This window comes from Diabrotica undecimpunctata, chromosome 2 (assembly GCF_040954645.1).
Source record: "Diabrotica undecimpunctata isolate CICGRU chromosome 2, icDiaUnde3, whole genome shotgun sequence".
Classification (NCBI taxonomy): Eukaryota; Metazoa; Arthropoda; class Insecta; order Coleoptera; family Chrysomelidae; genus Diabrotica; species Diabrotica undecimpunctata.
In genome coordinates, this window is record NC_092804.1 from 47,239,705 (window position 1) to 47,379,097 (window position 139,393).

Consider the following 139,393-nt stretch of genomic DNA (forward strand, 5'->3'; position numbering starts at 1 on the left):
ATGAGACTTATCGGCGTCGATTGTATTATTTTGGATGTCATAGAATATTGCAAGGACGTGATTTGCTCCATCTTAGACTTCTTGCTATCAGGTAGACTACGTCAAGTAAAAGATTATTTACTTGCAGCTACAGAAAGTGTAGTCTCCAGAAGAATAGTTAATAAAAGATTACTTCGAATGGGACTGAGAGCTTGCTGTCCACTTTAGGTGTTACCTGTAACACCACAGCTTAATGATGTTTTGTATTTTTATTTTAGCTCTTGAAAATATTTGTAAGCACAATTGAAAGCTCGAGTAGTAAAAAATAGTTATCTAATAGCCTCTTTTTTATTGAATTCAACCCATCTAAACATAGTTATATATCAAACTTCGTTAAACTTCCCTTGCTCGAATCGGTATCAATAAAGTGTTATTAATCATTTCGGCCTATCCCAGCCTCATCAGACGCTTGGGCTGATACAAATTCAAACTCGGAAAGTCCAACGAATGTCTCCTAAAACTTGACCACTGCAGTGGGCTCTGGGCTATGCGAAATGTGTAAAAGATTAAATCTTTTAGCAAAAGCTGCTATCGCTTTGTTGAATTAAATGGCCAAATATATGGCCTAGAAGGACAAATTTTTTAAACAGGAGGACAGAAAACAATATTATTAAAGCGTTTTTGTTCATGACCACCAAAGCAGGTGGCACCTCTGTACGCTAACCACCTCTGTGGACAGTGAAAAGTGGACAGAAAAACTTCTGAATTATAGTATAATTCCATATATATATATATATATATATATATATATATATATATATATATATATATATATATATATATATATATTAGATTTTCTTGGGCTTAGGTTCATAAAAAAGATTGTCATGATACTATGATACTAAGACATTTTACTTTTTTCTACGTTCGGCAGGAAATCCATGTCTTTTTCAAGAAATAATGTTGATTAAAAAAACATTTTATCAAAGATATTATAAGGTTTAAAAGAGAAACTTTTGACTTACGAAGCACGTAAAAGTTCGTTGTATGCACATGTAAAATATATTTTAAAATTTAGTATGTTGTTTATTGATGTTGGTTTATCATTTACACAATCAGTTATTTTAACATCATATGCGTTCTGAGATTATCTTTTTTAAATTAAAATATAACTTGTTTAAATGTTTGATATTTTTTTTTATCATTTATTGCATTATTATTCTTTTTGATTTGTATAGACTCTAGGAGCTCCCTCTTCTTCCTGTTATGTTCACTTTTTAGGATCTTGATTTTGTCAAAATCAAATTTATATTTCTTTTCATTTTCATATTTTGTGAGAGCGGTTGAGTTTTTTTTTGTCATATTTGTGAGAACGTATTTTGAGTAAAGTAGCTGACTGATTTGTCCAATATATACTCCATCACAATTCGAGCAGGGAATTTCATATATATATATATATATATATATATATATATATATATATATATATATATATATATATATATATATATATATATGTATATGTATGTGATGTAATATATACATATTCCTATATTTCAGTGAATATATTTCCTTGAGGGTGGTGGTGTTTTACAAAATTATATATGGTAATAGAATCGTTCCTGTGACTGATATGTAAGTTGTAATGCTGTTGTAAAATAAGTTAATTTTAAATTTAATAAACCTATAATAATTAAGGACTGACTCCATTGTGCAGTTCCCGTCAAATTGTTTATACGGAATGGCACTAATGTCTCAATATAATATATATTTTGTCAATATCTCACTTAATTAATGTTATAGTGTTATATAATGTTATATATTTTTATTTTTAATTTTTATTTATTAATGTGCTTGGGCTTGATGATTGGGGCATATTGGCAACCTTATCATCACAGGTAGTGATATGAGAAAAAATAAATACACACATGGGCACAACAGAAAATATGGCGTCATGGCGTCAAAATGTACAGCTGGTTCCTAAAAAAACTGATACGACTTTTAGTAAGATTTGATCATTTTGAACAGTGTATTTAATGACATCATATTATATTTATTATGACAGTCAAATAATAAAATAAACAAACAAATAAGAAACAATTGATTACATATGTTAATTCATAAATTGTAATAATTATTAAGGTCTAAATTTTGACATTATTTTGAATTCCTACATTTTATAATGAGTATATAAATGATAGTTTTTACATAAAATAGGCTTGTTGTTATTATTTTTATTATTATTAAGGAATAAAACAAACGACTGAACTCAACAATATTACGAACAATACGAAATTAAAAGATAACTGGGCACTATCAGAGGCAGCAAAACATTTTAACACAAGCAGAACCACAGTCTTCTATTAATAAAAAATGGAGGGAACAGGAAACTCTCGAAAGAAAGCGAAGGTCTGGAAGAACAAAACTATACTAAATTTAGGTATGTAAAAATAATAAAATTAATATTTTGTAATATCTTCATCAGCATTGATAACAGCTTGTAGTCTTCGGTCCATTTGCTTAAAAGAAACTATGCAAATTGTCTTCTTCATAGAGCTTTTCCCAAACCCCTGTTGCATATCGTGTTACAGCTTCCCCCCCCCCCACATTCTTTATTGGGTTTATATCAGAACTGTAGCTGGGCCATGGTAAGGTTTCGATGTTGTTATTCTGGAGCCACTGGTTTAATATTATTTGAAGTATGAACAGGACAATTATCTTGTTGGAGGATAAAATGATTTTCTGGATACAACTGTTCTAAACTGAAAAACATGATGTTTTTTAGAATATTCAGATGAGTCTGCCAAAAAACCTGCCATCAATACGCCATACCATTCCCACACCTCTAGATGAAATCCATCCCCATACATTGGCGCTAAAATGACTACCTGCTCGATATCTATCAACAAATAAAGGATTAAATATATTATTAATCTAGTCTATACGCCCCAATTTTGCACTTTTTAAAAGATTGAAAGAAGATTTAGAAAATTTTCTCATCAGTAAATATTACCCTGTCCCAAAAATCTTGATTTTGTAGCTGGTGGTTTAAAGCAAATCTAAGTCTTAATTGCTTCCGTTGTGATGTAAGAATTCTGCGCCAAGTTGTTGTCTTTCTTCCCGGAAACTATGACAAAATTCTTGCAGTTTTCGAATTTTCATAAGGATTCTCTTCTAATCTCTCCAAAAGCGTACGATCTTCATGAACGGTAGATATTTTTGGTCTTCCAGAACCTTGCTTTCTTTCGAGAGTTTCTTGTTCTCTCCATCTTTTATTAATATTAAAAACTTCTGCTTACGTTAAAATGGTTCGCTACGGCAGATAGTGCTGCTCATAAAATACACTGCTTAATTTTCTACAAAATACGCTTTAAGGGTCGTTTTTTAGGAACCAGCTGTACCAACAAGACATAGAAACTAAATTAAAACCAAATATAAAGACACTTTCTACTGAAAGTATAAATGATCTTAATAAATACATTACACAAGCTATTCGAGAAACCAAAAGGAACATTGTCAAAAAAAAAGAACAAAGAAAAACTCAGCAGTGAGACCAAAACTCCAAAGTAAAGAAGAAATAAGGAAGACGAATCAAGAAGTACACAAAGCAATCGGAAAAGATTTGAGAAACGCTTTAAGGGTCGTTTTTTAGGAACCAGCTGTACCAACAAGACATAGAAACTAAATTAAAACCAAATATAAAGACACTTTCTACTGAAAGTATAAATGATCTTAATAAATACATTACACAAGCTATTCGAGAAACCAAAAGGAACATTGTCAAAAAAAAAAGAACAAAGAAAAACTCAGCAGTGAGACCAAAACTCCAAAGTAAAGAAGAAATTGAGAAAAAGATTTGAGAAAATATAATAACGAAGAAATTCAACAAATGATACATGTAAATAAAAGCTTAAAAAAACTTGAAAGAAAACTAAAAACTGGAAAGAACATAAACAAGTTGAAAAGAAAACACGGTTAAATATTACCCAACAGAGCTGTATTATTAAGAACAGTGGAATATTTGTATCAAGAACGTGACACCAAGATAAACATAAAAAAGGCAACTGAAAAAACTATATTAAATCAAAGTTCTGAACTCATGCCAGACATAAAGCTTAGTGAAATCAGATAAACAATGCAAAGATATAAACCGCTAAATTACCAGGAGGGAATGAAGTACTTATAGAATCTCTCAAGAATGGGGGCGAAACCCTGATCCTCGAAATATAAGAACTTTTTAGTTTATGCTAACGGGTAAAGTCGATATCGTCTAAATAGAATAAGGCTGTAACAATTCTCCTACATAAAAAAGGAGATAAAAATAATCTAAAAAATTATCGACCCATTAACCTGTTAAGCCATATGTAAGAACTTTTCACAAGAATAATAACAAGGAGATTGGAGAAAAATACTAGACTTATAGTATACCATATTATACCTAGCGAGAGAGCAGGTGCGATTTCGATTACAGTTTTACACCAAAGATCACCTGCAAAGGATAAAACTACTAATTGAAAAATCCATAGAATACAACAGACCTATGGTATCACGTGATTCTTTTTCAATTGAGGCAATTCTGTTTCAATTGACTTCAAATGCAGAAAGACGTTTTCTAACTGTTGAAAATAGATTTTTAAAAAAATTCTTTCTCGAATATAAAAAGTTTGTAGATAAATATGTTACTTGTGGACATGTGCAGTATGTACCTTTAGATTAAGAAGATTCAAATTTTAATAAAACATATTTCATTCTGCACTTATGTGTAATAAACGAATCAATTAAATCAACAATGTTGTCTGTCGTAATGGATGCCACTTGTAAAAGTGCATCCGAGAACCGGATATCTTGAAAGCCATTAAACTACATCTTGCTTTTCTACACGATTAACCTGCTTCATTATGTTACTAAGGATTCACCAACACAAGCATTAAACTCTTTTTGGCTTCCAAAGGGCTTCCCACTAAGACTGAAGATCTACGAAAAATCTTTCTAGAATTTAACGATGCCTAGGAATTTGTCCAGCTGAGGTGGAAGCTGATCTTGCTACTTTTAGGTCCTTTCTTATTTTGGAAAGTATTATTTACCTGCAAAAATCAAGGGAAAGTCACCGAAACTACTATTCCGTTGCCTCTCCAAAACGAAATTTTTAAATAATATGACGTATTCTGTGGGACTAGAAACCTCAAATTATTTTAATGATGACAACTTTAGCATGGTCCTGATTAATATTCGTTCTATAGGATATAAAACAGATGAATTACTTTTGTTTCTAGAGGAATTAGGATTTCCCCCGATACTTGCGGTTACCGAGCACTGGCTTAAAGTCAACGAGTCTTTTGTAGAAAAATATACCACAATTGCTAGGTATGATCGTTCAAGTTTAGCTCATGGTGGCACTCTAATTTTTTCTACAAATAATTTCTCTCCTATAACAAAATGACTTTTAAGTTTTCATTGGTTTATAACAAGAATCTTAATCTATATATAATTCTTGTATTTATAGATCACCTGATTCTTCCACGGAACTATTTTTCAGAACCTGTTAAATTTGTTAGACGACCTGCCCAATAAAAGCAGAAAGATTCTATGCGGTTACTTGAATATTAATTACGCTGTTGCTTGTGCTACCCAATTATCCTTGGGCAATATTTTCGAATCGTATGGTTTTACAATGCCCGTTAATTCTCTTACAAGAATTACTAAAACAACATCTACCATAATTGATTATATTGTCTCACCCTTTCTCACCCCTTGATGTACGCTCTACAATTATTAATGCAGGAATATCTGATCATGAAGCAGTATATATACCAAGTTTAACACTTTTAACAAACAAATCCTCGAAAACCCAACGTTTAGGTAGGATTTTTTTCCTCTCAGAACTTTCGTAAATTCCCTCTGTGGACGTGGACTTTAATTTCAGTGATCTTTTAGATAAGCTTGTCTGTATTTTCAATAAGGTATTTTCTTTAATTACATTTAAGTCAAAACGTTACAAACCCTGGACTACCAAAGGTATCCATTTGGTAGTCAAGAATATGCGTTCACTACTGTACATCAAGAAATCTACTACCAATGTCTTTGTCACTGAATAAATCTCCACGTACAGAGGAACCTATTTAAAACTTATCAAAACAGCTAAAAAAATGTACTATCATAATCGTCTGGAAAGCTCTAAAAATGTTGCAAGAGAAACTTGGTCCATAATAAACGATCTTCGAAATAAAACTAACACAGCTCAAACATTTTCTCATTTAAACCCTGGAAATGTAAATAAATACTTCGTTAATGTGAGTAAAAAATCTTCCTTTAGTACTTATGGACTATGTATAAAAATGTTCTTAAATCTCCCAAAAAATGTGTTGAAAGTCCTGGTCTCACTAATTAACGATTTCTTTGAAAAAGGTATATTTCCAGAATGCTTAAAGACAGTAATTATTATTCCTCTTCATAAAGGTGGTGAAAAATCGAATGTCTGCAACTATAGACCTATTGCCTTACTACGGGTCCTATCCAAAATTATTGAGAGACTTATAAAAGCCCGACTTATGTCCTTTCTGGTTGCAAACAACGTTTTATAACAAAGTCAGTTCGACTTTTTATCTTATAAATGTACCAGTGATGCTATGTTTTCTGTACTACATGAGGTCTATCAAGCACTAAACAATAATCTTTAGAATGCCACTGTTTTTTGTGATTATGCCAAAGCTTTGATTGTGGAAGTCACGACATTTTGATAAAAAAACTAAATTTCTACGAAATTCGAGGTAATTTTTTGAATTGGTTTCAATCTCACTTGAGGAATAGAAAACAACTAGTTACAGTAAATGATACTGACTCTAGTCACAAAAGGTATGTGGAGTACCACAAGTTTCAGTATTGGGTCCTCTACTTTTCCTTATCTTTATAAATGACATCATTAACTTAAAAATCGGTGAAAAAATTTTTCTTTTTGCTGATGATGCAGTATTAACTGGAGGTACTCTAATATTGCAACTCTTCATGCAACTATAACTTCTGATCTACTTAAAATAAAAACCTGGTCCAAATTTAATTTACTTTTTTTTAACGAGGATAAGACAGTAGCATTATCCTATAATGGAGCTCTTCAACCCTTGCTTCTTAATAACAGCCAGATTAGTATCGTTGATTGTGTAAAATTTCTTGGTATTTTTATAGACAGCAACCTTAAATTGTCCCTTCATATCGATTTGAAGTTAGAAACTAGCCTCAGCCTGCTATGCAATTAGATCTGTTTCGAAGAAATCAATTTAGCATCTTCCAAAACAACATGTTTTTCTTTGTCCAAGTCTTATCTTCGATATGGCCTTCCTTTTTGAGGTTCTAGTACAGCTGCCCAATCTGATGTTATTTTTAAATTACAAAAAAGAGCAATATGGTATTTTTTTGGGCTCAGTAGAATAACACATTGCAGAAGCTACTTCAAAAATCACGGGATTTTAATTCTTTCCTCTCTATATATTCTAGAAACTGTTTGCTTAATTCGTAAACACCTACATGTTTTTCTAGCAAGACCTAATCATGACTACTCCACCAGAAATTCAACCTTTGATGTGTATTTACCGATCCTGTCCACTGAGTTAGTACAGAAATCTATATTATATTCGGCAAAAAAAAGTTATACAACCATCTCCCTTTGCAACTTTAATCTACAACTTCTTTCCTCAAGTTTTGTAAATTGACAAAAAGCCTATCTATCTGAAAGATCATATTATTCACTGGAAGAGTTTCTTAACGAATAATTAAGAAATTACAGTACGTTTATGTCTATGGAGGCAACAACCAAATCAATGAAAAATTAATATTATACCGAATAGGAATTTCTTTAAAAAATTGTCGCAATTTGTACTAAAAATGTTAAATCATTCTTGTACTATTATTAATGTGTGAACTCTTTCACCAGAACACAAAAAATCGAGCCAAGTAAAATTTTATACCTACTTATCTACGTATCAAACCATTAGAGGTGGTAGGAAATAATGGGATGGATGAGGAGACTTCTGCATTTCCATTGTTTACGGCAAGTGAGCACGAGCCAACAACAGGTGCGCGCCGGAGTTCACTACACAAGAAATATCAGTATGTCATTGTGCTAGCAACGTACTGGTGGGTAGGAAAAGTGTCTTTTGATACTTCTACAGTGCGTGAATCATTCACTGCTCGAACTATTATGATAGTGCAGGTGGAATAAGCAAGAGGGTGGAATATGTTAATTCAATGACAGGGTAAGAATATTAAAAATTTATATAGGGAAATTTTTCTCAATAAAATTATTTAATAGAGTGTGTTCCATACTTAATATGAATAATTAGATTTTTTATAATTTTACGAAAAATGTTTTTTTCTTTCAATGCGTAATTCATATTCGAAAAGTTAAAAATATATAGAATAATACATTGCAGAAGCTACTTCAAAAATCACTTGATTTTAACTCTTACCTCTTTATATATTTTAGAAACTGTTTGCTTAATTCGTAAACACCTACATATTTTTCCAGCAACACCTAATCATGACTACTCCACCAGAAATTCAACCTTTGATGTGTATTTAATTTACTGATCCAGTCCACTGAGTTAGTAAATAAATCTACATTATATTCGGCAAAAAAATTATACAACCATCTCCCTTTGCAACTTAAATCTACAACTTTTGTCCTTAAGTTCCGTAAATTGACAAAAGCCTATCTATCTGAGAGACCATATTATTCACTGGAAGAGTTTCTTAACGAATAACTAAGAAATTACAGTACGTTTATTAGGTACAAGCAACTAAAGTATTATATATATATATATATATATATAATATATATACAGTATGGTGGAAATGAAAGGAATAAATTCGTTATTTTGTAAACCGGAGACTTTAAGGAAAAATCCTGAAACCCGTAAAAGACCTTTCAAATGATGTATTACAATACCCCCCTTTCTATTTAAAAATTTTAGCAATGACGTCATCACGCTCACATAGATGACGTCAAAAAGAAAAATGTATTCTTACGAATAGCTTATTTAAAAATAAAAATCGACGGGTTTCAGGATTTTTCCTTAAAGTCTCCGGTTTACGAAATAACGAATTTATTCCTTTCATTTCCACCATACTGTATATATATATATATTTATATATATATATATATATATATATATGGGTATCACGTGCAGCAACTTCAAATAAGGATTTATTATGCAATTTGTAGTTTATTTAAATTTTGCAATGGATTGTTTATTTTATTATTTTGTAATATTGACGATTTACGTAATTTTAGTCAAGTTTAAATTGTTATTTTCATTTTTTTTTGAATTTTTCTAAGCTTTATCCATAAAATTTTACAATTTTCAGTGACAATAAAGCATATTATTTCTATTTTATTATGACAGAGATAGCAACTTTGCTAGTTGATGCTCTAATTAGCTGCAATGAGCAGTCGTTAAACCATTCTCTAAGATCTTCTCTTTGCTTTTTTCCTCTATGCTTCTTCTCGTAGAGAAAAATGGAAAATACTTAACATCTTAGAGCTATTAATCTGAGGGGTATGGAAAGCACTTCGTTAGTGAACACTCATCTCATTTTTAGGAATATTTGACTTACAGTTTCAATTTAGAATTTTGATTCTTTATTTTGGTTACCGTTGTTTTAAGGTTCCCAGATATTTCTACTTATTAATCTTTATATTAATTTAAGTTTGCTTTATCATTAGGGTTTCGTCTTCATTTTATATTTTTGCAACGATTATAAATTTAGTTTTTTTCTTACTTATTTCTAGTTCAAATATATTGCAATAAACATTCATTATGTTTACAAACGCTTATAATTATTTAAGGCTGTCTGACAGGAAAACAGTATTATCAGCGAACATTATGTTTTTTTTGCCATTCTTCCATTTACAGATGGCTCACCTCTGATATCGCTTCCTTGAATACAGCTTCACTGTATACATTAAATAGTAACGACTATAGAACACGTCTAACTCCTCTATTTATGTGGATGTTGTCTCATGTCTCATTGTCCTCCTTTATGTTGCCTTTTTGATATCAGTACAGTTAAAAGATAATTCTTAGATCTCTACTGTGTGTACCTTTGTTATTTAGTACGTCTATTAGTTTTTTATGGCATACTCGATAGAATGCCTTTTCCAAATCAATGACACACCAATATATACCCTCTTATTCATATCTAATCATCTCTGTCAAAGCACATCAATAGCAAAAAGATTTTTACGGAACCCAAATTGTGTCATCCATATCTGTTCTAATTTTTTATAGTTTTCCATGAATTACTTTTAGAAATATTTTCACAGTATGGCTTATCAAGGATATTGTTTTTTGGCGTGTATTGTTTTTATAATAATTACGAAAGTGGATAACAATAATTCCTAAAGTTTTGCGTTTTATATGTTTCATTGAAGTGTAAGCAGAGCTTTATCATCTGGGTATTTAATTAATTCTGCGGGATTAGCCTATACTTGTACGTCCCGCTGTTTTATTTCAGGCAACAATAAAGATTTGTGTAGTTCATTAATAAACTGTTTAATATCATCAATTGATTCAAGTCTCACCTAAGAGAAACATGAAGTTACAAGTTTATTCACTACTTGAAATGCTGTTACATATGGAAACACCTACGGAAATATCTTTAGCTAAAAGTTTGTCTTCTTTTTTTAATTAGGTACTGCATCCATCCTTCGAAGCTCCCTCCATGGTAATTTTCTAATCATCATCATCTTTGGCTCGACAATCCTCTGTGGATCTTGGCCTGCTCTAAGATTCGTCGCCATTCTGTTCGGTTTCTGGCAACATGTTGCCATCTTCTGATTTTTAAGTAAGTCGATTTAAGTAAGTCGTAAGTCGGTTTCAACTCCACTTAACCACCTAATTCGCGGTCGGCCTTTGCTTCTTCTTCCTACAGGTGTTCCTGTGGTTTGCTTTTTAGCAATCGTATTTTCTGGCATTCGTATTATGTGTCCAGCCCATCTAAGTCGCTGTGTTTTAATGAACGTTATGACATCTGGCTCGTCAAAGAGCTGATACAATTCAATTTTAATACAATTTGATACAATCTTTTAATACTAGTTATAAATTTAAAGACAATAAAAAACTGTGTCTCGACAAACTAGACAATCCTAAAATAAATTGTTAACAAATTCTTGTAATACGTGAATATCAGGAATTATTCAGTTTTCAAGAATCGACGTCTTATTTTTTTATTCAAAAAGGGGTTCATTAATAGTATTGTTGCAATACGTGCCTATATTATATTTATTTTTACCAAAAGAAATAAATTTTTCAGTCACTTTTCACATCTCCAAAAGCTCTCAAATTATCAAATTAAATTTTTTTATCTAATGTTCTTTGTTTATCAAAACTTTTAAATTTTTCAAACAGATTAAATAATAGGGGCATGGATACATTGATATGTGTAGCTGTTTGAAACTCATTTCTTATAAGTAGTTATTGGATATAAATTGGAAAGATATATTGTTAATTTTAATTAAATCAAATAAAACTAACATTTTTATACGATTCTTCAATATCAGGCACTAAACATAACATAACCAACTTTTTAGCGCTAGTATCTGCACTTATTATTTATAATTTCTAAATTCGATTTTTCTTTTTTTTTGCGGGTATATTATCAAATAAATTTTAAATCTGTAAAGTTAGCATATCCATTTTATAAGAAAGGCCAAATTCAGACCAATACTATAATTTATTGCTAATTTATTACTGAAAGAAAAAAATTATTGTTGTAGCCATTTCCGACAAACAGTGGGTATGCTAACTTTACAGTAAACGTTGTCATATCTATATTTCGGCAAGAAAAATGGGTACATGGCCCATCTTGGCGGCATATTTTATTGCTAATTAATTACTGTTGATTGGTATATTAACCAATCTCTAAAAGTTACCCAATCATTCCCTAGCTCAAAATACACCCCCGTAATGTTTATAAACATTTTTGTGTAGCTAAACCGTTCTCTTAGAAACAACGCTTGAAGCTACCGTCGACTTTGCATGTCAGTTACGCTCGCGAAATCAATGTTCAATAAAATTTGTATCAGCGGGACGGTAAAAATTCGATATCTTTTGACCCAAATATCCTATCGACAAAAATCAAGATGAGTTTTAAAGGAAAAGAGTGCAGCTTTCGTAAGCAGTTTTTGTATTATACCGAGAATTAACTCAATTTTTATAAAGTTAACGTGTCGCGATTTTTGCCATTTTACGAAGAGATCAATAAAATTGATTACTTTCATTGACCGGTTGTAGTAAAATTTCCATTTTTAAAGATCAATCTTTAAAATCTGTGACCTGAAATTTCAATTTTAAGTTGTGGTAACAAATATGAAGCATTTGAAATATGAATAAAAACGCAGAATTTAATGTTTTATGCACGTCACAGAAATGCATTTAAAAATACTGTTTTGGGAGTAGTTAATTGCAGAAGTTTTGTTATTTGGCTAAACGTATTAGTGCAATTAAAAAAAAAGTTAGTGCAATTGATTATAAGGAGAAGCCCGGGGGTAAAGTGTTAAACTTTTCTGCGTCTTTTTTGAGGTCAGGGGGTAAAATTCAGTTTGTTCATATGACTTTTAGAGGTTTAGTGGCATTTTCGTCTCTGACGACTGGAGTAATGATACATCCAGACATGAATTTGACTTGCACTCATGTTACTAGACCAGTTATGCTATCTTGGGTGGACTTAAATTTAATAAATTCAAAGTGGAAGTTTGTTCTCCTAATATATAAGCATACCAAAGAAATGTAATTAGACACGACAACTTCTCGAAGCAGAGAAACAAAGATAATGATAATAAATTTAATTTTAGTCCACTTAATCCGATTTTTTTCTTTGATTATTTGATTTGTAAGAGTATTTATATAGCAAATAAATAGGGAATTAGTTTATTGATAACTTTTACAAATCCAGAATAAGAATTTTAACTTAACGTAGTTAGTATCCTTACAAATAAACCAATTAATATTAAAAGGAAAAAGACAGTTAAGATTTGATTTCACGTATAGTGCGTCTGTATATCCGCTTATACGTATTTCACCCTAAAAGGGATCATCAGAACGGCTATTTACAGTCGCTCTGAACGTGAAAATAAATCTTTCCTGCCTTGAGAAGCAACTCTAACATGGCTTCGTATGGACGCAAATAGCGACATCTGATAATAAATCCGTAAACGAATTTTTCGAAACCAAATTCAGATTTTTGTTTTAATCTGTGCCTTCTAAGAATTGCAAGGCAAAACAGACGTTGATAAATTAACCGTGTCTGAATGAATAATTAAACAATTAATATTATTTAAAGACTAACTTAAGAAATACAATTTTCCTCTCGTGAATCTGCTTACAACTCACTCGTAAGTATCACTCCTGTTATAATATTTTACTTGAACAGCTATTGTAAATTTAGTATCAAATTTTTTAAAGGTGTAAAAAACAGTAGTAAAAAACAATATCGGTCGACTTAAATAACAACCAGAAAATTATACGTATTTTTCTCTTACTCCAGTCGTCAGAGACGAAAATGCCACTGAACCTCTAAAAATCATACGAACAAGCTAAATTTTGCCGAGAATGCCATTTTTATTATGCCAAAAAAGATGCAAAAAAGTTGTGCACTTTTACCCTTGGGCTTTCTCCTCCTAAAACCCCCTTCGTAGAAGGGGAAAACGGAATAAAATCAATTACCCAAAAATCTGTACGCCATAGAAAAAAGTGTTTTAAAAAAAAGTAGGTAAGATAATTTTGAACAAAAATGTTTATTAGCATTTTTTGTGTAAAATGAACCATTCTCTCAGAAACCACGCTTGAAGCGTTCGTCAATTTTTAATGCCAGTTACGCGAGCAAAACCAATATTCAATAAAATTTGTATCAGCTCGGCGATAAAAATTCCATATCTTTTGATCCGAGTGTCCTATCGACAAAAATCAAGACGCGTTTCAAAGGTGAAGAGTGCAGCTTTTGCACACAATTTTTATATTTTAACGTAAATAACATGAGTTTTTGTAAAGGGGTTAAATAAATAAACGTGACACGATTTTTGCCAATTTTTCTGATTCACATAAGATCAATACAAATAATCCCTTTTATTAATCCTCCACTCTGAAGTTTCGATAACTAGAGCCTAATCTTTAAAATATTTAATGTGAAATTTTAGTTTTGAGTTTTTGCAGCAAATGTGGTGCATTTGAAATATGCTTAAAAAACGGTGAATTAAAACTTTCACATTACAACCGATCTAAAACATTTAAAACTGCTCTTTTTCAATTACACTGTACGTTTTTCAAAACTACTAATTTTTGCTACAAACTACACTCAAACCATCTTCTTGGAGGCATTTCCCGTAACGTGCAATCGTTTGTAATGTAAAAGTTTTAATTCTGCGTTTTTAGGCATATTTCAAATGCCTCATATTTGTTGCCACAACTCAAAATTCAAATTTCATGATACAGGTTTGGAAAATTTGTCTTTAATAATTGAAATTTATCTATGACCGGTCAATAAAAGTAATAAATTTTATTGATCTCACGAGAATTGTAAAAAATGGCAAAAATCGCGCTACTTTTATTTATTGAACAGATTTATTGAAACTGACATCGAATTTATCAGGGACGTAAAATTGTAGGGTTTTTTGAACTCCTTATTTCGCAAAATTTTCAAAAGGAACAAAAAAGAATAGGGCAAACCATGGTTGAATCAGTTCTTTGTTATGGCTCTGAAGTATGGGCAATTAATGCAGACCTGAAGAGAAGATTGTTGTCAGTTAAAATGGATTATTTGAGAAGAAGTGCTAGAACATCAAGGCTGGAAAGGAAGACCAACGAATCTGTAAGAAATAACATAAATGCTACAGAAACGGTCATTTACTGAACAGAAAGAAGAGGTTTAAAATGATTTGGACACTTATTGAGAATGCCTGACGAACGTTGGCCCCAAAAACTTCACAGATAAAAGCCCCCTGGAAGAAGAAAAAGAGGTAGACCTTGACGCTCATGGAATGAAGGATTTAGAAGAGTAATGGAATCGAGAGGTTTGGAGGAGGAACATGCCTTGAGCCGGGAGGCGGAGGAGAACGGAAATACGGCGATAGCCGCCTCCAAAATGTATTGTATTTACAAGATGGATCCTGTAATATATATATATATATATATATATATATATATATATATATATATATATATATATATATATATATATATATATATTAATTGAAACTGACTTCATATGCGGCAAAATACAAAAATTGCACAAGAAAACTGCGCTCTTTACTTTTAAAACGCATTTTAATTTTTGTCGATTTTTGTCGATAGGACATTCTGATTAATAGATATAAAGATAAAAGATCAAAATCACTAGTCGCTTCAATCGTTGTTTCTGAGAGAACGGTTTATTATACAGAAAAAGTGCTTATAAACATTTTTGTTTAAAATCATCTGAGATATTTTTTATTTGAAACATTTTTTTCTAAGGCGTACAGGTTCTTGGTAAATCGATTTTTTTGAGTTTTCCCCCTCTACGAGGGGGTTTTAAGAGGAAACACAGGGGTAAAAGTGGTAAACTTTTTTGCATTTATTTTTGGAATTTCAAAATTGATATTTTCGGCAAAATTCAGCTCGTTCGTATCATTTTTAGGAGTCAAATCTCTGACGACTGGACTATCTCTTTCTGTCTTACGTACTTTTAAATATTGTTTTTAAAATTTCAGTTTAAAAAATTGTTATCATTTATTATATTTTTATTTCATCAATCAGTACCTCTTCGCTCTAATTCCAATAAAATTTAACTTTCTTATGCAGATGAGTTAAACACATTTGCATTTCAGATTATTCTAATTACAGGTTGATGTTTACTATTTTATTTGCTGTGAAATAAATCGCTTTAATTAAAATTTAGTTCACTTGACAAGGTGGTTTGTTGTAATGTGCGTTTCCGATCCAGCTATGTACTTTTATTGTGAAAAAATGTTCCATTCAAACACTGTCAACTAATTTTGCAATGTCGACTTCGATTACAATCAAAATTTTTACTATGAATCCGTTCTACATGTTTTCAGAGAGGTACTGAAAATATTTACGATATAATATTTTGCTTCATAATCTTATTGTCTAAAGTCTAAACCCATTAACGTCCAAATTATTTTTATTTCAGATTCCAAAATTTTACTTATGTGTAATTATCAGTAATCTTGTTCTTAATAAGGAAGTATTCATGAAATTGTTTTACAAGTTTGCATTTTTGAATTTTGGCTTGTCCTAAAAATAGGACACTGAATCTTAGTGTTATCATAAATGTAATTGTATATAAATGGGAATTAAAAATTTTATTTACATATAATAAAATTAAGTTTATTTTTCATCATCTTCTTCTTGTAGTGCCTATCCATTTGGGATATTGACGATCATCATGGCAATCTGTATTTTGCAAACTGCAGCTCTGAAAAGACTTGTAGTTGTTGTATTAAATAACGTACGTAGATTTTTCAGCCAGGAAATTCTTCGCCTTCCTGGTCCTTGTTTTTTTTCTACTTTTCCTTGAAGAATTAATTACAGCAACCTATATATTTCGCTGTTTTCCATGGTATTCAATTTTGGCTATTTTTATTGTGATTAACAACTCTTTTCCTTTTTGCATTCTTAATAAAACGTCCTGATTAGTAACGTGATCGGTTAAGGATATCTTCAGGATTCTACGATGAAGCCACATTTCGAAAACCTCAATTTTCTTACAGGTAGCGTCTGTGAGAGTCCACGACTCAACTCCGTAAAACAGTGTAAGAAAGATATAACATCGTAGTAACCTCATTTGTATGGGTAATGATAAATCGTGATATTTTAATAGCTTAGCCATTTTTTGAAATGCAGATCGTGCTTTCTCTATCCTACATTTTATTTCTAGGGAATAGTCCCAATTTTCATTGACGTTCGTACCAAGCTAGGTGTATGTTACTTCTTAGAAATCATCATACATTTTGTTTTCTTAATGTTCAGTGAAAGTCCATATCTCTGACTCACTTCTGTAATTCTATTTATTAACTCCTGGAGTACTTCATAACTGTTAGCGAATATCACCGTGTCCTCCGCATATTTGATATTATTGATACATTCTCCGTTAATTCGAATTTCGGCTTCAACATCTTCTACTGCCTCTTGAAAGATTTCTTTAGAGTATATGTTAAACAGCAGTTGTGATAGTATACATCCCTCTCTGACCCCATCATTTTTCATGATACGTGATATTTTTATGATACATTATTTTACAGTACATTTTCCACAATATGTTTATGTGATTTGGCTTTACAATTTTCTCCTTGACATCTTCTCTGCTTTTCACGTCCGTAAATACTTTAGAGATATTGATGTACTCGGTCTTCCTACTATACTTCTAGTACTAAGAGTCAATTTTAGGTACAGAACTGCTACAGATCGACGAAAATCTAAAAAAGTAATATTTTACTTATTGACTCGTTTGTAGAGAAGCCATCAATTTACTAATGTCATATCAATAAGACGTGTGAATACACTCTTATTATCGTGTGAACGGTAATGTGTGAACACACTTATTATCATTTCATTATATATACATTATATATTTCATTATATATATATATATATATATATATATATATATATATATATATATATATATATATATATATATATATATATATATATATGCTGATGATGTAGTTTTAGTATTAAATAGTGGAACTACTTAGAACAAAAACAGGAACAGTGAAGACAAGCTCTTGAGTAAAAAGATTTCAAACTTAGTAGGACAAAAACGTCTTTTTAAAATGTCTTTTTATCGCACTTTAATGCAATAGTCGAACTGATAATTGCAAAAATCCAACATTGTATTTGTAGGAAATTAAATTTATATGAAATTATGAAAATATAAATAAATAGCATTTGTTAGTAAATTTAATTATTATATAAACTAAATAGGGTGTTTAAAAATAACAAGTTATTAAAAAAATACACAGAATGTTTTCTGTATTTTTAAAATTTAAATAATATATTGAAAATTAAATAACGTAATTTTATTATCTATTTATTTTTTATGATTTAAACACATTCAAAATTATTATTTTGGCTCCTAACGAAGTATACGTTGTTTACTTTGCAAACTTGTCAAATGCAGACCGTTGATTGTAATATTGGATCCTATAATATTTCAATCAACGTTTAGACTAATATTAATAATCATATAAAAATATCATTTGATAGTAAATTTAAGTATTATATAAAATAAATAATATGTTTAAAGATAATAATTATATTTATATGAAATTATTTTAAAACGAGAATTATAGTAAAAATTTAAACAGATGATATAATGACAGAATACTAAAACAATTGTTATTTATTCTGTGATATAATGTTATAAATCACAGCACACTCCCACCTAGCAGTGCCAGTCCCATGTTAGTATCGCCTAGTGCCAGGATGAGTCACTATATTATACAAGGCGGTAAATTCAAAAGGCACTTAAAATTACTTAGGATTGTAAACTCATTTTAAATTAAGGAAAAATGAAGATAGTCCTAAAATAACAAAAAAACCCTTATACTTTTCGTATACTATTTGGGATTTCTTGTTATGTTGAGGTTATATTTATTTTCCATTACATTAAAATGCCAAAGTGGTTAAAAAATTAAAGAATAAAATATAGAATAAAATCTTTATTTATAAAAATGTTACAAGAAATGTTATATATATTTGTCTTACAAGAAATATTAATAATACAAGCCAAGTGTAGTATAATTTAGTGTTCTTAATGTTGTAACAAGAACTTGTCAGTATTTAAATAATTATTTTTTTATTCTAATGTTAAGTTTAGTATGTGAATACAAGCCTTGTCTTGGTCTTCTTATCTGGTCGTGGATAAAACAAACTTGGAAAGGCTGTTCTCTTAATGCTCTTATGTCCAACTTTGATTCTCCTCTCTTTAAAATGACTAGCGCATACATGAAAATTGTTATAGTTTCTGTTGCAGCATTCTCTAATTTAGGGCTCTTAACAGCATTCACCCATTTATCAAACCTATCCCTATAGTTTCGTGGATTTAGGAAACGGTATTGTTTGCTAGTAGTATCCATGCAATCTGGAACACAACTTCTTCTTTTTTGCTCAGTTCTTCATGTATATATATTCAGGGAATCTACAGTATTCACTGCCTTCCCTCGCTCAACCGTTTCCATGTCTCTCTGTTGTCCCATACTCTATCGTTTAGGCCTCCCTTACTCATCGCGTCGTCCACTTCGTTCCTCCAGTATTTTCGGGGTCGTCCTCTTTTCCTCCTTCCTATGGGGCTCCATTCGGTTATTCTCTTTATCCATCTGCTGTCGCTAGTTCTTCTTACATGTCCATACCACTTTAGTCTTTTTTGTTCTATATATGTTAGTATATCTTTGTATATGTTTTGTTCTATATATGTTAGTATAGTAAGAATAACGAAGTAGCTATCAAAACGGGCAATAGAATATGCAGGCCATTTAAGACGACAAAGGGACTACTACAGGGTTGCTCCACATCCCCCACCCTGTTCAAAATATTTCTGGAAAAAACCCTGAAACCATGGAAAAGAAAGTGCGAAGGAATGGGTATACCAGTAAGGAACGAATATCTATATACGCTAAGTTTTGCCGACGACCAAATAGTGATCGCACAAGACGAGGATGACCTCAGTTTTATGATGAGAAAACTGGAGCAGGAATATACAAAGAATGGGATGGAAATAAACCTAAAGAAAACTGAATACCTAACAACGGAGAATACAGAAATAAAACAGCTGGAAATAGGCGAAGGTAAACAAATCAAAGGAACAGACAAGTATAAGTATTTAGGTTTCATAATATCAAACAAAGGAACAACGGAGGAAGATATAAAGCATAGACTAGGACAAACAAGAGACTGCATACGAAAATTGAACCCGGTACTATGGGATAAGAACATCAGCATGAAAACAAAGAAAAAAATATATAATACCATGGCAAGAAGTATCCTCACTTATGGGTGTGAAAATTGGACAATAAATAAGAAAACCAAAAACAAAATAAGAGCAACAGAGATGGAATTCCTAAGGAGAAGCTGCAGAGTAACAAGAAGAGACAGAATAAATAACATGGAGATTAAGAGGAGAATGGGAATGAACTCCGACATAATAGACTACATCGAACAGAAGAGATTAACATGGTACGGACATGTCACAAGAGCAGACCAAAATCGGTGGATAAATAGAATAACAGAGTGGAGCCAGATAGGAAGAAGAAAGAGAGGCAGACCCCGAAGATCTTTCAGAGATGAGGTGGACGAAGCAATGAGTAGAAGAAACCTACAGGAAGGGGACTGGCTAAACAGGAAAAATTGGAGAAAACGGTTGAGTGAAGGAATACAGTGAAAACTGTGGAAATCCTTGTATATATATATATATATATATATATATATATATAGTAAACTCTTAAATATTGGGGAAATCTGCAAGAAATACTCTAATGTGTATCAATTGTTTCGCCGAACGTTTTCGCCAAAGAGAATTAATTTGGCTTCTTCAGGGCTGAAAGAGAATAAATTATAATTAGCTACCATATATTATCTATTAAAACATTATTGATCTTACCGTAACTTAGAATTGTAGAGTTAGAATATTAAAAAACTTTGCTAGTAACATAGTGGTGTTTTTTGTTACTATGTGCAAAAAAAGTTTTTTATAAGAATTGAAATGTATGGTAGCTTCGAACTTGACACGTAAAGGCTTACCCAAGGTTAATCGAAAAACCCAATGCAACTACATTTAAAAGGAGGTAATTCTTTGAAATGTCGGCAATAACTAAATTTTGATTTTAAATAGTTAAAAGTGAGGTTCTGTTTAAGCCAGAACGCAAGCGCTGACAACTTCATTATAATTGGTATGAATCTTTATGTCGTTAAGGTTCATTGGTAAAAAACGAATAAATTTAAATCCCAGTAAAGGGAAATATTATTTTGATTTTCTTTATTTAATTATATTATTGTTCATGTATTATTGAATCTTATTGAGACGTATCTAAGAAAAGCAAGGGAATGTTATATATTTTTTGTTAATGAAAATTAATTATAAAGGTATGTTAGTTGTTAATGGATATATCAGTCAAATTAGTAATCTGTGATATAGTATTGTTCTTGGTATCTGATTTAAGTAACAGGTGGTATATATCGCTTAGATTCTTGATGTCACTCTTAACATTAATGGAGAAATCGTTAAGAAAAATATAGGACATTTCAATGAACTCTCTTTTAGATTTATTGTTCTCACGGTGGAGAATTGTGGTGTTGGTATAGTCCATGAGATGACCAGTGGAATGGACATGTTTGGCTAATGCACAACGGTCAGGGTGAAGTCGAGAATCACTTTTGTGTAATGTAATACGTGATTTCAATAATTGAGATGTTTGACCGATGTAGGAATTGTTACAAGAGAGACATGGAATGTTGTAGACAATATTACTAAGCCTATCTATGGGAGTCTTATCTTTTATCTTAGAATAAAGATTATTAATTGTTAGGGCTGATCTACAAGCTACATTAAGATCAGCCCTAACAATTAATAATCTTTATTCTAAGATAAAAGATAAGACTCCCATAGATAGGCTTAGTAATATTGTCTACAACATTCCATGTCTCTCTTGCAACAATTCCTACATCGGTCAAACATCTCAATTATTGAAATCACGTATTACATTACACAAAAGTGATTCTCGACTTCACCCTGACCGTTGTGCATTAGCCAAACATGTCCATTCCACTGGTCATCTCATGGACTATACCAACACCACAATTCTCCACCGTGAGAACAATAAATCTAAAAGAGAGTTCATTGAAATGTCCTATATTTTTCTTAACGATTTCTCCATTAATGTTAAGAGTGACATCAAGAATCTAAGCGATATATACCACCTGTTACTTAAATCAGATACCAAGAACAATACTATATCACAGATTACTAATTTGACTGATATATCCATTAACAACTAACATACCTTTATAATTAATTTTCATTAACAAAAAATATATAACATTCCCTTGCTTTTCTTAGATACGTCTCAATAAGATTCAATAATACATGAACAATAATATAATTAAATAAAGAAAATCAAAATAATATTTCCCTTTACTGGGATTTAAATTTATTCGTTTTTTACCAATGAACCTTAACGACATAAAGATTCATACCAATTATAATGAAGTTGTCAGCGCTTGCGTTCTGGCTTAAACAGAACCTCACTTTTAACTATTTAAAATCAAAATTTAGTTATTGCCGACATTTCAAAGAATTACCTCCTTTTAAATGTAGTTGCATTGGGTTTTTCGATTAACCTTGGGTAAGCCTTTACGTGTCAAGTTCGAAGCTACCATACATTTCAATTCTTATAAAAAACTTTTTTTGCACATAGTAACAAAAAACACCACTATGTTACTAGCAAAGTTTTTTAATATTCTAACTCTACAATTCTAAGTTACGGTAAGATCAATAATGTTTTAATAGATAATATATGGTAGCTAATTATAATTTATTCTCTTTCAGCCCTGAAGAAGCCAAATTAATTCTCTTTGGCGAAAACGTTCGGCGAAACAATTGATACACATTAGAGTATTTCTTGCAGATTTCCCCAATATTTAAGAGTTTACTATATATATATATATATATATATATATATATATATATATATATGTTAGTATGTCTGTTTCTATTGATGTTCTTTGCTTTATTTTAACATTACTTCTCCTATCCATTCTTGTTACTCTGCAGCATATTCGCAGGCATTTTATCTCTGTTGCTACTATCTTCTTGCTGCTACTAATACTTCGCACTAATGTTTTATAAATTTGTGTTTTTGTCTTCATATTTATGTTTCTATCCCACCATACTGAGTTAAGTTGTCGGATTGCTGTTCTTGTTTGTCCTAATCTTTGTGTAATTTCTTCCCCTGTTGTTGCCTTTTTCGTGATTATAAACCGTGAAGTATTTGAATTTATCCTTTCCTTTGATTGTTACGTTGTTATCAATCTGTAGGTCTTCTATGTCTTCTTCACTTGTAGATAGGTACTCTGTTTTCGCGAGGTTAATATCTAGGCCAGTCTTGGTATATTCTCCTTCTAGTTTCTTCGTCATGTATCTGAAGTCGTCTTGGTCTTGTGCAATCACTACTTGATCGTCTGCAAAGCTTAACGTATATAGGTATTCGTTCCGTACCGGTACTCCCATGCCTTCGCATTTTCTTTTCCATGTAGTCAAGGCTTTCTCTAAGTACATTTTGAATAGGGTTGGAGATGTGGAACAACCCTGCAGGAGCCATTTTGTTGTGGTGAAGTCTCCTATGATTCTTGTTTCCATTTTATTGGACACTTTATTTTCTTTATACAGAGCTTTTGTAGCTTCTATGAGTTCCGTCTGTATTTCTATTTCTTCCGTTCTTCATGTTTCCATTGTTATTCCATGTAATGTGTTCGACTCCATAATTAAAATTCGTCTAAAATTCTTTTTGTACTATTTATAAAAAAAAGAAACAAATAAAAATATGGCGTATGGAGTCTTATTCTTCTCAAGTGAAGGAAGAAAGACTTTTTTGACTTTAATGACAAAGTGACAACTAACAACGCCCAGGAACGAGACTAGAAGTGCCACCAAACGAAAGGGTGCCAAATAAAAGCTGCGTTGACCTTGGTTATCCTTGTTACCAATCTAGGTTTAATTTATCTGTGGTTATAAATCAGATGACATTTGTGACTTTTATTAAATTTTGACCATAGATAAATAATATAGTATATAGATTTTGACAATCGTCACGAATCAAATCTGTTAGTGACAGATATTCTTTTAATTTTTTACTTCTCATTTAATGTCTGTGTTTTGTTAGCTATTTTTCATGCAGTTTTTAATTTAAACTTTCTTCGAGTAAATATCATCATCAGCCCATAGTCGTCCAGTGCTGAACATAGGCCTTCTCGAAAAACCTCCATTCAGATCTATCTTGCGCTGCTGCAATCCAGTTTGTACAAATCCTCTTTATGTCGTCAGTCCATCTTGTGGGTGGTCTTCCCGGATTTCGTCTATCCGCTATCGGTCTCCACTCCAAGATTTTTTTGGTCCACTTATTATCCTTCATTCTAGCGACGTGTCCTACCCACCTCCATTTAATTTTGGCTATGTGTTTTATAATGTCTTCTACACCGCTTTTTCTACGGATTTCTTCGTTTCTTACCCTATCTCGCAACGTTATGCCTAACAATGATCTTTCCATTCTACGTTGCGTCACTTGTAGTTTTCGTGTAGATGTCCTTGTTAAGGTAAGTGTCTCTGCACCCTATGTAAGGACAGGCAGGACACATTGATTAAAGGCTCTTTTTAAGCTGATAGGTATATCATCTTTAAAAATATCACGCAGTCTTCCATATACTGCCCATCCCAGTGTTATTCTTCTTAGCAGCTCAGCAGTTTGATTATCTCTGCTAATTTTTACCGTATGTCCAAGGTATATGTAGCTGTCAACAATTTCAATTTCGACGTCTTCTACCCTTAAAGGAGGGCTCGGAACTAAATTAGTCATTATTTTTGTCTTTTGGTAGTTAATATTTAGGCCTACTTTACGTGCTGCATCGCTGAGTTCATTCAACATATCACTGGCATTTAGGTCATCTGAAATCAGAACAATATCATCTGCGAATCGTAGATGACTAAGCATCTCACCATCAATATTTATTCCTTTACTTTCCCATTCCAGTAACTTCAAAGCATGTTCAAGTACAGTAATAAACAACTTAGGCGACATAGTATCTCCCTGTCGAATACCTCTAATGATATGTATCTTACTGGTAGGACCGTGCAGATTTATAATTCTTGTAGCATTTCTGTATATATTTTCTATAATATTGGTTTACCTATGATCAATTTGACACTCTTTCAATGCCTTTAGAAGTGTGGGTAGTTCGATAGTATCAAACGCTTTATGGAAGTCTATAAATGTTAGACCTAAAGGTCTATTGTATTCAATTGATTTTTCAATCAAGACTTTTATGCACTGTAGGTTGTCATTTGTACCGTAGTTGGAGCAAAAACCACCCTGTTGTCTTGGCTGATATAGCTCAAATTTTGCTTCCAATCGATTGGTTATTATTCTGGTGTACAGTTTTTATAAATGGTTGAGTAGAGAAATTGGCCTGTAATTCTCTAGGTTCATGTTTTCACCCTTTTTATGCAGAAGAATTGTAATGGAGATATTCCAAGCTATAGGAATTTTTTGACTATACAAGCAGAGATTGAAAAGGTCTCGTATTTTTTTAGAAGAGAAGTTCCGCCAAGTTTTATAGCTTCTGTAACTATTCCATCATCTCCTGGCGCTTTGTCGTTTTTCATTTTTTTGAGTGCATATTGTATCTCATCTTGAGTAATTTCTGGAATGTCCTCAGATCCCTGGTTTTGAACCTTTTGTCTTCATTTACGTTATTGTTAATTTGGTTTGTGTATAATATCGTGTAGAATTCTTTGACTATTTTAAGTATTTTCTGTCTGTCTGTTGTTACTTCACCCTCATTATTCCTAAGCTGGAAAATTTCTTTTCCACTTGTCGCCATTTTTTGTCCCATTACCTTCATGCTCTTGTTTTGCTCTATAGTCTGTACGATTTTTTCATGTTTAAATTTCCTAAATCTCTTCTCGCAGCTTTCGATATGTCTTTATTGAGTGCCCGAATGGTTTGTGGGTCAATGTCCCTTTCACTTTGTAACTGTCTTCTTTCTGTTATTTTGAGTTGTGTTTCTAAAGTGATCTTTTGATCTCGTTTAGTCTTTGGGCAAGTATAGTCTTCCAGTAAATATATGATGACTAAAAACGAATTGATCGAGAGTGGTGATGCTCACCTCAGTATTTTATTGTAGAGAAAAAATTAATACAACGCCAGTATAGAAGCTTCGCTTCAACAAGGAAATTTAAACATGCTATTGTTAGAGGTCGAGCATATTATGATGTTAACAACTATATAAAAAGAGTTTTAAAACACACTATCAAAAATAAATTTTCAACTTACATAATGTTATGTTTTGAGTATTTTCATTTATTTTGTCAAATATTAAAGCGAGATCGTATCGTCACTATGCAAAGATCTAGTAACTTATAGGAAATTAAATGTCGACATAAAAAAGAGTAATATTCTTTGTTGTAAACCAAGATGTTACCTTTTCTCTTTTTAGTTTTTAAACAGTCTAGACTGGCATTAGTTTATAAAACATATCTTTAATATATAATTTTTTACAGTCCTGCCCTGTCTGCAACAAAATTTATTACAAAATTGTTGAAAATCTACGGAAGTTCTTACCACGCTGACTTAATACTATGGTTTCTTTGGCAACTAGAGCACATTATTCTCTAACAATTTACTTCTTTCCTAGCGATACGGCCAGTTGTTTCTGCCCTGTTCTTCCAAATCGTTCTAGAAAAATTTACCGTTCAATCTTTAAATAAGTAGTATATTAAACATAATCATTAGCAATGGAACTTACTAATTGGTATTGAGAGAGGTGATTATTAACGTGTGTTACTGTTATATTGTTATAGTAGTTGTATAGATACAAGGAAAAATTACATTGTAACAAGATTAAATAATATCCTAAACAAGTTGTTACAATATATGGCAACGTAACTTTAGTTACCAAATATTTAATGAAGATATGGACACAATAATATATTTGATAAACTTGGAAGTTATTAGATAAGAAAAAGGTGCAATTACTCGTACGATACTAACAAAAAAATAAACAATATTAAACAGGCAATTGGATTTATAACCACCATAAATAAAACAAAAAACACAGACATACAACTCTATGTAAGATGAGAAGCGGTAAAAAGACAGAAACATTTCGGTAGAATAGGCAAAATAGGAATTAAACATCATCTGAGAAAAGATAGCTCATAATAAGCTCAAATATAACCAAATATTTAATTAAAAAATTGGAAATACGCCAAGACGATATGACATATCATTAAAAAGTAATAAAAGCTAAAAAATTGTATTGGCCAAGAGGGGGAAGGTAGCAGATTTTCTGTAAATTTATTATTTTTACAGAGAATAAACCATAATTTTTACCACAAGATTTAAGCCACGAGAAGATTTTTACGGCTAGAGGGAGTATAAGACAGCTCACCGAGAAATGACATTAAGATCGTAATAGTAGATATGAATGCTCAAATGTACAAAGAAGAACTTTTCTTAGGAACCATTGGTAAACATTCACTCCATCAAAACACCAATGAAAATAAAGAATTACTTATCAACTTTTCCAGTAGAAAAAACATGATCATCATTTTTCCCACACCGCGGCATACACAAGACGACATGGATTATACCTGGTGGAACAACTGCCAACCAAATTGATCATGTCTTGATAGACAAAAGAGCAGCAACAAGCATACAAGGTGTAAAGAGCCGAAGAGGAGCATGCTGCGGATCTGACCAACTCCTAGTACAGATAAAATATAGATGCGGAGTTTAAAGAAACAATAGGGACAAATATACAACTAAATATACAAAAATTGAGACAACAAGATACCAAACAGAACTATGAGACAGAAATAACACAAGCATTGACAAATAAAGGCAGTCTAGGCACCAAAGAACATTGTGAAGAAATTAAAACAAAAGTAATTGACGCAGTAAGAAATATCATAGGCAAGAAAATACAAACAAACAAAAAGAAAATTGTTCAATGACGAGTGTAAAAAGGCCATACAGAAAAGAAATGAACAACACAAAAAATATATAGAAAGAAGAACCAGAAAAAGAAGAGCAAGCTACGAAGATGTAAGATGGAGAGCCGGTAAAATATGCCGAACAGAGAAAAGAAAACACAAGAACAGTAATATACAGAAAATGTAAGAAAATCTCCAAAATACGATAAAAAGGAAGCGTATAGATATTTCGCAATTTAAAAGAAGGATACAAACCGCGAATAAATATTTGCAGAAATCAAGAAGGGCAAATAACCAGTGATCCAAAAGAAATAAAATCAGTCTGGAAAACCTATTTCCAAACTCTCCTAGGGACGCAAGAAAATTAACATTTTTCAGCGACTGGAAAACCGAGATTATATGCAAAATCTATAAAAAGGGGATAAACTGAAATGCGAAAATTATCGCAGCATAACCCTCTTGTGCACAGCGTACAAAGTTTTTACTCATATACTATGTGTGATACCTATTGTATGTGATAAGACAGCTGAATATAGGAAGAGGTATTCTCCTAACAACTAAATCAATACAGATTTATTGTGCTCATATAACCAGCGTGTTGTTGTTTTTAGGCTTTGCAAGACATCAACCCAATGTTAAGTATCCTGATAGGTCGTTACTTAACACGACTGCTGATGCATCTAACCGAAATCAGCATAATCTTAACATACTAATAATTGACGATAACTTAAACCCAAATTTGCCATAAACGATTGAAATCTAACATAGAAGACTAACTGAGAACTTTCTTGCCTTAAATCTAAAATAAATAAATAAATTAGGTATTGTTGATGCAGCCATTATCACTGCCGCTGTTCTCTTTATTTTTTAAAAATGATTCAGCGTTTTTTTAAAATCAAATGGTGGTGTTGCCTTGCAAGATCAGGTAATTATTCTGCATGCGTGAAAGCGTGAGATGTCGTGTGCCGCTTTAGCAGCATTTGTCGGTGTTGTTGTTCCTTAGTTTTCTGAAGGCGCTTCAGTAGATTTCTGAAGATACGGCGCAACTGCAGCTATGCTGGTACTGAATAAGTGTGCAGCATTTGTGAAAATATGATCATTTTTATGTCTCTTTAGCAGCACATTTTCTATCGCGGTTTTCGGCGGTTTTCTGATGACTAAAATACGATGAATCTATTTTTGACCACTGATTCATATTCAGTGCACAAATACGCGTTAAGAAAATATGTCTCTGTTCTTTCCTAAATCAATATTTTCGTTCACCTTACTGAGAATAAGTGCGCTTGACGTACACTGAGCACCTGAATCCAATAACTTCAGAAGGCTGTAGCTTCAGAATAATAGTTTTTCAGACCTAGGTCCCATTGACTATCATTGACCGAACTTTCGTTTAATTTGACCGCGGCCGGTTTGTCATAAAAATAGTTGCGGGGTCCTTTCTATTATAAAGAAAAGTATAAAAATGTTCTAGTGTTCTTCTTTATCCCATTAATGTTCCACTTCTTTAAAATAAATTTATTTTACACTAACAATATCACAATACTTAATTCAATGACAACTGTAAACTTCAAAATACTACTGTTATAAACTGGCAATAACATCTGTTTATATATTTTTTCTAACGTTCCGGAATTCACTAGATATTTCAGAATTTGTCGTTGGCGTCTCGAATATTCTAGAATTTAATGCTTTTTCTTTTTCGTTAAGAGACTTTTTCTTTTTGTAATAAACTTTACGGGGCTTTCCTAATAATATAAACTTTTTTTCATACTTTTCTTACAAAATATCTTTTATAAATCCGTTTCAAAAAGATAAAAAAAATTTTTTTTTGATTAAAAAATATTGTGCTTTCTTATCCCATTTTTAAAATTTATCTTAAATATTGCCCCCTTCAATAAATCATTTGGTCTTTCTCTCTATAAGCACAGATCTTCTATCGTGCTCCTAAAAACAAATGTCATTCGTGCAAAATTTTTCAAAAACAAAAAAGTCATCTCAAAGTTTCAACATTTTTACAAGAATTTTAGAATCATAATTGTAGATGCATGTAAAAATAGTGTTTCTTATTATTCTACATTCTTTTTCTGTTTCAAAGAATTTAATGACTATATTTATATTTTGTTTCAGATGTTCTTTATACCATGGCCAAACCTGATTTCGAATGGAATAACAGATATGTACTATGGATTTTGGCAATACTTTTTCACAAATCTATAACAGGTTGGTGTTTAATAATTTTAAAAATTCATTATTTATAGTATGTACAAATTTATTGCAATAAATTTTCTGGTGGAAACTAATGCAGGTTAATAAATCTCAACAATTCATAACAAACATATTAAAAAAGAGTGCAATAAATATTGCTAACTTAATTAACACGATTAGTAGAATCATTAGCACATAGCATAATAGTTAAAGTGAAAGATCAGGTAGTAAACAACTACATGTGGTTTATATGGACGTAAAGAAGCCGTATGTCTATGACGAAAATGCCGCTAAACCTCTAAAAATCATACGAACAAGCTTAATTTTGCAAAGAAGATCAATTTTGTGACCCCAAAAATATCCAAAAGATTTACCATTTCTATCCCTCGGCTTCCGCTTAAAATGCCTCATCGACGGGAACGGGGCAAAGGAAAAATCGATTTATCAATAATTTGTACGCCGTAGCAAAAAAATATTAAGTAAAAAATGTAGCTGAGATAATTTTGAACAAAAATGTTTTTAAGCACTTTTTGTGTAGAATAAACCTTTCTCTCAGAAACAACGCTTGAAGCCACCGGCGATTTTAAATGTCAATTACGCGCGCGAAATCAATTTTAAATAAAATTTGTATCAATTCGACGGTAAAAATTCGATATCTTTTCGAGGGCCCCATCGGCAAAACCGAAAATGCGTTTTAAAGGTGAAAAGTGTAGCTTTCGTATGTAATTTCTTTATATTGCCGCAAATGAAGTCAGTTTTTATAAAGGTGCTAAATAATTAAACGTTGCGTGATTTTTGCCGTTTTTATTATTCTCATGAGATCAATAAAATGTATCACTTTCATTAACCGATCGTAGTGGAATTTCCATTAATAGAACATACGGCATAAAATTGCTATAAACATATGGCATGAAATTTCGATTTTGAGTTATGGCAATAAATAGGAGACATTTACAATATACCTAAAAAACGCTGAATTTAAACTTTTACATTACAAACAATTGCACGCCATGGGAAATACCTCCATGAAGACGGTATTGAGTGGAATTTGTAGCTGAAATTGTGTAGTTTCGAAAAACGTACTTGTGTAATTGTAAAAAAGCAGTTTTAAACGTTTTAGATCCTTTGTAATGTAAAAGTTTAAATTCAGCGTTTTTAGGCATACTCTAAATACCTCACATTTGTTGCCAAAACTCAAAACCGAAATTTCATGCCATAGGCTTGGAAGAGTATAGGCATGCCCCGGAATCTTATATGAATAACCTTGGAACATTCCTCCATCACGTTGACCCCAGTCAGTTAATAAAGAGAAATGACAGCCTATCTCGCTCACGAAGACTTTAACCAATCAATTATTTTAATACAACCTCGGGGTGTCACAAATAAAATAATCAAACGAAGCTTAATTCCACAATGTCAATTCTGTCAAAAGTAATGACAGATCTTCCGTTGGTTTACAGCTTTCAATTTTATTTTCTTATCTTTAACTTTCGTTTGTATTTATTCTTAGTAATTTTAATTTAAGTTGGTTGATTAGTTTTTAAAGTTTAGTTTTAGTTACCTAATGTAGGAAAATTTTTTTTTGTTGTGTCAGTAAAAAAACTAAACATTGTTTATTGTTTTGTACCGTTGTGTATAAATCATGGAAAAATTACAAGAATGCGTAGGATTCTATGGATGATGATAGTTTGTTGTCATTGAAACTCAAACTATTTTCTTGTTCTGAATTAATGAACAATAATATTTTAATAATATGATTTTATATATTGCAGTGATGTCAAGCGTCAATTTTAAAAATTTCCAAGAAGCAAACAATAATCTTATTTAACAATTGTTTCTGAAAATATCAATGTAATAAATATGTAATTCCTAATTAGTTTATACCTGTTTTATCTGAAACAACAAATAAATACACTTATATCTAGAAAAAATTGTGCTTTTTTATGTCACATTTTATATAGATATTTTCAATTTCCCAGTAAATTTGAATTAGTAATGAAATGGCCCGCAAGAGGCGCTAAAGGGATGAAATTAATACTTTTCCTTTGAATTTTCCTCCAAATGATGATTAGTAATGACCCCACTTGCAAGTGGTGCTAATAAACAAAATTTATACATTGAGTTGCCTATCTACCTGTATACACTATATTATTTATCTATGAGTATAGGTTTGACCGATCAATGAAAGTGTCGTTTGTCGATAGGACACTTTGATCAAAGGATATCGAATTTTTACCGTCAAGTTAATACAAATTTTATTTAAAATTGATTTCGCGCGCGTAACTGACATTCAAGAACTAACGTTCACGAGAGAACGGTTTATTCTACATAAAAATGCTTACAAATAGTTTTGTTCAAAATTATCTCAGCTACATTATTTATTTGAAAGATTTTTTTCTACATTGTACAGATCCTTGGTAAATTGATTTTTTTCTTCTCCCCCCCCCCTTTATGCGGTGATTTAGAGGGAAAGACTCAGAAAGATTTACTCAAAGAATATTGATATTTGAAAGGAAAGCTTATCTTGTTTGTTAACGTTTATCCTGTAGCACTAAAGATTTAGACTTTAAGTTGACCTTGGTTTACTTTTCAAAATCCAGAAGATCGAAATGTGTGAAAGGTTTCACTTTAAACTTGTATTCTACGTGCTACCAAGAATTAAATCTATGTATTGTTAATGAGTAAGCAAACGATCGCCCCACTTGATTTTGCCCTTTACTTTTGGAAAGTCTTTATCGGTGGTTAAAAGATTCTCTTTGCGGAAACTGAAGGAAAATGTTTATCTTTCAAGTTACTAATAATGACAATAGATATTTTATCATAACACTGTTTTTGTTTTGTCCTGGACATCCGTCGTATATTAAGTGCAACTCAGTTCTTTTGTCAGACACATTTTCAGGAATATAATCATTCAGATATGATGCCACTTAGTTTGGGCCCATTGAGGGCTTGACTCTGATGTTAGGATTAAAAAGTGGCTTTGTCAGTTGGCGATCATAAACCACTTCCTGGATGGAAAGAACACACAATGGGAGGTTCTACATATAATCAAATTTTAATCCCACGATAGCGCTACCAATTTCCTGCGATTTTTCAGTCACTTCTTTTATTTTAGAATAAAATTTTGACACTCTTTATTTGTGTACTATTAGTTAAGAACTTTGCAACTCTTTTAGCATTTTCATTTAGGTGTGGATCCTTCAGTTTATTACTAATTTCCTCACACCGTGAGCACACGTCAATTTGGGATCTGCCAAATGACAAGTTGAAATTCACGTTAAAATAGTTCCTAAAAAACTGTTAATTAACCTCTTTTTAGAGGTAACTACTTTATTATTAATATAAATTAATAATTATGAAGAGTTTTTCTTAACTGATAATTTAGTGTCCATTCGTTTATACGCTGCTGTACGTTACAATTTCTTCTAATATCTTCACTCGTTTTTTGATCTCTCAGCCTATTTCCTGTAATTCTTTTCAGTACTCTCATCTCTGCCATTTCCAGTAGTCTTTGGGTTGTGATTGTGCCGGGTCTTGATTCTGATGCATATGTCATAGTGGGTCTTACACTGGCTTTATAAATTCTTACCTTCATCTCAGTGTTAATATGTCAGTTTCACCATACAGTGTAATTAAGACATCCTGCCAGTTTATTCGTTTTTTGTACTTGATCCCTCACTTCTTTGTCCAAGTCTCCGTAGCTTTACAGTTTAATTCCAAGGTATTTTATTTCTGTTACTTGTTTATTACTAATGCCATCGATTTCTATTTTACATCTAATTCGTTCTTTGTTGATTACTATTGTTTTAGTCTACTGATCGAGTCTACTGAACAAAATCTATGAAATTGCAGAATTTCCTACAGATTGGCTAGTTTCCACCTACATTCCTCTCCCCAAAAAAGCAAATGCCACCAGATGCTCTGATTACATAATTATAAGCTTAATGAGCCATGCACTCAAAATCCTCCTTTCTGTTATTCACTCTCGCATATATAGAAAACTTGAAGAAAACATTAGCAATGTTCAGTTTGGGTTTAGAAGCGGACTGGGAACGCGAGAGGCCCTATTTTTCATACAAGTATTGATACAAGGAGCTCGAGTCGTAAATTGCGAAGTCTACGCATGCTTTATAGACTTTGAAAAAGCATTTGACAAGGTGCAATATCAAAAATTATTTCAGATACTGAAAGAATCTAGTATTGATAACAAAGATTTACGCCTAATTAAAAAATTTATACTTACAGCAAAGGGCAACTGTACGAGTAGACAACGAAACCTCACAAAAATTCACGATAAAATGGGGAGTACGTCAGGGCTGCATTTTATCACCGACGTTGTTCAATACTTACTCGGAAATGCTGTTCAAGGAAGCTATTGATGGTTTAAGAGAAGGTATAAAAATCAATGGTGAAATGATAAACAATTTAAGATATGCGGACGATACGGTCTTGATTACTGATAATGTGGAGGATCTGCAAACATTAATAGACCGTGTAGTGGATGCCTGTGACAGATACGGCATAAAATTAAACTGTAAGATGACCAAAATTCTTGTAGTAAGTAAAAACGACGTAATTCAGCACCAATTCACAGCTAATAATGAACCCTTGAAAATAATCGACAAAATTACATACCGTGGATGCAGGCTAAATAAGGAATATGACCACTCACAGAAAATAAGATGTCGTATAAAAAAGGCGAGAGCTGTCTTCAATCGCCTCAGGAAGATTTTATGTAATATGCACTTGAACATTGATAGAAGAATACCAGTCTTGAGATGCTATGTATTTTCTACCCTTTTATATAGAGTCGAAGCCTGGATCTTGACGGAGGCAACATCCAAACGATTAGACGCCTTTGAAATGTGGTGCTACCGCCGCATGCTCAGAATTTCCTATATCCATCATGTTACAAACAATACCGGGATCCTACGTATGAATAAAGATCTGGAAATTATGCGTATCGTGAAAATCAGAAAGATGACATACTTAGGGCATGTGATGCGCAATGAGAAGTATCAACTAATTCAACTAATTTTACGAGGCAAGATAGAAGGCAAAAGATCTCAAGGGCGCAGAAGGACATCTTGGTTGAAGAACATCAGACAGTGGGCAGGAATGACTACCATACATCTATTTAGAGTAGCTGTCAACAAAGTTGTATGGACCAACGTGATTATCCACAGAGGATAGGCACAAAAAGAAGAAGAAGATTGTTTTAGTTTTTTGAGTTGAGATTGTCATATTAAATTCTTTTACTCTTACGTTAAATCTGTGGACTAGTCTTTGCAGACTATCTTCATCTTGGGCTATCAACATTACGTCGTCTACATAACAGAGTATTTTTACTTTTTTTTTTTTTTTCATTCTGTATCCCCTTCGTTTGTTGACACTATTGATGATTACATCCATGATTAAATTGAAGAGCATGTCAAGTCAATCAGATACAGAAATTCTGGTCTATTTCTCAGTAATTTGCTTTATGACGAATATTGCATCCATACAGGATCTTTCAGTATGAAAACCCTGTTGTTCATCTACTAAACTTATCCTCTGATTCATTAGTTCTTGTAAAATTTTAGTTGTAAGTTTTAGGGTAATATTTAACAAGTTTATACCTCTGTAATGTTTTCTGGCTAATATTTATCCCCTTTTTTGAATAGTAGAATCAGTTCTTGATTCTCCCGGTATTTCATTGTGTTTTATAATTTTGTTAATAATTCTTGTTATCGTTCTGTCATTGCTCTGCCATTGTTCTGTCATGATTTCAGTAATTCATTTATTCCATCTTTGCCTGCAGCATTTCTGTTCCTTTGTATTTATATTAACTTCTTCATTTTGTTAGCCATACGGGCCATTTTATTTTTGACGTGACAACGTCTTAAATTAGGTTGTGGCTCGGAGTCATTCATGAAAAAGTGTAACGCCCGCTCACGTCTGTTACGATGAGTCACCGAACGAGAGAGAGGCCCGCCGGACCGGCGAATGCCTTGCGTCTCTCTCCCACTCAAACATGATCGGTCCGCTGCGCGCGCAGCACTAGAGAATTAGGCGCGTTGAATCGGTGAAAATCACTCAAATAGAAATTAGTTAAGTTTAAGTTTACATGTACAATGTTTTAGTAAACAAAATATATTTCTATAGTTAAAATTTGTGCAATTCTTATTTTCATTCAATTCCTTGTTCCTATTGTGCAATTTAATAATATTCATATCAATAAATATTCTACCGAGAAAAAGACGTTGTCACGTAAAATCTTCGCCCGTAAAACCGACTTTACAGGCAACCGATTTTTTATTTTCTATCAATAGAACTCAAATATTGACTATAAATTTTATTGTACATTTTTTCTTCTATTGGCCTGCTCGCAGAGAAGTGGCCACTCCCGTCAATTCCTAGCAACTTCCCTCCATTTTCTGATCTTTCAAATCTTAAGGTCTTCTTCCACATCATCAATCCATCTTTCACGAAGTCGTGCTCGACTTTTTCTTTTCTCTGTGTTTTAGAATGTTAATGTCTTCGTGTACTCGTTATTTTGATATATTATTGTTAATTTCCACGATATTTCGAAATGTCTATTTGTTGTTCTTTTTCTTTAAATTTCGATTCAGAGGTTTTACAATAATTTTCGAAATGAGTCACAGTTATACATTTCATAATATACCTTACTAAAAAACAGCAGATTATCTCAAAACACCAACTAACCTCATAATATTTTAGCCAAATAAAATGTATTTTTAATATTTATTGTTTTAATATTTTAAGCCCAAAAAATGTAACGACTTTTTATATGCACGTACAAAACATGTAATAGACTCAGGTAGTTAAATTGAATCACCCTTTAAATCTTTAAAATAAGCGACAGGTGAAAGGATTTGCTTAGGCAAGCGGAAGGTGTTCTTAGTAGCGTAGTTCCTTTTAGTTCTCTTGGTTTGGACTAACGATTTTAAACTACCATGAATTTTCGATGGGTCATCTAAGAGTTAATTATTTTGTTTCTTCGAGTAATAATATATGCAGGAAGGCGGCTAATTATCGTATGTGTAAGCTGGCTTATGAATGTAATCAAATAATGCGATCAAAGCAGAAATTCAATAGATAATCTTTGAATTTGGAAATCTTTTACAACAAAAAAATAAAAAGGCAAATAGCAAATAGCTAAATTGAGAGATATTATTATATATTTACATTATACTAAATAAAATCAAAACCATACCATACAAACGAAAAAACTGGAATATCTGGACCACATAATGAGAGGAGAAAAGTACTCTCTGCTTAGACTCATAATCCAAGGAAAAATCTCGGGAAAGAGAAATGTGGGACGTAGGAGGATTTCCTGGTTGCGAAATTTAAGGGAGTGGTATGGATGCAGTTCAATACAGTTGTTCAGAGCTGCAGCCAACAAAGTAAAGATTGCTGTGATGGTAGCCAACCTCCGATAGGAGACGAGACGGTACTGCAAGAAGAAGAAATAAAATCGGAGAAGATCAGTCGGGGTTCACGGCAGGAAGATCTTGCATAGACCACATTTACACACTCTAACAATTAATTGAAAAAAAAAAATGGCAAAAAATAGACCAGTTCACATGGCATTCATAGATTTAAAAAAGGCATATGACACGGTCCCCAGAAAACAACTATGGAACACGATGAAGGAAATCGGAATAACTCAGAGGTTAATAGAAGCCGTAAAAAACCTTTACAATAACAACAAAGTAAGAGTAAAACCGGCAATAAATACTCCAACGAATTTAAGACCACAAAAGGCTTATTGCAGGGATGCTCTACATCTCCGCCACTGTTCAAGATATTTCTCGAACAAATATTAAAACCATGGAAAAGGAAATCTGAGGGAATACCAATCCGGGACAACTTCTTGTACACATTAAGCTTTGTAGATGACCAAGTGATAACGGCTCAAGATGAAGAAGATCTGTGCTATATGCTCCGAAAATTAGAAAAGGAATACACGAAAAATGGACTGAAAATAAATCTAGAAAAGACCGAATATTTAACAACAGAGCAAGAACCAGTGAGAAACTTAGAAATGGACGATAATAGGGAAATTAACGGCACTGACAAATTGAAATATTTAGGATTCATACTCTCAAAAAATGGAACCACCGAGCAAGAGATAACCAGCAGATTAGCACAGACAAGAACATGTATTAAACAAACGAACGGGGTACTGTGGGATAGACAGATTACCAGAAATACAAAGAAGAGAATTTATAACACCTTGGTACGCAGTATAATGACCTATGGAGCAGAGAATTGGGCAATAAATAAACGAAACAGGTCCAAAATCACAGCAACTGAAATGGAGTTTATGAGAAGAAGCTGCAGAGTGTCAAAAATGGATCGCATCAGAAATGAGGAGATAAAACGAAGAATGGCAGTAGCACAAGACATACTCAGCTACATCGAAGAAAAACGTTTAATTTGGTATGGACAGGTGAGAAGAACAGATCATACAAGGTGGATAGCAAAGATTTCGGATTGGAGCCCAATAGGAAGGAGGAAAAGAGGTAGACCCCGAAGATCATGGAGGGATGAACTGGACGAGGCCATGGAAAGACGAGACCTTAGAGATGGAGAATGGCAGAACAGAAAGGACTGGAGACGTTGGCTGAAAGAAGGAAGGCGGCGACAGCTATAAAAATCCTTATATAGATAGATAGATAATACTAAGAGGATATCAGATCTTGGATCGATAATTTGGTATGTACACAAAACTTTATGAAGAATATTCAAGGTGTGGATTTAGTCTAAGCTTTAATAACACGAAGAAGCTTTAATAATGCAATTATGTATGCAAACCTTATATATAGAATCCTCTCACAGATATAGATTTGACTTAAGATTAACTGTAAATAAACAAATTAAGCAACGAATGACGTATAACCAATAGAATGATTCTTTATAGAAAAAGAAATATGAAAAATATCCGATAGATAATTAAAGACACTCTGAAAAATGAAAAAGTTATTATAATCACACAAGAAAAACCTTGTAATTAACTTACTATCACTCTACAGACCAATATCACTACTACCTGTGAAGTAAAAATTGAAAAACTTCTTTTCAAAATTCTTCCTCTTCTAGTGCCGACTCCTCTGATGAAGAAGATTTAACAGGGCTAAATTTGGAACAGCTAATAAGAACAGCAGAAGACAGAGAAGAGTTTGCAGTTGTAGTAGTCACCTCCATTGAGGAGGGGGCAATTTAAGAAGAAAAAAAAGAAGTATTAAGTTTTAGTTTACATTTATCACATATTTCGGTCACCCCGTTTAAAATTGTGGCAACTGTTTTTCATTGGGAGTAATCAGCACCGTGCCGTCTGCGTATCTGAGATTGTTGACATTAATTCCGTTAATTTTAATACCTGCATCTTCATGTACGTCTTCTTTGAAGATCAATTCGGAGTAGATATTAAAGAATACAGGCGATAAAATACACCTTTGACACACTCCACGTCGTATCTCCACTGCTTCCGTCGTATTCTGACCAATTCGTATGTTTGCACATTTATGCCAATATAAATTTTTGATAATACGAAGGTCTTGATCATCAATTTCCACCTGTTGCAAGCCAACTATCAGTTTGTCGTGGTTAACCCGATCAGAGGCTTTCTCGAAGTCGATAAAACACAATTCCCTGCAAATTGAATAATGCTTCTCTGGTTCTAAGATTGTTGATCAAACTGTGTTACGCTTAGTTGTACTTCTATTTTGTTGTAAATTCTTGATTGCAGCATTCTTAAAAAAAAGTTCAGTATATAACTCATCGGAACTGCCCTGTTTAGCAAATTTTACTGAAAAGGTTTAGAAGATAATATTTACTTTTATTGTCGAGCAGTTTGATTATTTCGCCAGAAATTTCATCTGGTACGGTTGCTTTTCTATTCTTTTCTAGCTTTACAGCTCTTTCCATTTCATCTAAGATTATTATTGGTCTAGTCGATATATTTTTGGCTTGAATTTTTGTTGTTTCGTCATCAAACAGTATTTGTTTTTTACACTGAACCAGAAGTCTATTAAATAATGATCTGCAAAATCAGCTTCTAGAGTCAAAACCCATCAGTCAAAAAATCATTTAATAAGCTTTTCTTTTTCCAATAAAGATAAAGAAGTGTTAGAAATTGTATCTCCTTGAAAAGGATTGCATGTCCAGTTGTTCAGTCCAAGTTTATTAGGAAAATACTATTTCCCAATAAACCCCTTAAGCACGTTCAGCTCCGTCCCTTTTTCTAAGGGAAAACAGTGGGCCACTGAGATGCATTCATGTAAACTAATTCATTTTTAAGGTACACTTTAAAAAGTCAATTTTAATAAATATGGGTACAAAAAAAATTAGATTGGTCACAAAAAAAAACTCACCGCGTGAGTCGCGTTGGTGGCCACGGGGCAGAAAAAGTGTCGGTTGAACTTAAAAAAATAATAATAATCTGATTGAGAAAAAATATAATTATGAACCTAGATAACTAACACAAGTAATTATTAAATGGCAACAACATCAAGAAAACAAACTAATTACCTAATTTTCAATTTATTCATGAAAACGTCTAAAACAATTTTCTAAGCACAATCCCGGATGTTCAGGGTACTCCGCACAATAAAACAATGATTCCTTTCTTTCGTTTTTAGTTTGCTAGCAATATTTACACCGTCATCGTTTTGTAATACCATTAGCTGATTTAGGGCAACGGGATGGCAAATGAAACGTCAAATTTTTCTTGACTTAAGGGATTTTTGGGTTTGGTCCCAGAAGACTATCAATTACCTACAATCGAAAGTCGTAAAATGATATTTTTGTATTAGAATTATTATAGAATGCGTTGATTAGCATAATTTGAAAAATATGTATGCCTATTTTTGTGCCACCTCATAGTTTTGTGTTCGCAACTATAATAATTTAAGATCATTAAAGTATCTCGCTGATCTTTCCATTTACATACACATATCCCTTTATTATTTTAAGCACTCATCAGTTCATTTTGTATTAATTTTCGAGAAACAACTTTGTGTGTAAGATAAGTTTTAACCGAAAATAGTTTTTTACACAATGGAACACTATTATAAAAAGTATCCATATATAAGGAGTGACCAACATTTAGTTTCGAATCCATCAAATTTATCACTACTTTTTCCGTATGATTACGTCCTGCAACTGCGTGGTCACTAGCTCCACTATAAACTAATATGCGTTAAATTATCCCAGTACATTTTGCCAAAATATACAGTTTCACACCATATTTGTGTCGTTTGCCCTTGAGAAATTGACGAAAACTAAGTTTTTCTCTCCATAAAATCGTAGATTCGTCCAGGGCTAATTTTCTTTCTGAATAATAAAGATTCTCTATTTTATTATTAAAAAAATCTAACAATGGAGGTATCATGGTAAGTCTGTACTGGTTATTGTCACTATTATTATTAAAATGTAAGGCACGCAAAATTAACATAAAGCGATTTCGGCTCATATATTGTCCAAACACTGGAATACTAAATAAATCATTTTTCTTCCAATAATCATTCATACGATTAATTTTTATATTAATATATAATATTTTATATTATATATTTATATATTAATATAACGGAGTGGGACTCCATTTAGGTAAATAACAAGAGAATGGCAACAATATCTTCTACTAAATTGGATAACTCTGGATTTGAATGGTGAAAATTTGAACCCTATCTAATACGTTCTAAAGTAAATCACATGTAGTTTTAGTGACTTTTCCTAACAAAGTATGATAAGGTCATCTGCATATATCACATATTTTACTAAGAGGGGTACGAAGGAACCCATGTCATTTATACTGAGAAGAAATAAGGTACTGCTCAGAACTGAGCCTTATAGTACACCGTTTTGAAGAGTGAGTGATGCAGATGTTTTTCCATTTGTAGCTACTTTAAAGCATTATACATGTTTTACATTTCTTATTATAAAGAAAATAAGGTATAAAAACCCTATTTAATGATCAATAATATAATAGTTTATTAAAACGTTTATCGGTACATTTGTTATATTGGCAATATTTAACTGTAATGAATATTTTATTAAAAAAAAAACAAGATGATCGCCTAATGATTTTCTTTTTTAAGAAATCCAAGAATTTTATATATAAAAAAACATTTTTATTGAATGTTTCTAAGGAGTTACTTTCTTAAAAAATATCTCATGTTCTGGGTTAGTATTAATGTCTTTGTAAGAGAAGTAGAACATGTAATTTAAAAAAAGTGGATGTAGTTTTCGTGTTAAAATAGTGTAGATGTTTGTTAACACGCGTGATCGCCTTCTATCATATAGCAGAAGTAGGTAACGTGAAACAAGAGAACATTTTTTAGATTTTAATTGGATTTATTGCTGAACAACCTGTTTTGTGCACAATTTAGAAAATAACAAATATTTATAGTTAACGTTTTATACCTACAGAAAAGCCATACATTTCCTTCGTACTCAATAAGTTAAATTGCCTTACTTAAGTTGTAGTTTAAATTATATATATTTTCTCACTCACAGTTATAAAAAGAATCAAAAAGCTTTAAGAAATCTAATTTCTGCAAAAATTTATCACACCATTATAGTCTAGGCGGGATCTGTTTTGGATTTTACATTTTCCATAGGAAGCTATTTTTTTGCTGGAATCCCTTCAGGATGTGCCCAATATCGATAATCACAATATGCGCCAGTCGCAAACCCTGTGCTAAATTTTTTATTTAACAAAATCTGAAAACAATTGAAAATTTCTCATTTTTTTGCTCCTATTTTCGTTTATAATTCGGAAAATATTGATCCTAAAGAAAAAATTATAAAAAGTTAAAAGTTTCATTATTCAATTTTACACAATATTTCGTTAGCTAGAAATTGAAAATCTAATGTTTATTGTTGAATAAATAGCAATAATTGGAAAAAAAGTACAAAAAAATAAAGTTAATCCTTTAAATGTTTTCGACTTTCTAAACTTGACTTACAAGCTCCATATTCCGCCTAGAAAAACCTTTTAATATGTTTAAAACGTGTGCTAAATTTTGTTAAGATCGGTCGGATAGGTTTTGCATAATAATTTTGCAATCCAGCCTACTGGAAAAAAATCGCAAATTTTCAAATTTATAGTAGGCCCTAAATAAGGCCTCAAATTTTTTTACACATAAAGGAAGGCTCAAACTTTCAAACGCTTTTTGAAAAATTCAAATCGGTTCACTAGGAGAGCCTAGAAATTTTTTTAATGTTTTAAACATTTTTTATGTATATTAGGCTTATAAACAAATTGAATAACTTTACGAGCTTTAAACATATCAATTTCAAAACTTATACACTTAAAGAATATTAAAAGACGCTTCTTTAAAAAAAAAGATACACTCGGCTTACTGGTTGCCGAGATATTGAAGGTCAAAGTTGGCATACATTTGCCGTGTAACCATAAGTGATAGAGGGCTCGGTTTTAAACAAATATCCTCGTCTTGTCAAGTACTTTTTATATGAAAAGTTTTACTTAATGCGCTTTATGGCAACATTCATAAAAAAGACAAATAAAAAACCGTTTTCGCGTAAAATGTCGCTCGGAATGCATGAGAGGTGGTGGTGGGGGACATTCACTCGAAATGTGAATCGGCGAGTTCAAAATCATAGCGCGCGCTAAAAATTGCATTATCTCGGCTTCTTGTTAACCAATTTTGCTCTTTTTTTTGAATCGATGTCTCGGACGACAAGGATTTCAAATATCATATTTTCAAATACCATTTTTAATTTCAAATTGGGAAATTTGCAATAAACAATTGTATGTTAAACGGGTAATTGCATTTTTTCTTCATGCAATTTTTTTTGAGCTTGCAATTTATACATTGAAGTAAATTGTTACTTTTAGTAAACAAATATGTATTTATAAATTGTTAATAAATAATTTAAATTGTTAAAACAAAGGCGAACTTAAAGTTTTTTTTTTTTGGAAGGACAAGAATCTTCAGGTCTTATTTCTTCCTCAAAACCTTCATTTTCCATTTCAATATCTTCATCCTCGATCTGTAAATTTAATGTTTCTTCTCCTTCATCTGTAGCTTTATCTTGTGCCACTAGAAAATCTAAGGAATCCATCGACTCCATATCCATAACTCGTACAACTTCTTCCAATATTTTACTGTGTTCAATATTTTTACATGTCTGACCATTGCAGTGAAGACAATAGTCAGAACATTTGAGACCATGTTTGATACAACTGCATGTTTTTGTACAAAGTTTTTTACATTTGCAACTAATATTTCTGAATTATGAGTCAGGTAGTAATACCTGCTCAGTTTGTATTGGCTCAAGACCGTTTTGAGTTAGTTCCCACCCCCACTCAGTAGCATTCAGGTTATTTCCAAGCCACTGCTGTACTTGGAAATATACACGAAGCGAGTGTTGCTCAGCTGCAGATTGTGTTGGTGGCAGCATGGACAATTAAAAATTTTTATTTTTGCAACCTTTTTTAAAGCACAAGTAGCGAATTTTATTCAATGTAAAATCGCACTTTGAGTGGCCCATATACAATGCCGATATAATTTTGCATCCGTTGCGTTTAATTTCTTCCTTAGTGGCACTTTTTTCATTAAAAATGGTTGCTTCTTGCGATATATCATTATTTGTTGAAAACAATTTAACAATTTTGCTTTTTCCTTGATAAAAAAATGCCGAGGTTGTATCACAACCGGAAAATGCGTGTAAAATGCCCACTAAATTTTTTAACGAAGATTTCGTAGATTCACTTATTTTAAGTGCATTATTGAAAGAGTTGTAGTCATAAATGTATCTTTTTTTTAAAGAACCGTCTTTTAATGTTCTTTAAGTGTATAAATTTTGAAATTGATATGTTTAAAGCTCGTAAAGTTATTCAATTTGTTTATAAGCCTAAAAAAAGTTCTAGGCTCTCCTAGTCAACCGATTTGAATTTTACAAAAAGCGTTTGAAAGATTAGGCCTTTCTTTATATGTAAAAAAATTTGCAACTATCTGATAGCCTTATTTAGGGAATACTATAAATTTGAAACTTTGCGATTTTTTTCCAGTAGGCTGGATTGCAAAATTATTATGCAAAACCTATCCGACCGATCTTAACAAAATTTAGCACAAGTTATAAACATATTAAAAAGTTGTTTTTCTAGGCGGAATATGGAGCTTGTAAGTCAAGTTTAGAAAGTCGAAAACATTTAAAGGATTATCTTTATTTTTTTGTACTTTTTTTCCAATTATTGCTATTTTTTCAACAATAAACATTAAATTTTCAATTTCTAGGTAACGAAATATTGTGTATAATTGAATAACAAAACTTTTAACTCCTTATAATTTTTTCTCTAGGATCAATATTTTCCGAATTATAAACAAAAATAGGAGCAAAAAAATGAGAAATTTTTAATTGTTTTCAGATTTTGTTAATTAAAAAATTTAGCACAGGGTTTGCGACTGGCGCATATCGTGATTATCGATATTGGGCACATTCTGAAGGGATTCCAGCAAAAGAATAGCTTCCTATGGAAAATATCCATTATGGTCTGAATTTCTACAGATCCCCTAGTCTATTAACATTCTTTAAAATATTAAGGGAATGTACTTCGAATCCAGACATGCTATTTTATTCTAAAAGTACAAACACTATTTTGTCATGTTTCACAACTGATTTAAATTATTAACTGACTAAAATTATTTGAATTTAATTAAAAATTAATTAATTATATGATTAAGGCAAATTGTTAATGCACTTTTATTATATTACAATTAATAATGTACTTAGTGCGTTTTATTACTTACGCTCAAATTAATTAACTCAAATACCAGGCTGGTTTCAGAAGTGGTAAAACGACAATTTATAAGATTGCAATCCTAATGCAAAAAAAAAACACTGAAATATAGCATAGATACTTACCACATATTAATAGACTACAAGGCACATTACGATTCTGTTAATTGAAGAGAAATATTAAGTACAATAAAGGAGCCAGGATCAAATCAGTTTGTAAGTTTAATAAAACTCACCTTTGAAAAGTTGAATGTAGATTACGAATCCAGAGGGAACTGTCAAAACGCAACGCGAACCTGACGCAACAAATAAACATGTGCGCCAGGAAAATCTATCTTCTGTACACTGTTCAACCTGGCTCTCGAAAGAGCAATACGTAGGTCAAAAATTACAACCACATTGGTTTAATATATAACAAATCAGTGCAAATCCTTGCCTATGCTAATGATATCAACATAATTGGGAGAACAAAAACGCTGTTGAGAGTCGTATGTAGCACTAAAAAATAAGCACGCAACCACAAATCCTATTTTCACTTGTTATAGAAAACGATGACATCGAAGCAGTTAATGCATTTTTATATCTTGTCAATATTGAAAATAACAAACCACACAATTTGAATAGCCAACAAGGGCTAATCTCCTTTTTAAAACCTTAATTATATCGAGAAATACAAAGTTCAAAATCTACAAAACAATAATACGCCCAGTCCTAACATATGGTTTAGAGACCTGGACTTTAACAAAAAGTAATAAAAATATATTAGGATGTTTCAAAAAAAAAGTACTAAAGCGAATCTATGGCGCGATGAATGAGAACGGAGTGTGAATGTGCGAACTTTATAGAATATACCATGAACCAGATATTGCAAGATAATTTAAAATTAAAAGTGTAAACAAACTGACCCAACTAGAAAAACGTTGATAGAGCCACTGGTCAGAGCAGAAGATGTAGATCCCGACCAAGGTTCCTTGATAACATTGATGGAGATATGAGATTTGTGGTAATTCATGCTTGCTGGAGGAAGGCGATGGATAGAAACCACTGGGGAGAAATTCTTAAGACGTCTAGGACCCACACAGGGTTGTAAAGCCAGAATGATGATACAATTAAGTTTTGAAGGCGACAACTGCATTTTCTGACGACCAACCTCTGAACCACGATTCTGTCGTTGATTTTTGTAAAATTGCAAAAATTGCTAGTACTTAGCACAGAACTCTACGCAGAATCGTCTAACAATTTTACCTTTAGTTGTGTCAATAATTCGGTTGTCTTTGAACTGTCTGAACAACTGTATTGTCTAGATGGAGGATGATTCGTCGTTATGGTTGGTTTTTTAAAGCGTTGTAATGACTTGCAGCAAACAAATGATTGTGTACCAATCATCAGTAATAGCTCTTTAATCTTCTAGAGAAATTTATTGCTACATGAGCTGTTTTGGAGATGAATATCTTCACTATCTTCTTCTAGACAGTTCAAATACAGATAATTTGTTGGCTTTCATTAACTTTTGTCGAAATTACCACTTAAGATTTACATTTTTTTTTAATTTCCTGTATTAACGAGTTTTTTTGTATTAATTCATTGTAGCTTCTTTCTATTCTTAGGTCAATAGATCTGTTATTCTTAGCTCAACAACTAGAAATTATTATTTTACATAAACCTTTTTTGAAAAATTATTGAGTTGTGATCTTTGAAATAGGTACTCAAAATTTCAACATCAATGTATTTAAAAGTCACTACACAAAAGAACACAAGAGTCCACATCTGAATATTTCCAACAAACACTCATAAGATACCAACTCCATTGACCAGAAATAAACATCGGAGACGATCTAACTGCCAAACTCATAAAAACCATGAAAATAAAAGAGCCTATGAACCAGAAGAAATCCCCGTTGAACTTTTGAAAAACGCAACACCAACGCTTGTTAATATGTTGACAGAACTATTTAATAAATACTTAAACGGAGATAATATACCTAACAACTGGAAAGAAGGATGGATTACACTTATCTATAAAAAAGGAGATAATGCAGACTGCAAAAACTACCGCTGGATCTTAGTTACCAGCAGTTTCAGTAGATTGTACGGAAAAGTTATGAAAACCCTAATCGAAAACGAATGTGAACCACTTGAGCTGGAACAGCAAACAAAATTTCGAGATAACAAAGTAGTAACAAAAATTATGGCGTCAGATGAGTTGTGTCTCTTGTACTTGCATGCAACTTTCGTAAATGGCATCTTTTTTGTTTTAAATATATTTATTTAAAATGAAAAAGACAGTCAAGATTTGATTTCACGTCCAAAGTGTCTATGTATCTGTTTATACGTATTTCGCCCTAATAGGGCTCGTCAGAACAGCTATTCATAGGCTTTCTCAACGTACGTGAAAAATAAATCTTTTCTGTCTTTAAGAAGCAACAATAAAATGGCTTTGATATGGACGCAATAGCGACATCTGATAATAAATCCGTAAAATAGTTTCGAAACACAATTCCGATTTCTTCTTTAATCTGAGCCTTCTTAAAATTGCAAGGCAAAACAGACGTTGATAAAGATGTTAATAGAGACATGGGGAATCTAAAATTTGCATTCCATGACATGTCTTCTCAACTAAGAAGAAATCCTTAGCGAATTGGTTTCTTGTACTCATACAGAGTAGATCCAAATAAAATGAAAAAGACAGTCAAGATTTGATTTCTCGTCCAAAGTGTCTATGTATTTGTTTATACGTATTTCGCCCTAATAGGGCTCGTTAGAACAGCTATTCATAGGCTTTCTCAACGTGAAAAATAAATCTTTTCTGTCTTTAAGAAGCAACAATAAAATGGCTTCGATATGGACGCAATAGCGACATCTGATAATAAATCCGTAAAATAGTTTCGAAACACAATTCAGATTTCTTCTTTAATCTGAGCCTTCTTAAAATTGCAAGGCAAAACAGACGTTGATAAAGATGTTAATAGAGACATGGGGAATCTAAAATTTGCATTCCACGACATGTCTTCTCAACTAAGAAGAAATCCTTAGCGAATTGATTTCTTGTACTCATACAGAGTAGATCTAAATAAAATGAAAAAGACAGTCAAGATTTGATTTCACGTCCAAAGTGTCTATGTATCTGTTTATACGTATTTCGCCCTAATAGGGCTCGTCAGAACAGCTATTCATAGGCTTTCTCAACGTGAAAAATAAATCTTTTCTGTCTTTACGGATTTATATTTATTTAGTTCCATACTTTATCCCAACGCTATATGTGATGTCTCTGACCTGCTATTAATTCATTAGTATTGGAGATTTTATTTTGTTGACTTTTTATGTTAGTATTGGTAACCAAATCTTCTGCTCCAAATAAAATTAAATCTTTCAAGATTTTCTCTTTTAGCTATATGTTTCTTTTACGACTATCGATGCATCTGTCCATTAGACACTGAGATGTGTAGGTGTAGAAGGGTCTGTTTTGAATTTATGCTTCATGTTTATTTATCTTAACCCTACGTGGTTTTAAAATTTTTCCCAGATAAAAGTTGTTGCATTCGCAAGTTATTTTAAAAATACAGTTCTTTGATTTCTCCTGTGGGTTGTCAGGTTTAATTTTTGAAAAAATCAATATCAGTGTGTTGTTTGTTTTAAATGTTGTAGTGATGTAGTTATTTCCTATGCTTTTTGATTTTTCTGATAAACATTTTACATATGGTATTTTTGTAGTCTTCATATATTTGTCTTTGCTGATTCTGTTCGAGATCACCTAGAGTAAAGTCGGCTATGGTTGGCAGCATGTATGTTTTGCGGCATCTGCGGCATCTTATAATTGGCGACTATGTGATGGAAATTTATGTTTAATAACAAAGCAAAATATAAAAATACAATGTTATTTAATTACAACAGAATATCGTCATCTTGACAAGTTTCGCTGTAAGACAGCTTCCTCGGAAAAGAAGTGTTTATTGAAACATAGCATAACGGAACATAGAGCTAATTTTGGTTAACGGTAAAACCTACTCAACATCTACCAACCAGTTGATTGCAGAAGACCATGATCTCCCTTGTTAAGCCTAACGAGAACTTAGTAGGTAATACAGAGAGCAAGAGCAATAAATATTCTATTAAGAAGTATTACAAAATCTTTTCAAAAACAGTGTTGGGTTTTTATGATTTAATTCTATTATTTTTGATTTCGTTTATGCTACTCTTAATATTCGTTAGTCGCATTAGGAATATTGTGTTTTAGCATGGAATTATATCATTTATTCCAAGACGAGTGACTGCAGGCCTTGTTCAAGCTAACATAAGGCAAACTAAGGTGGATGATCTCATGAAATATTTATTCGTCCCAGCACCTTAGACGTAGACGTACTACAACTGCAGCTTAAGATGATTTTTTAATTAAATTGTAATTAGATAATATACTAGCTACACTCAGAGGTAAATGCTACTATTGGTGTCGACTGATGTGGATTCGATTTCCACTTCAATAAAAATCATTACCAAGGTCGCCCCTTACAATACTTTGATAAAATACGAACTCATATCTCCTATATACATTGTCCTTCGGAGTCCACGTTAAACCACCGCTCAAGCTCTTAAGGCTTAAGATATTCTTCGGCTTTTAACATTTCACTTAGAGTTTATTCTTTCAATTAAACTTAATTTTTCAATAAAAAAATTGTTGTTTTGCCTAAAAGTCCATATTTTTAAAAAATGCTCACGGGTATTCTAGTATTTTTGTAAGGAAACAAGGAAATAAAATTTTGTTGGATATTTAAAGGTTTTTAATACTAGAAATCCACATCTGCAACCTCATCTTTATTACAAAATGCTGTCGAGTCCCTTACTACATGGTCCGAGAAAACTGGTTTCAGGTTCTCTTTCAATAAATCCAAAATAATTAAATTCACCAGGAGATACAACAGCGCAGAAATACCCAAAATAACAGTAAACGGAGTAAATTTAGAGTTAATTGATCATTATAAGTTTTTTTAGGACTAACTGTCGGTAACAAACTCACCTGGCGTCGTCATAAGCGTCGTTTAAGCAGAATGAATTTGTTAAATAAATTGTCCCACTATCAATGGGGTGCCGATGAAAGTGTGCTACTTAAAACATATCGAGCCATAATCCGATCCAAATTAAACTATGGTTGTACAGTTTATTTGCCGCATCCAATAATTTATTACAATCGTTAAACTTTGTTCACAACACTGCTCTCCGAATTTGCTTAGGAGCATTTCGACCCAGTCCCGCTGAAAGTCTCTATTGTGAATCTCATAAACTCCCACTTTACCTTCGGAGGCAGAAACTACTCCTACCTTATGCTAGCAGAATTTCATCGAATCCGACTAACCCTGTATTTAATCTTGTGACTTCGCCAAGACCTGGACTCGTAAACTCGCCCAGATGTATACTTTCAATCTAACAGATCCTACAACACTTGTCCCAAGACGCAAAATGATCTCAAACACTTACATAGAGTTACAGAATTACAGAATCCCGCCATGATCTAGAACGCTTTTATAAACACTTCCCTCTGTAAATTTAATAAACAACAAACAAATAATATACTTTTTCGATAAGCTTTCAAGGATATTGTGAATACATCCCACTATAATAATGCGTTTTATGCCAATGCATCTCGAAACGCAGATGAGTTAGCTGTTCTGTCACTACAGTTGATACAGTATTAGGACAATACCAAATATCCAATGAATGTAGGGTGTTTTCAGGAGAACTCTACAGTATTTCAAAAACTCTCGAATTCCCTTTTGACAATCATCAAAGTGTAGCTTTGTGCACCGATTCCTTATCTGAATCAACATCACCTAGTGCAAAAAATACTAGAATCGATCCATCTTCACACTTCCCGAGGGACTTTTTTAACAATAATATGGGTGCCTTTTCATATCGGCATCCAAGGAAATGAGATGGCTGACAGCGCTGCAAAAGAAGTATCTACATCCAATTTACCCATCTACAACATACAGCTCCAAGAAGATATAAAATTCAAAATTCAAAAGGAATATTCCAGGCAAATGGCAGGAATTTTGGATCACCAAAGACACAAAGCTAAGAGAAATACAACCTAATGTTAACAACTATTTATCCTTAGCATCTCTGAACAGAAAAGAGAAGATAGCAATACGAAGATTGAGGATAGAACACACACGTTTGACACACGGTCATCTTATGTCATCTTCAGACCAACAGTTATGCTCCCACTGCAACGATATTCCGTTAAGCACATCCTCACAGAATGTCAACACTACCAGGCCAATCGCATTGCCAACAATATAACCCACAGTTTAATAGAACTTCTGAACTATTCAAGCCGACTCAAGAGCCTAATAGACTTCTTAAAGACTACATAATTATTTAACAAATTATAATTTACATAATATTGTTATGCTTTACTATTGTAAACTCTGTATCATAACTCTGTAGGTACTATTGTAAACCTTTGCTGCCGTGTCAATGACAAGATGTCGAGACACGTTACTTCGAAGTAAAATAAAATACTAGAAATATATTATTTGTTAAAGTCAAGTATAGATTTTTCCGATATATGTGGTAAACTTCACCCAGTAATATATAATAATTAACGAAACACTTTCTAACCTAGTTTATCACGAAAAAGAAGAAAACATTTCCACGATCAAAAGTAAAAAACAATACAAACTACCAAGTATGCAGGCACGCATATTTTATCTTCTCTTATACGATTTAATATTAATAACCGTTCTACTGAACTGGTACTTTTACTTTGATGAGAAATGCAATTGGATGCAGTTGCAGTTAATTTTTTTTAATTTGATGTTTTCACCGGATGGATAAAATTATCATAATAATAAAGATTCCGATATCTCCGAATTATATAGCACTATACATGGCATCAAATGTACACATCAAACATGTTTAAAATTACTCGAATAATTTTAATCAGAATATATACCGAGGATTAAAAGAAAATAGGGAGACAAGACATAATATAAAGAATTAAGACACTATTACAGAACTGAGCAGGACATATTGCAAGATTCAAAGACGATAGGTGGTCTTGAAGAATAATAAATAATAACACCTTGAAATGATGATATAAAAATAGTAGGACCCAGGCCTAGTAAAAAAGAGTAGTAAGCAGCTCAAAATATAGTACAGTGGAGCAATTTATTTGAAGGCATATGTCGAGAAGTAGACTCAACATTAAGCTATGAGATTATATATACAGTGAACGGCTAAAGTATGGAATATTATCATTATTTCGAGAACCGTCGAGTCTTGAGGGAAATCTCGAAACAGGTCGATTTTTGTTATAAAATACCCATCTTATAACGTACATGGAGTAGGGATGACGTCACCGGTGTGGATGTAGTGACATAACCGTTAATTTTTTTAAATAGAAATTGGTATAATGCGACACCTCATTTGAAGGAGAATTGAATTCTCTATTTAACGACATTTTAAAATAAAACAATTTTTTTAATTTAAATTCAACTAAATTACAACTAATGATTTAATTCATAATGTACTTTAAAGTAACCAAATTATACAATTATTTTAAACTAAATGTTCGAAATGCCATCCATCGGTTCCTGCCATGGCTTTCTGAAGTAAATACTTAAAAAAGCAAAAATAAGTAAAAATAATAATGGACACAAAAAGTTATCTCATAAACACTGAAACTTTTTGTCAAATGTTAATTCCAGCAAGTGATAGTGGCATAGTTACTGTAATATTTATTGACGTAAATGTTTTGATTTTGTGAATTGTCAATTGTAATTTTTACTTTTGAATACTAAATTATGGCTCACCTAAATGAAACACAACGTATAGAAATATCAATTCTTACCGGATGCGGATATAAAAAAGGACACAGAACCAGGTATGCAATTTATTCAACGCAAAATATTCAGACAGACCCATCAGCCAATCAACAGTAAGTAAAATAGTCCGAAAATTTGGAGAAACTGGGCACGTTAAACATATTCCAAACGCTGGGCGTCCTAAAATTAAAGACAATGTGAAAATTGATATTTTATTAAATGTACATGACAATACTCACAGTAGTTCAACACAAATGGGTGAATATGCTGTAGTTTCCCAACGATCGGTATTACGTATTTTAAAAAAAGAAAAATACCATCCCTACAAAATTCAACTACATCAGGAATTAAACGACAATTTCGTCATTTCACATTTCATCAATCAAATCCTTTTTTCCGATGAAGCCACATTTTTTATACATGGTACCGTGAATCGTCAAAATTGCAGATATTGGAGTCAAGAAAGCACACATTGACTGAGTCACACACGCAATATCCTCAGAAAGTCCTTTTTCTTTGAAGAAAATCTAACAGGAGAACGTTATTTAACTTTTTTGAGAAATCAACTTATACCTGTCCTTGTTAACATATATAAAAATGCCAATAATCCAAATTTACCTAGTGAAAATATCTGGTTTCAACAAGGTGGAGCCCCTTCGCATTACGCACGTGAAGTACGTCAATTTTTAAATCATTGCTTTCCCAGGAGGTGCATCGGAAGAGGAGGTTTTATAGAGTGGCCAGCAAGGTCGCCAGATCTAACAGCTCTAGACTTTTTCCTGTAGGGTTATATAAAATCAAAAGTTTATGTGAATAGATCCCGAAACTTACAGGACTTGAAAGATAGAATTAGGCATGAAATGAGTATGATTACTCCAGAAGTCATCCGCAATGTAATTGATGAATGTGTCCGTAGATTCGCGGATTGTCAAGAAACCGATGGATGGCATTTCGAATATTTAATTTAAAATAAATATGCATAATTTGGTTGCTTTAAAGTACATTATTAATTAAATCATTTGTAATTTAGTTGAATTTAAATTAAAACAAATTGTTTTTGTACCTTTAAAAAATATTTTAGTTAAAAATGTAATGTCCTTAAATAGAAAATTAAATTCTCGTTTGAATGAGTTGACGCAATATACCGATTTCTGTTTAAAAAAATTAACGATTACGTCACTACACCTACACCGGTGACATCATCCCTACTCCATGTACGCTATAATATGAATATTTTATAACAAAAATCGACCTATTTCGGGATTTCCCTCAAAACTCGACGGTTCTCGAAATAATGATAAAATATTCCATAACCGTTCACTGTATATATATATATATATATATATATATATATATATATATATATATATATATATGTATATATATATATATATATATATATATATCATTATCATCATCATCATGTAACTTCTTCTGTCCACTGCTGGACATAGGTCTCTCACATTTATTCGCCACTCTTCACGGTTCTGTGCGTCTTGTTGCCATTTCTTGGATATTCGTTTAATGCCTCCATCCAGCGTGTTGGTGATCGTCCTTTGCTGCGTTTGTCTTCTCGTGGGCGCCAATCAATTATTTTCTGGTTTAACTTTTAGTCTTTTAGTCTCGCTACGTGACCTGCCAATTCCATTTCAGCTTGGCTATACGTTCGACGACATCAGTGATACTTGTTCTTTTCCTTGGGTCTTGGTTCCTTATTTTGTCTCTTTTTGTCATGCCGAGAATCGATCTTTTTATGTGTCTCTGTGTCACTCGCATTTTTAGTGGTGTTGTTTTTGTTAGAGTGAGAGTTTCTGCTCCGTATGTCATAATAGGAAGAACGCATTGGTCAAATGTCTTCCGTTTTATAGCTATCGGGATGTTGCTCTTAAAGATGTCTCTTAGTGAACCATACCCCGCCAAAGCAAGTGTTATTCGTCGTTGAAATTCACAGGTCTGATTATCCTTGCTTATTCTGATTTCATGACCGAGATATATGTACTTTTCTGTCAATTCTACCACTTTATTTTGGATGGTTAGGTGTTCGCTGGGAACCAAATTTGTCATAAATTTGGTCTTACTGATGTTCTTTTTTGGACCTATTGTTGAAGATACGTTTTCTAATTCTTGTAGCATTTGCTGTGCTTCACTCAGACCTTCGGTAATAAGTACTATATCGTCGGCAAAACGCAGATGATTGAGCATTTCCCCGTCTATTTTCATTCCTCTATTTTCCCACTTTAGCATTTTGAAGGCGTATTCGAGGACCGTTATAAATAATTTAGGTGAGAGTGTCGCCCTGTCTTAAACCTCGCTTTATATGAATTTCTCTGGTGGTATCATGTAGTTTACACGCATAGTGGCGTTTTGGTACAATGTTTGCACTAACTTTGTAACCCGTTAGTCTATTCTACTATTGTTCAGAGCAGTTATAATGCTGTCTAATTCCACAGTATCAAAGGCGTTGTGAAAGACTACGAAGATAAGTACCAGTGATCTGTTATATTCTATCGATTTTTCTATTAAGGTTTTTACTGTTTGTAGCTGATCATTTGTTTCGAATTTTGGGCGGAAGCCAGCTTGTTCTCGGGGCGTTTAGAAATCCAACTTTTTTTCTAGTCTTGGTCTAGTCTCTTCAATAGACTGATTGATCTATAGTTTTCTAGGTGCGCCTTGTCTCCTTTCTGGTGTAGTAAAATTGTTACTGCATTGTTCCATGTTTCTGGTATGCAACAATCTGTTAGACAAAGGATAAACAAATATTTGGTTCAGAAGGGCACGTCCGCCCATCTTTATAGCTTCTATTACTCCATCTTCTCCTGGTGCTTTGTTGTTTTTCATCTTTTTCATTGGATTTCGTTAGTCTGATCTCTGAACCCTCGCTGATAATTATGCTTGATGCGGCAGCTTCCAAGTTCGTTTGGTCTTCTCTTTGACTTGTGTATAGTTCTTGATATAAGTCTTTAACTATGTGTAGTAGTTATTCTCTATTTATTATGGGTACTCCTTATCAGATTACGTAGTCTATCTCGTTTCTGATCTTGCCGTCTGGGCTTTTCCACAACCATCTTCTGTAGTCTTTTTTAGAGAAAAAACTATACTTCTTGTATAGATTTTGTTGTAATAGAAATTCTAGTAGTGTTTGTCCACGCTCGTTTCTGCCTTTGAATCCAAATTTACCTAGTGCTGTTTTCTGTTCATCCTGCCTTAGCAGCATATCATCATGCCGTTGAGACATTATCATAGAATTTTTTTAATCTGCTCATCCGGATGGTTCGTTGTTGGACCAGATATATATATATATATATATATATATATATATATATATATATATATATATATATGGATCCCAGAGGAAAACTATAATTGAAACAGTATGATGTCATCCAGCTAAAATTGTTATTTTTTTGGATTGGAGAACAACGTAATGAGATAAAATGGCCCAGTAAAAGCGGAAACATCATATATATATATATATATATATATATATATATATATATATATACCCGGTATTTAGGCGGCACACGCCCTTCCGGTAGGGATCTATGGAGGAGTATCACCAAGCCGCAAGCCCTTATCTCTTGCCGTACTGCTCCACCATAGGCCGATCAGATACCAGCATATTCTAGACTAAGCCGCAGATTCATTTTAGAATTTTAAACAGCTGCGTTAGCCTTTTTGTTTTTCTGTACACCAAGCTGGGGATTGAACTGACATCTCTCGCAGTGAAGCGAAGGAGAAGCCAGGCGCCCAGCCCGCTTGGCTATCTGATCGACTGGAAACATCATATAAACTTTATCTATTATCTTCATCATATAAACATCATATAAACTTTATCTATTATCTTAAAATATTGTTTATTTTAGTACAATAAGCATCAAAAGTATTCTTCAAATTTCACAATTTTTTCGTGTTAACACGTAAATATTTATTGCTATGTGTATTTTCTTGCACGAATATTCAATACAATGCTATATTATTACGAATTTCTCTCTAATTTATAAATCACAAACAAGCAATTATAGTTATCATAACTATTACAGAGAAAGTACAAAAATTCATGCAATTTAAAACGTAAGTGCATTTAAGAGAAAAAATTTAATTAAATTTGTTTCATTTGTTTCGTGATGTGATAATTCAGATAATTTGCATTGTATGCTGCATTGCATTCTTACGTAGTTATACATACAAAGATAATATAAAAGAACGCTTTTATCTGTAGTTGATTAATGGTTTAAAAAATATTTTGTAATACAATAATTAATTTTGACTATAATAGTCTTACTAATCTAATACAAAACTTTATTTATGCTAGAAATATTTATTCACATAAAAATAATAAACATTATTTTTAATGAAATTTTGAGAAACAGTACCTTTCCTTTATCAGACACAGATGAACTTCACATTTGGAACAAAATATATTAGTCTTATTTTTGCACCACTTTAATTTGCATCTTTTTTTTTTCGTCTACATTGGGAGCATGATTGTAGCCGTCATATCTCATTTCTGCAAAAGGTCTTGCTTCACCCTTTTTTTTCTTAAACTAGCGAATCTGTCACTTGGCCTTCCTCTTTTAGAAGATTTTCAAATAGTATTAGATGCTCTGCTAGACTTTCTCGAAATGCCAGAAGATCAATTATGTTGTTTTTGTTGATTTCTAATGGAAGAGCTTGGTGTTTGTATTCTAGCCATGAATTTACCAAAGCCAGATCAATTGCGTGAAATATCATCCTAATAGTCCATTTTCTAGACCTGATGAATGAACGATAAATGCTTAATAAAAAGTCAACCTTATCCACCCCTCCCATATTTTCATTATACACTTTTATTGCTTCTGGTCTTGGAGGTAACTATTGGTTTTTTTGTCCCATCTAGTACAACATTCCTCTTTTCCGATTCCAAGGAAATTGGACGATGTGATAACCGATTTGTTATCATACCATTTGGTTATTACAATTCCGTCTTTACTAAGTGCAATAGAAGAAGAGCCACGAGCTCTTATCGTACCCACTGCAAAACTTGATTTTGCCAACAAAAAATGGAAGAGGTGGTAATTTCCGAAATAGTTGTCGAAGTAAAGACCATGATTTTCTTTACTTATTCTTTCTGTTAATTGCATGACAACCCCGGCGGCATTGCCAAAATGTTTGTAGACCGACTTTATTTCAGTAATGCTACCTTGATATATTAAAAAGCCATACATTATACCACTTTGTCCTGCCAAAACATAAATTTTGATTCCCCACTTTTTCGGCTTACTTTTGATGTACTGTTTGATGTTCAGTTGGCCTTTAAATGGAACTATTTGTTCATCAACACAGAGATCTTCTAATAAAATTATATAGGTCCCGGACTCTCCAAATTCGGTCTGTGTTAGTCTGTGGATGGCTAGCAATATCTACTAAAAGTAATGCTTGTCTCAGCTTGAAAAAACAGTGTAGGCTAATGGAATCTTCTATTAGCGAAATTCCATAGAGGAGACTCCAATACATCCGAACTCTCGGAAACTGCAAATTGCCAATTGCGATATGTACACCAATAAACTTTTTTATTTCTTCCAATGTGGTTGAACACATTCGTGGTATATTCTTTTGAGTTATCTATAAATTAGTCATGTTCACCATCTGCTGCATTACTGCTTCTGGAATATATCTCATGAAAAAAACAATAGGAGGAGAGGAAACAAGACAAATATGCTACGAGGGTTCTTTTTTTTTAATATAAGTGGAACTGAAAGGGTTAATATTTCATTTCATTTTTACAAATTACATTTCATATATATATATATATATATATATATATATATATATATATATATATATATATATATATATATATATATATATATACTACTACTAAGGATTTCCACAGTTTTCACTGTCTTCCTTCACTCAACCGTTTTCTCCAATTTTCCCTGTCATTCCAGTCTCCATCTCGCAGGGTTCTTTTCTCCATAGCCTCGTCGATTTTATCTCTGAATGACCTTCGAGGTCTTCCTCTCTTTCTTCTTCCAATCGGGCTCCATTCTGTGATTTTGTTTATCCAGCGTCCTCTGTCCGCTCTTCTGACGTGGCCGTACCAGGATAGTCTCTTCTCCTCTATATAGTCGATTATGTCTGATTGCACTCCCATTCTCCGCTTAATCTCTGCGTTTTCAATTCTGTCTCTTTTTGTAAGTCTACAGCTTCTCCTCAGGAACTCCATTTCTACTGCTCTTATTCTACCTCTATTTCTCTTGTTTATTGTCCAGTTTTCGGACCCATATGTCAGGATACTTCTTGCCAGGGTGTTATATATTCTCTTTTTGTCTTTATCGTAATGTTCTTATCCCACAACACTGAGTTTAGTTGTCTTATACAGTTTCTTGTTTGTCTCAGTCTGTTGTTTATATCTTCTTCTGTTGTTCCCTGGTTCGATATTATGGTTCCTAAATACTTGAATTTATCTGTTCCATTTATTTGTCTTCCCTCGTCTATCTCTAAGTTTCTCATATCCTTGTTTTCTGTTGTTAGGTATTCGGTTTTCTCTAAGTTTATTTCCATTCCGTTGTTTTTATATTCTTCTTCTAGTTTTCTGAGCATAAAGCTGAGATCTTCTTCAGCATCCGATGAATCCATCATCCGTCTTTATCATGACGATCAAGTAGTCATCGCACAAGATGATGATGATGATGAAGATATATATATATATATATATATATATATATATATATATATATATATATATATATATCCCTTTACGGCTTGTTTAACTGCTAATGGGTAAGGTAAATCTGTTACCTGTCGAGGGATTTTACTTGTATGTGTTATCAATAAAATTAGTCTATAGTTGTTGCATTCTGTAATGGAACCTTTTTTATGCAAAAGAACAATTACTGATTAAAATATACCTAAAAATGATCAAAAAATATATTTTTAGCTCTCACGGACAATCGGTGCTTCCTGGAAAACGGAGCTTCTTCAGAGAATTTCTTCGTTGCCGAAGATCTTCCAGTTGGATCTATCATCGGACAAATACATGTCCACGGTGATCCAAGAGTTGGCGGTTCTATAGCGCTTCGTCTGAAGGAAAAAGATAGTCCAGTCATAGTAACTCCAGGAACAAAAAACCTAACACTACGGAAGCAACTGGATAAAGAAGGTGTTAAGGGTCCCTCGTCTGTGTTTGTAAATTTGATATGTGAAAGAGTCGGTAAGTTGATAAATATTGTGAAATAAGAGCATATTGTTATATATTTGTAACATTTCTAAATAATTTGAATAAGAATGACAAGCTAAGGGATAAACTAGACTTATAATAATTGGGTATGTAATGATGTGAACTATTTTTTATTTTAATGCACAATAAAATACTGATTTTTTAGACAAATAATAACCAGTAACTTATTAATATTTCTTCTACTGAAAAATTTAATTTTTTTTCTTTCGGAAAGAAATAAAGTTTGTAAGGTATTCTTTGCTTAAAAAATAAATAGTGACCGGTGATTTTGAATGTCAGTTTAATTCGATGCGCGTAAAATCAATTTTTTCGTAATAGATGTTTCCTAATTCAAAAAATATCCGTAAAAATCGTTGCAAGCATCACATTTTGACGAACCATATCTTGGTTACCCTTATGTTAGTCCTAGCATATTTTACGGTAGACTATTTTTAGTACCGAATTACAGAAAATAAGCTTTCCTTTTTATTTAGTAATGAAAAAAAGTTATGGGGCAAATGAGAAAAAACGCGTTTGTTTATGTTTTCTTTGCTTGTTTTTTGAATATATTTTTGTCAAAAAAAATTATTTTTTACTTTAAAAGGTGAAATTTCAATGGGAAATTTAATTTTAAATAACTTTTCTGTAGATATATATGTATGAAAAGTGCATAGAATTCATCCAAATACTCCGTAATGCATACGGACTGATTCACCCCTTTCTCAAAAACGCACTTCTATAAATGGTAGCGGTTTTTTCTTATTTGGCGGTCCATTGATTAAATGAAACAATAAAACCCCTTAACGTTGTAGTTCCTTTAAAAAGTAAGTATCAATAGCCTATAGCAATATGTTTTACATTCTTACTTTTACTCAATTTTATGTTTTTTATATTTTTATCTGTCATTTCTGTTCAATATAAAATAGACGAAATAAATAATAGTAACATAATTAACAACCGCTTCAAGTGCTTAAATTACCTCTGGTTTCACGTAAAGAGGTGAATCATTTTATTAATCAAATTGGGTATTTGTGTATTTTTTAAAAACTTGCTGGAATTCACCTCTGAAACTGTTTAAAGCAAGGGTGGCTAACACGCGGCCTGCGGGTCACATGCGGCACACTAGGTGTCTATTTATGACCCGCGGAGCATAAGCACACATTTTTTTCTTTTAATGTACAGAAACCACCAAAAGAACATTTCAATGTGCGTAATTAGTATCATATCTCATATAAGAAAGTATCTCAGTACATATGGTTCAAATATCATGACAATTTCTTCCACGATATATTTGTTTTAACAATCACAACGTTAGCTGATTTTAAAAAGCGCTCCGTTAGTTAGGTTTAACCACCTAATTAGGCCACACATGGTTTAAATAATAATAAACGGCTTTCAAGCTACTGAATCACTATGAATAAGGAATATGTCATTTTATTTATTCCTGTAAATAAACATATATTGCAACTTTTGGAATTAGTACGAGTAGTTTCTTATTGTTATTAATATTAATCTTTATTACTTAATTTTTTTAGGGACATTGGATCCAGGCTTCGTTATCCCAATAAATGTGAGGGTGACAGACGTAAATGACAACGCCCCGATTTTTATAAACGCCCCATATATCCTCAACATCTCGGAAGTGACTGTAGTCGGTACAAGAGTGCTTCAAGGTGTTCACGCGGTAGACAATGACCAACAGGGTATATTTTCTAGTGTTAAGTACTCCGTTCTGCCCGGGCAAAATTCGGACTTTTTCGAATTCGAAAATGAACTTGAAGGAACATTAGTCTTAAAGAAACCTTTAGATTACGAGAGTTTAAAAACTTTCGACGTACACATTCGGGCACAAGATCATGGGGAGCCGCCGAAAAAAACGGACACAGTGCTTACGGTGAACGTGGTAGATGCTGACGATCAAAACCCCAAATTTCAAGATGACAGGTTTGTTTTTTTTTAATTGTCTAATTAAAATTCTTAAATAGGTTAAACTATTCACAAAATTGCTTTTTTGCATTTTAATGCCAGAGTCTTTGTGCCATTATTTTTTTCTTCTCGTAGTTCCTCTTCTTTTTTCTCTTAAATTATCATATTCATATTATATTCATATCTAATGTAGAATTTATTCTAAGAAAGATGTAATATGAATAAGATTGTTAATATTTTAAAATATTCAAAAGTTTGATTTAACCCTTTAACGGGCAGAACTACTTTTTGTAAAAATATACTTTTGAATAGTACAAGTAATTCATTATGCATCAATAACAAGACAACACAACACACACACACACACACACACACAACATTTCGCGCCCACACCATTTTGCGCCCACACCATTTTACGCCCACACCATTTTGCGCCCGCACCATTTCGTGTCTACACCATTTCGCGCCCACACCATTTCGCGCTTACACTATTTCGCGCCCACACCATTTTGCGTCCACACCATTTTGCGCACACACCACTTTACGCCCACACCATTTTGCGCTCACACCATTTTGCTTCCACACCATTACGCGTCCAAATCATTTCGCGCCCCCCCATTTTGCGCCCACACCATTTTGCACCCACACCATTTTGCGCCCACACCATTTTGCCCCCACTCCATTTCAAGTCTCAATCAGCACTTGCGAGACTCAACTTCAAGCAGCAAGTAGCGTCAGTAGAAATGGCAGCCTTGTCATGGCTAACGCCGAATGTAGGTGGTCCAAAACAAAGCAGGAGAACGTTATTGCCGTCAGTAGTCACGTCAGTATTAATACGGAATATCGATTTGGGCTGACACTTTCGGAACCCAACAATCAGGTAGGAAGGTTGCATCAGTATATCTAATCTAAGGATGCTATATACGTCACAGGCGGGATGCTTCAGATTAGAGTGCTAGCTGAAGAAAAGAAGACCCTTTATCGGCAAAGAAAATCGGTGAAAACAGCATTGATCGATTTTACTTTGGATTGTTGCGACTTTATATAAAACATGTATAAGAGGAACATTTTTGTTAGAATAATCAGTGAACGGCATTAGAACAATGATATATGTACAATGATATATGTACACTGAATGGGCCACTGAAAACAGTCCATCCTTATATTTGGCAATATTTTGTGAAAGGGCTGAAATAGGCTCTATTGGCTGTTGCTACTCTGGTCAGACACACTAGCGGTTGCACTTTTGTGAGTGAAGAGTTCAGAATGTTTCAGTTAAATATTTAATCATCGAAAATGTAAAACACAGATTTTTAAACTTCTTTAATATGTAAGTGGCTATTTGTACATCTTATCAAGACTCACTGGGAATACATGTGGACACATCAGTCATTAAGAATTGATTGAGTGATTTTTTGTTTAAAATGTTATTAAAACTATTTTTAAGTCTCTAGTGTTTTCTTTTTACCAACCTCTTTTTCTCTTAATGTTTCTCTCCATAAGGATAGTAAGGTAGGATATCCTATCCCTGGTAAATGTTTCCTAAAATGTAAAACCTATATTACATTTTTTTAGTAATCGTTAGAAATTCTTCATTTTCATAATTTATAATACTTATTTCTACGTTTTGCGTTCTACAAATGAGAACTTTTGCATTCTTTGGCATATCCACATCCGAAGACTTCAAAAGAAAATTATTAGTGTGGAAAATAAGAAATGTTTTTAGCTGTAATCAAAAAAACCAAATTTCATCAAAGAAGTCATTCTTAGAGAAAAGAATAAATTTTATCTTCTAAATGTGCCTATCTTCTAGAGATGTTGGCGACCACATTGACCCATCTTATTCTGTTCATATAGGTATAGATATATATATATATATATATATATATATATATATATATATATATATATATATAATGGCTATACACCCCAACGTGGGGTTAAACCACGAATGCTTTCTAGATCCTATTTATTGAGTGGATGAGTCTCTTTTGTTTATCTTATCTTCTTGACAATATCTCTTCATTTTTTCCTGTCTCTAGTTTTTCCTCCCTATTCTCTGACTCCTGCCCCTTAGAGGTCTTCTTCAACTTTTTGCAGCCACTTTGATCTTGGTCTTCCCCTTCTCTTTTTTCCTCCTGGATTCCATTCTATCATTGCGTATGTCACTGCCTCATCTCCTGTTAGTTAAATGTGACCTAACCATCTAACTCTGCATTGCTTTATTTTAGTTACGATGTCTTCCTTAAGTTCTTCCTTAATTTCTGCATTTGTTCTGCTTCTATATTCATTTGCTCTGTTCTGATTGGTCCTGATATGGTTCTCATAATCTTTCTCTCTACTATTCTTAAGTCTTGTTCATCTTTTTTAACCATCGTCATTGTTTCTCCTGCATATAAGAATATTGGCCTAATTATGGTGTTATAAATGTTCATCTTAGTTTTCTTAGTCAGTGTTTTGCTTTTAAGTAATCTTTTGTTTTCAAAATAAGCTTTATTCGCTGCTAATATTTTTTCTTTTATTTCGGATTTTCTTTCTCCAGATTTGCTTATTGTAACTCCTAAGTATTCTACTTCTTCAAACTCAGAACTTCCTATTTTGATTTTTTCTTTCATTGGTTTTTTTCCCTAATCTTAATATTTTTGTCTTTTCTTGATTTAATCTAAGCCCCATTACCTCCTCTTTCTCTCTTATTTCTTCTAGCATTTCTTTCATTATTTTTCTGTTCTTTGCAATAATAGCAATATCGTCTGCATAAGCAATTATTTGACCACCTCTTGTTCTGAGATTTTCTTTATTTATATTTCGTAGTACATATTCTAATGCTAGATTAAATAGCGTTGTTGATAAGGCATCTCCTTGTTTCATCCCTTTATTTATACCGAATTCCTCTGTCTCTCCTCTTTGTGTCTTTATGCTTATTTTTGTAGTTCTCATTGTCATTTCTATTAATTTTCTGAGTTTATGTGGAATTTTTAATTTTTTAAGTGCTATCATTAATCCGTTCCTTTTAATTGAATCAAATGCCTGTTTGAAGTCTATGTCTATGTGTCTACATTTCCAATTCTAATTTATACTCTTTTGCTTTTTCCATTATTTGTTTTATTGTGTTATTGCATCTATTGTAGATCTTCCTTCTGTGAATCCACATTGGTACTGTCCTACTGTCTTCTTTGTGATCTTTGATAACCTCTTTTTTATTATTGATGTCAATATTTTATATGTTGTATTTAGTAGCGTTATTCCTCTATAATTTTAACAGATTTGTTGGTCTCCCTTTTTATGTATTGTTATCTATTCATAGCAGCTCGAAATAGATCGTTTGACGTTAGACCAGTCCATCTCCTAAGATTGGCCAGCCAGGATATACGTCTACGTCCAGGGCCTCTCTTACCCTCAATCTTGTAGAATCAACTGTAAAAGTCGGTATTTATTATTATGCATGATGTGGCCGAAGTAACTTTCCCCCAATTTTCTGTTCTTTAAGGTGTCAATAATTTCTTTATATTTTCTTAGCCTCTGGAGAATAGTAATGTTACTTGTCTGGTGTATATATGAGACCCTGAACATACGTCGGTAGCACCACCACTAAAGACGTAAAAATTTGATCAATAACGTATGGTCCTAAAGTTTTGGGAAAATTTTCAAAAGCATATAACTCTGACCACAATAATCTTATATTTTTATTAAATTATTCAACAATTTAACTTAACTATCCTTATTATAAATCAAAATTCAAATGACAGACAAGGGACCATTATTTTCGATTTGCCTAATAATTCCCCTGATACGTTGCATCATCCTTTGGACGACCTCGGCGTCAATTTCTCTAATTTTTGTATATATGCGGCGTCTTAACTGTTCCTGATTTTGTACTTCCCATCCGTTATTATAGACTTTCCGACTTAATATTGCCCAGAACTCTTCAATTGCACGAGCCTGGGGTAGGTTGGGGGGATTGTCTGCTTTCGGTACAAAGGTAAAGTAAAGTTTCGACTTGTTGACGAAATGCACTCGCCTTAACGCGCGGCAACATCTCGGAATTCTCTCTAATTGATCATCTGTGTATTTTGGAGATTTCCTTCTTTTCCAGTAGATAATATTGTTACTCGATAGGGTCCTGTATACTGTAGTCTTTCCAACATGAAATCTTCTGGCCAGTTTTCGCTGTGAGACCCCAATTTTGTTCTTAGCTGCTTCAATCAGTCTTGCCTCTCTTATATGGTTAAAAATCCGCGGTCGGCCACTTTTACGCAAGTTAACACATGGTATCCCTTCTTCACATTCTCTGATTGTGCGATAAATTGTCGATTTGCTTATGTTTTGATCTCGATAAATATTAACAATATCTCGTTTCGACATTCGCCCAACCATATTATAAACACCTCGACAAATATCAATTTTAAAAGACATTTTGCAGAGCATAAACCAAAATATTCTGCTTTGTTTATTAAATGTCAATAACTAATGACATTTCAATTCCATGGCCTTCTTTGTTAAATGCATTTTGCTTCTCAATCAGACCAGGTGAAATTTTTCCCAAAACTTTAGGACCATACGTTACTTATGTAATAAAATACTTTAATAAAATATGGTTTTCATTAAATTTTTTTCTATTTATGGATAATAGTTATAAATCTTGTATTGAATATAAATATTTACCAAAAACCTAATGTGTATATATGTATAGAGAATCTGTCTTATTTGAGAATCTGAAAATATGATAAAAATAAGATTTTTCATTAACTGTACCTATGTGTAAGAGTTAGTTTGAATTATTTTTCGTAATAACTCAATATTTGAGTTTATTATATAGCTACGTATTTCTGATCTCATTACCCATTGTCCGACTATTAATGTTTCCCCTGTTATTCTTCTTGGGATCCACATTGTATTTGTTTCTTAGTAAGTATCTTATTTTGTTTAGTTCAAGCTTTAGTTTCTGTTCTAATATTGAAATATTCTGTGTAGATCGTTATCAGAACTACGTCATCTGTGTCACACGTATTTTTTTTTTATTTGCTATTATTTTCAGAACAAACGATTTTTTGTTTTAGGTACACAGCTATTCTGCCAGAACCGCCAAAAAAAGGTTCAATCCTCATAATTAAACCAAGAGAAATCCGGGCGTATGATCAGGATTTAGGTATAAACTCGCCGGTTTATTACACTTTCAACGAAGTTGGGGTAGAATATACATTTTTTAAACTGAATAGGCTAGCAGGAAAAATTAGTTTAGCTAAAGATCTCGCAGAAAATGATATTCCATATCCTGTGACTCTAGTTATAAGAGCTACTCAGCAAGATAATCCCGATCGCTATGCTCTAGCAACTATTACAGTAAGTATGATATTCTAATATTTGTAAATGTGTTGGCGTATTTTATGTTACGAAACATTTTCGATTTTATCCGACAAGGAAATTTTTTTCTTAATTATTTTTATACTAAAAAAACATTTTGATGAACAAAACATAAGAATAATAATAATTTTTTCCTCGAATCAGAGAGCAGAAGTAATAGGCAGACAAATATCAGAAAAGATATTATTCATACGGGGAATTCAATAACACTGCATGCTGTCACCATTCTTTTCCAACTTCATACTCTGAAGAAATCTTCCAACAAGCATTTTATGAAATACAATAAGGTATTAATCTTAAATGTAATGTACAGTTATAAATGATATTAGATGCACAGATGATACTTACTGTACATTTAATAAACACACTGAATTACTTGCAAACATTTTTGAACTGCGAAGACTAAAGAAATTGAACTTAAGTTGAACATCAACATCAAGTGGATAGTTAATGATAAGCAAGCAAAGGAACGTGTTTGGTGTTCTACAATGTACCGGAAAACCCATAGATTGCCTTCAGCAGTATAAATATTTGAGCTTCACACTTACTATAAATTGGACAATACACAAAGGAGCTAAGGTCACAAATAGAAAAAGCTCAAGCGGCTTTTATAAGAATGAAGACTGCACTATCTAGCATCGATATCAACATTCCCTTAATAACTCGTATTCTTAGATGTTATATCTTCAGTATACTGACCCAAACACAGAAGTTCTAATCCGTAATAGATCAAAAAAATAAAATTGAAATATTTGGAATATACACCAAATGTCAAGTGCCTTAGCTTATTATGGAAAGTAAGATTGATCATAAAAGTGGTCCCGGTGGTCGCAAAATATCTTGCCATAGAACTTGACACCAGTTTAACAACAACGTTATTCAGAAAAGCGATTGACAAAGTGCAAATACCGCAGAGTCATGCCAAAACTTTCGATAGGATGTTGTAAAAAAAACGATAAAACCATAGACTACATGAACTTTCCACTGGCGATTGTTTGGTAATGAATCACGTGGTCGATAAATCCCGGCCATAAGAAAGAGATACAAGGACTGCTCGCATCTTTTTTCTCTGTCGGACTGGGGAAACGGGTTTAGATTGCAGCACTATATGTCTATGGATAAAACATACAGTAGCCTAACCTAATATCAATTTTTAAAGAAGTTTTTGTATATTAATGTTAAATGAGTAGAATCATATAGTACTAATCACATTTATTCGACTCCAGAATTTGTAGTGAGAATAAAAAATGAATATTTATCTTCAGAATTAACCCACATGTTTTTTGGAAATACCAATCTTTAGGAACTGTCAATACATTTATAAATTCATTTTTAACTAAAAATATAGAAATTTAAAATGGCAATTTGCAGAACAGAAATTTCTAGTTGCAAACTGTTCAATAAATTACTTACAACAAATTTAAAAGTTTAATAATAGCTTAAAATACAGAGCTCCATATTTCTTGAGTAGCTTGGACGATTTTAGATGATGGATGGAATATGCACTAATCTTTTTTGACTACAAATTTTATTTTCAATTTACTCCTAAAATATAATAAAACGCAAGAAGTACATACCCATTTACGTGACCTTTCAAATAATTTTTAAAAAATACCTATTTAATAAATATATGTTAATCTAATATATAGTAATTTTTCAGGTATCCAGACACATAGCGAAGGGAATCAAATTCCTTCACAGCACTTTTTATATCAAGGCATCGGAGTCTCTACCCATAGGATCAGTCCTTGGAACTGTCTCTAATAATAGACCCGGTGAATCATTGAGATATTTCGTTTCAGATCAAAACATTTTAAAAACGTTTAGTCTCAACACAAAAGGAGAAATATCATTGAAGAAAAAACTGGATTATGAAGATAAGTCTGGGTACTATTTTAAAGTTTTCGCTACAGATGGCATTACGGTAATATATTACTATAATATTTTAAACAACAGTATGATTGAAAAATATTGATCCTCTGTAATATTACACCAACTCTTTCTCGGTTGGCCATTAGCAAAAATAGTCTATCTCCTGTATTTCTACTAATGTGGTTATTCCTTTCTCTTTTTTTTCTTTCTATTTAATTAATTTCCTTTGGATACTTTATATATCTTCTTACTTATCTACTTGGTACTTTTTAGAATATCTTATTGTATTTATAATTGTAATAATACAGGTAATTTATTAACACAAAATATGTAACAACAGCTTTCCCTTTCATCGGTCATAACAGCTTTTCTCTATTCCCATCTTTATAGAGATTAACTTAGACCAACTCCATCTAGAAACAGTTTTATTTTTAATCGATTATTTATATATTCATCCCAGATAGCAATACATTTATTGTGTAAATTATTCATTTGATAGGAAATAGATACGATATAATGCTGCTGTAATATATGTTTAAGAAACTTAAGTCAGAGACTAAGGGAATCAACATCGATGGTGAAAAATTAATCCACTTACACTTCTCTGACGATATCGCTATTAAGTACCTACACTAAACTCTCCGTCAACCGAGGTAAAGATCCAGTGTATGACAAACTTACTCTCTGGTAGCAAAATATCCATAAACGGTATAGAAATCGAACACGTAATATCTTATAAATATTTAGTGAATGAATGAAGAATAGGTCGAATAAACCAAACCGGCAAAATGCCGATATCTCTGAAAAGAAAGGATTTTTTACAATGTGTGTTTCTGGTATTTACTTATCGTATCGAAACTTGAACTCTTACTAATAAATCTGCTTTTTCAATGGATTAGACAAAATACTGAAAAAACCCAAACAGAGGAAGTTATTATTTTGGGCGACTTCAACGCGAAGGTAGGGAAAGGAAGAAATGGAGAACTAGTAGGCAAATATGGACTAGGAACACGTAATGAGAGAGAAGAGAATGACGGTGTGAACATAGTAAGAATCCAGATTGACTCCATCATTATAAACCAAGGATTCCGTAACGCCATAGTGTTAAACCTTACGCAGGGGCAGATATAGCAAGTGACCACAACCTTGTTTTAGCAGACTACCTAAAAACTAAACGATGGAATAACAGGAAACCAATGGGGATTTAGAAAAGTATTTGGCGCTAGAGAGGCATTATTTACTATAAAAACTAGTACTGTGTCAAGATGTCAGTTGTGACGAATTCATATGTCATAGTTGACTTTGATGAGATGGCGGTACTATTTACAATAGATCGATACAAGTCTTAGGATATGCTGATGACATTGACATAATAGGGCGTAGTAAGCGAGATGTTGAGTAATATCTCCTAGAATTGGAAACAGCGGCGAAACAGGTCGGTCTAGTCATCAACGAAGACAAAACCAAGTACATGTTGGTTACAAAGGATCCGATAGCAAATGAGAAACGAGAAACAGTCTTTGGAAGTCATACTTTTGGACGTGTTGACAACTTCACATACCTTGGGTCGCTATTGACTGCTACCAATAAAACAAGCGAAGAAATCAAAAGACGAATAAATCTTACAAATAGGGCATACTATGGACTCCAAAAGCATTTCCACTCAAGAAACATTCAAAGAAGAACTAAAATTATTATATACAAAACATTGCTGAGGCCGGTCCTCACATATGGAGCAGAAACATGGACTCTAACGCAGAAAGATGAAAGAACTTTGGGAATATTTGAGCGTAAAATACTCCGCAAAATATTTGAAGCTATAAACGACCAAGGGCAGTGGCGCAGAAGATATAATTTTGAATTGTATTAGCTCTTTGATGAGCCAGATGTCATAACGTTCATTAAAACACAGCGACTTAGATGGGCTGGACACATAATACGAATTCCAGAAAATACGATTGCTAAAAGGCTAACCACGGGAACACCTGTAGCAAGAAGAACCAAAGGCGAACCGAAGGCTTGCAAACACATTACGGAATACAGATATCAGGATGTAAGAATCCATAGATTATCAGGATGTAAGAATCGTTACAAATTTATACCGATATCATAATACGAGTAGACCAACTATATATACGAGTAGATCTAAAGAGATGCCTATAAGAAGAGAAGTACTATCCGCTCTAGTTTTTAATATGTGCTCAAAAGAGATGTTTAAAGACACACTAGAAGACTTAATTAATCAATGAAGTCATATCAAATAACGAAACACTAGTGAACGATCTCAGATATGCAGACGATACAATACGCCTAGCAGACAGCAGTGAAGCGCTGTAAATTTTGGTTAATCGCACTATGCAGTACTGGAATGGTTTGAAAGCAAAAAAAAAACAAAAATCATGATTGCCAGTACGAATAAGATTAAAGACGAAACAATTAACTTGTGATGTGAGCAATGAAAAACTGGGAATAGAAATTAGAGAGAAAAGAATGTGGAAAATATCATCGATACAACTCGTCATAAACACACAAAGAAAAAAAAAAGTGGAAAAAGATGACCGGGTTGAAAAATTTAAAACAGTGGAGTGGAAAAACAACAATAGAACTCTTTAGTACTACTGCAGACAGAGTGAAATGTGACATGCTGATCGTCAATGTCCTTAAAGGATAAGGTATACAAAGAAGAAGAATAAACCTGGAAAAAATCAGAGTGCGTGACCGTGGAATGGATTGGTCGATGTTGGGGTTAACGCTAAGATGTGAAATTCCAAATGCCATTCTAAAAGCCAAAGCAGAGATTGCAGACGATATAGAAAGGATAGCGCATATAAAGTTAAACTGGGCCGGACACATGACGGGCATGAATGGCACTTGGAGAAGAAAACGCATGATGAAGTGGTGTATTAGAATTAGAAAGACCTCCAATAAGGTGGACGGATGATATAAAGAGAATTATTATAACAAACTGGATTTACACTAGCGGAGGCCTATGTTCGACAGTGGATACTATATGGTATATGATGATGTGAGGATTCACCTAGCACCATCTATAACATTTATTTCTCAACTAACAGTCTTTCTAACTTTCTTAACATTTATTTAATAAAATAAATATCACCAAGAGTCTCTATGTCCTTCTATTACTTAGAAGTTTTAATAAATAAAATATTTAACTAATATCTTTTTATTTTAGAATGACTCCAGTGTTGTTAACATCTCTGTGGATAACGTCAACGAATGGGAACCGAGATTTCGGTATCCTCACTATGAATTTTTTATATCAGGATCCCCGGAGGAATTACTGGGTAAAATAGAAGCCGCAGATGGGGATAAAAATGATAAACTTACGTTATCACTGAGCGGAGCAAATTCTTCTATGTTCACTATTTCACAAAATGGGGAGTTAAGACTGAAAGATATTAAAGGTAAGTCAGCTAAAACTAAACTTATTTACTCGTTAATAATAGTATTATTCCGTGGGTGGTGGAGTGAGTTATCGAAAGAATAAATGAAAGATATAAAAACACATGGTCGCAAATATGATATATTAAAACACACGAGTGTCTAAAGCATATACAACAAATTGTCAACAAACTGGTAGTTTGTTGTCATCCAAGTCATCCCAGAAATCAGTTTAGTTCTTAATATAGAAACCCTTTATGATGATCCCAAAAGAACAATTTATAAAGCTCAAAATTACATGAAAAGCCAGTGGTGGTGGAGACAAGTGGTAATATATAAATTAATGAGAGCGATTCGATGCAGAAAGATCACTGATGTCATTAATGTTATGCTGTTTCACAGTGTATGGCTTCGAAAGATATGTTTCCAAGTCATCATAAGCGATAACACTAGTACCCAAATAAAACTGAACAATGGCCTCCCGGAAGGATCAGTGCTGGCGCCCCTACTCTTTAGTCTGAATATAGCAGACATGCCCGAAACCACATCAAAGAAGTTCGAATATGCAGACGACTGGACGCTTCCTACGTGCCATAAAGAAGTGGAGACTACTAAGCAAATATTAACAAACAACCTGGTTACCTTCGAAAGATATTTCCGCTATTGGAGATTGCAGCCTAATGCTGCCAAGACAGAAGTATTGTGCTTTTATTTTAACCACAGATAGGCTAACTATCAATTAAAAATCCACTTTAAAGACTGGCTCCTTAGACACACAAAACATCCAAAATATCTAGGTGTGACACTCAATAGAACGCTACGCTTTAAAGAACATCTTACAAAGGCGACTGCAAAACTTATAACACGAAATAATATTCTGCAAAAGTTGTGCGGTACCACATGAGGTTCCTCAGCGTCTACACTTAGAACGGCAGTACTGTCACTCTAAAATGCCATGTATTACAAGCAAGCTAGAGGGTTTCGACCAACCAAGAGAATCTGGGCCATACTGAACAGAATAAAAACAAACTGTGGCAGGTGCTCCGACTCACTTTTCAGGTTGGAAAAACTACCGTCACCAAATTACGATTGCGGTGCAGTAAGACAAACGGTTAAACATCTAGTGGAGGAATGCCCGATCAGATCCTACAGTGGCAATCCGTCCGATATCCGATTTCTTAATAGGGAACAGAGTCAATTGAATATATTTGTTAACTAAATGTTTGTTTGTAAAAATTAATTATTGTTATTTACTATTTGTAACGTATTGTCCTCTTTGTTTATACACAAAACTCAACTGTGGTGTATCCATACGCTAAATAAATAAATACATGAAGAACAAATAAAGTTAACAAATAAAATAAAAAGTATAATTATCTGGGAACAGTAATTAATAAAAATAATGAGTATATGGGAGAAATTAAAGAAAAGTAGAAAAAGTGGGAGATACATTCAACAAAACTAAGTGTCCACTTCGTAGCAGAGATCTTAAAGATGGGGCTACTGAAATACGACCTTTTCTCTTTGATATTTAATGAGAGTTGAAAGCCTTTGAACTGTGTTATTGAGGAAGATGGGGAAAAAAGAAAGTTTTGAATACCAATAAAATAAGAAACTTCTAATATCTAGAACATATCACGAGTTGCGAACGTTATAACATGCTTCAAATAATAATAGGTACAATGAAGAACATACGTAATAAGAAGTCGAAAAAAGACACTAACTTTCTGGTTGAAGGATTTAAGAATCTATTTTAAATGTAGTTTCAGTGAGCCATGTAGAAAAGAGGCATCATGCAAATTACCGTGATGATTGTCTACGTTTTTAGATGAGTTGGCAAAAAAGAAAAGCAATACAACGGTACTTAATTAATGACTCAATGCACTTATCCAAGATCAATATGTTTTGCTTTTTAACTGCTTTAGGCTTTGCAACACATTTACATAGTAATTTATTTTTGATATTTTTGATATTTTTGATATTTTTGATATTTTTGATATTTTTGATATTTTTGATATTTTTGATATTTTTGATATTTTTGATATTTTTGATATTTTTGATATTTTTGATATTTTTGATATTTTTGATATTTTTGATATTTTTGATATTTTTGATATTTTTGATATTTTTGATATTTTTGATATTTTTGATATTTTTGATATTTTTGATATTTTTGATATTTTTGATATTTTTGATATTTTTGATATTTTTGATATTTTTGATATTTTTGATATTTTTGATATTTTTGATATTTTTGATATTTTTGATATTTTTGATATTTTTGATATTTTTGATACTTTTGATATTTAAAAAAGCAGGTATTTTATTCAAAAAAAAAAAACAAATTTGTTTAATTTACTAATGTTTGTAATCAATTCCTTGTTTGAAATAACCAAAAAAGTTTATTTTGAAAGTTATTTCGATACAAACAGATGTCTAGTTCCAAAAGTAATAAAACAAATATTTATTAGATTATTGTTTCTAGATGTAAATGTTGGTATGGTTAGCCTAGCTGTGGTAGCAACAGATAATGGAAGACCTCCAAGATCGTCAACAGTTCCGGTAACTGTTCATTTTCCAGATTCTGCAGATTCGTCCGGAATTTCTGCTAGCAAGAAGAATAATAGCGCGTCTCTTCTTTTGGCCGGACTTGGTGCAATATTGTTAGTTTTATTATTTGTAGTCGTTTTACTGGTTGCATATATTTGTAAAGTGTAAGTATGAATGATATTATTTTTTAGATTTTAAGTTATTCAACATAGATATAGACAAATAGACAGCAACAATCTAATAAATATACTTTTGAAGCGAAGCTTCTATACTGGCGTTATATTTCTTTTTTCTCTACAGTAGAATGCTGAGGAATGCGTCACGGAACTACCGCAACGAGAAGGTGTCACGGGTAGCGTCACGAAATAGCGGTTCTTCACATCGATTCACTACTCTCGATTAATTCATTTCTAGTCATTTTATATATGGTCGGCAGTGCCGACCAACACATTTATAGATATTATAAATTGTTTTAATATTTAATTTAATCAGTATTTCAATAATTAATCATCGCGGGTAATAAGTTGATGTCATTTGTTTCTTTGAAATAAAAAAAATATCTGTGAGATAATACAGACTAAATTTTATTCATGGTTTTTAAAAGAATTCGATCAATTCGAGCGTTAAGTAGTCTCTGCGCATCAAGACACTTTTCAAAGTAATGACCGAGATCCGAGTCATGCATCCGACTGCTTTCGGCAAGTCGATCCCAAGCTTGACGATTTACATGTAAAAATCAAGGGACTATTAGTCGATAGGCAACCAAATATACATTTCTCTGCGTACGCATTTAAACGGTAGGTACGGCAGAATTTAATTTGCCGATGCTTCATTGGTATTGACCGCAAATGAAATGTTATTTCGGGATAAGTACGTAATAGTAAGATTATATGGGAAGATACTGCGAGAAAAGATAGAGCAAGCGATAAAAGGCAAAATCGGGGAGGATCAGGCAGGCTTCACGGCAGGAAGATTATGCATAGACCACATATACACACTGGAACAACTGTTGGAAAAGAAAAAAGCAAAAAATAGAGATATACACTTGGCATCTGTGGATCTGAGAAAGGCGTCTGACTCTGTACCAAGGTCAGAACTATGGGAGGCAATGTACAAATTAGAAATACAGACGGAACTCATAGAAGCTACAAAACCTCTGTATAAAGAAAATAAAGTGTCCATTAAAATGGGAACAAGAATCATAGGAGACTTCAATTAATTAATAGAATCAATTAGTTGCATTTTGAATAACGTTGAATATGAGATTCAGGGAACCATTTGTTTTTCGCTAGAAGTAGATGAAACTAGTGATATATCATGTCATTCACGATTATTATCAATTGTTGTTCGATACGCGTTACTTGGTAATATTTATGAGAGGTTTTTAGGTTTTACAGACGTGAGTAACAGCCATAAGGTAGAATATAGTTTTGATATCAAAAATAAATTGGCAGGGCAAACTTATGACGGGGCTACCGTGTTGTCCGGTGAATTGAATGGTCTTCAGGCAAAAGTTAAAATTATTGCACTGCAAGCTTTATTTACTCATTGTCATGCGCGTATAATAATTTAGTTTCGCAGGATACGTGAAAAAACATTAATTTTCGCAAGAATAGTCATTTTCAATATATACGCAGTGACGTTTTGCATTCGCTTGATATTTGAACCCCACAAAAACAACAAAGGCATGACATAGACACAGATCTCGAAAAACGAATACATTTTGAAATTTTGGATACTATTATTATACAAATAGATACTCGTTCTTCAAATTTTGAAGATTTTCAAATTTTTGACCTCTTTAACGATTCAAAATTTAAAACTTACGCCAAAAAATTTCCAAGAGATCTATTAGGAAAGTTAATTAAAAATTATCCATCATTTTTTAATAAAATAAAATTAGAAAATGAATTAAAAGTTTTATATTCTGATCCGAGTATTTTCGGAAGGTGGGATAAGTTACAAGATATGTATAATTTTATGTATATATGTACTTTAATTCATCATAACAAACTGTTATCGAAATCAATAAATTATTGTCATTACATCTCTCATTACCATCAACTTCTGCCTCAAATGAAGGGGATTTCTTTTGCCTCAAAAGAATCAAAACGTATTGTCCAAACACCATGAAACAAGAGAGAATGTCAAGCTTGTCTCAAATGTCAATAGAAAAAAAAACTTTTAAATCTCTCAAAAACTCTAATAAATTTTACGATGACATTATAATCCATTTCGCTACTTCCAAACAATGTAGACTAGAGTTAATTAATAAACATGTTTAGGTTCTAAATTTATGGGAAAAAAACAAAAAACAAAAAAAACAAAAAATCTCGTAGGATGATTGAGCCTTTTTATTAGACGGCATGCCTATCTGAAGAGACAAAAAAACCTGCCGACCCTACCTCTAAAGCCACGAGCCGCCACTGGGCCAAGGGGTCAGAGGCCAAAGGGTCTAACTCTCAATATATATATGAGTGTCGACAAAATCGACATGAAAGTTAGTTTGTTTTTTGTAAATTCTATACATATTTGTTTATAAAACTGTTGATATTATGTTTTTTCGTATGTTTTACATACTATTAAACTGATTTATAGGTATTCAATCTTAAACGTTATAGTAATAATATCAGATTATGGTAAGTGGCACTTTTACTTTACTGTTACCAAAGACTACAAAATGGTTTTCCAACAATTTCTACATACAGAAAGTAAGTTTGAATAATGAAGATGTAGCTTCTGTCTAACTTCCAACGTTTCCAATTCGCTTTTAATCGAAATCATCAGGACAACTGTTATGATACCAGGTTATTTCCTAATGAAATGAAAAATCACCTAACTCTAAACGTATTATTACCTTATATCAAGGATTTTACCTATTACAAATAGTTTATTCATCACCAGACTGTATGATGCCTTCAAAAGCATCTGATTCATCTTCAGTTCTTCTGTGAATGGCCATTACTCCGCCTTCGTGAGGTAATGACTTATAAAATTCGTGATGTATTGGCGGGGTGAACGGTAAAAGCTTCTATAAGTTGCTATATTTCGCTGATTTTATTATTGGCGGTTGTTCATACAGCGCGAGTAAAACTAATTTAACTGGTCGGTCAGATGGTTTTTTCTTCTTCAGATCTAAAATTTCAAGAGGAAATGATATACTGTAAACTGTTTTATAATACAGTTTAAAGGGTTTATCTTTTTCAAAACGTAACTAAGCCCTTTAAAAAGATTTTTATTAACAAAGTTGTTTAAGTATAGGAAATACTTATGGATTTAAAATCTTATCCTTGCATTTTTACAACCATGTTATATTATTTATATTTCGATTAAGTTTTAGTTATTCGACTGAATAATAATAATTTTCTATATTTTATTTTTCTGTTTGCAGAAAACGCAATCCAAGATCCGACACATCCAGTCTTCATTCAGATAAAGACAAGAATGGTCTTAAAAAAATAACGAATCCTATGTTTGGAGATCGTTCTAGAACACCCACTGCTTCTGCGATGGGCGGTATTCCCAGCGAGCTCAGATCAAAAATTCCTAGTCCCAAAGTTCATCCCGCACCTCAACCACCGTTGTGGGCTAATGATTGTTCCAGAATCAAGAAGCTTAGCTGGGGAGATGACAAAGTAAGTATAGTCGTATAGTACATACATTTATATGTTTTACAATATTAAACATATAATTCATACTTAAATATTTTTTAGAATTCACTTTGGCATTACTTTAGGGTAAGAGATGCAGTATATATAAATTGATATATTTTTATGGTTTCAGTATATTATCGTTAATATTGTTGATACTGGGCGATTTTTAAAGTTGTATACGATGGTTTTATTACTTTTTACGTTGGAATTATATTGTAAACACTGTTTTTGTTGCGATAAGGGGTCTAAAAATTAAATATTCTTTAGGGTTGGATGGAATACTAACGGTATTTATTAAAAACTGTGTTTTTTTAAAAGGAAACACCAAAAAGATAGAACCCGCGACGATGAAAGAGTTCAAACAAGCAATTCGTACAAAAAGAAATAGCAAGGCTCCAGGTATTCACAATGTCTCCTCTGAACTATATAAATTAGGTGGCGAACACCTAGCACGACAAATGCATATGCTCATAAACAAGATTTAGATTGATGCAAGATACCTAGCGAATGGAAAACCGGGATTATAAATATGTTCAATTTACAAAAAAGGAAATAAATCAAATTTATTATTATTTAAAACCAAGTCAGTAGGAAAGCAAAATAAATAGAATGATACTAATTGAAAAGGAAGTAGATTATAAAAAAATCAAACTAAATAAAAAGAGTGTCGCTTCTAGGGATCCTAGATACTAAAGGATTTGTTTATAAAATAAAAAAGTATATATAAAATTATAACAAATACTTTTCGTAAACCATTATATATCCAAAGAAAAAATCACACTTACCGTGTATAGTCTTTTAGTAAACTTATTAGAATTATTTATTTTTTGTCTAAGAGAAAGGAAGATTTTTATAAAAATCAGATATGTAAAAAATTACTTCCTGATGATTCCTGATGACTTGATAAATATTGGATTTCAAAATGCAAAAGATAAATAAAAAATTAAGAATTTATCTTGGTCACTATCATATCATGATCCGTTTGTAGCAGAATTTACCTCTTAATACTATTAACATACAAATTTAGTATAACAATAAAAAACAATGATTTTCAACAAATTGATTTTCAAATTATTAGACATACAAAAAGCATAAAAAATATGCCCCGTCCCAAATACACTAATAGATCTTTTTGCCCCGGACTGGATCAGATATCACCTAAGGCCGTGAAGGGTCTAGGACGGGCGGAGCCTGCGTGGCTTCTGGAGCACATGAATGTAATGCTGGAAGCACAGACCTTTCCTGAACCTTGGAGGACATGAAGGTTAGTACTGCTCCCCAAGGCTGGCTAAAAGTATCGCCCCATCTGTCTTCTTCCGTGCATCGGCAAGCTGTATGATAAGGATGCTGTGAGTACGCACAGACAATATGATTGAGAGGTTAGGTGGTTTATCTCTGAGTCAATTTGGTTTTTGTAGACAAAAAACACGATTGATGTGAGTGTACTCGAGGCACTGCGCAACAGAGGGGATGAATATCACTGGGCGGTCCTGTGGTTGTTCGATGTTAGGAATGCCTTCAATAAGCTGCAGTGGGACGAGGTAATAAAGGCAATGGAGGAGAGAGAATGTCCTGGTTACCTGATGAATATGGTGGCGGAGTATCTGTTCGAGAGAAGGATTATGATGGAGAAGGGCACGATCGTCAACGTGACAGCCGGGGTCCCACAGGAATCTGTCTTGTGCCCGATATTATGGAACCTGGCACATGACGGGATTATGAACTGTGAATACTGGGAGGGTACAACCCTCTTCGCATTCGTTAATGACTTCATTGTACTGGTAGTGGCGCGGGATGAGCCAGATTTCAAATACAGGGTTCGAAACACAGGCGGCGTCGTAAAGAAATGGATGACGCAGCACGGACTGAAACTTGCGGCAGATAAAATTGAAGCCATCATTCTAAAGGGGCAAAGGAACAGGCAAAGTGTGGAACTACAATGTGCGGGGGTATGTCTAACACCTAAGAAACATGTTAAATACCTAGGAGCGACGTTGCACCAGAATGTAAAATGGGGTGAGCACGTGCGGGAGGTGGCCCGGAAGGCTGCGAATAGTGCGGTTGCGTTGGGAAGGGTGATGCCCAAAATGGGGGGACCCAAATCCGAAAGGAGAAAGCCTTACCCAGTGCTGTGCATCGTAGTGTTGTAATCGTTCTCTACGCTGCACCAGTCTGGAGTGGGGCGGTAGAGATAACGGCCTACAGAAGCCTCATGATACGAGTGGACAGAACAAGTCTGTTGCGAGTGGCATACGCCTACAAGACTGCATCTGCGGCAGCCTTCTGGATCATGTTTTGGCGGAGGAATGAAAAGAGCTGTAGGAGAGAAGAGACCCAAACCTTACTATGGCCGAGAGAAGACAGGAAAGGGAAAGGTCAATTAAAAGATGGCAAGAAGAATGGAACAACACGGAGGATGTGGCACAGTGGATAAAGATGCTGATCCCGAACATAAGCGATTGGGTCGACTGTGATCACAGGTGATTGGATTATTTCCCAACGCAGGTACGATGTTAGAGTTCAACAGATGGATAGTAGTAACAAGGAACAGAATGTAAAGAGAGACAGGTGTGAATTTTGTTACAGTGGGAGAAATTATTGAGAGAATGATTGAAAATAAAGCAGGTTGTACTAGTGTACACAGTTATTAAGAAAAAAGAAGAGGAAGAAAGATCTGGACCAACGGCAAAGGTAATAGGGAAAGATGCTGGAAATTGAAGATAGAAAAGTGTGTCAGACTGTAGTTAGACTGTGTGTATCAGAATGTGGGGAAGGAGGAAATGTCCGTCTGAAAGTGTTGCCGTACTAGGAGCGATGAGGGTCTTCCACGCGCTACCTGTAGCGAGATTTCTCTATAAAAAAAACCGCTGTGGGATCAAAAAAGAGATATAAGGAACAGGGACAGGGAACAGCCTTCTTGTTGACAGTCTGGGGATGAATAAAGGTGGGGCTTCAGAAGTGATGCCGGCTTTACAGCGGCCATACCGCTTCCGGATCGCTAGATGACAGAGAATGGTCTGGTTTAGCAGGTAGGCGTTCGGATTAGACTCGGTGACGAGAGAGCGTTTTAAAGTACCTCGGGAACTATCGCCGGGGGTACGAAGTACGAATTCTGTACTAAGGTCAGTCAGGCGGCGTCCTGGACTGAGATGTCTTTTGAAGATTCCATACCACCTATGTAAAGACGAAAAGAAACGTATCCTCTTTAGCAAAAAAAAAAACAGAAAGAATAAAAGTACTTACAGTAAATTTTGGTTTCACCACAAACAAGAAATTAACCGTACTGCTACTGCACACTTAATTTTTATTTCGGACTGACATCTGGTAGCTCAGATCTCTTCGTTTTAACCACTGCATACTTTTAAACAAAATTCCGGTATTTCAGCTGCTATCGGCCAGAGAAGAGCACTTCCACCGGCTTCAACGCTCCGCTGGAACCACTTTCCCAGATCAACATCAATGTGGCTTTGTCGAACCCCAAACGAAAAGTGACGCGTTTCACACGGCTCAGAACCCTGTACAACTTGGTCTCCTTAACTGCCATAACCAAAGTGATTTTAATATTTTTTCCCGGCCAGCAAGCTGACTTAGCCTCGCATGTTTTGGTGAAGAACCTGATGTCTACTTATCTGAGGCGTAATAGACTTCGACATTTGATTATTTAACCACATATTCTGGTTAAAATGCGAAGATAATTATTTTAAATTTCAGTTTAACGAAACTAAGGCGTGGGGTTAAAAAATGAACACTTCATCTCGCTAGCAGTATTTGCCAATGTAAATAAACAATTGGTTTATGTTAATTCTATTTCGAATATATAAAATGCAATTTGAAAGTGTTAAATAAAATCGGTTTAAAATTTTTATAATATAAACAGGCGATAAAAAAAAATGCTACAATATTAGATGATAAATAAACGGATTTTTCATTTTTTATGTAAAAATGTGTCCAAGTAACGTATACTTTAATGTATTGTAATTTTTTTTATAACTATGCTTTCTATATCTTAACTATTGTAAAAATTTTATTAGACATTTTCATAATAGAAAAATAGTATATTACTTTATGAGGCGGAGAAGCATGACTTTTCTTAACGCGCCCGAGGGCAAGTCAAGAAAAGTCGCTTCTTTGCCGAATAAAGTATACTATTTTTTCTTTAAACGTAGCAATTTTCAACCATAAATAGTACAATTCATACGCTAATTTTACTCGAAATTAACTGTGACAACTATCAAAGTCGTCTAGATGTTAGAAATTAAAATAATTAAGTCGTCGGTGGGATTTGCGTCTCCCTGGTTACAGTTGTTTGACAGTTGTTTGCAATTATTAAAGACAGCTTATTGTTGTTGCAACCGCAAGCGCAAATTTAGTGCGAAAATGGAAAACCTAAACGAAATTGAGTCCGCGGCTAATGATGCAGTAGCACGTTTGGGGCCCTCCAAGTCCGATAAGAACGATAATGCTCAAAAAATTTTAAACCCTCATGATTCGCCAACATCGGGAATGATTGCTGAAAGTTGTTCTCGACCATCAGTATCATCAACAATTACCAATGCGTATCAAGAGTCGGGAACATTTTTGCACGGTTTCAATTTTGAAAATGCCTCATTAACTAATTGTACTTTTAATATTACTATAAATAAAAATGATGCTTAATTGTTGTTAATGACATTTGTATTGTTACTTTGTGACATGTTTCATATTGTTGCCATGACAACATTTTTCCCTCCGCCGTAAAGAAATGGGAAAAAAAACTGCTGCCTGCGGAGACATCAAACTTTGACAGGATCAAGTTAGATAAGTAATGTCATCATTATTTGACGTTTGAAGAAAAATAATTATATATAATCTAAATATACTTCTCTCCTAATGATTTGTCAGTGTCATTTAGGCTTCTTATTTTTGACATTGATAAATATAATCAATAAAAAAGAAATGTATATATAACTAACCAATATACATATAAAATATGAAGAAATATATTCGTGAAAAGATAGTACGCAAACCAAAATCAAAAACCGAGAATGAACATATAGAAGTTGAACTTGACCCACCAGATATTGATCTACTTGATAATAGACTTGTTACTATAAAATTTGGAAAACCGGTGCTGGATATTAAGTTTGGAACAGTCAAAATGTTGACCTTCATGGCAGTAATTTTAATTGCATGCAATTATTTGTTCATATTTTACCTTTTTTATGCTTCAATCGAAATCATAAATCATCTTGGCTATTTCATAAACATGGTATCAACTGGAGAGGGTACTAAATTACCGGTATTTCAGTCCATACCTCCTCTTATTGTATTTTTTATAACTTTGACTTTTACCTTTTTCTTGTTTAAATTATTCGATAGAAAATCTCAGCCAAAACTTAATTGGTATTTATTTTTAAATATTCTTATAGATGCTTTTGTTGTGTTTGGTACTTTTATTATACTATTTGTTATTATGAGCCATATCCATGGGAGTCAAATAGGACTTCATGATGGATTAGTGGAAGCTATGAATAATTATTCAAATAATTCTGTCTATAAAAAACAGATTGATAGGTAAATATAATTGCGTCACTAGTTTATAGGGGAGGGTGGTCCACAGTGAAACAAAAATCATATTTATTCAAATAATTTTAAAAACTAAATTGAATTCCTTAACTCGGGTTTAGATGCCTATTTACGCCAACAACACGATAGATTAAAATTGAAAAAAAAAACCTAACACAAATTGTGAACAAGCGTTTATTTTTTTCATAAAAACTGTCTCACTGTGTACCTCATGCGAGGCACAGTGAGACAGTATAGAGTACACAGTGAGACATGGATATTTCAGTTTCCTTATCGAATATCGAGTCCCGAACATTTTATATTAAATTTAAAAATGTTGCATTGTTGCTTGGTGGCAGCTGGCAATGGATCTGGAAGCACAACTACCACATCTGGCTTTCTTATAAAAGCGACATCTTCTACGTTAGGAAAGACATTGTCTATTTTATTGCTCATTGCTATTGCTATTCCTCAAAAACGACACTTTGAACTCTTCATCCTGCTTTCTTACTTATTTAATTAAAAGAAAGTTTAAAAAATATGCAAAAATACGAGGTATTATAGCTATATTGTTACCTGTAATTTTTCCAACATAGTGTATTCTACCAAGGAACCGTATGAGCAGAAATTTTCCTTCTGTTATTTAAATATTCGAATCTTGATCCAGCATAAAATTTTCTTCGTCCATTTCCATGTCTGAGATCCTCTTTATATTCGACTTCCTCTTCACTTTGACTTGTATCACTTTCTTCTGAAATATTTCTGCTTCTCGATGGTACCTTCACGTTTTGTTCCTTTTTTAACGATTTTAATTCATTTATATGGGTTTTAGTTTTTTGGCTCATTGCCGTCTTTTGTTCTTTTTCTTCAATAAGTAATTTCTCAGGGGTGTCTTTTAACACTGCTTTAGCATATTCTATACGAGCACGTATTTCGACCTCGTGGTCAAGATCGTTTGTTATCCAGCAACCAAGATACTGGAATCTTTGTACTGGTTCTATATGTTTGTTATAGATACAAATATTAACGTCGACATTTGGTGCACGTGTAACAGCCATTACTTTTGTTTTATTTGTGTTTATATTTAGTCCCAAGCTATCTTCCTCTCTGGTTATGACATTCAAAAGTCGTTGTAAACCCTCAGCACTGTCCGCAATAATAACGGTGTCGTTTGCGTATCTCGTTGTTTACGTATTCTCCGTTCATTTTTATTCCTTCTTAAATATTTTCGAGGGCATTTTGACAGATCTTTTCGGAATATATATTGAATAACAGTGGAGAAAGTACACAGCCCTGACGAACTCCTCTTTTTATTGGCAATTCTGCTGTCAGACGATTGTCTATTTTGATAGACGCCATTTGATCCCAATATAGTTTTTTAATAAGTGCTACAGTGTTATGGTCCATACCATGTTGTGTTAGGGTTTCTATGAGTTCTGTGTGTTTTACTCGATCAAACGCTTTTTCGTAGTCGATAAAACAGAGAAACGCGTCTTTTCGCTGATCTCGGCATTTTTGTAGTAATATCTGGAGGTCAAATAATGCCTCCCTTGTACCAAGCCCCATACGAAATCCAAATTGATTGTCGCAGCATAGCTACTCTATCAGATATAGGTATAAAGTTCTTTATACATTTACTGCTTTTTTGGTCAACTATAAATGCCACTCCGTTATAATGATGAGGATCGTCATTACCAGCATAGTATATTACATGGTTATCGATGTTTGTCTGTCCAGATCCAGGCCATCTAACTTCACTGACTCCGAGAATGTTGACTCCCATTCTTTTCATTTCTCTCAGGATGTTATGAGATTTTCCTGGCATAAAGAGAGATTTTGCATTTCAGGTTCCAATTTTTAACCTGTAATTTTTGTTTTTCACTTTCGGGTGGATCCTAGCATTTGTCGTGGGGATTCTTAGCATCCCTTGACCATCTAAGGTCTGCCACGGACTAGGAGCGATTTGTTTTCCGTAACTGGCCATAGTTATAATATCTTGAGAATATTTAGTGTGTTGGTTTCTCCTTGCCTTACACACCGCAGTATTATAACCGATTAAACCAATATCTGATTGTCGCCCATAAATATCTGATTCCAAGCCTATTAAGAAGTCATTCTTCCCCAGCCTTGGAGTTAGTAATGACATAGCAGTTGCCCTATACCATGTCCTCAGTTGATCCGCGGGTGCTTATTTGGCGAACCTTATTCGCACCTATCCTGTATAATATACAGGACGTCCCCTATCAGCCATATGGAACGCGCCGTGTCGGGGTTGAGAACTTCCCCGCCCAGTCTGTCTTCTGCGGAGCGCTGAAGAATCCCTACTTAGTTCAGAACTCTTCCTCCACAAAAGCTGAGACCGGCCACGGTCGATGCCGGTCTACGAACATCTAAACTCGTTAGCTCATACGCCATTTTGCTACAGGTTTTCAAATACTCCTTAAATTTTAGTTTTTGTTCCTCGATAAACACCAATCTGCAGCCATAATTGGGGGTCATGAATTCCCCCTTCAGTCAAGCGTTTTTTAGCAACATTTCTTTGCAACGTTTGAAATTTCGCAGCACCTTATTCGGAGGCTCTTCGCAAAGACATTTATAATTAAATTGACCGGCCTACTCATTGATTCTTTTGAAAAGGTAGCAATTTTTCGTGGTTTCCGTTTTTTACCATCTGAAGTGAGTTAATCATAATTAATTATGTTCATTATAAAATAAACAGGCACGTTCAGAGTAAGATTTAAGGACCAAGTAGAGAAACAGTCCAAGGCTCACGAAGGATTTCAGATTCAAGGATGGAAATAAGTGAAAAAAATAAGTGACAATCTAAATTTGCTCGTATATTTGGATTTGTTGCAGTTTTCTAGTCACTATATTATTTCTCTTTCAGGTCCTCTTTCAGATTTACTTTTTTCTTAAATAATGTGGACAAATGTTATCACTTATCTATTTTCCCTGATATTTATCCTTACATTTATCCCTTTATTTCAACTAAAAGATATTTTTTTAGACAATTTATTTTCATAATCGTATTGGCACAAGTTGGGCAAGTGTTTTTACAAAAAGTATTAAAACATTTTTCATCCAAGTCTTTCTAGGTGGTATAATGTATTTGTTCTAATAAAAATATTTTATTTTGAGCTTAAAATATTGTAATTTTAATCGTTATTAGTGAAGTAATACATATTTATAAATTCTGTTTTTAGCGGTGCATTATGCGCCGTCATGTTTACATTTAACTGTGGCAATACAAAAGTTTTCTGGTTATTTTAACTCTTAAAAATGAATACTTTGTCGACCAGCGTACACTTAAAAATGACTACTTTGATCACTTCCAAATCGGGGTCGCTTTTAATCATATTTATTCTGTAAAATTTAGTTCATTTGCATACCAAATTGTAAATACAAATAAACCTTTAAATTTCCTAGATTACAGATTGAATTTCAATGTTGCGGCAGCAAAAAATATGACGAGTGGTACTCAATAATATGGTACGATACGAGATTGGTAAAAAAATCTAAATTAAGAAAGAGGGAAAAATCCTATACAACTACAGATTTAGTTTGTGAAAAATGTGAATCAGATTCATTCAATGAAAAAGCTATAGAAGTAGGAAATGCAGACACTCTAACTGGTACAGGACAAATACTAAATAAAAATAAAATAAATGTGGCTTCCCAAAAAAGTTCTAAAGCGAATAAGGTCACTACTTTACGCAGTAGTCAACTAGATCTAGATCTTACTAAGGGTAATACACCTTTTAGGTTAGTTTACAGTATTTTTTTTTAGTACTTATTTTATTTAACTTGTTAAAATATAAATTTGTTTTGTTATATGAAAATCCTTTGCTACTACGGTTTAAACTACTTAACAGAATATAATTTTGGCATTTTATAAAATTAACTATCTAAGAACAACGCCTTTTTATTTTTATCTGAGTTAGTGAGTTTACATAATTTATATCGGAAATAATAATAATTAGCGCATCAAGCCTAATAAGCCCATGGCTTGATTGACCATTCTCCTCCATTCCTTCATATCCATTGCTTTCATCCTCCAATTTGTGACGTTGAGTATTTTTACATACATTTTCCACCTTGTTCTAGGTCTTCTTTGACGTCCTCCTATTGTACTTGACAATAGCATTTTCCGTATTTTACCCTCTGGCATCCTCTATATATGTCATAGAACTCTTAGTCGTCTAGTTCTTATTACTACTAGTATGCTAGTTTCCCGATATAACTCTCTCAGATCTTCATTTGTCCCTCTGATCCCAACTCCGTTCTCCATTTTTCCTCCAAATATTTTGCTTAGTACTTTTCGTTGCCATATCTGCACCATTTCTTGTTGTTTTTTATTTGATGTCCATGTCTCTGCTGCATAAGTAACTATAGGCCTAGTAACGGTTTTGTATATTCTTAATTTGGTAAATATCGATAGGCATTTACTTCTTAGTAACCTATTTAATGCACAAACACACTTGTTCGCTTTCATTAATCTATTTTGGATTTCTTCCTTTATATTTTGTTTTCCTATTACTAGATATTCCCAACTTCCACAAACCTATATTTATTATTATTTGTTTATACTGTTAAATACTTTCCTCTTACATATTCTTGGTATGTGCATTCCATGTATTTTATCCTTTAGTTATCCGTATGAGTTCCTGCTTGCTTCTCTCTACTATTGCCATATCATCAGCGAACGCCAGGCATTGATGCTTTTCCTTCCTTTTTACTTTATCAAACGCTTGTTTAAAGTCTATAATGGCTTTGTAATTTTTGCTTTTATCTTATGATTTTTTGTGAATTAGATATATTATTGCTTCCGACCATTCTTTTGGTAATTGTTCTTCATTCAGAGAATAGTTTTTCATTATATCTTCGTTTCTCTTATTTTTTTTTTTAGCTTTTTTCGTTGTTCAGTGTACTCACTTTCAGCATCTTTTGATCGTAATTTCAGCATTCTTAGTCTTAATTTACTCTACTCCTCTAATTATTTTATACATTCGTCATCGAACCAGTTCGTAAAATACTTGAAAATCTGAAGAACAGAAAAGCAGCAGGTAGGAACGGGATACCAAACGAGTTGCTGAAGTACTGTGGAGCAGCACTGACAGAATAATTAACAACATTAATTAATAAAATTATAAAACACAATAAAATACCGAAAGATTGGAGAACGAGCGAAGTAATTCTACTATTCAAAAAAGGAGATAAAAACCTGCCAGAAAACTACAGAGGTAGTTTAGAGTTGTTAAATACTACGCTTAAACTTACAACTAAATTTTTACATTTTTACAAATGCTAATAAATCGGAGGATAAGTTTAGCAGATGAACAGGGTTTTCGTAGTGGAAGATCGTGTACAGATGCAATATTCGTTATAAAGCAGATTACTGAGAAATCACTACAGTATAATAGACCAGCATTTCTGTGTCTGATTGGAAACAACAAAATGGAAGTCAAAATAGATGGACAACTTAGAGAACCTATAGAAATAGGCAGTAGAATAAGATAAGGGGATTCATTGAGCCCCATGATCTTTAATTTGATCATGAATGAAATCATCAAAAGCGTTAACAAAGGAAGAGGATACAGAATGGGAAACAAAGAAATAAAAATACTCTGTTACGCAGACGACGTAATATTAATAGCCCAAGATGAAGATAGTCAGTAAAGACTGGTCCACAGATTTAAAATAAGAGCAAAAGAATCTAATATGACAAACCCATCTCAGAAAACTAAAACAATAGCAGTCAGAAATTGATGGCATAAGTATTGAACAAGTAATCGAAATAAAATACCTGGAAATTACACTGTATAGCTATGGAGACATGGACAAAGAAGTGAGAGATTAAGTACAAAAAGCAAATAGACTGGCAGGATGCCTTTATAAGTCTATATGGCGATACAAACCTATTAACACTGAGATAAAGTCAAGAGATGAGGGTACTGAGAAGAATTACTAGAAATACGATGAGAGATCGAAAGAGAAGTGAAGACATTACAAGAAAATGTAACGTACAGTGTATAAAGAATGGACACAAAATAGAAAAAAATAATGAAATAATCACATAAGCAGAATGGAGGAGACCCGTGTCGTCAATATAGCAAGAGGTAAGTGACCAATCGATAGAAGAAGTATCGGACGACCGCGCAAAAGATGGAGTGACAAACTTCCATACAGGTATTAATCCGCCAATAAACAAGCAGAATTGCTTATAAAGAGAAAGAAGAAGAAGAAGAAGTCATCTAACCATGTTTTCTTAATTTTTTTAATTTCTTTTCTACTGTTTTTGTCTGATTTTACCATACCTCCCTTAATTCTTTCCCACATTTGTTCTGGATTCTCTTCTTTTTGTTTGCTTTTGTCCATTTCCTCGACGACTGCTTGTTTGTAATTTCTATTTTAATTTTCTGTTATTAACTTTGTAGCCCTATTCATTCTTGCTTAATGCTTCATTTTAAAATGTTTTTATGATTATTCTTATCATTCATCATTTATTTATTTTACGTTTTGATACTTTTGCTAAATAGTTATGGAAGAAATAAATTAATGAGAATATTTTTGTAGTTGTTGCTCTATAACATCAATGTTCCCTTGCATCCACCACAACATAGAAATAACAGGAAAAGCTTATTTGTACACCCCAGAACAAAACCTTAGCATCTCCACTGAGGGTTGTCATACAAAATTAAGACAGAAGACTATACAAGTTGGTTGGAGTGTTATAGGAAACTTAACACTATTTATTCTAATACAAATAGCGTTGGCCATTGTTATGCGCTTGTTACAAACGGCTCATTTTGCAGCAAGTAAATTTGATGGACACAGCAGACTTTATACAGTGTGGTTAATTGGACGCGGAACAATTATTTCTAATACTGGTGAAAAAATGCCACCTCCTGTCCCACCTGTTCCCATGGATCTAATGAGATAATTGAACTATGTGGATAGATAAATACAGACAAAGACAGCTTAATTTGTTAGTATTTCTTAAAATTATTTAAAGGTAACTATAATTAGTATATGAAAATGCAAACTGCCATTTATACTTTTCTAATAAGTATTATTTGAGTATAGTAACTTTTCTATAATTCTTTATTTAAGAGAGCTTAGAATACCATGTTTGTGGTAGGTTTGGAAAAATTCACTTATTTTATTTCATATCTTCTGCCTTGAGGTTATCTAGGTGTGAAATTTTAATTTTTGGTCCAAAAATTTGTCCTGTTCCTTACCATATCTTTATTTTTCTATCTGACTAGTCTTGGTACTTTCTCAGTTAACAGTTTTTTTATGAGTATTTCTTAAATTATTCTTAGTCGGCTCCGTAGGCATATAATCATTATCTTTTGAGTGTCTGTTTATTTGTCATAGTTGTCACGATGGTTTAACAGTATACCTGAACGCCTGGAGATCATTTTCATATTTGCCTCCCAGAACCAGTGTTATTTACGAACAGCTCAAATATTTCATGAAAAGCATCCGGACAAAAATGTAAGTCACGTGTAAGTCCGTGATTTAGTTGAAAAAATTAGAGAAACGGGATCAGTGTAAAATAAAAAAAAGGGACGCCCCAAGATTATTGAATGAAGCATCCCAAATTAATGTCCTTGGAAATTTTGCAATAGAGTCTACTGCATCAACACGTCAAGTATCTGCAATGACAGGACTTTCACATGAGTCGGTTAGAAAGGTGTTGAAATTACATAAGTTTCACCCGTACAAAACACAAATTCTTTCAAAAATTCGATAATGATCCAGACCGACGAATTGAGTTTTGTGAATTCATGACTGAAAGAATTCGCGTTGAACCGAGAATGTTAAAGAATATTTGTTTCACTGATGAATGTATTTTGCTGCACTTCCAACAAGATGGAGCACGTCCTCACTATGCAGCTCCAGTTAGGCACTGGTTGGATACTAATTATCCGAACAAATGGATTGGAAGGAGAGGTTCTACTGAGTAGCCACCGAGGTCACCAGACTTACCGCCACCTGACTTTTTTCTATGGGGTTACCTCAAGTCAGTTGTTTATAAAACTCAACCTGCGTCACTTGGGGAATTGCGAGAAAGAATTACGCAAGCATGTCGCGCTATTACTAGATAAACATTTGCCAAAGTTCGTGCAGAATTTGAAAATAGGCTGTATTATTGTTTACAAATCAACGGAACCCACTTTGAACATTTACTTAATTGACATATTTAAGAAATTTGTAGTTCAAAAAAACCTCATTAAATTTTCCATTAAAGCCAAAGTCTCACAATTATTGCTTCATCCTGTATAATTATTATTTATACCATTGGATAGCATTTTTATAGTCTTTTCAATGATGTACCATAAGTAGGGGTTTGGAATTTTAAACTTTTTTGGTTGTGGTGGGTGGGGCCTAGGGGGTTGATGGGTGTGAGTTCTCTTTCATGTCATTTTAGTTCCCCCTTACTATTCTAAAAATGGTTTCAAACATTTTTCGATATCAGCTTTTGTTCGAGAGATATAGCCCATTGTAAGTTTTAAAATTGACACACTGTATAAAATATATAATAGATAAATTTCCGTATGTCACGCAATAACTTAAAAGCGTCTTTACCGATTTTATTTATAATTTTTTCAAGATTTATGATACTTGATAGAAGTTACTTACTTAAAGAAAATTTCACAGCAAATTGAAAAATTTCAGAAAACCTATCGTCATCATCATTCTAACTTTACAACTATGTGTGGGTCCTAGCCTCCTCAAGAATTTCTCTCCATTCGTCACTATACATTGCTTTCTTCTGCCAAGCATGTATTCCCATATTTCTCATGTCTTCAACTATGTATTCAAGGAACCTTGTTCTGGGTCTTTCACTTCTTCTCTGACCAATGGGTCTATCTTCATCAGAAAACTTAACGATTAGGTATATAAATTTCGCAGGTTTAACAATTTTGCGCTGGACAATTACCATGATTTAAATATTGTACTGGGTAGTGCAGTAGTGAGCATCACCGCCTGTCACTCGAGGACAGGGATTCAATTCCACACCGGGGAGAAATTTTTAGTTTTTTGTAAATTCATTACCTTTTTATCTTTTATTATTTTAAATCTTATAAATAATTAAAAAATTAATTAAGATGAAATAAGTAACCAGTGTATGTCAATGTAAATGTCAATCTGAATCTCAATATATGTTAGACTTAGATATAGAAAGTATTTAACAGCTTAAAGAACAATTAAAATTATTTTTAAAAACGTTATAATATATAAGACATCAAGTTAGAATCTATCGAGAAGCTATGAGCATATTAACGTGTGTATTAAAAACGGCGTAGGTATGCGTGGCTAACGATGATACCAATATGGCGGTGGGATCATGGCCGGACTCAATAATATTAAAACTACTATAAAAATATGACTAGTAATTTAGAAGATTCAATTATAATCTAAAAAAGTGCAATACATTTTTAATAAACTATGATTTATTTATCCCACGGTAAACACTAAAAAACACGATATATTATACATAAAGATAAATTAATACAGTCAAATACTATTAATTTATTCTCTGAAGTACGGGCCATTACTTTGTGTACATATTTGTATATTTACCTGTAGAACGTTATTCCTGAAGATTTTTTATTAACATTGCTTCTGCTACTGCAACTACGTTGAGAACAAGATACCATTATTATGCACTATCACAATATATTATTACAGTTTCTATAAAAGTATTATAAAACTAAAAATAGTCGAAAAACAACGAACGGAAACAAACATATACGATATGTCAAAAGTGTCAAAACAATCTTAACAATATGGCCGAAGTGAGGTCGTTTTTAGTCACGTGATGCCCTCTCCATAGATTCTAACTCGATGATATAAGATGATTCATTTAAGAAAGTTGGGAAATTTTTAAGTTAGCATTCTGATATTACTTTTAAATTTTATTCTATCCACAAAATGTTAAAGTTTCATTAAAATAGACAATAATAAAAAAATGTATACCAAACAAAATATTTGCAATATTATTATTTATAAAGATACAGGGTGTCAAATCGGACACTGTTTTAAAATAAAATTGGTCATATCTCGTAAAACACTCGGTATAAAGTAGCATAATCGTATATTGACAGAATTGTCAAGAACTGTTATATCGAAATCCGTAATATTATAAATAGGGTGTTACATTTAAAATAATGAAGTTTTAATCAACTTCCGGTATAACCGTAAGTGGTAGAAAGCTCTAAATAATTTTAAATAATTTGGCATATTCAAAAACTGCATAATAAATTTTCAGGTCCTAATTATGTTAAGTTTCTCTAAAACGTCTAATTAGAACTCCCAGAGAATCACCCTGTATAAATGGTAGTTGTCTTCCGTTTTTGATAACTAACCACCAATTATGATACCTATAGGATCTACCTGTTGGTAAATACTTTTGATCTACATAAATCTTACTAAGTTAAATCAACAACCAACAGCGCTGTTAAATTTCAAAAAGTACACTTTTCACATTTCATTTATAAATATGTCCCAAACATTCGTACCAATTTTTAACCCTATGACATATTTTATAATTTTACCGGTATTTTTTGGGAAACTTGACCGGGCTATAACTATAGAAACAAAATATATAATTTGCCGTTAAGTTTCCCATGGTGCAATCGAAGATTCACCAACTGGTATAATATGTCCCCAATTTCAAAATATATACTGCGCGGCATAAGTTAGGGATATTGCCAATAGGTATAATGGTAATGGTACTTCATTCTGCATCAATTATTTGTATGTAAACAATTAAAAATTATTATAGTTTTTGAAAAGCATGAAAATGTGAGACCTTATAAAGAGAATCAGACCAAAAAAACATTCTAGGTATTGACAAAGCACCAGAACAGCCATTTGAAAAGTACAAAACTACATTAGTAACTACAAAAAACTCAAATTATGAAATATGCTTTAAATATTTTTATTGTTTATACGAATAATATAAACAATTGAAAAACATGCTTACTTTCTGGTTTAATTTTCAATAACTTTTTTGTTTATAAATATTTTAATATTTAAAAATCTCATTTTAAAGAGAAAGTGTTTTGAAGAAAGTAGTCTGTTGAACGTTTTTATCTAGAATATGTAGTTTTTTTCACAATATTGAAATGAATGAAAAAAGTCCCTTTTTGCTTAAATGTCATGATGCAGTAAAAGTTTCGATAACCACGAGATAATACGGCCTTTTTATTGGCTTAATTGATTTATATAGTTGTATATTGTTATATTATTGTTTATTTAATATTTAGCTATATTTGCATTGCTTTTACATATCAAAAGTGGTTAAATTTGGTATATTTTTTTTTATTAACAAAATCGCATCAGACAAATTGGCTATTAGCGAAACAACGATAGCGAACAATAATTTGTATTACATTTATAATGTTAGTTTAGATAGTATTTAAAACGTTAATTGATGTTAAAAAACTTTTTATGTTTGAAATATTGTACTGTAGACCTAAAATATCACTAAGTTTGTTTGGTATATTGTACAACATGCGCTTTGGCGTTAGTGCTGGACATTTCTCTAATATATGTTTGTTTGTTAATTTTTCATCACAGTTGTCACATCTTGGTTCTTGTTTGTTGGAGAACACGTAGCTATTAGTTAATCGCGTATGACCCAGTCGGAGTCGCGTTAATATTACCTGATCTCTCCGACTTGTTGGTAATGTGGGCCAGGGTTTTATCGATTTTTTAATATCGCGTAGCTTGGCCGATGACACTTTCCACTTTTCTTCCCACATATATCGCACTTTATAATTTAACCGCCGCTTTCACGACCGCACTCGTAAATGTTTTAGTACACTCCGCACTATCACTACTTGCAGCTTCTTTTACAGCATTGTCTGCCTGTTCATTTCCTGGAATTCCAATATGGGATGGTATCCAGAATAATATAATGTTTTTTTCATTCAGTTGAGCGGTGTGGATTTCTTCTTTTATCTTGATGACTAAAGTTGGATAGACATATTGGATTGACTGTACGGAACTTAGAGAGTCTGTGAGTATAATATAATTGGTATTATTGGATGCGTTGACAGCAATGTGGCCTGGTATAGAGCATATAGTTCAGCAGAGTAAATTAAGTACTCTGAAGGGAGTTTGTATTTATTTGTCGATGTTGGGGTTATGACTGCAGCACCAGTACCTTCATTTGAGTTAGATGCGTCTGTGTATATATGTGTATAATCCTTGTAGTTGTGAAGCATATCGTTGAAGGCAGATTTGATTAACTGTGGATTTGTTGAATGTTTATCGAAAGAAATGAGGCGGGTTAGGCACTGAGGGTTCTTTATTTGCCATGGAGGAATTGAGGACGATTGGGAGAAAAAGCATTCTGTGAACGTGTAGTTTAATTGATTTAAATAGCTTCTAATCCTTGCCTAGAAAGGTTTGGCAGTTCTTGGCTTATTTATGAAGAGATTTGGGAATTTTTCTGTAAAACAATTGTGAAAAATTTGGTATAGTATTGCCGTAAATTTAATTTAAATTTATTTCTTTGTTACAGACGGAAACTGAAAACAATGAGAATATAGCTGATGTCTCAACAACTCCCACCAAGTTGCATAGTAATACAAATCTTACTGTTTACTTTTAGTATAGAATTTTGTTATATGAACTTGTATATTATTGTAAAATTATGTTAAAATATTAGTAATAAAAAAGGGTATTATTGTTTATATTTACATTCCCGAAAACATCCTTTCTCGAAAGTATACAGGCATCTAAATTTTTATCCTAAAATTCTGTTTAGTCAAATTAGATCCTGCTTTGCTTTATTACTTATTCTCTTTTTCCTTATTATATTTCTGCTCTATCTAAATTGGGTCACTTTAACATATTTTACTTATAATGTAGATTTCAAAGGAGGGAGTCAATATTTTCGAGGACCTAATAAAGTAAAGAGAACTGGGGCGAATTAAAACCTACAAGACTCATCTGAACCAAATATGATTGAACGCAGGGAAATAAGGAAAAAACAACCAAAGACATCGATACTACATCGAAGTGTCCAACAAAAAAAAAAAGGAATTTAGACCGAGAACAGGAAACATACTAAAAAGGGAAGATAATACCTTAATAACAAATGAAATGGATATTGTAGATACTTGGACGAAATATCTTTGAAAAACTACTTAATGTACGTATGGTATAAATTATCTCGTCGGTCTCCTAGCATACAGTAGATCTGCTAGAGAAAATACCGAATTTAAAAAAAAAAACAATAAGGCTGCGATGGCAAACTATCAGAATAACTTAAATATGGAGAAGATACATTCCATCAACAGCTGCATCAATTGATTATTCGGATATGACAAGAAGAAAAATTGCTGGAGAAATGGAAACAATGTGTCATAAACCCGATTTACAAGAAAAGTAATACAATGGTGTGGTCAAACTATAAAGGAATATCGCTACTTAACACAACATACAAAGTACTTACTTGCAAATGTCTTCCTTAATCGCATAACTTCATTCGTAGAAGATAGCATTGGCCACTACCAATATGTTTTTAGAAGAAACATATCAACGATTGACTAGATATTCACCATATGATAACTGTTGGAAAAACATGGTAGTTCAATCAACAGGTATAAATCTCTTTTTTAAAAACTATGTCAGCTCCAAGTCAGCCATCACAAAATATATTATCATATTCAAAAGCAGTTAATCAACACCAAAGAATTCTAATTTCAAACAGAGAGTAAGCTGCTTTATTTAATACTTTAGAAGATTGTCCACCTTATGATGATCTCGAAGGATTGAGTCAATATGTAGATCCGAAAAATATAATCTTCGCATCCCGTATATCAAACGGTAGAATATGTATATATTTATTGTCCAAGGATTTACAAGATATATTCATATTCGAAACAAGAAATATAAACTTAAATCGAAATATTCTAGAAGCAAGAAGATTAATAACCACATCAGACCGCTTAATTATGTCTAATGTATATTCAAGCATACCTTCCAGCATTATTAAAGACGAATTAATATAACTAGGCCTAAATCTTGTTTTAAAAATCTCATACTTACGCATAGGAGTAACTAGTCCTACTTTCAGTCACACATTCAGTTTCCGAAGACAAATTTTCATATCACCTTACCGAATATTAATAGCCCAAAACGGCATATGTTTTAAATGTAAATTAACTGGACACCAGGCAGCTAATTGTCTAAACAGTTCATCTCCTCCTCATAAACTGCGCTAACTGTAAAATATACCTACTTCTTTCAGTACCCTGTCCGATTATCGAACATTGGCGATAATATTGGCAATAATAACTTTGTTTATGGCGGCTCTAAATCAATTAGTGGTGGTCTCTTGATACCATTCTCGGAGATTTCGGAGCCAGGATGTTCTCTTTCGGCCTGGGCCTCTCCTTCCGGCGATCTGAAGGTGTAGAAGATTATACTTCTCTGGATGTCTCATTACATGACCGAAATATTATAACTTTTGAATTTTTATGGTTTTTGTTATTTCTGTGCTCTTTTTCATTCGATGTAAAACTATTTTATTTCTTATTCGATCAACCCAACTTATCCGCAATACTCGTCGATAAATCCACATCTCAAAGGCCTCCAATTTTTTCATTTATGTCTCTGTAAGGGTCCAGCTCTCCATACCATACAGCAATGTGGAGAATATGTAGCAGCATATTATTCTGATTTTAAGGTTTATCGTAATATCTTTATTAATTAGAATTTTCTTTAATTTATAGAAGGCGGCTCTGGCTTTTTCAATGCGTATTCTTATTTCTTTATTTATACCCTTTCTTTCTAACTCTATTCCATACGCTCTGATGTTCGTTGGTTGTAACTCCGTTTTGCTGACAACCATAAGTTTTGTCTTAGAAGTATTAAGTTTTAGCCCATATTCATCACATGCTTCGGTTACCCTGTTTATAAGTCGTTGCAGGTCTTCTTCATTAGAGGCAATAAGTACCGTGTCGTCTGCATATCTGAGATTTTTGACATTAATTCCGTTGATTTTAATACCTGTATCTTCAACTAAGGCTTCTTTGAAAATAAATTCGGAGTAGATATTAAAAAGTAGAGGCTATAGAATACATCCTTGCCTCACTCCACGTCGTATTTCCACTGCTTCCGTCGTGTTGTGTCCAATTCGTATGTTTGCACATTGATGCTAATACAAATTTTTGATAATACGGAGGTCTCGGTCATCAATTCCTACCTGTTGCAAGACACCTATAAGTTTGTCATCGTTTACTCGGTCAAAAAATACACCTACGAAAAATACGAACTTTACTATTAAGGACTATAATGCGGGCAAAATCAAAGGCAGAAGAAGTGTTAAAAGATGTAAAATCTCGTGGCTACGCAATCTCCGTGAATGGTTTGGATGGTATAGTTTGGATGGTTTACAAAAGAAGTAAAGGGGTATAATTGACAAAAAGTAAATTTTGAGTAAATGCCGTTCAAAGTTGAGCCTTCACTATAATTGTCATAATTCTTTAATACTAATTTTTCTTCCCCGGTTTAGTAACTGTAGGCGTTATTATTAGTACTAGCGGACCAACTCGACATCGAGTTTTTTAAATGAAATTTTTATTTTGCGAGAAAAATTAAGAGATCAATACAAACAATATAAGCAAGAATATACATAACATTCATCAATAATAATGCAAGTAAAAAAAAAGTGATTATGGAAGTCGACCTCAAAACGTCGTTATTATTAGTATTGGTAACAAAAAATAACATAATTTTTTTACTTTATTCATTTTGGAACTTTTTTTATGTTGTTAAGTAGCACTTGTACCCTTTTACTTCTAAAAAATGCAATATAAAGGTAAAAAATTTACAAAAGATCATATAGTTTTTGTATCCTCACTAATAACACTAATACATAATTAACTTATGATTCATCGACATCAGTATCGTTGTTGACCATCATGTCGCAGATTTATCAAAAACTCATGGTAATATGGAGGTACCTAGTTAAGTAACTATTGAAGAATTGAATATTTAGCAATGGGAAGCCTTTTGAAAATCGGTATTGGCAAGAGATCTGGCAGAAGGGCATAGTTTATGCCAACTCAAATGGGTTTCATAGATAGCTCTCTAAACTCTTCTATGATACCTCTAGCTGTTTTATTGTAAAACAGAGTTAAAGGTTTGTCCTGTTGAAAATATAACCATTGTACGCTCTGTATTCCACTTAAACTCTTCTTGAAGTATGGCGTAAGTGTTTGAAAGTCTTAAAAATCGTCATTTTTCATCTGTACTCTAAAGAACTTTCTACTTGTAAAAGTTATCAGCTCCATCCGATGTTGAGGTACATAAAGGTTCTTTTTGGTTCTTTTCTTTTTTAACTTTATTAAACCACAGTCTTTCATTATAACAATGGCCACTTATAAAAAAGCGATGATCTACGCTTTGAATATTAGTGTTTCTGATAATGTAAAGACAAAATTTGACTGTCAGATGATTCTTATTTTGGCCTCCACAGTTGTCGCTAAATGCAGTTATGTGTTTCGCAGATGGGGAATGCTTCTGATATATTTTAGGAGACAAAATGATATTTCCTGACATCCACGTGAGGCCTGGCCTTCATGTCACATAAAGAAATTTTATTATATTGCAGGAGTAATTAAATGTACATTTTTAACTGAAAATCATTTTGATTAAAAATTTTCTTTTTTTTATAATTTTAAGGCTATAACATTTGTAATAAAAATATGTATGTATAAAGATGAGAAAATACAAATAGCATATAAAATCTGTAACTAGATGACACAAGCTGATAAGTCACATTTTTGGCCAAATTGAGTTATAAAAACAGGAGATCTAACAGATGGTACAATATGATAGATTGAATCTTTGTAAATAACATATAGCCCTTGTCCAAACGTGATATGTGATTTTCTTCCAATCCCAAAGATGTCAAAAGCAGTTAAGTAGGTACATAACAACATTTTGACATTGGTTTTAACTTAATCCAGTCATGGTAAGATGGCAAAATTAGATAAGTACTTTTACCAGTTTTTGTTTACTTTTGCAAGTTTAATTTGTACCTAAGTCAACAAAAGATGGCAGTAAGATATGTGCTCTTATCTAGAATTTCGGCTTTGTCTGATGATATATTCCTAGTTTAAACAGATGGCAAAACTTGATAACTGTCACAGTAGTTATTTTTCTATTCAACTACTGTTTTGATTTTGATTGTATTTTCTCAAATGCAAGTTGTTAGTGACTGAATTGTGTAAAGAATAGAAACTATCCTGACTATGAGTTCTAAAAACAGGATTAGTGTGAGTAGCAGAACAAAATTGTTAATTTCTTTGGCAGTCAAGGGAGACGGAATTCCTTCCCAATCAGAGAATTATGAGGTTAGTATGATTTCTGTCTTGTTTGTACTTTATATTATTTTCTTATACTAAAATAAAATGGGAAATTTCTCTATTTTGTATCATTTATGATTGAAAACAGTATTTTCCTTGTAACAGAGCTAACAAGCAATACATTAAATTAATTATTATGCACATGTTACAGGATAGGTCTGAGCCTAGCACTATTTTGACTGAAGTAGACAATCGTCATAAGCAAGTTAAAGAAAAAGATTTCTATTTTGAATGTGAAAATAGGTATAAATTTGAAGACAATCAGGATCTTGACATAGAGAATCTTCCAATCGCAATAGATGACGGAGATATTGAAATTCCTATTTTAGAATCATTCCCCATTGAAACATCAGAAAATGTGGAAATATTTAGTATTACAAAAAATAATGAATATGTTATTAAAAACAGTTTCAGAGAGATTACCACACTCGATGTAAGTTACTAGAATTTAGGGTAACAACATAATTAATAATAGCTGCACTTTCACTAATGTTCATTGATGTTGTTGGTTTAAGTAGAGGCAAGGCGGATGTCATTATTCAAAAAGTGGAAGCTTCTTCATCTAGAATTATCCAAGGAGATATGCGAGGTAAGCACCCACAACAGTTTAAAACTACTATCGAAGAAATTGAGGATATTAATGCATTCATAGACAGATATCCTAGCCATGAGAGCCACTATGCTAGGCAATATACTATACTAAAAAAGTATTTCTACCAAGTAATTTAAATGTTAAGATTATGTATAAGGAATACTTAACTGTGAGCACAGAAATGAAAATGTTCTCACTAAATCAGCATGCTATGACGTTTTTAGAAAACAGTTTAATGCCAAAGGATATAAATTTAAAGAACCATTTATTGACACATACAACAAATGTGATGAGTTTATTTTAAAGAAAAGACATTCAACCAATAAATCTGATCGGCAAATTGTTTCTGATATGCATGACTCTCACATCAAAGAGGCCCAAGAGGGTTATGATATGAAAAATCATGATAAAAATCTAGCGAAGTACTATAACAGTAGAGTTTTATTCGTGTTTGATATCCAACAGGTTCTTCCTGTACCTTACTTATCAAATATTGCATATTATAAGAGGTTTCTATCCATGTACAACATCACTATAAGAAACTGTTCAAATGACCAGGATTCTTCTTATTGCTGTATATGGAATGGAGAGAAAAATTATGGATCTTCCAAACAATATCAAGTAAATCACCACATACTCAGACACCTATGGAGGACAAAACCGAAACATTAACATTGCCGCCATGTTTTGTTATGTTCTGACCAAGAAGAAAACCATTCAGGTAATTAATCAAACATTTTTGCTACCTGGCCATACACGCCTCTAATGCGACAGCGGTCATGCTCGTATTGAAAGACCGAAAAAAAGACTTCACTCTTCAGTTAACAAAAACAGTATCAGTGATACGTACAGAACCATGGTGCCACGTGATTGGTGTCAGTTCGTCCGCACACTTCCTGGAAGAAAGAAATTTAAAGTTAATGAAATGCAACTTGAAACAACTTGACTTTAAGGAATTTTCTAGTCTGTTGAAAAATGTGCTGGTTCATCGGAAAACTGACAGTGAAAAACAAAAAATCGAATGGTTGAAAATCAGGTGGCTACGATACACTCAAGATTTTGGACGAATTTATTTCAAGTACGATCTCAACCCATTTTCTCCAGTTAAAAGCTTTAGTATATTGAGGGGTAAGAAGGGTCGACCAGAAAACTTGGAAGTTGCAAGATCCTATGCTGGACCTTTGCCAATAAACCCGAAGAAAAAGAAGGACCTTCTCTCAATGTTGTAACCAACAAAATTATAATTGCCAGAATAATTTCTAATCTCCGATAAGAGCGGAACTTGAAGAAGAAGAAATAGATACAATAAAATGAGGTGGTTTGGAATTTTAGATCATTGCGCAGATAGACATATTCGTAATCTAATATTAACAACGTTTTAATTGACAATTATTATTACATCCCGACATTTATGATCTGCGAAATATCTTTTGCAACAAGCATCATTTATATATAAATCCATAGCCTACTCTAATTACGACTTTTCTCGATGCCTCTGTAGTATTGTATGTACTAAAAAAATTTATAATATATATTGTACAAATGTGATGTGTAATTAGCGTAAAAGCAATACGGTTGTCATAGCAACCAAACATTGAACAACAATCACAACATAAGTCAAACGGTTTTATCTTGCAGTCCAATTCATTACGTGATAAAATATTAAAAATATCACCAAATAATTATCATAATTGACCAAAATTTACTAAAATAATGTTAAAACATTGATTATATTAGTTTTTAAAGCCGATATTTGTATTCATACAGTTAACAAAGAATGTAGTCATATCCAATCTGTTTTAAGGATTTTTGAATAAATTTCTAAAATATGGCAGCTGCACTTGTGGAAACACCTGTATTTCGACCTGAAAGTTCAGTGGATGTGTCAAATCTGAAAGATGATGGTAACAAAATTAGAATACCAGATATGTCTCGATTATCAACGCCTAAACCGGTTATGCATTTGGCATCAGCCACAGAGGTAATAAAATATATCATTACTTTTCAACTTATTTTTGTAATATTTTATGTTTTTACTTATCACAAATATTTTGATACCCTGCATTCATTGGTAAATTCACTTATTTTTGTCTCTTATAAGTATTTATATATTTTTGATTTTGATTATAAAAAAAGTTTCTAAAAGTTTGTATTCAATTATAAGATTCAAACCGTTTATATTTTATTGTATGAATCACATAATATACTAAGTTGAAAATATATCACAGAAAATTACAAACATTTGTTAACATGCTCGAAAATTGAACTATTTGAAAACAAAATGTGTATATTATCATCATCATAATCTTATAAGCTCTCACTTAGTACGGAGCTAGACAACCCATGATGGGCAGGTCCTGGCAAACTATCTGAATTCGTGCAATTCAATATTTAGCTAGTGTTCACAATCTTCTAATTACCAGCTTTATCATATCTTTTTTAAAACAATCAATCCATCTTTTGTCCAATGATGAACAATAATTTGGTGATTCTCAGCTGATTCTGAAGTATTACGATCCCTAACAACTACATATATGTTGGAACAAGCAGTTATTTTGCACCAAAATTCTTTTATTGACCTTTTTTTTAATTGTAAATATGAAATTAACAACATTTTCATAATGTATGGAATTATTTTTACAGTTTAATTATTTATTTTATGTTGATTACTATTTAATGGTTTGATAGCCAAAAAAATGCTGACAACCAAATTTTGAAACAAGAGATTTTTAACAAATCAAAATAAAAATGAATAAGGCGTAACGTCGCCCTCATCTTAAATAACAGCCTAAACTCTATTAGGCATTGTATCAACTAGGCCTTCAATGAATTCAGGGATGAAACTATCCCATATTTCTTGCAATTTAGCACGTAGTTGTGGCAAAGTACGCCGGGGGTTATTTCTTAGGCGTTGTTTCTTTTTATGCCAAAGTATTCTATTGGATTAAGATCCGGGCTGCTAGAAGGATGTGACAAAACTTTAATGTCAATGTTCTCCCATCCATTTTTTGGTATATTCAGCCGTATGGAACGAGGCTCCGTCCTGCTGAAAGATAAAATCTTCGGATGGATATAACTTTGCTGCACTTGGTAGAAACAAATATTTAAACATATTGTTATATTTTTATTAATCTAATTTATTGTCTTTATTTATTATCAAAGGTTCTATTTATAACACTTACAAATTTATTAAAGTCTTTATTACTAATTTATTTCACAATATTTATTTATATTTATTTCCGCGTACAATTATTATATTTTCGGACTCAAACTCGAATTCATGTTCAAAAACTAACTAACTGTTTACAACAAAATTCCTCTTTAAATATAAAATGCCGTTATTCGAGAATCGCGGCGATTCCCCATCGAAGAGCCGAAAAGGTCACTCATGCTGGTTTTATTTGGCCTGCTTCTGGAAATTTCTAATCGTGGGTGACTCATCAGAATTCAGGTTGGCAAACAGGTCTTTCAACTGAGCGCCGAAAGTACTAGAATAGAAAAGAATTAGAAATAATATATTTACAGTTCTATGCGCCATAATATTTATCGTAATAGTATCTTGATATTTGGCTGTGTATACTATGCCTTCAATAAAATGCAAAGTTCATAACCCTTTGGTCGACATACAACTCCACACCATTATACCCTGTGGAAACTTTACTGTCCTTTTGAGACAATCCTTATGGAATGCTTTTGTTTTTTCCCGAATCACACGATTTCGATAATCTCCCAGACAGACATCAAATTTGCTTTCGTCGCTATAGAAAACATTGTCCCAGTTATCCCGATCCACGAAAGATTTGATTTAGCCCAAATTTAACATTTCTTTTTTGAGTTTTTGTCAACAATGGTTTTCGTCAACAATAAATCAAAAATAGAAAATTTATATCGCAAAGAAGAACCTTATAAAAACTAAGACCACTTTTTTTCTATTCCACCTAGCAGTTACTTCTCGTAGTGTATTTCTTCTTCCCGACTTACATATTCCAATTAAATGCCTTACACTCCTTTGAGAAACAGCTTTTGGCAGTTTTACCATATTTCTTAATTATATTAAACACAGTAGTTGTCGTTACAGTTAATTCACTAGAAATTTCACGCATTGTTTTCCCTTTATGGTACTGATGAGTAATAATTTCTCGAACTTTTGGATCAGTAGGTTTTCCCCGTGTCATTATTATGTTTTACTGGTAATAAAACTGACCGTTGTTAATTATTCATACTCAAATGATGCGTGACAATTATTGTTGACAACATACTACCACAGAATAAATAAAAATCAGAATGCCCACTCTCAGATGCCGCCTTTGAAGTTCGTCAGCAAGCGAACGCCATGTTTTAGACGGAAACATAGACTCGAATTGAGAAATTTGTGACAAGCTACGACAGAACTGTAATTTAAATTTTTAGAGATTAATAATTTAGTACATTTGAAATAATTTAATCTATTCTTCAACTAAAAATACGAATAAAATAGTACATATTATGTCTATAGTTGCCGTAAATAAATTAAACCGGGTTTGTCGTCTTAAAAGATTCTTCCTTGTTTCGTTTTCATAACTGGTTATTTTTTTTTTACAAGAATAGTTGGTCCCTTACTAAAGCCTCCTCCTTTCTCATCCTGGACTTGGGACCAGGCACCAACGACGTTAATCTAAATGGATATGTTCTTAAATATAATGTATAAACAAAAATGTGTACCGTTTTATCTTTCCATAAATTTATTTTTTAAGTTTCATCGCCAACCGAGTGCAGTCCCAAAAACGCCTTACAAGCCAGGTACGGGCTATAGATCAGGTACCGGATTTAAATCAAATGTATTTGGCAAACCTGGCACCGGTTTTAAGCCTGGTACGGCTGGATTCAGGCCTGGCACTGGCATCGATACTATAAACAGACCGATGACAGCAGTAAGAGGAGCTGGATACACGTCCCACGGAAAACCTTTCGACCCTCTGAACCAAGCTGCTTCGGTTCCAACCCCGCCTTTGGAATTGCAAAAGGATGATTCGTAAGTAATTAGGTCAATATATGTTCCTCGTATATACAAAGTGATTCTTTGGAAGTTCCAATTAGACGTTTTATAGAAAAACTTGACAAAATCATTATCTGAAAATTTTGAATGAGTGCTTTTTACATATTTCCAATTAATCTAAAAGATTTGAAGCATCCTACTAGCTCTCCACATCTCAACGGGCTTCCTAATTGAACCGCGTCGATTATCACTGCACCGAGCTTTCGATATCCTCTCTCTTGTCTTCTTCGGGGCTTCCGAGGTCTCAAGATCCCAAGCCCCTAGACACTACTACACTGATCACTAATCAATATATTACTGTTACTGGGAACAGCAGATAGTTGATTTATACTGTCGATGGTGACGTTGTTTGGTTGGTGGTTGGCGTGGGGTAGGCGCGGAGGTTGGGTTTTGTTGGGGGTAAAAATTTTCATCGCTGGTCCCACCAATCAACGACAACATTCCAAATGAACAATACGAAGCTTATGAAATTCCTTATGCAGACTGCCCGATTTTATGTAGGCCAAACAAATCTTAGAATCCAAAATAGGACTTATGAACATTTTATTTCTGTTCGCAATTCCGCTTCAATTGCATCAACCATAGCCCTGATCCGCATCTATAAACAAAGAATTAACTTTGAAACCATAGATATTGAAAAAAGACCAAATTATCTCAATAAAAGGGTGACAAAGAAATGATAGCATCCGGTTACCTTAGAAATGGAGACATCTCAATAAGAAAATATTTTATTTATTTTATTTTACAATAAATTTGAGCAGGGGTCGTAAAAATCATATGCCCATGTGAATACAATGTTATATAGTGTGCAAATAAATGGTTACATTACAATAGTTACATATTAAGCACTAACTAACTAAATAAATATACAAAAACATAGGTAATAGCAAGTGTTTAGTACAAATTAAATGTTCAACTATAGAGCAAATGGTCATCCAGTGTATTTTTGAAAACATTGACAGATTGAGCATCTATGATCTCAGCCGGAAGGCTATTCCATATCGAGAACACTCGATAACAGAGAAAAAATTGTCTGTTGTTAAAAAATTTTCCTTTTTAAACTTAAGTTTGTGGCCACGAAGACGATTGTCATTGTCTAGTATAAACATATCCCCCACATTTCCAAAGTTGTATTTTACTATCCGAAACGGAATAATTAAATCGCCTCGAAGTCGACGTTGTTCAAATGTAGTGAGATTGGCCATATTCAGTCTTTCTGTATACGTAGGTCTTGACCCACCAAAAGACATCCTAGTGCACTGCCGCTGTACGTTTTTCGAGAATATTACGATCGCGCACTAATACCGGACACCAAACAGTTCCGCAATATTCCAGAACTGGACGAATGTACAGTTTATACAGATGAACTGATCTCATAAATGACACACAATCCAAGTAGAGCACCATTCCGATATGCAATCAAGGTCATCTTGTAGTAACTGGAAATTTACGGAGGGATCGGAAAATAGCTTCGTGTTATCTGCATAGAAAGGTTTTTGCTGCATTTAATGTGAAATTATAGATCACTTGAGTATGATATGAATAAAAGTGGGTCCAAAACTGATGCTTGCATTACCCCACTTAAAACCGTTCTCTCAACTGAGAAAGAGTCCCTAACTCTAACACAAAACTTTCTATCTGTTAATTACGCGTCGATCCATCTCAGTAATTGACCCCGGATACCAAGGTGTTCCAATTTATGTAATAGTCTTCGTTTTGAAACTCAATCAAAAGCTTTAGCAAAATCGAGGTAAATAATGTCTACCGGGGCTTTCTGTCTAATGCTCTTGGCCATTCATTGACACACCAGAGAAGATTTGTCATTGTAGAACGTCCTTTGACAAAACCATGCTGCTGTTCTAGTATAACCAGTTCATTTTGCAGAAAATCAGAAATTGTCTCGGCAATAATAGATTCCATTATCTTAGATATTATAGGTGTTAAGCTGATAGGACGAAAGTTAATAGGATTCAATTTGTTCCCTTTTTTTAAAAATCGGTGTTACAAATGCGGTTTTCCATATAGGAGACAAAATATGTGTGGTGAATGATAAGGACATAATCACATATAGTGGGTAAGCTAAAGCATCAGAACATTTCTTTAAAAATAAAGAAGATATTAAGTCGAGACCAGGAGGTGGATTATTTTTAATCTTTGAAGATGATGTTTCTCCTTGTTTCCTTGTCTCTCCCCTGATGTTTGATATCATCCGCTCTCCTTTCCAATCAAAATCCCGCCGTCAGAAATGTTCGCGCCAACCCCGCGCCAGCCCCCACGCCAACCCTTACGTCAACATTCACCCAAAGCACGTCACCATCGACGGTATAAATGAACCGTCCGCTGTTCCCAGTAGCAGTATTGCATTGATTAATGATCAGTGTAGTATTGTCTGGGGGTTCGGGAGATTGAATCCTCGAAAGTCTTGAAGAGTACATCAGAGAGGATGTCGAAAGTTCGGCCTAATGATAATCGACGCGGTTCAACCCAGAAGCTAGGTGAGTTTAATATTAATTCTTGTAATAGTATTAATCTTAGCTTTAGGTTTAATTGTACTAATGCGGACATCTTTCGGAAGTTTTACTTCGCATTTTAGTTCTCTATTTTTTTAATTCGAATCGCTATCTACTTACAGTATTTTATTACATATTCTGAAATATAATATTTACCTATTGATAGTAAATCGAAAGTTTTCTGCTCCTTACGTTTGTAATTACCTTCCTGGATTTTTAGTACTTCTTGTTTAATCTTAAGCGTGTAGCGTTAACAGCAATTTTAAAGCTTCTGTGCTTTTATAATTTTTAAAATAAATTAGATATAATTTTAGGCCAGAAGAAAGAATTCGACAGCAAGAATACAAAATAATGCAGCTCGTTGAGCAAGCGTGTATCGCTCAAAGTGAAGGAGACTTCAGACAAGCCCTTACCAAGGCAAAAGAAGCTTCAAACAAAGAGAGGAATTTGATACGACTCCAGGAACAATCTGGTTTAGGAGATCATCATAATATAGATCTCACTTATGCAGTACGTATATATTTTGAAAATTTTGATAGTTATGTCCTTGGGTAAATTAGCATATATCCTAAAAAACCTAACACAATCTTTACATTCTTATTACAGGATTCCTTTCTTATTGAGAACCCACCCTCTCTGTAAAACCTAGCACATGCTTTTTTCAGATCAATGAATACTGTTTGAGCGTTTGTTACTTTATTCACACATGTTTTCATCTATTAATCCTTACGTTTACGTATATCTTATTTTCTTATCATCAAATAGTTTATTTGAGACTGATTTTGTTCACTTTATATGTAATAGGTTAACTTTCTCTAGTTCAAAGTAATGTATTAGCGATCACCATATCTACTACTATCTACTACTAGTTCTAACAATTCTCCAACATCATTTCAAATTCCTTAGCCTAATCCTCCATACCAAACTAAATATTGTACTGGTTTTAAGAAAGTACATAGTTCAGACTGTATCTTTTTTTACTATTTTCTTATGTTATACAGCTAGAATCTCTTATAGTAGTCATTTAATAAAGTTTATCGGCGTGTATTTGATAATCCATAAAACGGTTACATAGAAGTACGTAAGGAAATATAATCTTCTTTGTTTTCTTTGTCACCTATCAACTACTTTTTCCAATTTATATACAGTGTGTCCGTAAAGTATGGAATTAATTCGATATTCCCTAAATGAAAAGCCTTTTTAAAAAAATCTAAAACACGTCCATTTTTAAATTTAATGTTCTACATTTTACAATAAAATTTCATTATACAAGGTGATACGCATTACAGTGATGACGTCATCGGCTCTTTTTTAAATCTAACACCCTGTATTTTAGGACATTTTTAGATCGATAAAAATGAGCTGATTCCAAAAAAGTGTAATACTGGGGTCTAACGAATAAAATTTGAAAGATATGCGCTTAGAAAATTAAGTTTTATTGATTTATAATATTAATAAATTATAAATAAATTATAATAAATAACTTGAAGTAATTAATACAAGACTTAATCTTAAATGTTCGAATTGTAACCTTTGTTGTATTTGACAGTAACCCAAACATTGTACAAATTCTTGTAGAATCTTGTTTATGCTTTCTTGAGAAATATTGTTTATTTCTTTACGAATTCTTGTTTTTAAGTCTCCAATATTTGCAGGTTTCGTTTTATAAACAACATTCTTTAAATGACCCCACATAAAATAATCCAGAGGATTGAGGTCTGGCGACCTCGCTGGCCAAAAATTTCGTTTAAGTGCCTTCGAACATCTAAAGCATAATGCGGAAGCGCACCATCCTGTGGAAACCATAAACTTTTATCAAAACCTCCAAGATTAATTGTACTGGGGAATAAATTAACTAAAGTAGGTACGAGATAGCCACTTAAAAACTGAAGGTATGCTGGCCCGTTTAAATTACCTTCGAAATAGTAGGGTCCAATGATTTTATTTCTTACAATGCCAGTCCATACGTTTACCTTTTGCGGGAATTGTGTATGATGTTCCCGCATCCAGTTGGAGTTTTCTTTTGCCCAGTATCCACAATTCGGACGGTTGACCTCGCCATTTAATTTGAATGTAGCCTCATCAGAAAAAATAATATTTTGAACCAAGAGAGGGTTTCGGTGGCTGTTATCCATCATTATTTCGCAAAATTGTATTCTTTTATCTGGATCATCCTCGTTAAATTCCTGTACAACTGTGCATTTTACTTACTTTACTTACTTTTACCTACTTTGTGTACCATTGTTTTGCAAACATCGAGATCACTACTAACCTTACGAACAGAAGTGTGCGCATCTTCTTCAAAAGCAAGTAGAACATCTAATGTTGTAACATAATTTACAGAGGGACGACCTGATTTGCGTGCATTTTCAACCGTACCAGTTTCTCGAAATTTCTTTTTAATCTTACTTAATGTTGACTGCGTGGTGGGTATTTCTGGATATTTATCATTAAATAAATTACACACTTCCATCTGATTTCGCGATTTATCTCCACACCCAATCAACATGAGTATTTCAATTCTTTGCTTTACACTCAAATTCATTTCTACTTAAAATTAATTCTAAGCAAAAATACAGAACATTCACAAATTAATACAATTTTTGTGCTACATAATTGTTATTGAACGTTACTAAAAATAATTAGTATTAATTATTTTTATTAGTATTATACTTTTTTTAAATTAGCTCATTTTTATCGATCTAAAAATGTCCTGAAATACAGGTTGTTACATTTAAAAAAAGAGCTGATGACGTCATCACTGTAATGTGTATCACCTTGTATAATGAAATTTTATTGTAAAATTTAGAACAATAAATTTAAAAATCGACGTGTTTTAGATTTTTTTAAAAAGGCTAATCATTTAGGAAATATCGAATTTATTCCATACTTTACGGACACACTGTATACCTTAAATGTATTAGATTTTTTAGGTTAAATAGTTTATTAGGAACATAGACATATAACACAAGATAGACTGATCGTTGCAATACCAGCCCGTTCCCCCAGTGCAACAGAGAAAACTGACGCAAAGCAGCCCCTGCATCTCTTTCTAATTGGCAGGATTTATAGACCACGTGGCCGTCTTATTGGTCACTTGGGTCACGTGGTCGATAAACTTGGCAAATTAGAAAGAGATGCAGGGACTGATTTGCGTCAGTTTTCTCTGTCGCACTGTGGGAACGCGAGTGTATTGCAGCAATCAGTCTATTTGTATTATATGTCTATGACTAGGAATAAATAAGTTCTTTTATAGGTTATGTTTTATTTTCAGGTTCTATTTACATTAGCCATCCAGTATGCCGCTAATGAACTGTATACTGAAGCCATAAACACGTACCAGATGATAACAAAAAATCGAATGTTTGCAAATGCTTATAGACTGAAGGTCAACATGGGTAATATTTATTTTAAACAGGGACAGTATCAATTGGCAGTGAAAATGTTTCGTATGGCTTTAGATCAAGTACCGTCTACCCAAAAACATCTTAGGTAGAGTATTATAAAATCGAAAGTATGCGTTTAAATACATTAGTATTGTTATGTTTTTATTAATCTTCTAATTTATTCTTTTTATTTATTTATTAAAGGTTCTATTTATAACACACAAATTTATTAAAGTCTTTATTACTAATTTATCTTACACGAACAATACGGGCGTTACATTTTAAAAAACGCGGCGCGATCTTCAAAAATTAACTGTTCTCCTTAAATAAAATGTCCCATTTATATATAAAATGCCGTTATCTAGAAGAATCGATGACCTTCTCCGTTAGAACGGGATCCCATCGAATAGACGATAACGTCCCTCAAGGACTGGTCTTTCGGCGAATTTACTAGAAGTCGGTCGACGGCTGAAACTGGTTTTTCAACTGAGCGCCGAAATAACTAGAACAGAGAAGATATTAGCAATAAATATGTTTACAGTTTTGAGTCATATGACACGTCATTATTTATCGTAACAGTATATTCAAAGGAACGGAATTTATTTTGGTAAATCCAGGCGGTATCTGTTTAAAATAAGCATTTTTGACTGTGAAGCATATAAACGCCGTTTTTTTGCATACATCGCTGCAAAATATCACTATAAATGATAATTTCACTATGCGTGAGTTGTAAAATTAGGGGTTAACTTTTTATTAAACAAAATTTGGAAAAAGGCAAAAAACTCTATATTTTTCTTTTCTGGTATATATCTCAAGAACAATTAATTGTTTTTAGAACATTTTTGTAATTATTTTAATACCTAATTGAAAAAATACTAAAAAACAAAAAAAAACAGTTATTTATTTCCTATGCTAAAATCAAACATAAGACCTTCATATTTTGAGAAATAAAACTTTTTCACAAAATTTTATTAAAATCGATTTAATAGTTATTGAAAAATTGCAAGTTAAAAAAAATGAATGATTTTCCAAATTATGCAGGTTAAAAACTAAAACTTCTAGATACTTGACTTTTTTACATATAGAAGAACATTCAACTCTCAAGCCCATTTTTAAAAATTAAAATCCGACGAGTAGATGAGCCTAGGGAATTTAAAAAAAATATATTTAAATTTCAGGCTTTTAAACAACTTAAATAACTTCATCAATTGTTGATCGATGTAAACACGGATATTAAAAGTGCTTCGAAAGCACGCTTTAAAAAAAAAAGATCTAATTGGGTACAAATTTACATTATTTACAGACCACCAAGTTTTTTAAAATATCGATTAAAAGTAGTCCGTCCATAAAAAATTTGACAAGAGGTAGGGCTGCGGGTAAGTGAGAAAGCGGTCATCGAGGCTAAATCGTAATTGATTTTACGCGTTTAAAATGGCATTGCACTTAAAAATTTCAATTATCAATGATTCGTTCAGGCATATTATTGCTCTATTTACGCTGTCTTTACATGAATCTCTATTTTAAGTGTCATGTTCCGCATTAAATTAAGTAAAGAAAAATTAGTTTTTGTTTATATTTCAAAATTGCAAAAAGCATTTATTTATGCAACAAATAAATTTCATCTTTGTATTTTATCTATTAGGATTCGAATTATGCACAACATCGCGATGGTTTTTATTAGAATGGGGCAATGGGAGGAAGCTATTGGCAGTTTGGAATACATAATGAGTGAGCAAGCATGCCACAAAGCAGGTTTACATCTGGTAGTATGTTCCAGAGCTTTAGAAGACAAAGAAAGAATGCGTTCTTCTTTTTCACTTTTGCTCTCTGTACCCTTAAATATTGAAGATGAGGACAAGTATAATCTAGAGCAGGTAAAATTTTTTGAATTTGATATTATTTATTGTATATTTTTTATTGTATAATGGGAATATTATTTATATTGTATAATGAGAAGAGTACTAGACGAATGGGATGGAGGAATCACTACAGGAAGCAGAAAAATCAGCAGCGTGTGATACGCAGATAACACACTTATACTAGCAGCGAATGGAAGTCGAAATTAAAACCATCACTGAACGGCTAAGCCGGATAAGCAAAGAATTCGGACTTCAGATTAATACCGGAAAAACATAATGGAAAACCGGAATAAAATAATGATCGTAGACAGAGCAAATAATAATCATAATCTACCGCACATACACCAAGTGGCGAATTTCAAAGTGGTAGACAGATTTGTATACTTGGGCTCCCTGATAACCAACAATGTCAATTGCTCCTCCGAAATCAAGCATAGACTAGCAATGGCCCGAACAGCAACAGCTAAACTGATTAAGATATGGAAAGACCGAATAATAACAAGAAATACTAAGCTCAGGTTGGCCAATGCTCTTATTTTTTACATTGCTAAATACGCAGCTGAAATATGGACTCTCAAAAAAATCGATAGGAATAAGATCGAAGCCTTCGAAATGTCGCTCTATAGAAGAATTCTACGCGTGTCTTATTCAGAACATAGAACCAACCTGTCAATTCTGCTTCATATAAAAGACAGGCTATTAAAATAAGAAACCGATCATACCTAATATACTTTGGCCACATAGCTAGAAGAACGCGGACCATTCAACTATTGGTAGTTGAAGGAAAGGTAGAACGCCGAAGACCAAGAGGAAGATTTCCAACACGATGGGCAGGCCAAATGAAGACTCTGGTGAGAAAATCCCTACATGAAGCCGTCCCTAAGGCACAGGATCGCAGCCAATGAAGACAACAGCAAGCTAATAATATTTAGAGTGTCAACACGCCCTGACAAGGGTCCAAGGAGAATGAGGAGGAGGATTGTATATTTTGATAATTTCTTTTTTGATGTAAAGCTCGAGGTTCACTTTTTTATTAAATATCACAAAATGTAATACACTACGTTTTATCTCTTTTTAAGGAGCCTTCTCCATTACTAAAGGTCGGCAATAATTACAGCAAATTTCTCTCTATCTTGAGCTGTTTTTAATAATGAATAGATGTTAATGCCTGGTCAGTCTTTTACATTCTTCAGCCACGAGCATTTTCTTCTTCCTGGCCTCTTTTTCCTTCCGTTTTCCCCTCTATTAAGAGCCGTAGGAAGTTGTATTTTTCGCTTCTCTTAATATGTGCTAAATAACTAGTTTTTTTTTTAATTGTACAATATTTAGCAGTTATATCTCAGGTCCTATCCTTCTCAGCACCTCATTGTTGGTTAGGTGCTCTGTCCCAGAGATCATCAGCTACCTTCGAAAAACGCAGATCTAAAAGGCTATTATCCGCTTCATACTTGTAATTCCAAGAGTCCATGAGTCCAAATGAAGATCTTTACAAATAGGTGTCGATATCCAATGATAAGGTAGAGTTTATTAAGAATTTCTTCATTCTTTGAAAAGTGGAGCTAGCATACTCTTTACGAGCTCGTATTTCGTATATAACTAAGATACTGAAATCTTTGTATGAGTTCTGTTTTTTATAGATACGAATATTAATGTCGGTATTTGGTGTACGTGTTATATCCATTACTTTTGTTTTATTTGTATTATTCTCAGAGATAAAGTATCTTCCTAGTTATGACATTCACAAGTCGTTGCAAGCACTCAGCACTGTCTGCAGTAATGACGATGTTACCTGGGTATCTTAAGTTGTTTATATAGTGTCCGTTGATTTCTATTTCTTCTCTAATTATTTTCGAGGTCATTTTGAAAGATCTTTTTGGGATAAATATATAATAATAGTGGAGAAAGTACACAGCCTTGATGAACTCCTTTTATTGACATTTCTGTTTTCAGCCGGCCATCTATTTTGATCGACATTATTTGATACCAATACAGGTTTTTATGGTTATGGTCTGTACCATGTTATGTTAGGGTTTCTATGAGTTCTGAATATTTTACTACATCAAACGCTTTTTCTTCGATAAAACAGAGAAACAGGTCTTTTTGATCTCATATAAAACATAAACAAATAATATATTAAAATCTATGTACAGTAAAATTTTTGTGATTTTAGGATTCGCCAGAAGATGCTTTGATCGCTTTAGCCATTCAAGATGATGATCTTCACAGATATGAAACACAGAAACGTAGAGAAGCTGAATACTGCATACTAACAGCAGCCAAGCTAATAGCTCCTTTTATAGAAGAGACATTTGGAAAAGGTAATTTTAACTGCAGCAATGTAAGTTGTTTTAGTCAGTCATTTTTGAAGTAAAAAAGGATAATATTCTCGTAAAACATGGGCTTAAGTACATTACTATATTCAAAGTAACAGAGTATATTATTTGTATTAAATTGTAATGTATCAGCCACATACCCAAGGGAAACAACTCCACCCCCCAAACGCAATCATTAATCAGTTAGCCGGTATGTAACAAGTCAACATAGCAAGAAAATAAAAGAAACAAAATAACGGGTAGTTAGCCTAGAAAAGAATAATTAAAATTAATTAAATAATCTTTTCATACTCCAAATTAATAAGAATAAATTCGACACAGTTTAATGTATACATTTCAAATTAAACAAAGAATAACAATTTGACCTAGTTTTGACACAAGCCTGAATGTTTAAAAAATTACGACATTTTAGACCTTCGTTGGAAAATAATACAAGGTACGGATTGTTAAACAGTGATAAGAATTGAGCTGAGTAAGAAGTTTCACATGGCGCGATCCACTTTAACACATGGAGTAGATGGATAATCAGCGAAAACGTAGAAAAACTCAGGGTACGCGTTGGGAGACATAAAAACAAGAAAGTCGGCGGAAAGATAGTCAGTCAGCGCGGCGGGGCGACCTAGGATGTTACTCGGCCAGCGTTACGGTGTGTTCAGCTCAATTATCGTGATATCGTGTCCGACGGAAGGTAGAGAATCGAAAATACGAATTTTCGTCTCGCTCAGTACCGCCATAACTTACAGTGAATTCCAGCGTTCATCCAGACTGTTCCTGAGTTCCAGTTTGGACTACAAGGCGTATTCGTTAGCTAAGGCCTAAGTACGCTAAGGTAACGAACAATATATACTAACCATTTGAGAGAAACAATAATTAATAGTAGGTTGTCCGTTTTTTTAAACTCCCTTAGTAAAATCTCTTCTCGTCTCCCTTCGCAAACTTTGATAACCACTACTAGCTTTCTTGTACATCTTGTGTAGTAGTTGTAAATTTACGATTTGTTAAATACATAGTAAGTTGGAAGTGGCTTGTTTTTTTTTTTACCGTTAGATAGAGACAAGAAGAGAACACATTTTTGCTTTGTATATCTTCCCGGCTTCTAACGCAAGCCCATAACCTCTGACTCTTTACAGGGCCTGCATCGGAGTATTCTTCAGCTCCTATCCTGGTTTTTTTTTCCTACCCTCTTGTAAATCCGCGAAAGCGAAAACACGACCTATTCGAACTAGTGGACCAGTATGCCTCAAATTCGCTCGGACAGCTAAATCTCCTTTAAACACAGGGGATATTACAGTGGTGACAGTGCTAAGCATCACTTAGCCTGAATCCTCTTTTATTACAGAGGTCAGCGGTCACCACTATTTACCTACCCTCTTGTGCTCAGTTATTCAATCAGATTACAAAATAAAAGAATAACTTTTTAGAAAAGAATCAACCAATTTTTTTTATTTTATACTTATGTAGGAACTACTTCTAATAGTTTATTGACTCATATGTAGAAACATCAACTGTGGTCAAATTTAACTGTGGAATGCCTAGGAGATTTTGAAATTGTGTGCTTCTCATTAGACACGTAACAAACGAGCGAAGATTACGCTAAGAGAGTCCAGTAGTAAATATAATAAACGAGCGCCTTATTTCACGTATCTTGTATTGAAATTTTTCTCATACTACTGCATATACATAAAAAGTGTTGATGATCGCATACTGCGAGGATATCTTCATTTCCAAGTAGTCTACTGTACTAAATAACGTCGCAACTAACTGAAAGTCAGATTAAAGACGTAACCTATCCACTTCGACGACAAATGGCCGAAAAAAAATTCGGTACACTTTGTGTACCACATCAGTCGCTTTGTCGTATAATGATCTGGTTATGGCAAACTTTTGTTCTTGAGGTAAAATAAAATAGAAGATTAGAGAAGGAACTGCAATTTAAATTCAAAGTGAGCAGGGGGGGCTTATATAGTCATAGGAGACTCTATGAGCGCCGGAGAGGGATTTACTTGGAATCCACTTATCTTTGTACACTGGATTTTGCCCTTGTTTGTAGAGCTTGTAGGTTTTCCAAGTCAACTGATCAATAAGAGCGAGAATGTAAGATGAAGATGATGCAGACGGGGTGTTCATTAAACAGCGACTAACCGAGTCTAACGACATCCTCCTCACTTTGGAAACTCTGAGGTAGTTTCTGAAATGTATTAAAGATAGAAAACAAAACATAATTAACAAATATGAAAAAAAAACGGATGGTTGCTTCAGCTTCTTCTGAAAACGGATAGTGTCCTTCCTTTGATGACTTATTTATGCTCTTCGTCTTCTCTTTAGGTTTCTCCACACGAATTTGATAGTCAAAAACACTTGTGCTACATGACTGGTTTTTCAAACTATGTCTACGGTCGGACAATAATGTGAAACTGACTTACTTCTCGGGGGAAGTTCTTGTATTTGGGAGTGCCGACTTTGAGGAATTCTGGCTTTTTTGAGGCAGCTGGCATATTAAAAGCATCTAGCCTATCGAATATGTGGATGGTGGTCCTATATGAGAGAATAAACTAGTACAGAAAAAATTGGAATGAACACATTCAAAGAATGGATTTGAATGGAAAAGATGACTCCCGCTAAACGCTTTTTAATATGTGATGTGTTTTAATTTTGTAATTGCAACTCATTCTCAATCATATAACTAATTAAAAAAACTCTAGATTTATTTAACTAACTTTAACACAAAATTTAAATCGGAATTACTAGTGAATTTAGTTAATTTCGTTTTTCTTTATTCGACATATAACGTAATAATCATGAGTGACATGTATGCATAAATTTACTATTTATATGTTGCATAAATTGAATAGCATATATTGACATAAATTGGCATTGGAAAGATGGAAAAGAAAGGTGCATAGGATGGGTATAGAGCTTAGCAATGAATGTATTTATACACTCCAGTTTGCTGATGACCAGGTAGTGCTAGCGACCGATAGGGAAGACATGCAGTACATGCTTAGAAAACTGATAGAAGAATATAACGACTGGGGAATGAATATCAATACAACAAAAACCAAATATCTTTGTATTGTAAACGAGTCAGATAACATAGACCTCGAAAACGGACAACATATTTCCTGCTGTCAGAGCTATGACTACTTGGGTGTTGCCTTTGACAATACAGGAACTGATACACGGGAAATAGAAAAACAAATCACTCAAGCAAAGAAAGTCTTAGGATGTCTCAATGGTATACTGTGGAGTAAAGAGATAACGAAAGGAAGAAAATTTAATATATATGAGACCATGATTAAAACTACTCTTCTTTATGGCACTGAAACATGGAGAATTAGTGAAAAGAACAAAAAGCGAATAGAAGCAGTAGAGATGGATGCAATGAGAAGATCTTTAGGTATTTCCAGACGAGACTGAATCAGAAATGATGTAATAAAACAACGTATGGGAATAGAAGGAAATATAACTCAAGATATAGAGAAGAAACAATTAAGGTGGTATGGGCATGTTCAACGGATGCCAGCAACAAGACTCCCCAAAAAAGTAGAAGAATGGCAACCGATAGGTCGACGGAAAAGAGGAAGAGCCAGATTAGAATGGCAACACGGCGTAAACAAGTCCATGAGCGAAAGAAATTTAACAACAAACTACTGCGAAGATAGGAAGAGATGGTGTGTAGGTATCGGACAACGTCGAAAGACGTTCTAAACCGATGTATATATATATTGACATAAATACTTTGCTCAGCCATTCAATTTGAAGATTCTTTCTTATTTGAACATTTCTTCTTTATCGCGCTCTCTCTCTCTCTCTCTCTCTCTCTCTCTCTCTCTCTCTCTCTCTCTCTCTCTCTCTCTCTCTCTCTCTCTCTCTCTCTCTCTCTCTCTCTCTCTCTCTCTCTCTCTCTCTCTCTCTCTCTCTCTCTCTCTCTCTCTCTCTCTCTCTCTCTCTCTCTCTCTCTCTCTCTCTCCTGAGCCGCGCTGAAGGGATGTGTATGGTCCGTCTCCATAGACTTCTGTCTCTAGAAATTTCTATTACGTGAGTAGGTCTTTTGCAATTTTCTGTGATCTGGTCAATTCATCTTGTTGGAGATTTTCCTTGTAGTCTTCGGCCTTATACCTTCCCTTGAATGATGAGTCTCTTCATATTGTCTATTCATATTTTTTATACCAAATTATTGTTTGTTTTATTTTGTAACATAATTTTTCCCTTCATGGAATACTAGTATTCACATATGTGGTTAATTCTTCGAACTACGCTCCCACATGTTCATTCGTTTGAAACCATCGCAAAGATAAATATTTATTGTACAATTTGTGAGAAATATTTTGTACCATATGAACGTGCTTAATTTATTTTCTTTTAGGATATGACTGGTGTGTATCAGCCATAAAGATCTCGGAATATGCTCGTCTAGCTCTAGACCTTGAAATTAACAAAGCTGTGATGTTCTTAAAACAAAAACAACTGGCTGAAGCTATTGAGACGTTAAAAGCGTTTGAAAAAGATTCTGTAATAGCTATAAATGCTTCTGTTAACCTCAGTTTTATATATTACTTGGTAAGAAGTGTTACATTTTGTTTAACCAGTGCCTATATAAAGGGATATTCATAAAAAATTTATTATTTTACTTATTCTATAGCAGAAAATATTACTTTTTTGTTTAACCGTTTACAAAACACAGGTAAATATATTCACTACTTCGCGTAACGCTTAAACAAGTTCGAGTTATGATCTCAACCAGAGTACGTAGCCCTCTATACTCTGATCTCAAATAGAACAACAAGGCCTAAAATTTTAAACCCATTAAAACTCCAAAAGATCCTAAGGAGTGACAAGAAACCAATTTCTCCATTTCAAAGAGACAACGGTATAATCTACAATATAGACGACAAAGCAAATGTGATGGAAACTCCCGAAAGAGAGTACACCCTAAATTACCACCAACTGAATGATATTAATTGTCTAAGAAAACTGAATTATTGTCTAAGAAGTAGAAGAAACCTGCAATAAAACGCTCAAAAACCAGAAGACAGTACCAACACCCACATCCCCAAAAGAGTTCAGCGAACTGATCCAAAACTTACTTCCAGCAGTCACCAAAATAGAAAAAATAATTTTCGCAAGACTACAAAGAAAAACAATACGACTAGGAGTAATCGACGACCTTCCGCACAATTTGGATTCAGAGCTGACACTCGAGCAAGCATCAGGTACTCAGATAAACTGAGTACATAGCAGCCAACCACAATGACAAGCAACTTTCCTGAATATAAGCAAAGCTTTTGACTGAATATAATATAAAGAACTGATACAAAATGAAGAATTATGGATACAGTATTGCTATAGCTAAACTGATTTCCTCGTACTTAGCAAACCGGATATTTTAAAGTTTGGATAGGGCAAGTCCTATCAGAAGTCGGAATTCCGTAGGCTGAAGTAGCATAGGGAGCAGTGTTGTCACCGACACTGTACAACATAACTGTTGATGATGAACACCAGGAACTCTTATCAGCCTGTAAATGCAGATGGCGCATAAACTGATTTAAAAACTATGGAAGAAAAAGAACATATGAATTTTTCCGAGTTATAAAATCGTTCAAACCACATTACTCGAGAGATAGTATGGTACATAGAAGATGTCTTCCTCATTACTCAATTTAATTAATCAATTTTATTTTCTGCTATAGAATCGACAAGTAAAATAATACCCATTATTTATGACCTCCTTATACAATAGATATTTTTTTAGCAAGGAGAATATGACACTGCTCTTAGATACGCAGAAGTCGTCGAAAAACAAAACGCCAAAAGTGCCGAAGGGTTTGTAAATTACGGCGCATGTTTAATGGCCAAAGGTAACGTAGGAGAAGCTATCAACTGTTTCCAAAAAGCTCTGGCCTGTGATCCTACGTTTTTTGAAGCTATTTTTAATTTAGGTATTTTATTTTTCCTTTATAGTAAATAATATTGATCAAATTTCTTGTGCCATAGCAGAATTATCCGACTTGGGTGATCACAATAACGAAAGTTTAAAGATCTGCCATGTAAAAAGGTTATGTTGCATTTCATATTTCAATTTTAACTTAAATATTGAAACCATTTGATGTTTATTAATGATGAACTGTCCACTAGATGTAACAATGGGCTTGCAAGTACACTTCGAAGTATGTAGATTATTAGTTTGTTGGTTTGAATCACACGCTTGCCAGACATATATTTCATAATGTATGCAGTATAAACTCCAAAGGGCCTGAAACTTTGTATTGAAGGTCACCAGTGAAATCGACTCAGCTAATGAATGAGCAGTGAGATGAGAAAAAGGGTCTAATGGTTCCGTTAACGTCCATTCATTGATCCCTACCGGAATGTGTTTTGACTCTAGAGAACCAGAATATAACAGTCGATATTATTAACTTCTTGGATATATAGATAGGACGACAGACTATCGTATTATCTCGTATTATCGTATTATATCGTATCAGTTATAGCCAATTGAAGAACCGTTAGGGTGAAGGAGAGCAAAATTTAAGGAGGAAAGATTTACCCATGTATTCATTGTGGAAAAACGAGTAGCTAGTAGATCAACTAGGCTATTGAAAGATCAGATAGACGATCCCACTAAAAACCATTGTCAATACATAGAAAACAAGTTACAGTGAACAATATGCGCATAATAATAATGAAATTATATAAAGATATACAAGATTTTTACGTAGTTAAATAGTCCTGCTTTGTATATAACCTAACATTTAAGTATTTGTTTCATTTAGGATTGTGTTTAAAACGTCAAGGGCATTACGTAGAAGCTCTTTCTTGCTTTCAACGGTTCTCCGGATCTTTAGCTCTTCTCCCTGCAGTGGTGTATCAAGTGGCTAACTTGTTAGAATTAATAGGAGACAACGAAGCAGCGGCCGATACATACCAACAGCTTCTTGGTTTAGTACCCACAGACGCTAAGGCTCTTCAAAAACTGGGAGAACTATATGACCATGAAGGTGATAAGCAGCAAGCTCATCACTATCATACTGACGTAAGTATTTAAAATGACTATCTCAGTGTTATAATATCAATAAACTTTTTAAGTCTTACAGATATTATCCTGCCAATTTGTCAGTGATCGATTGGCTTGGAACTTACTATATCGAAATGCAAGTTGTAGAAAAGGCGTTAACCTATTTTGAAAAAGCAGCCTTTATGCAGCCCCAAGAGCCAAAATGGAATATGATGGTGGCTGGTTGTCATAGAAGGAGTGGAAATATGCATAAAGCACTAACGCTATATCAGGAGATTCACAGGTAACTTCTGCAATAATATAATTGTTTTTAATTTAAGGTAGATTTATACTCGGCAACATCTTCAGTGTACCAAAAGCACTAATAATTTATTTTGTAGGCAATTCCCTGAAAATTCAGAATGCCTAAGATTTTTAGTAAGATTATGCGGCGATCTTGGTATGCGGGAAGCACAAGATTATCTGATGGAATTAAAGAAACTGGAGAAATCAAAGGAAGTCAGAGAACGAGTGAACAGTAGTAGACCAGGTACGTAAGGAAGGATGGGGAAATTTTACTCAGCGGGAAATTATACGCAGAGTCGATTTAAAAATACCGATCTTAATTGGTGTCATGTGCGCACGTCCAAATGTCTAACGCAGTATATGAGTTTTCGGGCAGAGATATTGCTACCACGTGGACGTGTTTACGAATTTCAGTTGTTATTGAGACATTAATGATAATACATAGATTCCTATAAGAAATAGCCGTGCAAAGTATAACAAACTAAGCGTTAATCTTTCTTGTACTATTGGTTTTATGTTATCCAATGAAAACTTGATTTTTATTGAGAATTTGCCTTGTTAATATTATGTTGATTAGAATAGTTTTACAACGTTAACGAGACTGAAATAACGACGGTACAAAGACCTTCGAGAACTTTTGACCCAAAGGGACAGAAACAAGTAGGTTCTGCAATCTCGTTGGAAAGAGGAAAGACCGTTATAATCGTTTGTGCGATGATGGCGTTTGGAGGATAGATTCCACCTATATTCATCTTCCTGAGGAAGAGGATTATTGCTCAACAATGCAGAATAATAGCCCGATATGTGAAGTATATCACTGCTCCGATAATGGCTGGATAAATTACTAACTGTTTTACAACCGGTTAAATTGTTAATAACAAATTATTTAACTGGTTTTCAGCCTGATACCCCGAAAAATCGAATCTACTCACCAAAAAACATAAAAAACCGTCAATGTTCCGAGGAAACATAAAAGAGCATACTCAAACCCCGCCCCCCTCGCATTGCAGCATTTGAATAAAAGAAACGGTTCTGAGAACGTACTAAATTGGGATCGGCTGAGTAAATTTTTTTTATTTGCTTAAAAATAATGGTTTTTTTACTATATCACATATACAGAATGAGTCTTGTATATGGAACGGTTCAAATAAATCGGAAACGGTTTGCACGATTTTTATAAATTTTGGTTTATAGTATTTACACTATTGCCAGATTTTTCTTCTTTCCGGAAATGTAATGAGCTTTATTATTTCAAATAAATCACTCAATATACATATTTTTTCTTTTTAAAATCCATAAAAAATTCTTTCATGAAATATTCCCTATACCTAAATATAAAATTAATAAACGTTTCTTACTGAACTTAAATAAACTTCTAAACTTAATTAATAGTTTATTGAAACATTAAAGCTGTTATTCTTTCGTTAAAGTATTATGGACGGTATTAACTTGGACGAATATAATATAAACTTAGCTATAACTTCAAAATTATGGCATTTAGGTATAGGAAATATTACATGAAAAATATTCAGTATTTTTTGCTGATTTCAAAATATAAAGTGATACATTTGAAATAAAAAAGTTCATTATATTTCTAAAAAATGGAAAAGCTGACAATAATGTAAATACTACCATAGTGCCTGATTAAGGGGGGGCTATGGGACATTCAGCACCGGCGGTAAATTTTGAGAGGCGGTACGTCGCTCCCATCACGTTTTAATACTATATGTGGATATTTCAAATTTATGGGGTTGATTTTCTGAAATACCATGGTAATAAAACTTCGTCTCGTCACCGATAAGATCCGTGCCTGCGGTAGCAGATTACACAAAAACACGTTTTATGTTTCCAGGAAATCGGCCAGCGCCACTGCGCCTGGCGGCAGCGTGTCCGGCTCCAACCCGCCAGGTCTTCAGTCGTGTTAGCGCAATTTTCGAAACTAGTCTCCAAATTTTACTTCTTTATTAGTGAAGTGTTTTCGTGACGTTTCTAAAAAATGAGCGGAAAGAAAGGAGGTGCATTTTGGAAACGACAAAAGTTAGAAAAACAACAAAAATTAAATTCAGGATTAAAAAAACCCCCAAGATTCAGCATTTTTTTACCAAATCCAGCAAGATAGTATACCAACGAGCACTTCTTTTCAAGACGATCCAATTGCAACAGTTTCAGATGTTTTAGAAGGTAGGTTTAGTTGACTGTTTTAGTTATTTTTTTAATAAAATAAAATTTGCAGCAGGATCTTTATCACGTCGAGATGATTCATCTACAGCAAATTCAGACCCACTTTGTGATATCGAGTTACATCCTGAAAAGAGTTCTCCTGAACGTCAAATTCTAGTCGAAAGTGGTGTTAATCTAGTTGATTTACAAGATCCGAAATTCTGGCAAAGAAATTGTGTAGATGAAGTGCTAAAAGAATTCAAAACACAGGATCTTAATTCTTTAGACTTTGAATCTTCAAAAAGAAAAATAGGAAAACAAAACAGGTACTGCACTAAATCACTATTCTATAAAGTTTTAAAGAATGGTGAAAAAATTCGGCGTGATTGGTTAGTTTATTCCTAAAGCACAGGCTCTTTATTTTGCTTATATTGTCGACTCTTTTTAAGCGAAAATTACACTTTTTCTTTTTTTACTGGATTTGACGACTGGAAAAAAGCTAAAGAAAAATGTGACAGTCATGAAAGATCAGTCGTTCATTTAGAACAGCTTAAGAATTTTACTTCAAGAAATTCATTGAGTATGAGAAAGATCGATGATTCTCTGCGGCAACAGATTGAACATGAGACCACATATTGGCGAAACATATTGAAAAATATGCTTCAAAGGGCTGTGGTTCAGTATCTTATTTATCAAAAACGATTTGTTTTGAATTTTTGCAAGTGGTTTCGGACCACATATTAGAAGAAATTGTAAAACAAATTCATTGTGGCAAATATTATTCAATCAGTGTTGACTCTACGCCTGATATAATACGTACAGATCAACTGACATACATTATTAGGTATTGCTCGGACACCGGAACACCTGTCGAGAGGTTCATACAGTTTTTAGACAACACTGGCCAAAAAGACGAAGATATGGAAGCCAGCGTTGTAAAAATTTTGTCCAACCTGAATGTAAATATCGATGACTGCAGGGGACAATCGTACAACAATGCGAATAACATGTCTGGCGTTTATAGCGGTCTCCAAGCCCGAATAAAATCTAGTAATTGTTTGGCAAAATACGTACCATGTGTAGCCCATTCCCTAAATTTCCCTAAATTTGATTGTGCAACATGCAGCAGAATGCACTATGGAAGTACTTCGTTTTTTTAGTTGCTGATGAAATTTTTGTTTTTTTCTCAGCTTTAACTTACAGATGGAAACGATTCACTGATCTATTGAAAAATTGTGGCCATACAATATTTGTTCCAAAAAGAGTTAATGTGACTCGATGGTCAGGACGATTTAATACATTAAAAGCTCTTAATTTATGCTATCAAGATATAAAGCAAGCACTTTTAGAGTTATCCTCTAACGACGACGAGAAGATGCCAGTTCGCTGTCAAGCAAACAATTTACACGAAAAGACGGCTACGTTAGAATTTGGTATTTATGTTGCCATTTGGTTCGAAGTACTGGAAAGAACTGACCTAGCAAGTAAATCTTTACAAAGCGCAAATATGGACTTACATACATGTTCGTCTTTGTATAGCTCATTACAACAATTTTACGAGTCTCTTCGTGATAAATGTAATTTATTTGAACAAAAGGGACAGCTCTTATCACAACAAACGGAATACAGTAAAGAAATTAGAAGTCGCAAAAGAAAATTACAGTTTGACGAAGCAGATACAGAAGATATCCTTACACCGCAAAATAAGATTAGAACCCAAGTGCTGTATAAAACAATTGATTATTTTGCAAATAATCTGAAAACTAGAGGAAAAGCGTATGAAGATATTGCCATCACTTTCTCATTTTTATTTTCTCTACCTCTTTCAGAGGATAACGTGATTTCAGACAAAGCGTCGGTATTAGTGAATATTTATTCGAATGACGGATACATCTCTAGCAAGTGAGTGTATTCAATTAAAACACTTTATAATGTCACTACTAGGCCAAGTTGAGTATAAAAATCCAACAACTCACAGTGCTACTTTTGTGACGGACCTTTTGCATTAAAATAATATAATTCCAACCTTTCCAAACGTAGAAATAGCACGAAGAATCTTCTTATCGTTGATGGTTACTAACGCAACTGCCGAAAGATCATTTTCCACTTTAAAACGTGTCAAAAATTATTTGAGAAATACGATGACGGAAGAAACATTAAATTCGTTCGCTGTTTTAAATATTAATAATGATCAGCTTACAAAATTAGATTTTAATAAAATCATCGACCTGTTTGCAAGTAGGAAGTCCAGGAAAATTTGTTTGTAAATAATTATGTTAATTTACTTTATGTGAGTTTGTGTCTTTGTGGCTTTTTTGTATATTTGTAATAAATTACCTAATAATATTAAAATAGTTTTAATGAATTGTTAACCTAAGACGCATCTATACCTACTGGAGAGTGGCAGTATAGTATGACTTAGCCCCCGGCGGTCCATGAACTAAATCCGGCACTGTACTACCATAAGATCGGTTATCTTATAAGTCAGCAGGATACCCTGTAGGAGTACGTTAAAAATGATAATAAATTCTCATTATTCGTCCTCAAAAACTGTTTTCTACCGATGTGTGTATATATTGCGTTTTCTCGATCATTTGTTTATTCCTGCATAAATTCACAAGATCCGTATTGCCCAATCATGGGCGCCGCCAGGATTATTTTCATGGGGGTGCATCTATTTTTCAGGGGAGTTCATCTGCATCTACACATACCATTAACCAATATAAAATATATAACTATACATATATAGCTATATATATTCTTTTCGTGCAGGGGGTGAAATTGAACCCCCTTGCACCCCGCTGCCGGCGACCATGCTCCCAATGGAACTGAGTAGATATTTCATTAGAAGTTTTAAGCCATTTATCTCGCAAATCCATGAAGAGTTGTATTTGTTAGTTAACTTTTTCATTATTATGAATGACGTTTTTACTGTTCTGCCTTATATAAATGATCATTAAAAAGTTTGATTATCGTAGCTATATCACAATTCCAATTATAACATGGCTATCTCCTGTTATATACCTATTTGCGTTACAAAGATTTCAAATAGAAATCTCTGAAAATATACTGAGCTACTTAGATATACTAGTGTTATATTTTTTAACATTTTAGGTTCCAGGAGAACAAATAGTGGTCTATCTTCAAGAGCAGGTTCGGGATTCAGTCCTGTGCCTGAAAACGGTCCCCTAAAGTCTCCACCGCACTCTGGTAATAGAAATTTACGTTCCTCTAGATTAATGCAAGCACATAATAGTGGGGGTAGTGCTGATTCCGGATTTGCACAACCAGCTATAGGTAATAAATATTAAATATTATATAGGTATAGTTCATCATACAGTATTACACTCTTATGTTCCGTCAGTCTATCGAGTTCTCCTTGGCATTCCCTATAGGCGCTGAACTATTTACGCACATATTGATTTTCCGCTTGTGTTCAAAAGCCCTTATGTTAATTTCTCTTGCACACTAGATGTAAAGAGAAAATGTAAACATTAATAATATTAGTATCTCCTAGTGTGAGAGAAATGTTTACATTTTCACCACTATTGTAAATTTATGCACTCAACCTTCTGCAATTTCAGACCCGTCTATATACCTGGTGTAACTCTGCAGCAAGGGTTATGTGTTTGCTCTGCCCATTCCTCTAGTGGGCTGATAGAGATGATATTTTAAAGCGTAGTTGTAAACGATCAGCGTAGAACTTCATACATTTTACTTGAGCAATCTTTGTTATTCATTTTACCTTTCTGAGTGCTTCTATGCGGGTATTCCCTCTGTGCATGACTGTGGCACCATCTACCTTCTCGCATTTAATCGGCATTATTGAACATATTTTATTACATTGCTTCATATGAAGCAAATTAAATGTGTAGTTAAACAAAAGTTTGCTCTGTTTACATTAATGAATATTGGAAAACGTTTGGTTTTTTCATGACTATTCGCCAAAAATCAAGAGGTAACAAAACTCCCCAAAATAGAAAAATTTCGCCAAATATAGACAACTTAAAGCAGGACAACAATTTATGTTGAACTGTCAGTTTTAATATTTTCATCCATAAACTGACATATTTCCTTGACAAACTGATACTTCCATACATTGTCATATTAATCACTATAGTTCAACCGCTTCAAAAATATTTTATTACTATTACATAGGTGGTACACTACAGTGTTTATTATTATTGTACTTAAAGTGCAGCATACTATGTCCTCATATTATACGGTTGTAAAGCGTATCATTAGCAAGATCTTTATATCTCTCGCATTTATTCCACATTCAAAATTTCTTCAGAATTAACTATTGTGATTTATAATTAAAAACACATTAATTTAATACACAATAAGCCAAATACAAAAATAGTCAAATACTGCAAATGCATAACGGATAAAAGGATCACTTATAAAATTAGAAAATGCACACACCAGATCTGACAGCGATATTTAGCTTCACATTCAAATTAAAAAGCGTATCTGCCATACCTTACTTTTTTTGTAGTAAGTATATAAATATGACTATTATACACTGTTTGTTTCAACGCATTTTCAATAATTTTTTTATATTAATAGTACTAAAAAGCAAATCACAAAAACGGAATAGAATAAAATTAGCAACACTTTTGAAAATCATGCCACACGTGTACAATGGTGTTGTATTTTAGTTAAAAAATGTTCTAGTAACAATAAATTCATTTATATGCATATTATTCAATAATTATTCTGTCTTTTTACATTTTTAGTGGCAGAAATTCTTCTAATTAAAGCATGTTTCAGATGCCAGTTATTCTGATCCCCTTGGCCCTCAACCACTGAGACCCAGAACTGGAGCCGGAAAACCGTTAGATTTCGATGACTTCAGCAACGAAGAATTAGGAGATGATCTTTTACCCGAATGAGCGTTGTATTAATTATTTGTAATTTATAGTTGTTTTATGTTAATAAAAGTTAAAACTAAAAATGTAGCTGTTGATAAACTAAAATTTTATTTATTTAAATACAAAACCACATCAATCGAGCAGGGTTATTAGTGGATATAAAAATACAAGAAATATTACGTTAAATACAATTTGTATAACTTGATTTCTTTTAAATAGATTAACACTGTTGAGATTTTTTTGATGTCAGTTTTGAGATCATCATCTGTGATTCGGGGGGATCTCCTTTCTTCCATGAATTGCGGAAAATCAAGCAGGAGCAGGATATGTTTAATGGTCAGTAGATCAGAGCAGCTGAAGCAGCTTGGTAGTGGTTCTAACAAACACAAGAAATATTACATTAAATCGCTCTGTGGGTGATCACCGGCTGTGTTCCTTTACATGTGCTGGCAGGTGAAAGGCCCAGGATTCATAGTCGTAGGGGGCGGAACATCGGAGAGCGAGAGATGACAGATAAGACTGGCCGAGAGATTAGTTTCAATCGGTCAGCGGCAGCAAGAGTGGGAGGCAACACGTGATGTGGCGAAGTGAACGAAGTCACTAATCCCGAACCTTCGAAGCTGGGTGGACTGTGGGCATAGGCAGCTAGATTATTATTCGACTCAAATGCTCACAGGCCATTGCTGCTTCCGCAGCTACCTTTTCAGGTTTAGGAGGGCACAGTCCGATCAGTGCTTTTACTGTGGTCTCTCGGATACTGTGACACATACGATGTTGGAGTGTGAGCGTTGGGCGGATGAAAGAGAGAAGTTTGAAAGAGAGTGTAACTGCAGAATGTTTATTCCGTGAGAGAAATGGTGGAAAAATAATGAGAGATGAGTGGTGGTTGACACGTATCCACAAATTTATTAGGGAGCTGCTCTCTTCAAAAGAACGAGAGAATAGGGAACTCGCAACAGAATTTTAAAACGAGCGAGTAGCACCTCGGTGGGGTTCGGAGTGTCGCAGGCCGAAATAGGAGCGAATGAGAGACAGACGACGCGAGAGAGATAGTAGCCTCGCTAAGGCAGGGGTTTGAAAGTCTTTGGAAGTTCGTGTGGGTATGGTTTTCCCGATGAATGTGGGGGAGAAAGAATGGGAATCGGGTGATAGCAGGGCATCAGGAGAAATGTTTTGCCTTAACCAGCCCTTCCATTCTAATGTCTGGAGTGACAGAGAGAGGTTTTTAGTTGGACGCCGACCGTCTCGGAGTGGTGACGTGACTAAGAATCAAAGCAGCTGGAGCAGATTGGTAGTGGATCTTTTGTTATTAAGTATTTGTGTGTTTGGGCAGTATGGACAACTCTTAAACGGTTAATAATAACTTTTTTTTATTTTTGGGCATATTATATTTAATTTTGTACCTAATTTTTACAAATCATTTTTCCATGCATTAGTACAGTGAATTTTAACCAAGTTCTTTAGATCGATGTAAGGATATGTTTTCAACTTTGCAGTGTGGTTTGAGCTCATTCGGCTTCTGTTTGCAAGTTGATCTGCTTTTTTATTTCCGTAGATACCTGTAGGTGAATATATACAAATAGATGCCGCTTCCTTTCCTAATCATCGGAATGTTTCTAGTTCGTTTTTTATAGTCTATAAAATAGGATTGTTGGTATGTATATATTATTGTTTCAATACCAGTAATGCATTTAATGAGTGTTATGATAATACACTTCATCGTTGTATTTTTTGAAGAAAAAGATTAGGGCTTCCTAAAGAGCTGTGGCCTCGCCCGGGAGTATACTGCAGTTTGTAGGTATCGATATGATATAAGAATTTTCATCATAGTAGTAGACAGCGGCATGACCATCAGGAGTTTTAGAGCTGTCGGTATAGATTTGCAAATAGTTAGGATACTGGTCTAGAATTTCCATGAATAGATGTTTAATTATTGTGGAATTTGTAGTTGATTTGGGACACTTTGTACGTTAGTTGATTCCTATCGAAAGTTTTAAGCGTTATTCTTTCTATGAGAGGTGTAGAGTTTCTAGTATTTTTATTAGGAGGAAGACCAGTGTTGTAGATCTGGAAGAATACAGGATGGTGTTACTGGGATTATATCTTTGCAATATAGTTCAAGGATAGTAGCTGTCGTCGTGCATGTAATGGAGGTTCCTCAGTTTGAACTTGCATACTACTAACTGGACTAGTTTTAAAATCACCGTGTGCTAATCTCAAAGCTGTAGATTGAATACTGTTGGCGATTGAATACTGTAGATTGAATACACTAAATTAAAGCGAGAATTTTTGAAGCTAGAGATATTTTGTTCAAGATGCGTGGTCTACTCTACACTGCGATAAATATCAAATTAAGATTGAAACTATGGAGTGGAAATGTGGTATTAATTATTGGATAAATTTACTTTTTCGGTCGTTAGTGATAAAAACTCATAACAAAATATTTCAATTCACTTAGTTACTTTATTTCGTTAATACTACATTGTTTACATTTCACGAGTAATATCGAGACAATATTTATAAACACAGGTCTGCGACCTACTCTAACGTTGTGAAAAACCATTCTACAATATTTAATTATTATTGATTCTTATTATTATATTTACTTATACAAATTGGGTATAGCTAAAGACAGAGAAATGCTTGCCATCATAACTACTAACCTCCAATGATGGAGACGGCACATGTATAGGAACAAGATAATGCAAAGCATCTGTGGTAGGTTCGTCTAGCTGATAGTTAAGTTGTACTTAGTGAAACGGGAGCCTTGACAAATGTTCACTTTTCACGTATAAATCTAGTATTTTTCATTTGAGCTTAAAAACTATTGATAGCTCATTCATTATATTTTTTGTGGAAATTGGGCCTGCTAAACTCTTGGATGTTCTTGATATGTATGTGTGGATTCGTTAAGCTCAGCTTTTGCTTCATCGACCATATATAGTGCCCCAGAAAAGAGAACCTTTAAGGAATCTCATGTTATTCTCTTTGGTTTGTCCGGTTTGGCTTTTTAAGTAGTCCAATTCCGTTGGAGTGGGCTTGAGCAAACTTTTTGAAGACGTACCGCGAGAACTATATGATTGAAGGCGAGCCTTAGCAGAACTGCTTCCTTGTTCTCCTTTTAGACTTTGGTCATTAATTTTTATAGTTGGTTTTTCCAAAATTTTAGTAAATTAGGTAGGGCTGGCTGGCTTCCCTAATAACATGTCTCCGTGTTTCTATCTTGGATCACACTAATATCAATCATCTTCACAGGCATGTCTTATGAGCGTATGTCAAAGCCTCCGTTGGTAGCCTCCTACTCCTTAGAGTAACTTGAAACTTGGTAATTCTTCGTATTGATTATCATTACAATGTTACACTCTCACTCCACATTTTTAATGCTTTCTCAATTTAGTAATGTTCTGAGCTTTTTTTATTTTAGCATCAGTTGGTGCCAGTCTAAACTTGACCTAATAAGTTAATTCTTAAATTTATCATTTTTTGCCACTCCTCTCCCCCATTTAGGCATTTTCATTTCTATTCTGCAAACGAATTCGTTGTTCTTCATTTTTAACTGCTCAATATTCAGTGTCATGCATCATAGCTGGTCTTATGAGAGTCTTGTAGAATTTGCCTTTTAATTTCATTCATTAGAATCATTGACATCGGTTACATGAAGGGGTGATAGGAAATAAAATTTATGACATATATTTTTTTAAATTTAATAACTTTAAAGATACAAAATTTTTGAAAACTATGACAATGGATCTTAAACCAACGCTTTTTATTCTAATAACTTCAAAACTACATGTTTCACGTAAATCTGGGTATATATTTAAAAATAGTAATTTTAATTTCAATATTAAATTAAGGTTGATAATTTTAAATAAAGCGGTAACAATAACGACCACAAAAAAAGAAATAATGAGAATATTAGAGGGAAACAACGTGAACACCACAATAGTGTCAGATAAGTACATATGGCGAAAAAAGACAAACACAAATAATATAAGAAAAACTAAATTATCGAAGATAGAAAAACAAACATACGAGCTCTGTCCCAAAACTATCAGTCCATCGTTCATAATTTCGCACCAAAACGTTGAAGCGCCCTCTGTGTCTTCTTCAAGTGCCATCTTCGTTCCGAAGGTTGGCGATCATCAGGGCTATACGTATTTTCGAAACTGCTGACCGAAACAATTCGTTGCTGCTACAGCTATACCATTCCCGTAGATTCTTTAGCCAGGAGTTTCGTCTTCTTCCTATGGACCTTCTTCCTGCTATTTTCCCTTGCATAATTATTCGAAGCAGTTCATATCTTTCGCCTCTTGTAATGTGTCACAAGTATTGCAGTTTTCGTTTTTTGATCGTAAATATGACTTCCTTTTCTTTATTCATTCTTCTCAAGACCTCGACATTTGTGTAGTAAGAGCATAATCTGTAACTCCTTAACGAAATGTCATGTATGTTGCAGATACCAATGGGAAGTGTCTAGTTTGTAATAACATGCTTTTGTTAACATTGTTTTTGGTTCAAACGAATGCGACGATGACACTGAAGACCTAAAACACTTCTGACTTTCAGAACTGGGGATATTCGCCCTGAACTGACGAAAGTCAAATAGTTTTCGAAAAAAACCCATGTAAATGAATAATATTAACAGTGATTAAATGAAGTAGCTTCTGATAACGAAATACTTAAAAATGTTAATGAATCCGAACAATTCTAACTATCTAAACATCTTGTAACATAAAATCGCAAGATTTATGTCATCTTCTTGATAACATATGTGATGGTAAGCTTATTATTGTAATCTTCAAGGAATATTTAAATATATATTGAGTGCTAGATGGTAGAAGTATCTGAATAAAAGGACAAAAAACAAAAAGGGTAATATGTTTAATATCAGAAATCGCACTCTTGCCATCAAACATGAAAATTCTATATGGATATTATCTGGGTAGTCAAGTATAAAACAACTGGATAATGGAGAACATTGCAAGGGCAATTGAATCGAAAAATTAATGCAACCCAAATAACAACAGAATAGAAAATGAGCAAAACCATTAGAATTAAAGAATTGACATAACCTTTAATTCTGATTGGTCCACGTTATAATTCAATTTAAATACAGAAAACATATACCCAGAAGCTCGTTTGAAACCTTACATTACCTACAATCACAATATGTGATCGAACAAATATTAGGTATATTTAGAATTTTCACACATAAAATTAATAAAGCGCTTATGTAGTCAAAAATATACATATAACAACTAAATAACGTAATAATCACAGAATAATTTATGCATTAAGGTTAAGTGAGAAAATTGCAAATTTATTAATTCCAAAAATATATTTAAAGAAAAATATATTTTTAATAGACAATGAGTATAGTATAAATGATCATTCCCATTTTTGATATAAGTATGTATTGATAATTACATATTACTATACAACTAGATGAATTTTCAGTTACTAAAAATCTAACAAACGAATTAGGAAGGAAAATATACAACCTTCAAATTCAACGGCAGAGTCGGGTCCTAGTCCCTCAGACCCTCCCCCTCATGCAACATTTGAGGTATTGATTATATTGAAGTGAGTTATTGAAGTAACTTATAAGCTATTAACGACAAAATTTTCATTCATTTTTATTTCAAAGCTCAAAGTTTCGACAATGGCAAATGAGAGTTTGCTAAAACTTCTTTAAACGAAAACAGCTCGAAGAATAAATACTAGAAAATATACAAATACGTTATCATCTGTCCGTGAAACCCACACAACAAATACCTTAATTGAAATAGAAAACATATAGGCCCGAAATTCGACGGCAAAGTCCAGTCTTGGGACCTTCGGACTCACCCCACCTTATACAAGATGTGTGTATGTTAGTAGTTCACTAGAATACTGGTGGTTGTCGGTCAAAAGTTGGAGAATAAAAGAAAGTGTACTTGCTACTTCATCCTTTATTAAAGAAGACGTTTCGTATATGAATCCATACACATCATCAGTTCATCTTACAAAGATATACAGCTATAAAAGATGGAAGTGAAGCAAAAGTTTAAGATATGAACCATGAAAATTATTAAACGGTTAAACAGAAATAAGTCAGTTTTTATGTAAAATGTGCAAAGAACGTAAGTATATAAAAAATTTAATAAATGAACAGAATACTTTCTAACATAGAAGAAAAACACAATTCCAAAAGCAATGATACTGTTTATTATTGAATAAGTCAGTTTTTATAAAATTTGCAAAGAAAAGTATATAAAAACTTGTGTAAACGAACGATTTAAGTAGTATATTGTAGTATGATGAACTTTAGGTAGCATAATTTGGTTACGTTGTTTTAAATTAAAGAAAGGAAAATCGTTACCAGAGGATTCACAAAGCTAACTCTTGAGTGGTCTTACAACGAAAGAAGAAACAACAGGTCGTTGCGATCCAATGAGTAGCATTTGAAAGTTCTTTCAATTAAAATTATGGTTAGCTCCCTTTAAAGAAAGTAGATAACAGTTAGACATGATAAGATCCTAAGCGTAATACAATTTTTAAACAAGAGAAAACAACCTTGGACCGAAAGGAACATCCTAAAATGAATAAATGTGAAAGATTTCCAAAAAAAATTACTCTCATATTTGCTCCATCTATTATTAAATTATCTTTTATGAAGATATTAACTTACTAATTAGTTGGACGCTTGACATGGTCACAGTGAACCCTCAGTCATTTCAATTATCATCTCAAATTCCAAGAATACTAACAGTGTTGCAGTTATATGCTTTCACATGGTCCAGAAACACAATTATCTCACTTAAACTTCTAATAAAAATATTAATATTAATGTGTTAAATCACTTCAATCGTCCAGTAGAACGGTACACAAATAAAATAAAAATATTTGAGAAACGATTCCAAAACCGA

At 33.2% G+C, this 139,393-nt stretch overlaps 3 protein-coding genes across 3 annotated transcripts; all 3 read left to right on the plus strand.

Annotated features, from left to right (window-relative positions):
• The first annotated feature begins 8,024 nt into the window (after nucleotides 1–8,024).
• Nucleotides 8,025–97,730, plus strand: Cad96Cb (protocadherin Fat 4-like Cad96Ca). Its single transcript, XM_072521326.1, has 10 exons — nucleotides 8,025–8,225; nucleotides 29,857–29,949; nucleotides 60,451–60,723; nucleotides 62,265–62,673; nucleotides 67,713–67,995; nucleotides 69,677–69,940; nucleotides 73,082–73,313; nucleotides 75,776–76,004; nucleotides 79,232–79,475; nucleotides 97,579–97,730. Exons 2-10 carry the CDS (start codon nucleotides 29,871–29,873, stop codon nucleotides 97,666–97,668), a joined length of 2,103 nt encoding a protein of 700 aa, XP_072377427.1. The 5' UTR covers nucleotides 8,025–8,225; nucleotides 29,857–29,870; the 3' UTR covers nucleotides 97,669–97,730.
• Nucleotides 84,385–92,043, plus strand: LOC140433293 (uncharacterized). Its single transcript, XM_072521325.1, has 3 exons — nucleotides 84,385–85,046; nucleotides 88,464–88,799; nucleotides 91,611–92,043. The coding sequence occupies exons 1-3, from the start codon at nucleotides 84,463–84,465 to the stop codon at nucleotides 91,975–91,977; spliced, it is 1,287 nt and encodes a 428-aa protein (XP_072377426.1). The 5' UTR covers nucleotides 84,385–84,462; the 3' UTR covers nucleotides 91,978–92,043.
• A 6,928-nt stretch (nucleotides 97,731–104,658) lies between the features above and the next one.
• Nucleotides 104,659–132,563, plus strand: nompB (intraflagellar transport protein 88-like protein nompB). The gene is made up of 13 exons (XM_072522808.1): nucleotides 104,659–105,009; nucleotides 107,762–108,039; nucleotides 110,888–111,083; nucleotides 113,848–114,065; nucleotides 115,602–115,833; nucleotides 117,989–118,136; nucleotides 122,518–122,711; nucleotides 123,904–124,090; nucleotides 124,925–125,184; nucleotides 125,238–125,449; nucleotides 125,547–125,695; nucleotides 130,726–130,908; nucleotides 132,385–132,563. The coding sequence occupies exons 1-13, from the start codon at nucleotides 104,857–104,859 to the stop codon at nucleotides 132,504–132,506; spliced, it is 2,532 nt and encodes an 843-aa protein (XP_072378909.1). The 5' UTR covers nucleotides 104,659–104,856; the 3' UTR covers nucleotides 132,507–132,563.
• Nucleotides 132,564–139,393: the final 6,830 nt, after the last annotated feature.

Excerpts from the sequence above, each read along its gene's own strand:
- Cad96Cb (XM_072521326.1), top strand. The coding sequence starts at position 29,871 with ATGGCCAAACCTGATTTCGAATGGAATAACAGATATGTACTATGGATT. Across the intron at positions 60,724-62,264 it reads TTTGATATGTGAAAGAGTCG|GGACATTGGATCCAGGCTTC; the intron begins GTAAGTTGATAA and ends TAATTTTTTTAG. Across the intron at positions 73,314-75,775 it reads AAGACTGAAAGATATTAAAG|ATGTAAATGTTGGTATGGTT; the intron begins GTAAGTCAGCTA and ends TATTGTTTCTAG.
- LOC140433293 (XM_072521325.1), top strand. The coding sequence starts at position 84,463 with ATGAAGAAATATATTCGTGAAAAGATAGTACGCAAACCAAAATCAAAA. Across the intron at positions 85,047-88,463 it reads TATAAAAAACAGATTGATAG|ATTACAGATTGAATTTCAAT; the intron begins GTAAATATAATT and ends TAAATTTCCTAG. Across the intron at positions 88,800-91,610 it reads AAGGGTAATACACCTTTTAG|TTGTTGCTCTATAACATCAA; the intron begins GTTAGTTTACAG and ends ATATTTTTGTAG.
- nompB (XM_072522808.1), top strand. The coding sequence starts at position 104,857 with ATGGCAGCTGCACTTGTGGAAACACCTGTATTTCGACCTGAAAGTTCA. Across the intron at positions 122,712-123,903 it reads TCAGTTTTATATATTACTTG|CAAGGAGAATATGACACTGC; the intron begins GTAAGAAGTGTT and ends ATATTTTTTTAG. Across the intron at positions 125,450-125,546 it reads CTATATCAGGAGATTCACAG|GCAATTCCCTGAAAATTCAG; the intron begins GTAACTTCTGCA and ends TTTATTTTGTAG.